The sequence below is a fragment of the Falco cherrug genome (assembly GCF_023634085.1).
Source record: "Falco cherrug isolate bFalChe1 chromosome W unlocalized genomic scaffold, bFalChe1.pri SUPER_W_unloc_1, whole genome shotgun sequence".
Classification (NCBI taxonomy): Eukaryota; Metazoa; Chordata; class Aves; order Falconiformes; family Falconidae; genus Falco; species Falco cherrug.
In genome coordinates, this window is record NW_026599288.1 from 12,371,917 (window position 1) to 12,497,482 (window position 125,566).

General features: G+C 40.7%; 2 protein-coding genes and 1 long non-coding RNA gene across 6 annotated transcripts; 1 reads left to right on the plus strand and 2 right to left on the minus strand.

Moving 5' to 3' along the window:
- Positions 1-34,570: 34,570 nt before the first annotated feature.
- Positions 34,571-109,099, minus strand: LOC129734135 (chromodomain-helicase-DNA-binding protein 1-like). Of its 4 annotated transcripts, XM_055700319.1 has the most exons (37): positions 108,374-109,098; positions 106,632-106,827; positions 88,912-89,113; positions 86,714-86,815; positions 85,303-85,370; positions 82,997-83,146; positions 82,464-82,717; positions 76,419-76,644; positions 75,378-75,478; positions 74,939-75,117; positions 74,349-74,476; positions 74,043-74,259; positions 73,347-73,436; positions 72,297-72,487; positions 71,024-71,212; positions 70,689-70,851; positions 68,829-68,981; positions 68,462-68,533; positions 62,512-62,661; positions 59,248-59,396; positions 58,880-58,976; positions 58,694-58,789; positions 57,490-57,666; positions 57,089-57,249; positions 55,228-55,269; positions 54,353-54,483; positions 53,784-53,922; positions 52,924-53,074; positions 51,953-52,075; positions 51,455-51,589; positions 50,012-50,266; positions 49,435-49,575; positions 47,169-47,347; positions 44,730-44,826; positions 44,068-44,125; positions 42,901-43,111; positions 41,723-42,703 (listed from the first exon to the last, which is right to left on the minus strand). In XM_055700319.1, the coding sequence occupies exons 2-37, from the start codon at positions 106,682-106,684 to the stop codon at positions 42,340-42,342; spliced, it is 5,394 nt and encodes a 1,797-aa protein (XP_055556294.1). In that variant the 5' UTR covers positions 106,685-106,827; positions 108,374-109,098; the 3' UTR covers positions 41,723-42,339. The 4 variants fall into 4 exon arrangements, 3 of the variants coding, with proteins under 3 accessions (XP_055556296.1, XP_055556294.1, XP_055556295.1); XM_055700321.1 differs by lacking the exons at positions 41,723-42,703; positions 42,901-43,111 and adding an exon at positions 34,571-39,168 and having other exon boundaries at positions 108,374-109,099; XM_055700320.1 differs by lacking the exon at positions 86,714-86,815.
- Positions 109,100-114,276: 5,177 nt separating this feature from the next.
- Positions 114,277-117,783, minus strand: LOC129734942 (uncharacterized). Its single transcript, XR_008730469.1, has 2 exons — positions 117,098-117,783; positions 114,277-115,122 (listed from the first exon to the last, which is right to left on the minus strand). It is a non-coding gene; the product is annotated as an uncharacterized LOC129734942 (long non-coding RNA).
- Positions 117,784-118,275: 492 nt separating this feature from the next.
- On the plus strand, positions 118,276-121,473 carry LOC114015860 (endogenous retrovirus group K member 5 Gag polyprotein-like). The gene is made up of 2 exons (XM_027805484.2): positions 118,276-120,077; positions 121,359-121,473. Exon 1 carries the CDS (start codon positions 118,449-118,451, stop codon positions 119,616-119,618), a length of 1,170 nt encoding a protein of 389 aa, XP_027661285.2. The 5' UTR covers positions 118,276-118,448; the 3' UTR covers positions 119,619-120,077; positions 121,359-121,473.
- The last annotated feature ends 4,093 nt before the right edge of the window (positions 121,474-125,566 follow it).

Here is a 125,566-nt window from a genome sequence, read left to right on the forward strand (position 1 = left end):
CGTCGTATGTATTCGTAAAAAGGTTGTGGAGATGACGACGACCGCACAAGAGGAGCGAGGAAACAAAGGGGAATTGTCGAAGGACGGACATGGGGCTTGTATGAAGAACGTCGTATGCTTTCGTAAAAAGCTTGTAGCGATGGCGGCGACCACCCAAAAGGGACGAGGAAACAAAGGGGAATTGTCGAAGGAAGGACAGAGGGCTTGTATGAAGAACGTCGTATGAATTCGTAGAAAGGTTGTAGCGACGACGACGTCCGCCAAAAAGGTACGAGAAAACAAAGTGGAATTGTCAAAGGAAGGACAGGAAGATTGTTTGAAGATCTATATATGCATTTGTTAAAAGGTTGTAGCGACGACGACAACCGCCCATAAGGCACGAAGATAACAAAAGGGAATCTTCGAAGGACAGGGGGCTTGTATGAAGAACGTCGTATGCATTCGTAAAAAGGTTGTAGCGATGACGACGACCGCCCAAACAGGACGAGGAAACTAAGGGGAATTGTCAAAGGAAGGACAGAGGGCTTGTATGAAGAACGTCGCATGCATTCGTAAAAAGCTTGTAGCGACGATGACGAACTCCCAATAGGGACGAGGAAACAAAATGGAATTGTCGATGGAAGGACAGAGGGCTTGTATGAAGAACGTCGTATGCATTCGTAAAAAGGTTGTAGCGATGACGACGACCGCCAAAAGGGACGAGTAAACAAAGGGGAATAGTGGAAGGCAGGACAGAGGACTTTTATGAGGAGCGTCGCATGCATTCGTAGTAAGGTTGTAGCGATGACGAAGACCACACAAAAGGGACGAGGAAACAAAGGGGAATTGTCGAAAGATGGACAGAAGGCTTGTATGAATTACGTTATATGCATTAGTTAAACGGTTGTAGCGACGACAATGACCGTCCTTTAGGGACAAGGAAACAAAGGGGAATTGTCAAAGGAAGGACAGAGGGCTTGTATGAATTACGTTATATGCATTAGTTAAACGATGTAGCGATGACAACGACCGCCCATTAGGGACAAGGAAACAAAGGGGAATTGTCAAAGGAAGGACAGAGGGCTTTTATGAAGTACGTCGTATGCATTCGTAAAAAGGTTATAGCGACGAAGACTACCGCCCAAAAGGGACGACTAAACAAAGGGGAATAGTCGACAGACGGACAGAGGGTTTTGCATGAAGAACGTCGTATGCATTCGTAAAAAGTTTGTAGCGAAGACGACGACCGCCCAAAAGGGACGAGGAAACAAAGGGGAATTGTCAAAGGAAGGTCAGAGGGCTTGTATGAATAACGTTATATGCATTTGTTAAACGATGTAGCTACGATAACGACTGCCCAAAAGGGACGAGGAAACAAAGGGGAATTGTCGAAGGAAGGACAGAGGGCTTGTATGAAGAACGTCGTATACATTCGTAAAAAGGTTGTAGCGACGACGATGACCGCCCAAAAGGGACGAGGAAACAAAGGGGAATTGTCGAAGGAAGGACAGAGGGCTTGAATGAGGAACTGCGGCGAATGAAGAGACGGGACGCAGCTTGATGCAAGCAAGGTGTCTATTTATTAATAATTTTCTTACAATTATATACGATTCTATCCTCTACACATCACACACTGATTGCTTAAATCCAAAGCGCAAATAACACTGATTGGCTGACATTTAAGGCACACTGTTAAAACAATAGGAACTGATTAGTTTACCTCATCCTAGGATCAATTTCTATTCTAAGATTAGGGGGTTTCTTCCTACGTGACTTTCGTGATTAACAGAGTTACTTATCAGCACTATCCGTTCCCCTGTCTGTATACTTTTTTTGTCTGGTTGCCATCCCAACCGCAACGGCTCAAGAGTCTTCGGTTAGCTTGTTCCTTTGTTCCTAGGGCTTGTGCCCTACAAGTTCTATCATGTCTCTATTCATCAGTCTAACCGTACTTGGACTCTTGTCCTTGAGGCCTTGTCCCGCATCTCCCCTTCCTGTTGCACAAATGAACCCTTGAAATCAAACAAGTTGTTAATTTTCGTAAGCATTGTAAAAGACTAGGTATAAGTAATAAAACAAACAAAAAAGCAACCAAAGCATATATAATCATCTTCACTAAACTTCTTAACCATCTAACTAAATCTAACTAAAATACCCCAACCACTAAACAGTTTATCTAACCAATCCCAATTATCACTTTGTTGAAGATGAGAAGCTCCATCCCTCAGTCTTTGGATGCTAGCATGAATTGATTCGGAATGATCTGAAAGGTTCATGCAACACATCCCTTCAAACTCTTCACAACCATGACCTTGTGCCAGAAGCAAAAAATCTATTGCAGCTCTATTTTTTAATGTCGCGTGGCGAACACTATCAACATCTAATAAAAGACCAGGCAGGGCACTGCTTGTGGCATTAGTTTGTTTGGCAAGCCAACAGCCAAGCTTATTTAATGTTGCCAGAGCATTTCCTGCAGCAGCTCCAGGCAACAAAAGAGATGCAGTAAAGCGTTGGCCAAAGGACCAAAATTGTTATTATCATCACAGTCAGGAGCAATTGCATGAGTGCCATGCTTTGTCCTTCGAGAGTAGCCATGTTGTAAAATCATAGATGTGTTAGGAGTCAGGACAGAAAGTCGCCCCAAACTACACGGACCTCCTTTTATATGAGAAGGAACGACAGGCCATGCTCGATCCCCACAAATAAAAAATACTCCAGCAGGTAGTGAGAGCGGAACATTGCTAGATTTAGACAGGTTGTTAGCTGTTGCGATGGAGGGAGGACACAGTCACTCAATATGAGTGATCAGCAGACTTCGTTTATTGTCTCTTACAGTCACCTTTTATGCCTTGTTATAATTAGCTCATACATATTACAAAAGTTAAGCTCATTATTGGTTAGTTGCCTAAATACCAAGCCCGCCCCTAGTTTCTCTTCTGTAGTTTTCTGTTCCCACCTGCAACATTCTTTTCCCACCGAAATCTTCCTGTTATTGTGTAACAAGGACAGCCAAGGACAGTGTATTTTGCTTTACTTCAGATAAGCTGAGAGCGATGTGCATTTTTGTCCAGCCAGCTAGACTATGTCTATGAGACCTTTTTCAGCTAGCCAGTTATCCACAGTTAGCAGTGTAATTACACCAGATACTTGCATTTCTAAAAACAGGATGAATAGGGGAAACGTCCCATGCCCTGGATTGATTCTTTCCCATGTAGTTGAATTTTATGCAAAAATCCATTTTTACAGAACCAAGAAGTTCAATTTCCTGTGGTTCCAAAGTAGCCAGTGGGAGATGGGGTGTCCATACATCCCAATTATCTGTCACATTTTTTGAGGTTTTTAGGTATAGGCCATTCATCTAATGGTAAGCCCACAAGACATGTGGAAAAAGGCTGATCTGGAGTGGCCATAGCAAGACACAGAGTATCCTGTCCAGTCAAGTTCGCCAACGTGACCCAAACATTTACCTTTGGTAGAAAAGGGGGATAAGAGCTACCTTCAGTAGGCCAAGGTCCAGATGTGAACATCATTATCCATATTAATGACAACGCTTGTTTCTCTTTTTCTTTTGCCATCGTCATTTTACAACCAGCCATTCTTCTGGTTGTACTGTCCATGACCGAGGCACTGAAATTGATTGTCCACACTCTAATCCTACAATGATGTTCTCGTTAAGAATATAAATTCTGCCTGCTAATATAATATATTGAAACAACAACCATGCAATAGCCCGTACTTCTAGGCTTTCAATCAATGATAAAAAATTTACAAAAACTAAGTGTGGCAAAATCTCAGAACCTACTCCTATAACTCCCTCTATCTCCAAAAGAGGTTTTCCCATAAAACATTCAGCCCACTGTATCTGATTAAACCTTAATAGTTGATTATAACACCCAGAACACATCCAATGACCCCATCTGTCCCTTAGTCTTACAACTCGCCAGCGATCGTGATCACAGAGTTCACAATGAATCTTGATCCACGGTCGACAGAATGGTCCATGTTCATAGCAACATAACTATAGAAATCGGGACGCTGTCCAATTTGGTTCGTGACAGTGTCGTTGAAAGTCGATATAAGGTAAGATAATATCTGCTAGCGGTGCTGTCAGTGCGTTGGGGATCTGGTCAGGTCCAAATGCATTACCTTTTTTAAGTGGTTTGATCCAGGGTGATAGTGTTGGTTTTAGGAGCTGTAAAAAGCGAAATCTATATTCTATATCCTGATTTTGGGTATTTGACATTACTGCAAAACAGAGATCCTCACGCAGTTTATATTTCATTCTGTAGGGTCAATGTCGGTATCAATTGTCTGCGGTAAAGGTTCACGGAAAAGTCTTACATTCTTCGCTGGGATCCATTTGGGTCCTTTTTCTGTGGAGACTTACATACAACAGTTTTCGTACAGCCCTCTGGCCGTCCCTTCCAAGTTCCCCTCCCATTTTTTGCCTCGCCCCTTTTGAGCATTTGTCATCATTACTGCAACCTTTTCACAAATCCGTACGACATTTTTCGTACAGCCCTCTGTACGTCCCTTCCAAGTTCCCCTTCCCTTTTTTGCCTCGCCCCTTTTGAGCCATCGTCGTCATTACTGAAACCTTTTCACAAATCCATACAATATTTTTTGTAAAACCCTCTGTCCGTGCGTTCCCAGTACCCCTTCCCTTTTTTTGCCTAGCGCCTTTTGAGCGGTCGTCGTCGTTACTGAAACCTTTTCACATATCCACACAACATTTTTCGTACCGCCTTCTGTCCGTGCGTTCCCAGTTCCCCTTCCCTTTTTTGCCTCGCCCCTTCTGAGTGGACATCGTCATTACTACAACCTTTTAAAAATACATACAACTTTTTCGTACCGCCCGCTGTCCAAATGTTCCCAGTTCCCCTTCCCTTTTTTGCCTCGCCCCTTTTGAGCGGTCGTCATCGTTAGTGTAACCATTTTATAAATCCATACAAGAGTTTTCGTACAGCCCTCTGTCCATCCGTTCCCAGTTTCCCTTCCCTTTCTTGCCTCGCCCCTTTTGAGCGGTCGTCGTCATTACTGCAACCTTTTTACAAATCCATACAACAGTTCTCCTACAGCGCTCTGTCCGTCCCTTCCCAGTTCCCCTTCCCTTTTTTGAATCGCCCCTTTTGAGCCATCGTCGTCATTACTGAAACCTTTTCACAAATCGATACAACAGTTTTCGTACAGCCCTCTGTCCGTCCCTTCCCAGTTCCCCTTCCCTATTATGCCTCACCCTTTTTGAGCCATCGTTGTCATTACTGAAACCTTTTCACAAATCCATAAAACAGTTTTCGTAGAGCCCTCTGTCCGTCCATTCCCAGTTCCCCTTCCCTTTTTTGCCTCGCCCCTTTTGAGAAGAAATCGTCATTATTACAATCTTTTCAAAATCCACGCACCATTTTTCGTACAGCCCTCTGTCCGTGCGTTCCCTGTTCCCCTTCCCTTTTTTCCCTCGCCCCTTTTGAGCCGTTGTCGTCGTTACTGCAACCTTTTCACAAATCCATACAAGAGTTTCCGTACAGCCCTCTCTCCGTCCGTTCCCAGTTCCCCTTCCCTTTTTTGCCTCGCCCCTTTTGAGCTGTCGTCGTCGTTACTGCAACCTTTTCACAAATCCATACAAGAGTTTCCGTACAGCCCTCTCTCCGTCCGTTCCCAGTTCCCCTTCCCTTTTTTGCCTCGCCACTTCTGAGCAGTCGTCGTCGTTAGTGCAAACTTTTTACAAATGCATACAACATTTTTCGTACAGCCCTCTGTCCGTCCGTTCCTTGTTCCCCTTCCGTTTTTTGCCTCGACCCTTTTGAGCAGTCGTCGTGGTTACTGCAAACTTTTCACAAATCCGTACAACATTTTTCGTACAGCCCTCTATCCGTATCTTCCCAGTTCACCTCCCCTTTTTTGTCTCGCCCCTTTTGAGTGGTTGTCATCATTACACCAACCTTTTCACAAATCCATACAACATTTTTCGTATTGCCCTCTGTCCATCCGTTCCCAGTTCTCCTTCCATTTTTTGCCTCGCCCCTTTTGAGCGGTCGTCGTCGTTTCTGCAACCTTTTAACAAATCCATACAAGAGTTTTCGTACAGCCCTCTGTCCGTCCGTTCCCAGTTCCCCTTCCCTTTTTTACCTCAGCCCTTTTGAGCGGTAGTCATCCTTACTGCAACCTTTTCACATATCCATACAACATTTTTCGTACAGCCCTCTGTCCGTCTTTTCCCAGTTCCTCTTCCTTTTTTTGCCTCGCTCCTTTTGAGCGGTCGTCGACGTTACTGCAACGTTTTCACAATTCCATTCAACAGTTTTCGTAGAGCCCTCTGTCAGTCCGTTCCCACGTTCTCTTCCCTTTCTTGCCTCGCCCCTTTTGTGCTGTCTTTGTCATTACTGAAATTTTTTCACAAATCCATACAATATTTTTTGTAAAGCCCTCTGTCCGTGCATTCCCAGTTCCCCTTCCCTTTTTTGCCTAGCGCCTTTTGAGCGGTCGTCGTCGTTAGTGCAAACTTTTTACAAATCCATACAATAGTTTTTGTACAGCCCTCTGTCCGTCCGTTCCCAGTTCCCCTTCCCTTTTTTGCCTCACCCCTTCTGAGCGGACAGCGTCATTGCTACAACCTTTTCACAAATCCATGCAATATTTTTCGTACAGCCCTCTGTCCGTCCGTTCCCAGTCCCCTTCCATTTTTTGCCTCGCCCCTTCTGAGCGCTCGTCGTCGTTACTGCAACCTTTTTACAAATCCATACAAGAGTTTTCGTACAGCCTTCTGTCCTTCCATTCCCTGTTCCCCTTCCGTTTTTTGCCTCGCCCCTTCTGAGCGCTCGTCTTCATTACTGCATCATTTCACAAATCCATACAACATTTTTCGTACAGCCCTCTGTCTGTCCGTTCCTAGTTCCCCTTCCGTTTTTTGCCTCGACCCTTTTGAGCGGTTGTCATCATTTCTGCACCCTTTTCACAAATCCATAAAACATTTTTCGTATTGCCCTCTGTCCATCCGTTCCCAGTTCCCCTTCCCTTTTTTGCCTCAATTCTTTTGAGCGGTCGTCATCCTTACTGCAGCGTTTTCACAAATCCATACAACAGTTTTCGTAGAGCCCTCTGTCAGTCCGTTCCCAGTTTCCCTTCCCTTTTTTGCCTCGCCCCTTTGAGCAGAAATCGTCATTACTACAACCTTGTCACAAATCCATACAACATTTTTCGTACAGCCCTCTGTCCGTGCGTTCCCAGTTCCCCTCCCTTTTTTGCCTCGCCCCTTTTGAGAGGTCGTCGTCATTACTGCAACCTTTTCACAAATCCATACAACAGTTTTTGTACACCCCTCTGTCCGTCCGTTCCCAGTTTCCCTTCCCCTTTTTGCCTCAACCCCTTTAAGCGGTTGTCGTCGTTAGTTCAACATTTTTAAAAATACATACAACAGATTTCATATAGCCCTCTGTCCATCCGTTCTCAGGTCCCCTTCCCTTTTTTGCCTCGCCCCTTTTGAGTGGTCGTCGTCTTTACTGCAACCTTTTCACAAATCCATACAACAGTTTTCGTACAGCCCTCTGTCCGTGCGTTCCCAGTTTCCCTTCCCTTTTTTGCCTCGCCCCTTTTGAGCGGTCATCGTCATTACTGCACCCTTTTTTCAAATATATACAACAGTTTTCGTACAGCCCTCTGTCCGTCTGTTCCCAGTTCCCATTCACTTTTTTGCCTCGCCCCTTTTAGGCGGTCGTTGTCGTTACTCCAACTTTTTTAAAATGCCATACAACATTTTTCGTACAGCCCTCTGTTCCTCCATTCCCAGTTCCCCTACCCGTTTTTGCCTCGACCCTTTTGAGCAGTCGTCGTCGTTACTGCAACCTTTTCACAAATCCATACAAGAGCTTTTGTACAGCCCTCTGTCCGTCCGTTCCCAGTTTCCCTTCCCTTTCTTGCCTTGCCCCTTTTGAGCGGTCGTCGTCGTTACTGCAACCTTTTCACAAATCCATACAAGAGCTTTTGTACAGCCCTCTGTCCATCCGTTCCCAGTTCCCCTTCCTTTTTTTGCCTCGCCCCTTTTGAGCGGTCGTCGAAGTTACTGCAACCTTTTCACAATTCCATTCAACAGTTTTCGTAGAGCCCTCTGTCAGTCCGTTCCCACTTTCTCTTCCCTTTCTTGCCTCGCCCCTTTTGAGCAGTCGTCGTCATTACTGCAACCTTTTTACAAATCCATACAACATATTTCATACAGCCCTATGTCCGTCCATTCCAAGTTCTCCTTCCCTTTTTTACCTCTCCCCTTCTGAGTGGTCGTCGTCATTACTGAATCCTTTTTACAAATCCATACAACATTTTTCGTACCGCCCTCTGTCCATCCGTTCCCACTTCCCCTTCCCTTTTTTGCCTCGCCCCTTTTGAGTGGTCGTTGTCCTTACTGCAACCATTCCACAAATCCATAAAACAGTTTTCGTACAGCCCTCTGTCCGTGCATTCCCAGTAACCCTTCCCCTTTTTTGCCTCGCCCCTTTTGAGCGGTCGTCATCGTTAGTGTAAGTGTTACAGATTTGTTAATAAGTTAAAATTGATTGATTTTATTTGATTAATTAATTCATTTTATAAAATCATTTAATAGAATTAAAATATAGAAGGATAAGGAAAAAAAATTTTATAGGAAACTTGCAGCTACGCAATAAGAGTTGTTATGGAATCTTTTGTACGTCTTTTACCAAGGCTAGAAGAAGGGCCTGGAACTATTGTAATAACTCTAGGGTTGAAAGGTTCCATTGTATTTAACCGGTCTTCAGTACGCAGAGGTGTATTGAAATGTCAGAATATGAGATTAATGGGGTAACGGGGAGAGTCGACTGGAACAGCTTGTAGGTGCCTGCCAAGAAACTGTGAACTTTAGTAAAAGGTAATTCCGGCAGGGGGAGATCGCGACCACCGACTCATATACCACCTACCCAAATCGTACCCTAGACCCATTTCTAGACCTTTCTAAGCTTTGCTGTGCATAATCGGATATAGGAGGAGAGTAGGTAAATGATTTACGGGAAATGTTATGATTATGTATGAATAATTAATGAATATGTATGAATAAGTTCTATATATGGAATCTGATTTTGGGACCTGGTGCGCGTTGATCGTGAGAGGACTCGCTCACGCACCCGGCCGTCAATAAAGAAGTGTCTGCTTATCTACATCACATTGGTGTCGATAAGTTCTTCATTCCGAGATTTCGGTAACAGTTTTGGCGACCCAGGTGGGACCTCGCTGAAGGAGACCGGAGGAGTCGGGGACCTGATCGGTTCCGGCCGGCACTGAGGATTTCTCGGGGACACCCATCGATCCCCGATCCGTAAGGCTCTTCGCGACATTCCCTGGATATTTGGTAAGACACTTCTTTTTTTAATTGTAGTAAGTGGGTGGGAGTCCCACTAAAGTAAGTAAGTAAGTGCACTAGAGAAAGTGGGGGGGAGTCCCACTATAATAAGTGTATGGTAAGGAGTGGGATGGAGTTCCACCAGTGGGTTGGAGTCCCACTGAGTAAGTCTACCTGTCAGACGCGGTGAAAGAGCTGCGCAGGGTAGGACTAGGAGTCTGCCCGTAAGACATAAGCGAAAGCTATTGCAGGGTTGGACTAAAAGGATCCTTGTGGAAGTGGAAGCCTAGGCGTCTGCCCGTAAGACATAAGTGAAAGCTATTGCAGGGTTGGACAAAAGTGTAGACAAGAGAAACTATATGCTATAGTGTTCTCTAAGGTAGTGCCTCTAACAAGATGTTAGAAGTTTTTGGTGTTCTTTGTTGTTTTGTGAGTTTGTGTATTAAGAAGAAAATTAAGAGGTATAATATTGTGTTATATGTTTGTTTAAAGTAACTGTGGGAAAGTGTGAGTGTGGCTGTAAGAGTGAGACGTATAATTGAAAACGAAAGTGAGTGTGGAGTGTAGATCCGCGGATCGGAGTGATAGAGTTGAATAATTGTGTATTGTACTGTGGGTAATTACACCATGGCAACTAAGTTAACTCGGTTGTTTAAAAGTAAAAGCTTGGGTAATCTTGTGTTAAATGATAAAATCCCGAAAAATTCTCCATTGGGATGTTTATTGGCACATTGGGGGGATTTATATGAGGATTTGACAAAGAGCCAGATGATTGAATATTGTAATAATTGGTGGCCACTATATATATTAGAAGATCAGGAAAAGTGGCCCATGAACAGGACACTGAATTATAACACTATTTTGCAGTTAATGCTGTATTGTAAAAGAGAAGGGAAATGGAATAAAATGCCAGATGTGGATTTGTTTTTTTACTTAAGACAAAGAAAGGATTGGCAGGATGAATGTAAGCTAACTATTAGAGATAATTTGGTAATAGCTATAACTTCTGATAATAAGAAAGTGGAAAAAAAAAAATGTTGCTTAAATTGTGAGGATGGGAGTGGATACAGGAGCAACATTTTTTTATTAAATACCTGTAAAGGAAAAACTGGACCAAAAACAGCCTATATAAAAGGAGCAACAGGGAAAGAAGAAAACAGGCCATTCGTACAACATATAGATTTGAAATTTGGAAATAAAATAATTACACATGAATTTTTGTATGTACCAGAATGTCCGGTACACTTGTTAGGAAGAGATTTATTATCTAAATTAAATGCACAAATTGTTTTTGATGAAGGAGAATTCTTTTTGAAGATACCCGAGTCAAAAACGGGAGAAGTTTTGATGATACAAGAAAACGTAAAGGAACAAGAAATTCCACCGGAGGTGGATTTGGCAGTGATCCCTACTGTATGGGAGACAGATATTCCTGGCAAATCGAAACTAGCAGAACCGGTTAAAATAGATTTGAAGGAAGGCACAGGAACAGTGAGAATTAAACAATATCCAATCAAACCGGAAGTGAGACAGGAATTGAAGAAATTGATTGATAAATTCTTGGAGTATAAAATTTTGGAAGAATGTGAATCTGAGTATAATACTCCTATTTTACCAGTCAGAAAACCTTCGGGTGAATATAGACTGGTACAAGACTTGAGAGCAGTAAATCAAATAGTTAAGGATATTTATCCTGTAGTAGCAAACCCTTATACACTGTTAACAGCATTGAGGGAGAATTATCAGTGGTTTACAGTGCTTGATCTAAAAGATGCTTTCTTTTGTATACCTTTGAAAAGGAAACCAGAAAACTGTTTGCTTTTGAATGGGAAAATCCTCAAACCAGGCAAAAGATGCAGCTGACATGGACTAGATTACCCCAAGGATTTAAAAACAGTCCAACTATTTTTGGAAATCATTTAGCAAAGGAATTTGAAATCTGGAAACAGGACAAACCAATATCTGGACATTTATTTTTGTAATATGTGGATGATATATTGATTGCTATAGAAGAAAGATTTATTTGTATACAGGTGACTATTGACCTCTTGAATTTCCTGGGACTAAATGGGTATAAGGTATCCAGGAAGAAAGCCCAAATAGCCTGCCAGACTGTGATATATCTCGGCTTTGAGATTTAAAAGGACAACGACAATTAGGAAAAAATCGCAAAGAAGCTATTTGTAGTATACCTGAGCCGAGAAATATTCATGAACTCAGAACATTTTTGGGAATGACTGGGTGGTGTCGCCTTTGGATCATGAACTATGGGCTAATAGCTAAACCGCTGTACGAGGCCCAAAAGAACTCTCCCTTTGTATGGGGCCCACAACAACAAAAGGCTTTTATAGAGTTGAAACGTGCCCTAATGTCTGCACCTGCCTTGGGACTGCCGGATCTAACCAAAGATTTCCAGTTGTTTGTTCATGAAAGACAACACCTTGCACTGGGCGTGTTAACCCAGAGGATAGGAAGCTGGAAACGACCAGTCGGATATTTCTCTAAACAACTGGACACAGTGAGTAAAGGGTGGCCAAACTGCCTTCGAGCAGTGGCAGCAACAGTGATGCTCATACAAGAAGCTCGGAAATTGACTTTGGGAAGAACAATAACAGTCTATGTTCCACACATGGTGATAACTGTCCTAGAACAGAAGGGGGGACATTGGCTGTCCCCCAGCCGAATGATGAAATACCAGATAGTATTGACTGAACAAGATGATGTGATTCTAAAGACAACTAACCTGGTAAATCCTGCAGTGTTTTTAAGTTCCATACAGGAAGAAGGACGACTGGAACATGACTGCTTGGCTGCCATCGAGTATGTTTATTCCAGTCGTGAAGATCTGAAGGATGTGCCATTGGAGCGACCAGATTGGGAACTGTATACTGATGGAAGCAGCTTTATGGAACAAGGAGTTCGATACGCTGGATATGCGGTAACAACAGAGACTACAGTTATAGAAGCGGGAGCATTGGCGAGTACCACATCAGCACAAAAGGCAGAACTCATCGCTTTAATTCGAGCCTTAGAATTAAGCAAAGACAAGAGAGTAAATATCTGGACTGATTCGAAATATGCCTTTGGGGTAGTGCATGTCCATGGAGCTTTGTGGAAAGAGAGGGGGTTATTGTCCTCTCAAGGATCAAATATTAAGCATCAAACAGAAATTTTACAATTATCGCTAGCAGTTCAAAAGCCAGATCAAGTAGCAATCATGCACTGTAAGGCACACCAGATTGGGAATACAAAAATAATAGCTGGGAATAATTTAGCTGATAGAATATCTAACAAAAAAAAAAAAAAAAAAAAAAAAAGAAAAAAAAAGTAGCAAAGAAACAAGCATTGCAAATGGCAATAATTCCTTCTAAAACAGTAACCCTTCCTAGGGAAAAACCGAGATATTCAGAGGAAGATGACAAATTGGGTCAGTTATTAAATGCTAAGAAAAACTTAGCTGGATGGTGGATAACTCCTAACGGGCAAGTAGTAATTCCACCTCTTTTGATGAGAGAGATAATTCAAATGAGACATCAAGAATGTCACTGGGGAGCAGAAGCCTTAGTAACATTTTTACGAAAGCAAGTAATATCAGTTAATATGTTAGGAATAGCTAAAATGGTAACTGCAAAGTGTGAAGTATGTTTGAAAAATAATCCAGTGATTAAGAAAAAGGTTCAAATGGGTAGGCTGAAGTCTGGTACAGAACGTGGAGATTATTGGCAAGTAGATTTTTCAGAGTTGCCTAGATACAATGGGTACCGGTACATCTTGGTAGGGGTTGATACTTTTACAGGATGGCCAGAAGCCCTTTCCTGTCGCACCACACAAGCAAAAAGAGGTTGTGAAGTGGTTATTACAAGAAATAATTCCGAGATTTGGAGTTCCTATTGGAAATCCTCTGACAGAGGTCCACACTTTGTTGCTGAAGTAGTCCAAAGTGTTAGCAAAGTATTGGGTATTAAATGGGATTTGCATGCGTCTTGGAGACCACAATTTAGTGGAAAAGTGGAGAGGATGAATCAAACTTTGAAACGACAAATAAGTAAAATTTGTCAAGAAACCAGTCTAAAGTGGCCTCAGGCACTTTCATTGGCATTATTATGAATCAGGGTACAGCCAAAGAGTGGAACCTCAGTCAGTCCTTATGAATTATTACATGGAAAACCATATGAGTCTCCAGAACCAAATCCGAACATACACGTGAAAGGAAAGCAGGATGTATATAACTATTTGCTTTCTCTAGGAAAAACTTTGACTGCAATTCGGAGTGCAGTAATTTGGAATAGACCTTTATCTCTGGAAAATTCAGTGCATGATTTCCAGCCGGAAGACTATGTTTATGTGAAGAATTGGACCTCCAAACCTTTGCAGGAGCGTTGGAGAGGACCCTTCCAGATACTGCTAACCACCTTTACAGCTATCAGAATTGCAGAATCGGATGCTTGGATACATTATACTCGAGTGAAGAAAGCACCGTGAAGAAAGCATCTATTCCGTGGAAGATTGTGAAACGTAACTCAGAGACTTAAAATTGACTTTGAAACATGTTTAATTTTGCATATCAGGTTATGATTGGTTTTTGGATTTTCTTTTGGTTGGTAGTGTTGGTGGGATCATGGGCTGACTTGGTGGACAGGAACAAAAGACAAATAGAAACAGAACAAGTAATTGACATTCCCAAACAGATGGCTGAGGAAAATTTGATGGTAGGATTGATTAAAGAATTTGCCAATTTACAAAACATCACACAGATTACTGCTTGTTTGCCAATACCGAAGGCAGTAGGTGAATCTATTCCATGGGGAATTTTAACTATGAATTTGACTAACCTGGAACATAAAAATGAAACCAATTATTGTGAACAGAGGCCAGTGACTCAATGGTATGAGCAAGTGAAAGTCACTAGAAAACAGTGGAAAACTCCAGGTAGTCTGGCGGATTGTGAAAAATTGTTAAATCATGTTTTTACCAAAATAGGGAGATTTAAGACTGTGGGATGGTGTTCTTATGATGAACAATTTAAAATCAACGTGAGCAAAAGTGTTATGGAATGGAAGTGTAACGAAACTGGCCAGAGCACCCAATTAGTAGACCAGTGGGACTCTATATGCTCTATGTCCATATTTTCCCATTTTCAGTATATGGCAAGAACTTCTTGGTGTTTTACCTGGGATGGAAAGGTTTTTTTTCAGTATTACCCTGGGTAGATGATAGGTCAACTACATTGGGAGAGAAGGAAAATAAAATAGTGCCATGGTGGAAATGTGAAAAAGTGTATGATTGTAGTAATGCAGACTTAGTAATTCAAAGAATTCCTCCGTTGGCCGCTGTTTTGAAATATGGTTGTTTTTGTCGAGGTCTTAAGAACACTCTCAATTTAACCAGCACTTTTACAGTTAGGAAAGGAACTTTGTTTAGTTGTAGTAAAACTACTATTTGAAGTCCAGGACATTTAGTTTGGGCATTAAGTGATGGAACCTGGACCACACATTTACCATTAGATGGTAAGGTGAAACAAATTACTTTAGGCATGCCAACATTGTGTCCAATTTGAAAGAAATCATCATTTAAAGGATCCTTAGAGAATTTAGAATTGAAACGAATAAAGAGATCTGAGATAAATGATGATATTTGGAATGAACCATTTACAGGAGTGAAAACTGGTTGGGCACTTGAATCACTTTTTAAATCCTATAGCTTCATATAGAAACATAGCATGGCTCTATCAGTTAACTGGTCAAGTGGAAAAATTAGCAAACGTTAACAAAAAGGGGTTTAAGGAATTGAATATATAATTACAGGCGACCTCCAGAATGACTTTATAAATAGAATGGCACTAGATATGCTCCTACTTAAAGAAAATGGAGTATGTGGACATCTCAAGGATAAACTGGACCACTGTTGCATCCACATTCCAAATGTCACTCAGGTTGTGGAACATGATCTAGATCTATTGGGAAAAATTGAAAAAGAAACTGAAACAATTCAAAAGGATCTGTCAGAAGATTGGCTTGGGAAAATTTTTAACAAACTGGGATGGAAATTGAGCTCTTTGATACAATCCATAATTAAGACTTTGTTTCTGTTACTAGTTGTCTTTTTGATGAGCATGCTAATATATGCATGTCTAAAGAAACAGTTTACCAATAGAATCGCAGTGAGTCGTATGATCATGAGAGAAGTACCAACTATTTTACCAAGACATGATCCATTACCCAAATATGTTGAAACAAAAGATATATGAATAATCTGAAAGTATTGAAATAATGATTTTCAACACTTTCAAAGGGGGGAAATGTTACCGATTTGTTAATAAGTTAAAATTGATTGATTTTATTTGATTAATTAATTGATTTTATAAAAACATTTAATAGAATTAAAATATAGAAGGATAAGGAAAAAAAAATGTATAGGAAACTTGCAGCTACGCAATAAGAGACATTATGGAATCTTTTGTACGTCTTGTACCAAGGCTAGAAGAAGGGCCTGGAACTATTGTAATAACTCTAGGGTTGAAAGGTTCCATTGTATTTAACCGGTCTTCAGTACGCAGAGGTGTATTGAAATGTCAGAATATGAGATTAATGGGGTAATGGGGAGAGTCAACTGGAACAGCTTGTAGGTGCCTGCCAAGAAACTGTGAACTTTAGTAAAAGGTAATCCCGGCAGGGGGAGATCGCAACCACCGACTCATATACCACCTACCCAAATCGTACCCTAGACCCATTTCTAGACCTTTCTAAGCTTTACTGCGCATAATCGGATATAGGAGGAGAGTATGTAAATGATTTACAGGAAATTATATGATTATGTATGAATAATTAATGAAAATGTATGAATAAGTTCTATATATGGAATCTGATTTTGGGACCTGGTGCGCGTTGATCGTGAGAGGACTCGCTCACGCACCCGGCCGTCAATAAAGAAGTGTCTGCTTATCTACATCACATTGGTGTCGATAAGTTCTTCATTCCGAGATTTCGGTAACATAAGCATTTTACAAATCCATACAAGAGTTTTCGTACAGCCCTCTGTCCGTCCGTTCCCAGTTCCCCTTCCCTTTTTTGCCTCACCCCTTTTAAGCGGTCGTCGTTGTTAGCTCAACATTTTTAAAAATACATACAACAGTTTTCGTACAGCCCTCTGTCCATCCGTTCCCAGTTCCCTTTCCCTTTTTAACCTTGCCCCTTTCGAGTGGTCGTCGTCATCACTGCAACCTTTTCACAAATCCGTACAACACTTTTAGTACAGCCCTCTGTCCGTCCGTTCCCAGTTCCCCTTCCCTTTTTGACTCGCCCCTTTTGAGTGGTCGTTGTCTTTACTGCAACCTTTTCACAAATCCATAAAACAGATTTCATACAGCCCTCTGTCCGTCCCTTCCCAGTTCTCCTTCCATTTTTTGCCTCACCCCTTTTGAGCGGTCGTCGTCGTTTCTGCAACCTTTTAACAAATCCATAAAACAGTTTTCGTACAGCCCTCTGTCCGTCCGTTCCCAGTTCCCCTTCCCTTTTTTGCCTCGCCCCTTTGGAGCAGAAATCGTCATTACTACAACCCTTTCACAAAGCCATACAACATTTTTCGTACAGCCCTCTGCCCGTCCCTTCCCAGTTCCCCTTCCCTTTTTTGCCTCGCCCCTTTTGAGCGGTCGTCATCCTTACTGCAACCTTTTTACACATCCATACAAGAGCTTTCGTACAGCCCTCTGTCAGTCCGTTCCCAGTTTCCCTTCCCTTTCTTGCCTCGCCCCTTTTGAGCGGTCGTCGTCATTACTGCAAACTTTTTACAAATCCATACAACAGTTTTCGTACAGCCCTCTGGCCGTCCATTCCCAGTTCCCCTCCCCTTTTTTACATCTCCCCTTCTGAGTGGTCATCGTCATTACTGAAACCTTTTTACAAATCCAAACAACATTTTTCGTACCGCACTCTGTCCATCAGTTCCCAGTTCCCCTTCCCTTTTTTGCCTCGCCCCTTCTGAGCGGACATCGTCGTTACTGCAACCTTTTCACAAATACATACAACATTTTCCTTAGAGCCGTCTGTCTGTCCGTTCCCAGTTCCCCTTCCCTTTTTTGCCTCATCCCTTTTAAGCGGTCGTCATCGTTAGTTCAACATTTTTAAAAATACATACAACAGTTTTCGTACAGCCCTCTGTCCATCCGTTCCCAGTTCCCCTTCCCCTTTTTGCCTTGCCCCTTTCGTGTGGTCGTCGTCATTCCTGCAACCTTTTCACAAATCCGTACAACACCTTTCGCACCGCCCTCTGGCCGTCCATTCCCAGTACCCCTGCCCTTTTTTGCCTCGCCCCTTTTGAGCGGTTGTCGTCATTACTGCAACCTTTTCACAAATCCAGAAAACAGTTTTCGTAGAGCCCTCTGTCCGTCCGTTCCCAATTCCCCTTCCCTTTTTTGCCTCGCCCCTTTTGAGCGGTCGTCGTCATTACTGCAACCTTTTCACAAAGCCATAAAACAGTTTTCGTACAGCCCTCTGTCCGTCCGTTCCCAGTACCCCTGCCCTTTTTTGCCTCGCCCCTTTTGAGCGGTCGTCGTCATTACTGCAACCTTTTCACAAAGCCATAAAACAGTTTTCGTACAGCCCTCTGTCCGTCCGTTCCCAGTACCCCTGCCCTTTTTTGCCTCGCCCCTTTTGAGCGGTCGTCCTCGTTACTGCAACATTTAACAAATATAAACAACAGTTTTCGTACAGCCCTCTGCCCTTCTGTTCCCAGTTACCCTACCCCTTTTTGCCTCGCGCCTTTTAGGCGGTCGTCGTCGTTACTCCAACTTTTTTACAAAATACCATACATCATTTTTCGTACAGCCCTCTGTCCATCCTTTCCCAGTTCCCCTTCCCTTTTTTGCCTCACCCCTTTTAAGCGGTCCTCGTCATTACTGAAACCTTTTCACAAATCCATACAACATTTTTCGTAAATCCCTCTGTCTGTGCGTTCTCAGTTCTCCTTCCCCTTTTTGCCTCGCCCCTTTTAAGCGGTCCTCGTTGTTAGCTCAACATTTTTAAAAATACATACAGCAGTTTTCGTACAGCCCTCTGTCCATCCGTTCCCAGTTCCCGTTCTCTTTTTTGCCTTGCCCCTTTCTAGTGGTCGTCGTCATTACTGCAACCGTTTCACAAATCCGTACAACACTTTTAGTACAGCCCTCTGTCCGTCTGTTCCCAGTTCCCCTTCCCTTTTTTGCCTCGCCCCTTCTGAGCGGACATCGTCGTTACTGCAACCTTTTCACAAATACATACAACATTTTCCTTAGAGCTGTCTGTCTCTCCGTTCCCAGTTCCCCTTCCCTTTTTTGCCTCGCCCCTTTTGAGCGGTCGTCGACGTTACTGCAACGTTTTCACAAATCCATACAACAGTTTCCGTACAGCCCTCTGTCCGTCCGTTCCCAGTTCCCCTTCCTTTTTTTGCCTCGCCCTTTTTGAGCGGTCGTCGACGTTACTGCAACGTTTTCACAAATCCATACAACAGTTTTTGTACAGCCCTCTGTCCGTCCCTTCCCAGTTCCCCTACCCTTTTTTGCCTCGCACACTTTTAGGCGGTCATCGTCCTTACTCCAACTTTTTTAAAATACCATACAACATTTTTCGTACAGCCCTCTGCCCATCCGTTCCCAGTTCCCCTACCCTTTTTTACCTCGACCCTTTTGAGCAGTCGTCGTAGTTACTGCAACGTTTTCACAAATCCATATAAGAGTTTTCGTACAGCCCTCTGTCCATCCGTTCCCAGTTCCCCTTCCCTTTTTTGCCTCGCCCCTTTTGAGCGGTCGTCGTCGTTACTGCACCCTTTTTACAATAATATACAACAGTTTTCGTACAGCCCTCTGTCCGTCTGTTCCCAGTACCCCTTCCCTTTTTTTGCCTAGCGCCTTTTGAGCGGTCGTCGTCGTTACTGCAACCTTTTCACATATCCACACAACATTTTTCGTACCGCCTTCTGTCCGTGCGTTCCCAGTTCCCCTTCCCTTTTTTGCCTCGCCCCTTCTGAGTGGACATCGTCATTACTACAACCTTTTTAAAAATACATACAACTTTTTCGTACCGCCCGCTGTCCATATGTTCCCAGTTCCCCTTCCCTTTTTTGCCTCGCCCCTTTTGAGCGGTCGTCATCGTTAGTGTAACCATTTTATAAATCCATACAAGAGTTTTCGTACAGCCCTCTGTCCGTCCGTTCCCAGTTCCCCTTCCCTTTTTTGCCTCCCCCTTTTTAGGCGGTCGTCGTCGTTACTCCAACTTTTTTAAAATACCAAAGAACATTTTTCGTGCAGCCCTCTGTCTATCCGTTCCCAGTTCCCCTACCCTTTTTTGCCTCGCCCCTTGTGAGAAGACATTGTCATTACTACAACCTTTTCACAATTCCATACAACAGTTTTTGTACAGCCCTCTCTCCGTCCGTTCCCAGTTCCCCTTCCCTTTTTTGCCTCGCCCCTTTTTAGTAGTTCTCGTCGTTACTGCAACCTTTTCACAAATCCATACAATAGTTTTCGTACAGCCCTCTGTTTGTCCTTTCCTAGTTCCCCTTTCTTTTTTTTGCCGCGCCTCTTTTGAGCGGTCGTCGTCCTTACTGCAACCTTTTTACAAATCCATACAACATTTTTCGTATAACCCTCTGTCTGTCTGTTCCCAGTTCCCCTTCCCTTTTTTACCTCACCCCTTTTGAGCGCTTGGCGTCATTACTGCAATGTTTTCACATATCCTTACAACAGTTTTCGTACAGCCCTCTGTCCGTGCGTTCCCAGTTCCCCTTCCCTTTTTTGCCTTGCCCATTCTGAGCAGACATCGTCATTACTACAACCTTTTAACAAATCCATACAAGAGTTTTCGTACAGCCCTCTGTCCGTCCGTTCCCAGTTCTCCTTCCCTTTTTTGCCTCAGCCCTTTTGAGCGGTAGTCATCCTTACTGCAACCTTTTCACATATCCATACAACATTTTTCGTACAGCCCTCTGTCCGTCCTTTCCCAGTTCCCCTTCCTTTTTTTGCCTCGCTCCTTTTGAGCGGTCGTCGACGTTACTGCAACGTTTTCACAAATCCATACAACAGTTTTCGTACAGCCCTCTGTCAGTCCGTTCCCAGTTTCCCTTCCCTTTCTTGCCTCGCCCCTTTCGAGTGGTCACCATCATTACTGCAACCTTTTCACAAATCCATACAACAGTTTTTGTACAGCCCTCTGTCCATACGTTTCCAGTTCCCCTTCCATTTTTTGCCTCGCCCCTTTTGAGTGGTCGTCGTCGTTAGTGCAACATTTTTACAAATCCATACAAGAGTTTTCATACAGTAATCTGTCCGTCTGTTTCCAGTTCTCCTTCCCTTTTTTGCCGCCATCCAGGTCTCCTGCCCTTGTGGAGCCTTGTGCAGGGCCTGTACAACTTTCCCCCACGACTTCAGGTTTTTCCCACAATCCGAGGACATCGCCTCCTCGGCTAACGCTTTAGTACACCTATCCCACACTTCAGGGTGGACAATATCCACCGGTTGGTCAATGACCCTAATTTCTAAAAGCCTCGCAACGGCGAGAGTAAAATCTCTGGGTTTATCCCCATTATCCCACAATCAATACCCCATTGCTTATGTAATTCTGATACGACCTTCACAAGGGCTTCCATCCTCCTTGTTGGTCCAGGAGCATTCTCCCTGCCGGGCTGGTCCAGCCACTCCGGCCGCCTATTCACCCGATTCCAGGCAAGTAATTCCCAGGTTTCAGCACCACTTGTTGCCTTCAGAGGCATGGCGACCTGGTTCAGGAACGGCATGGCAACCAACCCCAGGCCGCTCGGGCCATCAGCTCACAGACACCGATGTGGTCGATGGCAAATGACGTTTATTGTTAAGTGGCACGGCCTTATATAGCTTGGGTTTACAACGTCACTTCTGTCTGCTTACGTCATAAGCTAAAAGCTATTGGCTATCCGGAGAGGGGCCCTATATTTCTGTACAGTGCGACGTCTTCCAGCTGCCAAGCCCTAACTACCTACACTTGTGGCGTTTTTAGTTCATGTTTCTGAATAAATATTAAGACCCCTCTATCAGTTCCAGGTTCCAAATATGTTATTCCCCAGGTTCGTCCTAATAGCCATCCGTGGTCATATAGGCTGCAGGATTTCTAGTATAACATGCTTACAGTTGCCACGGCTTATTTTAAGTAGTTATCCGGCTGTCACGTTATACTGAACTTCTGTTGAATCTTCCCATCAACCTAAGGTCCACTTGAAGGGTTGATGTTCTTTTTTTTTTTTAAGTCATGGTAATCAATACCATTAAGAGGATACTAGCTTTCATTTCCTCACTATTCAGTACCTCTCTGCCTTCCTCGTCTACTTTTTTGCAGAGAGCAACGGGATATCAATATCTTCTTGGCAGTAGCGTGTAGTCTTCAGGGGAATTTTACTGTTATCCTGTCAATAATTTCCAAGGTCTAAAGAGTTAGTTATCTTTTAAATATATTTCCACCTGTTTGGTTGTTGTGCCCATTTCCAGGCGAATCTTATAGTACACTGTCTTAAAACTCTATACCAGTCTGTTTCATATACTTCCCAAAGTTCAGGTACTGACAGTTCCCATCCACAAAATAATTTACAAATTTCCACTTGATCCTCTGGTCCCCTGGTACGTATCAAATCATTGTGACATTTCATACAGTAAGGTTGTCTCTTAAATGAAAATCAGGACCAATCTCTATTACAATTTAGACATCGGCAAACAACCTAACATAAATGTCCGGAAGTAGGGGGTGTTAAGTTGGGTATTCCCCGGAGATCTCCTATTCTGGGTGATTCGGGTATCTCCGTCTCTGTGTTGTTTTGTGGTCAGCCAACAATGTTGAGACAGATAGCACAGTCCCAATAACGTCCTTCACACCACCCTGTGGCTCAACATTGCTGCTCCGTGGGTGTCATAGACAGAGATAGAGAAAAGATTCTGCCAACTATACAAAGGAGGTTAACAATCTTTATCTAAGCATTAAACCCAGTTACCATTATCAATAAACAATAACAGGCAATAACTAAAAATGACTAACAATAACTATAAATGACTAACAATAACTATAAATCCCTAACAAACGTTAGCTAACAATTCAAAACTCAAACATGTCATAAGTTAATTTCAAAACATTATCATAACAGGATTACATAACAAAACAAAATAAAACATTTCTTAGCATATATAAGGTTTGTTTGTGGGAGTTAAGAATCAAGAGCCAAGAGGTGGGCGTTTAAAAGGGTAAATTTTCATGCCCCTTTAAGGTTAGGCTGTGCATGCATTTTCATTGTGCAGTTTTGGTCAGGGCATTAGCCTGAATCTTAACCAGGAGGGTCACAGACCAATTTATTTGTCTCTCCACAAACAATCCTTATCATTTTGGAAAAGATGGGAGCAGGAGACGACACACTTTGTATGGTTTTGCTGTTCAGCCTTTATCTCATCGTGACTACAGTAACTATCAGTATGTGCTTTTGTGAGTGTTTTTGGTCACGCCGATACAGAAGAGTGCGATCTCTTCCTCGCAATCCGCCCCAAGTAGTGGAACCCATGGGATACCAAAGCACAGTGCAAGAGACTGCTATACAAACAAAAGAAAACTGTTGATCTCCAGCAAGGTTACCATGTGACTTGTTATCCGTTTCTGTTCATCTTCGTCACCTCGAGAAGAAGAATACCAAGGACCAGGCACAGACTATCATGGAGGGAACAGATGGAGTTACCACCCCGACTTTATTCAGGACTGTGCTGGACTCACGAGTGAGGAAGCCTGTTTTCACGTTACATGAGACTTTGCTGAACTGTTATTCTGTTATTCAGCTTCTAGTTCATGTTTGTTAATAAATTGTTATTTGTTGTTTACTGGTTGTCAAATGGTTCATTGAATTTACTTTGCGTCAAACACACGGTTTTCAAAATAAATCCACAGGGTTGGGTAATACATATAATAATAACCTACAAAAACAAAACCTAAAACCAACACTTATAGCTATACATTTCACTCAAGTAATAATAAAAGTCAATATTATTTAAATGAACTATAAACACTATAATTTCTTAACACATTCCCTCCCTTTTTTTACATGCGTCACTATCATGGCTAGACTATAGGGATTTCGCATGCACGGTCTTTCCAGATTTTTCCAACATATTCCATGGAGCTTTAAAATTGCACATGCGCATGTTCAAAGGCATACACAGATCATTCATATGATAAAAAAATGGCTACTGCGTGTCCAGATGAAGTCCCAGACCCATTTCCCGAGCTTACCACTCCGGTAAGTCTGTTAATAGTAGTTAATAGTAACATTTTTGGCACTATGGCCAAACGACAGGTCCTTGTTTTCAATGTATGATGTTTTCTCACCATCAGACCGCCACATCACCTGCCAGGGAGGAAGGGTCTGGAGTACACATTTCCCCGTCTGAACATCCCATAAGGTGAGTGTTCTCTAAATGTCTAACCTATATGGTTCATTATAAAGGGGAATCAAAACCTTTTTTTTTTTTCGTTGTTGTTTAGGCGGAGGGTGCGTTTTTCTACTGCCACACGTCAAGAACTTATGGCGGAGGTGGAAAAATATAAAAGACATTACCACATCCTCGTCTATGCGTTCCTGGCGGTTGTTTTTGCTGCTATTTTATTTTTTTGTTACTCAGCCTACATTGTTATCTAAATTGTTAATAGTCAATTGTTCCCAGATTCTTTTTTGTTATTAAACTGTTATTGTGTTAACTATATAATCTGTATTGTCAACTGTACATTTCAGCGTACCACTCGAATTTGTTTAATGCCATCGGGTGAAACCATAGTAGCAAATTGCATGTTAGTTATAACGTGTTGAATTAATCTTATAAAACATGGAACAACACATGGCAAAAACAATAAGGTGGGTAATCCATATAACAAATAAAATAGGATTCGTTTTACCCAGGGGCTCCTGGGAAGCCAGGAAAACAAGTCAATATTCCAGTCTTTCCAAGTTTGGATGGGAACATGGGCTAACTTTCATATTTCAGATGTGATTTGTTTAACTACCTCACCATTGTCATCAATTCTCAAACAACAATTGGAAACATTTAATTTACCACAAACACCTCCTTCTTCAGCTAGCAGGTAATCGAGAACCATCCTGTGTTGATAAATTGCATTTCGCATTTGAGTTGCCTGGTCTGCCAGTAAGTCAAGAGCTTTAGCTGTTTGGTTAGTAATAATTTCCAAAACAGCCTGTAGCCGAATAATACGATTCAGATTGTAGATAGGTTCTCGAGCACCACTAATGAGTTCATTGGGATTCCAAGTTGCAGGTCCATAATACTGTATAATACGTTGGGGCGTCCATTCATTTTTCCCCCAGGATTGGCTACTTCCACTTGTCATAGAAGTATCAATGGACCGTTGATGTCGATTTAGGTCATCATATACCTTAACTCCCAAATTGCTTCCCTTTTGGTCTGGTAGTAAGAAAAGGAAGGGGCATATAAAGCCTACATAACATGTCCTACTCCAATTAAGGAGCCATCAATGTCTGGGTTGCAATGGCAAAAACAACCCCTCTAAAATGATCGCCGTATTTTCCCCCTTTTTCTTTTGCCATTGCAAAATAAGGGCAAAAGGTGAAGTGGCAACATTACAAACCAAAAAAAGATAACTGATGATTTGCCATTCGGTGACCACACCAGCCTGTCTGAATCTTGGGGGACACAACTTTCTGGGCAGCCCGCTGTTCTGGTGAACAAGTTTGAGGACTGTTGGCTTCGGTGCCATGCAACCAGGATCAGAACAGTTGCAAATCATCGTTAGTGAGTCTCTTTGTGTGTCATCAGGGTGTAAGGGAATCGTGAAAAAGACAGAACAGTCTTTCAAGTCTATCACAACAATTTGCCAAATCTGAGGGATCATCATAAAAGGTGGAAGAGCAGGTTGCAACACTCCCATCACTAAAATCTGATCATTAACCTTCCATAAATCGTGTCCCAATTATGTGCATCAAGATTATTAATCAGTACTGGACAAGCTAACGAGCTGGTCACCTGCCATTCTCCCTCCAAAATAGCATCACGAATAACACCAGACCAACGCTGTAGAATTGGATCTTTTCTCGAGTTCAGCATTGGTGGGGTAGTTGGGCTAACTGGAGGAATTACAGGTATTGAAGTAGTAGGCAGGTTCATTTTAACTCGCTTTTCCAGGTTTCTTAATTTATCTATTACCTCCTGTAAGGATTTCTCTGTATTGTTATCACAAGGTTTCTCCCCGCCTTCTTCCTCAAATTCGTCCAATGATGTTTCAGGACCAGAAGGAACTTTTGGTTTGTCCGCTGTATTATCTAAAAGCTCCGGCACTGTCAAACACGCAGGGGCGGATATACCCTTCATAGGACGAGTATGCCCAACTCCGAAAAGTGTAACCAAGAGAGAAGGCTTAGGTGAATCACCCTTCTGCTCCACTGGCTTTTCTACACATCTCTCCCCAAGCTTCTATGGCTGCCGCCGCTTTTTTTTTTTTTTTTTTTCGCTTTCATAATTTCCAGAGTGTTGACTATCGACCGCCACCCCAGAGGCAATTTCCCACTTCTCTCCATTCCGCAATACTAAACAATAACGCGGGCTCGGGGATTTTATTCTTTTTTCCTGCCCTGCGAACTAAGGTCTCCACTTCTGTCTCTTTAACGCCCTCCCCTCTCTTAAGGAGGATGCCAGTTAACAGTTTAATTGCCGCGTCTAATTCCATCGCGGTCTTCTCAGAGCTCTCCCCTTTCACAGAAAGGATATCAGCGCGGAGAAGCCCTGCTGCGATTTACTCGTCGCGGCCTTCCGTAGTGCACCCCCCCTCCCCTCACAGAGAGGAATTTAGCGTAGTGTCTTGCCGTGATTTACTCTACGTGGTCTTACCACCAGCGGGGGTGCAATCTGCAGCTCCACACCGAACTCTGGACTCCCCTTTTCGCCAGCAGCTGGGGGGATCCGTGGCGGTGGGTGGGCGGGCGAGCGGGGGGAGCCGCGGGGCATGGCACGGCACGCTGGTGGGGCGCGGGGAACTGTGCTGGTGTAAGAAGCAATCTGGCTAGCGAAGTACAGTCACTGGGTGTCATAATTTCAGAGTCAAACAAATAATTCAACAAGTGTTTGACTGGTTCAGATTGTAATCCATATCGTGTAACGGCTTGTCGCAGCTGCTGCATAAATTTCCAATCAAAAGGTTTCTACACAGCGGCTGCTGAACCAGCAGGTAAAGCAGTAGTCCGCACTGGACAAGCAACAACAGAAGCAGCTTCCCACTCTCCCTCCAATATAGCGTCTCTTACAACCCCAGACCAACGACTTTGGGGAGCGGCAGGGTGGAGGATAACACCTTCCTGGGTCAGGATCTGAACATCATGACCGGCAGTAGGCAGATGGCATTCAGTCAATTGCTGCTGCAAGCGGTTTAGGGTCCGGTCGGAGGGTTTGGTTCGGGGATGGGGGATCGGGGCAGGTGCAGGTTGGGTGGGTTCAGTTTCCTTAGCAGACTCCGCATTCTCATTCAGAGGTGCACTCGGACCCGCCGTAGTACCCTCGTCCTCATCTAACAGGGGGGCGGCTCTCGGTAGCTTTCAGGGTGGCGCAGAGCACCCGTTGCGGCGGCACCCTCCAGAGATGGTGTCGGGTGTAATAGCTCTGTCGCAGATTTTGTAATGGGCACAATTATGCCTTTTGCAGATGGAGCGCCTAGACCAAATAATCGGGTAGATGCGACTCGGTTTCCATGGGAGCCATAGCCATTTTTTTCTCTGCAACCAGGGATCGTAAATGGGTTATGACCTCCCGGCAGGCAGTCCCCAAGTCCTTGGCCAACTTGCTGCTGCTAAGGATCGTATCGCAAAGGGAATCCCTGACCGCTCGCCACTCAGTCACACTAAACAGCAATTGCGGGTCTTTTAAGTATCCGTTTTCAGCTGCCCACCTACAGAGCTCATGGAGCTTCTTGGTGCTCATGCTAGCCTCTCGCTTAGCAAGAATATCAGATAATAGCGTGAGTGCTGCTTCCCTTTCCATTATTGAGGGAAAAACGGTCTTACCGGTGCAGGTCCATGCACAACATCAATGCCGGTTTCAGACGCCTTTACTCTTTACGGACGTCTTCCTGCTCGAACTCTTCACAGCGACTCTCAGTTTTGCAAAGCCCACCGTTGCGATGCAAAGGCAGAGTTTTTCCAGCAATTACCAACTTTCCCGTCGTTCGGAGCGCCAAATGTTGGAAGAAGGGTTCGCCGGAGTCAAGAAGACGCTCAATATGAGTTATGCATCTTGCTCAACTTTATTAGTTTCTAACACTACTTATATAGAACCGATACACATGCATATTCGTAAAGCAGAAATATAATTGGTTATTAGTCTCTAAGCGCGTGCGGTTCTCACACCCCTAATTATCATGACTAAAATAAGCATTCTATCCATGTAGCTAATTGTGTTGCTATGCTTCAGCCTTGTAGTTTGTTACTCCCTATATTCCCATACCACTCCCTATCTTTCTTGGCCCTGCACTTGCTTTCCCAGCAGCTGTATCTTGTTACAGCCACGGCCTGTTGGCACAACATAATTACTCAGTCTCAGGATTCAAGAATAGCTCAAGGCTAACTTTCGTGTTAACTTCAGCACAATTCTAATTGCAGGCCTATTCTAATACCAGGCCTGGATTGTGCAGATCTTCAGAGATTCTAAGGCCATGCTTCTGCAGCCATTCTTCTACAGGCCACCCTTTACTTACAGTGTCCAGCTGTTTGGAAAAATACCCAACCAGTCTTTTCCAACTTCCCATCTTCTGGGTTAGCACCCTGAGTGCAAAATGTAGTCTTTTGTGAGCAAACAACTGAAAGTCTTTGGTTAGGTCCGGCAGTCCCAATGCTGGTGCTGTCATCAAAGCCTTCACACAAGTGGATCTTGTTTCTGTAGCAATCAGGATGTCATCCACATATTGTAGAAGTAAATATCCAGGCATCAGTTCTTTCTGACTCATTTTGTTTCCACTGTTCAAGTTCCTTTGCTAACTGGTTACCAAAGATTGTCAGACTTTTTTGAATCCTTGGGGTAACCTTGTCCATGTCAGTTGCATCTTCCGTCCTATCTGTGGATTCTCCCATTTGAAAGCAAACAGTTTTCTACTTTCCTTCTCCAAGGGTACGCAAAAGAAAGCATCTTTTAAATCAAGCACTGTAAACCTTTGATATTTTTCTCTTAATGCAGTTAAGAGTGTATATGGGCTTGCAACAACAGGATGTATATCTTTAACCAATTGGTTCATAGCTCTTAAATTCTGAACTAGTCTGTATTCACCTGAAGGTTTCTTTACTGGCAAGATTGGAGTATTATATTCTGATTCACATTCTTCAAGAATCCCATATTTTAAAAACTTATCAATTAACTTCTTAATTCCTTGCCTCACTTCCGGCTTAATTGGGTATTGTTTAATTCTTATCAGTTTTTGCCTGTTCCTTTAATTCTATCGTTACAGGCTGTGCTGCCTTAGACTTACCAGGTATGTCTGTGTTCCAGACTATTGGTATGACAGCCTCATCCACTTCTTGTGATATCTGCATTTCTTTCACCTTCTCTTCTATCATTAGCATTTCTCCTGGTTTTGATTTTGGGATTTTTAAGAAAACTTCTCCTTCCTCAAAAACTATCTGTGCGTTTAACTTAGATAGTAAATCCCGCCCTAACAAAGGTATTGGACAATCTGGTATGTATAAAAATTCATGTGTAATTATTTTATATCCAAATTTTAAATCCAAGGGTTGTAGGAATGGCCTGTTTTCCTCTTTCCCTGTTGCTCCAGTTATTTTTGCAGTTTTATTTCCTAGTTTCCCTTTACAAACATTTAATACAGAATATGTTGCTCCAGTATCAACAAGAAATTTAACTCCTTCATCTCCCAACTTAATTGTAACCAGAGGTTCAGCTGGGTTCCCCTCTGGTCCTCTTCATTCATATAAAGTCATCATTTATACTGCTTCTTCTTGATGTATCTTCAGTTGTACTTTTGAGCATTTCTTTTTCCGATATCCCTCCTCCTTACAATATGCACACTGATTAATTCCAAAGGTATTAAATTCTCTATTTTCAAAATTCCTGAAACCCCCTCTTCCTCTAGCCCTTCCTCTTCCTATTCCTCTTGTTACATTCCCCGTTAAGGCAGCTATCAGTAGGGTTTCTTTAATCTTTTCTTTCTTTTCCTTTCTCTTCCTCCTCCTTTTCCCGGTTATTGTAAATTTTCCATGCTGTTTCAAGCATCTTATTTCAATTCCTTGAATCCTCTCCCTCTAGTTTTTGAAGTTTTCTCTTTATATCTGGTGTTGATTGTCCCATGAATATTAAAGCCAATTGTTGATCTGCTTCTGACTCTAATTTTAAATCAGTAAACTTTCTGGCTGTTTCTTTCAGTTTCTCTAAAAACACTGAGGGTGATTAATTTTTGTCTTGTTTTACCTCATATAATTTAGACCAATTTAAAGCTCTTGGCATTGCATGCTTTACCCCATACAGCATCCACTTTTGGTACTGACTTAAGCTCCTCTGGCTCTCTAGCATATTTGTATCCCATTGAGGGTCTCCTGTGAGAAAATTTTGTTCCAGTGTTCTGGTAAGTAAACCGTTGCTATGTGCAGTTTCTGCCTGTGCCCTTCCAGTTTTTAACATCTGTTTTTCTGTACTGTTTAATAAATTATCTAATATAATTGTATATCATTCCAATCAGCATCCTGTGTTTTAATAATTGTTTCCACAACCCTTCCTACCCTTTCTGGGTCCTCCCTATGTGTTCCTGCAGCTTGTTTCCATGCCATCAAATCGGTAACAGAAAACGGCATTTTCACATACACTGGTCCCTGCTGCCCTACTCCTTGTCTTAAAGGAGCTATTAATTTGGATTATTGTCTAGTTCTTCAAGATCCTTGTGAATAAATTCCTGAAGGCCCTGCCTCTGGTGAATCTTCTGTCTCTCTTTCACTTTGACCACGACTATCTGGTTCAGCTATCCTTAATTCTGGTTCTTCCCGATTTCTCCCTGGGGGGGCTACTTCAAGTTCCAATTCCATTTCATCCTCCGTCAGTACTATAAATCTAATACATCTCTTGCCAATGTCACAAGCAGAACAACAACTTTTACTTTTCCTGTTCTCTGAGGTTAATGTCATTATTAGATCATCCCGACTGATCAATTTACATTCCTTTTGCCAATCCGTTTGTTGCTTCGGATAAAAGAACAGATCCACATATGGTACTTTATTCCATTTCCCTTTTCTCCTACAAAACAGCATCAATTGCAATATAGCATTATAACTTAGTGTTCCATTCGTTGGTCACTTTTCCCGATCTTCTAAAACATACAATGGCCACCAATTATTACAATATTCTATCATTTGACTTTTTCGTAAATTTTCATGTAATTCATCCCAGTGTGTTAACAAACATCCTAACGACGAGGTTTTCGATATCTTTTCATCCAATGTTAAATTCCCCACACTTTTACTCTCAAATAATTTTATAAGTCTTGTTGCCATGTTACCAATTTGTTTTTTTGTTATTACCTTATATATTTAACGACCAAATCAAACATTTCATCCTTCTCCAACCAAGCCCCTCATGGGACGTTGGAACAGTGGATTGGGGCTCCACACTTGCTTCGTGCACATCTCAATCACCCACTCACACACTCAACAGAACAGATAACATGCAAATTTTCCAAGTTTCAGCAGTTACCCACTTATAACTTAGATGTAAACTTTAAAATCAAATATATGCGCATATTGCAACCAAACAAATGTTTAACCTAAAAAATAAGGCAGACGATATCAGTATATATATATTCATATATATATTGTACAACCAAATGTGCACACAACCAAACAAAATGTCCAACCCAGCAATAGCTTTCGCTTATGACCTACGGGCAGATCAAACAAATGTCTGACCCGACAACAGCTTTCGCTTATGCTGAGCAGACCAACCAAATCTGGTACCCTTGAGCCCCAACCCTACTCAGCTTTTGCTGCACCTTACGGGCAGGCTATACAACCAAACAAAAATTTTTTAAGGAAGTGCCTTACCTTGTTCCAGGGAACGTTGCGAGGAGCTTTATGGGTCAAGGGAGATGGTTCTTCCCAAGAAATCCTCGGTGCTGGCCGGAGCTCGATCAGCACTCGATCCCCTCCAGTCTCACTCGCAAGGTCCCATCTGGGTCGCCAAAACTGTCACTGAAATTTGGAATCAAACCTCTTAACACCAATGTAGTATTAAGAAGCAGGCACTCCTTTATTGCAGCGCTGGGTGCTCAGTGGCATCTCCACAAATCAAGCACACCTGTGTATATTTTACCGTTACATTTATACACAAAATTACAAGGTCATACACTCCCAATTACAATGATTGGTTAGAAATTTGCATAGAATTGTAATATTTGCAGTGTCATCCTTTTCTGTTACTATGCTTGCGCAGGGGAAGGGTCTTCACCTGGGCAAGGGTCTTCTTGACCTGTGGGCGTGATTTTTATTATTATAATGAAGGTAGTTCACTTCAGGACACCTTAAAAGTAAGTTTTGCTGCCAAATTGGACGGCTGGATCAACAGAACAGATAACATTCAAATTTTCCAAGTTTCAGCAGTTATCCACTTACCCACAGCCTTGCCAAACTGTCCAATAACTCATCCTATACACAATAGAACCTAGGTGCTCTGGTTATGGTCTAGAGAATAAGGACTAAGGGTATTATGGTCTATAGCATAGGGACTTCAAATAACAGTCTCGGATAACAAGCAGTACAGCAATTCATATGTCATTGGTTAATAAGTGCTAACATAATTCTAACATGGATGTTAACTCCTTAAAATCAAAATACTCTTATAACTAACTGTTACATAAACACAAAATATAGAAAGATTCAGTAAAAACTTAAGATAATCTGCAACAAAAGCTATCCAGCTGGCTTTAGACATTGCTGAATGAGAAAGATGGCCAATACTTTATCTCTATTCTGATTCATGGACGGTGGCAAATGCCCTGTGGGGTGGTTACAGCAGTGGAAGCAGAGTAATTGGTAACGCAGAGGTAAACCCATCTGGGCTGCAACACTGTGGCAAGATATCAAGATATCAGTTCCCCAGGTGGAGAACCTGGTTGTAAAGGTATATCATGTAGATGCTCATGTACCCAAGAGTTGGGCCACTGAAGAACATCGAAACAACCAGCACATATATAAGTCAGCCAAGATTGAAGTGGCTCAGGTAGATTTGGATTGGCAACATAAAGGTGAATTATTTAAAGCTCAGTGGGCCCATGTGGTGGTTTAACCCGGCTGGCAACCAAGTACCACACAGCTGCTTGCTCACTCCCCCTCACCCAGAGGGATAGAGAGGGGAATCAGAAAGGAATGTAAAAGTCAAGGGTTGAGATAAGAATAATTTAATAATTTAAACAGAATAAAGAGGTAAGAACAAAAATAATAACAATAATAATAACAAAATGGAAAGGTGGGGGAAAAAAAGGGTAAAGCAAAAGCCGTGCACACAAGCAAAGCAAAGCAAGGAATTAATTTACCAATTCCCACTGGCAGGCAGGTGTTCAGCCATCCCCAGGAAAGCAGGGCTCCATCATGCCTAATGGTTACTCAGGAAGACAAACACCATAATGCCAAATGTCCCCACCTTCCTTCTTCTTTCCCCAGTTTATATACTGAACATGACATCATATGGTGTGGAATACCTCTTTGGCTAGTTTGGGTCACCTGTCCTGGCTGTGCCCCCTCCCAGTTTCCTATGCCTCTCCAGCCCTCTGGCTGGCAGGGCCCAAGGAACTGAAAAGTCCTTGATTTAGTATAAGCCCTGCCCTGCCCTGCCCTGCCTGAAGAAGGGGGCCTGGATGAGGAGCAGCTGGCTGGAAGAGGAGCCTGGAGAAGGAAGACTGCACATACAGCAGAGGCAAGAAGCAGCGTGGACTGGCCTGAAGAGGATGAAAAAACAGCATGGATAGTAGATGAACTTTTGAAACCTTGTGGGGGATTGGTGGCTGTGCCAGGGCAAGGTGGGGGATCTACTTATTGAAGTTAACCTGGTACATGATGGTAAAAGCCTTGTTGCAGCTGGCTAGTTTTGATAGCACTGTGACAAAGTCCCTGTAGTGCACCTTAAAATTATGCTTGAGGAAAAGTCTGGGTCAGGGTCATTCATGCCTCAGGTAAAGGCAAACCTATTTGTGGGCTTGCTTTTGCTTGAGGGTCTGGGAGCACTTGGTAGCTAATGTGGAAGGATGGGGGAATTTGATCTGTGCTTCAAAGGGATTTGATTTTGGGTGAAAACAGCCAATAAACTGAGTGATGTTATTTGTTATATAATATTGTATATTGTTGCTGGGTGGCAGCAGTAGGATTTGAACCTGTGCTATCAGAGGGACTGGATACCTACTAGTACTGGATTCCTTGTGGCACTTGCTTCTACTATTTTGGATTTGAACCAGACTCCTTACCTGCCACACCAATGAAGAATTACTTTGGCAAAACCAGATAGGCACAGTTCTGATAGAATCAGAACTGACTTTAAGGTGCAACAATCCAACACCTCATACCATTTTCCCTGCCCAGGAAGACTGTTATAACAGATGGAGCCCAAGTCATGGACTAAATGAACTCAATGGACTTTAAGATAGCCAGCAGACTAAGGGAATGATAGCTGTGTATTTATATTGAAGGACAGGAGAGGTGATTGGAAAAAGTAGCTTGACATACATGACTAAATAGTAGTTTCAGCTGGTGTGGATTTAATTTTCATCTTAGAAGCTAGTATGGTGCTGTGTTTTGGCTTTGAGATTTTAAGTTCCTCAGGCCTTGCTAGCAAAAAGGCTGGAGGGGATGCAGCCAGGTCAGCTGACCTGAACTAGCCAGCTAGTCCATACCATGGGACATAATGCCTGGTTTATATACCTGGGGGTTGGCCAGGGTGGGCAGATTACTTTTAGGGGACTGGCTGGGTATCGGTCATGAGCAGTTGCATTGTGCACCACATGTTTTTCCTTTCCCTCTGGATTTTATTCTTTTCCCTTCCCCATTTCATTACAACTGTTATTGTCATTGTTGGTTTTTTTCATTTTCATTCTGTTTCAATTACTAAATTGTTCTAATCTCAACCCTCTAGTCTTACATTCCTTTCTGATCCTCCCCCCTCACCCAGAGGGATGGGGAGGAAGTGAGTGAGTGGCTGTGTGGTACTTAGTTACCAGCTGGGGTTAAACTGTGACAGGTTGTAGTCCCCATAAATTAATAAGTTCCTATTTTTGCTGATGGGATGAGATTTTACAACTTAATACTCAATATGTCATTGGCTGGTAAAATTAGTTACTGTACTTATGTCATTTTAGAGAAATTGAACACTGATGTCAGAAATTGTTTCATTTCAGTCCAACATTTTTAATCAATGTGAGTTCAATATGTGAGATGTTATCACTAAAAAATTACTATTTTGATACATACATCCTGAGACATATGATATTAGTAGAAATGTTTTTCTTTATTCACACACCTATATAACAAATTCTGAGTTGGCATAAGGCAAAATTTTTCTTGTCTGAAGATGAAAGCTTCCTGTTTGTATAATGTTTCCAACATTTACCTTGTTCATTTAAGTTTATATCACTTTATTTCCCCTACCTGCACATCTTTAACTCATCTACTAAAGCTATTTCTAAAAATGTAAACCAAGCAACATGCAGCAAAGAACAGATGTTCAAGACTGTGGTTCTGAGTCTAATTCTTGGTGGTATTGTGGTGGGTTGACCTTGGCTGGCTGCAAGGTGCCCACCAAGCTGCTATATCACTGCACCTCCATCCACAGGATAGGGGGGAAAAATAAGATGGAAAGCTCATGGGTTGAGATAAGACAGGGAGATCACTTAGCAATTGCTGTCACAGGCAAAACTCAGGGAAGTTATTTTATTGCCAATTAATAAGACATGCTGGACTGCTCCAGCATGGAGTCCTCCATAGGCTGCAGGTGGATATCTGCTCTACTGTTAACATCCAGGGGCTGCAGGGGGACACAGCCTGCCTCACCATTGCCTTTTCCATGGGCTGCAGGGGATTCTCTACTCCGGTGCCTGGAGCATCTCCTCCTTCACTGACCTTGATGTCTGCAAGGTTGTTTCTCTCACATTTTTCTTACCTTGCCATGTAAATCCAGTACAGGTACACTTAATAGCTCTTGTATTAAAGCCTGCATTCTGAGAAACTTGGAGTATATGAAACAGAGCAAATTAAAGACAGGTTGACAGCCTTCCATCTGAATTTCCTTGCTTTATGACAGTGTATTAGATCTGTATAGTGTGTGCTTGGCACTTTTAAATCAAAACCAACGTATGTATAGCTTTTTAAAGCTGCTTTTTCAAATGAGGCAAAATATTGTACGTGGAAATTGAGAAGCAAAATCATTCTTCCCATGAAACAGTTAATTCACTATAATTGTCAACACACCACTCTTAAATCACTATCAAAGCATGTTCCATTTTATTGCTCTTCACAGTATGTTTAATCATCCGCTTAACCATTTTCAGGATTGGGGCCCAATAATCTAATTAGTAAGCACTTTCAAAAAAACCAAACTTCTTGAAATCTATAAGAAGTATCATCTTTCTGGATCTCATGCAAGATTTTGGTACGTTTCCAAATCTCTTGTAAGTCAGTAGAAATTCTCCCACTTAGATCCACATATATGCAACAGCTAGTATTAACAATAGTACAGAATCCACCTTGAGATGCCAATATTATATCTAATGCCATTCTATTTTGCATAGCTATATGAGCTATTTCTGAAACTTCTTCCTGCAAAGCCTTTATGGCATCTGCAGTGTCACTGGCTATCTCTTCCATTACTGCAGATATATTTATCATTGCCTTTTCTAATTCAGCAACCCCCAACCAAGGAATAAACCACCTAGCAAAAGAATGAAATCCAGCAGGTTTTTCTATAAGGGTTTTTTTTACTCTGCCTATACCTCTGCAGGTAAGTTCTTAACCACACGTTATTACCCAGTTTCTCAACTATAGCTATATTTGGAAAAATCACTCCCAATGTACAAGTGCCTGACCATCCCGGTGGTAAAAGCTTTTTGTGCTATGCTGCCACATATCCAATATCACCCAGTCCCCAATGAAACATTCCAGTACTTACTCATAGTTAATTCTGACGGGTTCATCGGCTGCATTGACCAATCACAATGTGGGTAGTGCCCCACAAATACCCAAGCTCTATTTGTGTGTGTCTTGGTTTTATTTGTAGTAACACACTTCACGTTGGACAAGTGTGGATCCAATATTGTCCAAGTTTGGAGGTCAGTCTCATTCCAATTAGTGTATTTTGGTGTTACCCACAAGTTATTCCAATTAGTCCCAAATGGAATAGGGATACCAACTAGAGGAATGCCTTTATGAATGTATTCAGGGAAATGGGTACATACCCAACACTCGGTCTTATTAACAACCTTCATTGATCTTTCCACCATTTTCAAATGAGTATTCTGTGTCCATGAGTCCTCCTGATCTCACCGAATTTGAGAATTTATCATACCACATACCAGGCAAAATCTTATACATCTGTAAAACAAGTTTAAACAAGTATCTGCAAAGAAATCATATTAACAAACTCAAACCTCCCTGGATATACTTCAATTCTATATAGGGTCTTATTTCAGCCCAAGAACAGTTCATTAAAATATCTTGATTTTTAGTTTCAGAAGAGCCGCTTATTCTGATTTCCACTTTATTTCAGGACTCCTTTAAATCCTAGTGTAATAGATCCAAGAATCAGTTTCTTGAAGTTTTACTGCAGTATTATTTATCAGTAATACTAAATATGGTCCTTTCCACCACTCCTCCAAAGGCTCATCCTTCCAAGTTCAAAGATACACTCAATCTCCAGGTTGGAAAGGATGCACCGGCATGTCCAATGGTACAGGTGCTCTCTGTTGAATATACCTGTACAATGAGGAAAGAGTCTTTCCCAAAGACAATATATATTCAGTTAGCACCCAATCACCAGAAGTAAGCATTTGGTCTTCCTTTCCTGTTAAATTTACAGCATATGGTCTTCCGTATAATATTTCAAATGAGTTCACCTTTTCCTAACTTTTGGGGTGATTCTGATTCTCATTAAATCGGTAAGTAAAACATCTATCCATTTTAAATGAGTTTCTTGATACAATTTAGCCAATTATTTCTTTAAAAAACTATTTATCCTTTCTACTTTCCCACTAGACTGGGGTCTCCAAGGTATATGTAAATCCTGTTTTATTCCTAAAAGGGTAGAAATTGTCTGTATTACTTCTGCTATAAAGTGTGGGCCTCTGTCTGATGAGATCCCACTTGGAACTCCAAATCTTGTTATAATCTTATTTAATAATTCCTTTGTTACCTCTCTAGCTTGGTTGGTCCAGTATGAGAAAACATCAGGCCATCCTGAAAAGGTATCTATCAATACCAAGAGGTATTTATAATTATTGCATTTTGGTAATTCAGAAAAATCAATCTGCCAGTATTCTCCTGGAATGTTCCCTTTCTTTACCTCACCAGGTGGAGGTCTTAATTCCACTTTAGGATTATTTTTAGAACATATTGCATATTCTTTTACTATTTGATCAGCATAGCTTTGCATCTTTGGCCCTATTGCATATCTCCTAACACTTGCGATTATAGTACTTGCTCCCATGTGAGTTCCTTCGTGTGTCTGCTGTAGCAACTTCCACATAATGGGAGCTGTTACCAAACACTGTCCAGTAGATGTTACCTACCATCTGTCTGAAGTCCTTATATATTTTAGCATCTTAGCGAATTCATTCTCCTTTTCATTGTATTTGGGCGCTTCAGTTCTCATTACATTTTGAGGAATCAAGGCTCCCATTATTGCTTCATGGGCTGCTCGTTTTGCTGTTTCATCAGCCTTACAATTCCCTTGTGTGACTTCAGTATGTCCAGGTTGGTGAGCCTTACAATGAATTATGGCCACTTCCTTAGGTTAGGTTTCTAATCCATGCTTAATAGGTGACCCTTGTGAGGTTAAAACTCCTCTTTCCATAATTCCCCATGTGCATGTATCACTCCAAAGGCATATTTAGAGTCAAAACATATATATATATATATATATATGCTTATTTATCTTGTGACAATTTCAAAGCTCTAGCCAAGGCAATTAATTCAGCCTTTTGTGCTAAGCATTTGATGGCAAGGGTTGTGATTCAATCATATCCTTCAAAGTTACCACTGCATATCTGGATCATTGTTCTCCATTCAGCGTAGAGTCCACTCCTGATTTTCCAATGGAACATCCTTCAAATCTGACCTACTGGAAAAGACTTGTTCAACAGTTAATATACAATCATGCTCTAGGTTTGTATCATCAGATACCAACAACAAAGTAGCAGGATTCAAAGGGATTGTTACCTTTAAACTTACATCGTCCAGTTCCAATAATACTGCTTGACATTGGGTCAGTCTACTAGGCAATAACCAGTGATGTCCTTGTTTTTCCAGCACTGAGGTCACAGCATGTGGTACAAATCAAAGTATCTAATCCAATTTTTTCTTCCATTTTCATAGAATATTGTTTCTTTTTTTGTTTTTTTTTTTTTCTTCTTTTCTTCTTACCAGTTTGGAGTTCTGTTTTAATTCTGCCTTTATTGGTGTGCTGTTACCTTTCCTGGTACTTCAATAGCCCATATCAATGGAAAGACAGCATCCAGGATTTCTTAGGAGATTTCTGGTTCACTTCATTGTTCCCCTTGCAGCAGATATATTTGTGCCTTCCAGGCATTTTCTGTTGGGATATGCAACTGTGGGAAAATCACCTTGAAGGGGGGGAATTAGAGAAAATCGTGTCCTAATAGAAATATAGTATTACAGAAAGATTTTTTAGGGTAAAATACAGCTATCGCCTTCAGGATGGTTGGCATGCATGGAATCTACATCATCACAGTTCCCTAAGCAACACACCCTGCCAGCTCAGCACATGCTGATAGGAGTGACAGAAGATGGAGAGGAGTGGAGACCCTGCGGCCATGCTCTGTCATGCTCCCTGCAGGGATGGGAACTTGATGTCACCACACAGCTGATAAGCTGCATACCAGTTGTCACATGAAGAATCCATGAGATGTCTGTGGCTGAGCCAACCATTGAGGCAAAATGAAATAATCTCATTGTAATACTAACACACACCTCCATCTCAAAGTTACCTGCCTCCAAGGTACTACTACACCTCACTGGGCACATGATACCAGTTAGTAATAACAATATGTATGACTAGAGTCACTCAAGCGCCACCTAAATGTGATGGAAATGGACTAGTCCTAAACTGAAATAAGTCCAGGGCAGGGGGGGAACTGTTGTCTAAACTCCCGGATTACCCAACTCTGATTCAGTTTTCATAAAGCTAGGTCAAACTGACTCACTCTCTAAAGTTGTTACGAATGAAGGGACTTCTAATCAAGGTAGTCAGCCTTGGGGAGCATGAGAACAGATACTGAAAAGAACACTGTTATCTAAGTTATGCAGAAGGTATCTCTGGAGGTATTTAAAAGACGTGTAGATGTGGTGCTTAGGGACATGGTTTAGTGGTGGACTTGGCAGTGTTAGATTAACAGTCAGACTCAATGATCTCAAAGGTCCTTTCCAACCTAAATGAATCTATGATTCCATGCATGGCAGCTGAAACAACTGAATCTTTATCAGCAGCATGAGTTCTCTTGGAGCTGCCAGAATTCTTACTTCCTAAAACCTCTTGTAGAGAACAACACTAAGATCTGAAACAAGAGGCTTCTTGTCAAATGGATACTTCAGAACTGGACACACTCCTCAACAACTTACCATTATAAAATAACAAAATAAAGATCAAATCTGCATGCATAGAAAATAAATTATAAATGGCTTATTTGCAAGGATATGGTGCATATCTTATTATTTAGGAGAATCCCATAACAGTCTATCTCATAAGCCATGGAAAACATCTCTACCATCAAACTTCATCCCTCTCTGCATTCAGTTAAGTCTTAAACAGCAATAACATGATTAAAGTTAACAACCTAAACAGCAACTAATTAACAAAGATTCTAACCAAAGCCACCAAGTATGTTCTGTCTTGCTTATCTCTGAAAGACACAAGATGCCTTTGACAAAAGTGGACGCAGATTAACCATGTCACATAGACATGATCAGCCACAATGCCATGCTAATATAGCTACACTGATGGTAAAGCAGACTTAGTGGGAATGCTCTATTGATGTGTTATCATAGTGGATCCAAGAGTCCAGCTCACTACCCAAACTGTAAGAACTAGGCAGTAGTTGTGGATGCTCCAATTTCTAGTTTTTCACCACTGGAAGAGGAAGATGCATAGCACACATGCACAACCTTACTTGGCACCACTAAACACTGCTTCAGTAATTAAGCTCAAAAGCACGGTTCAAAACCCTCCCACCCCTGGGAAGATGAAGAGCTAAGAAATGAAGAAGCATTAATTATCTGAGTTTCAGCCTACATTAAGTTAGCTTAAACGTACTTGGGAAATGTTATTAACTTAGAACATGTAGCAGCTGTGCCTACAGTGAGATTATAACAGACAGGTACTCTGATGAGGTTTTGGTTCAATTTTAATGCTTTCATGTAAACCTGGTTAATTGGAAAAAAATGCTCAACATGTTGCAAGATGAGAAAAATTGGAGCAACACGTTTCCTCCAATCACATGATGCCAGGGTAGACATTTATCTTCCCTATTTATGTTGTGTATTAAAATTTAGTACTAGAGGTTAATATTTTTATGGTTAAATGAGAAAGATACACTGTAGAAAACACCAGCAGAAAACAAGAGCCCACATATCCTTTTAAATTTAATTTGTCAGACAGAAGTTATCTATGTACATAGAAGTTATCTATTTATTATAATAATCCTATTAATAGAAAGCCATTCAAATCTAAAATGTTAACTGGCTGCATAGCACATTTGACATTATTGCCCATTTTAAGAGGGAAAACAAGTATATTTCTAATAAATTTTGGCTGATTTGGATTCAGAAGTGTTCAGATATTGAACACTCCTTCTTTAAAACTAATAGACTGGAAAAAACTTTCCAGATCACAGTTTAGCTGAATATTTCCCAACATTTCATTACAACAAATCACAGTATTGACAGTTTAATATAAAAATGAAAACAAAACATGAATCTGAAGTATCCAATAAAAAGGGCGGACTAAATGGAATAAAAATGCTCTCTTTCCCCATTTTTGCATTCTGAACAGTGATTTCATTTTATTTAAAAGTGTTAGTATACTGACTTTGTTTCATACTTGTGTACTTGTGACAACACCTGAGTTGGTGGGGAAAGGAACAAGAAAAAAAAAAACCCAGCTAATTTTCAACCATTTATTTTATTTTGTAAAAAGGCATTATTACAACTGATCACAAACAGGAGAAATCCTGGCTATTTTACAGTTATAGGTACAGAACTTAAATATTCAAGCTTGTGATGAAAAGCGGCAAGGTGGTTGCAGTGTACAATGTAAACAATTAGCTTTAGGAAGTGAACAAAAATCCTTGAGAATTCTTTACTAAAAAAACAAAACAAACTCCTCATTCCTTCCTGAAACATAATCACAGGTCAGTGTTTAAAAATTCATTTGCAAACATAATTTAAACTGTGTTCAGCCTAAAAACAGTTTTATGAAATCCAGTCTGAATGGGGCAGTGTTGAGGTCCCTGTAAAAGTAAAGATTTTCCATTTCTTGGGGGGGGGGGGGGGGGGGGGGCACGGAAAGGTGCCACAACCTTTGCAGCACAGTGCAGCATAAACTTTAAATACAAAAATATTTTTATATTGTTGGGATAATAGACCTTGCATCCTGGAAAGAAGTAACAATACTGCTACTGACAGAATATTCAGTCCATATCTTTCAAGTCACATAAGGCAATTACTGTGTTAGCTTACTGTATATGGCTAAAAGAAGGTCCAGACAATGTCAGTCTTTGTTATGTTTTCCGGCTACTCCATGTATGTTCAGGTGTACTTCTGTGATCTGATGAGTGTTCAAATGGAGATCTGTGTTCTAAAGGAGATCTTGAGCCATAAGGAGACCTCTGATCTAATGGTGACCTTGGGCCACTACCAGAAGCTCTGTGGTCCATTTGCCAGTCTGAGTGGTACCTATAATCCCTGGAAGATTTATGATGACTGTACTCTGAAGTGGAATGGTGATCTAAATGTATCCTGTGGTCTGAATGGGAACGGTGATCTGAATGAGGCCGACTGTCTTTTAAACTTCCTTCCAGGTTTGACCTGTGATCTCTGCTCCTGTGGTCATCCAACTTTCTATGTTTACTATCACTATAGTATCTGAAAAGATTTACTTATATTAGTATTACTGAACACATAGTAAGAACTATAATTATGTCAATTCAACAGAACTGCATTAGAGAAATTTCTTTGTCATTCTGCATTCTCAGAAAAGATACTTTGGTGCTTACTAGAAGCATACTGCAAAACCAGGAAGGGAATTCTTAACAGATTTGACAATTGCCGAAGCAATTTACCTGCTGTCTTGTTTATAGTGAACCCAGTCTCTGTGGTCTTTTCCATTGCTGAAGGCTGAATAGGACCTTTTCCTAGAGTCACTTTTCTTATAAGCATCTCCCTGATGCCTGTCCTTAAGACGATCATGGTATTGTGACAAATGTCTATCAGAAGAATAACTGTCCCTGCTACTGTCATCATGGTTTGTATTCTCTTTCAGTCTTTCAACATCTGTTTAATAAAGCAGAGGTTATAAGGAAGTCTCATAAACTATAATTTTTTTTCTTCACCAATTCAAACAGCACTTCTACCTGTCAGATTTAAAGCAATGTGAAAGTGGCGTTATAATTTGCAAAACAAGATCTAAACAACTGAAAGACAAATGCACTAATGTGAGTGAACGAAGAGAAACCTCAGAAGTAAATAGAGGGTAAGCAAGCTAGAAACGTAGATATATAGAGCTGAGAAACTAAAATTTTCCACTTTACAGACTGAATGGAGAGGATCAGTATGGTCCAAATGAGTAGTGAGTAGAGACCAAATCCCTTTAGAAGAGCAATTTTAAACAGAATGGTAGGAAGTTCCTCTCTAAGGAGAGATAGCCCTAGCATGAACATCAGTTTTAGAGGTATACCTTGCTAATGAAAGTTTTTTAATGGTATTCCTAAAATACATTTTACTCATTTTAAACCCATGATAACATACTCAAAGTTTTACATAACATGATATAAAACCAGGTAATACAAGAAGGCAAGTGTGGGAGCATAGAAAAACAGCCCTATTGTCAACAATAAAAGACATCCCATAAAACTGATTGCTAACCATGACTTCAGGGAATATCTTTCTTATAATATGGTGACATTACAACTGCTACAAACAGAAGTTTACAAGTGTTGAGTTGGCCTCTCTCCCACCTCAAAATTAAATACAAAAGTGTTTTTGTTTTTTTTTTCTAATTAATTTACTTTCAAAGAATGGCCAAATAACTTGCTACTAAAATCAGTAAGTACCAAATTCAGTCTGTGCTCAGTTGAATTTCATCAGCAAACTAGTGAAGTTATGCTAAGTCAGCCTATCCCTATGATATCTAACAGTATGGGAGTTCTAGGAGACAGTTTTAAGCTTATTTCATTTTACATACCATCATTTAAGATATCCAGCACAATAATATGCTCAAGATTTCTTACCTGGATTTCTAATTACATGTGTATTCATATTGCTGCTAATACTCTGGTCACTGTGTTGCTAAAAGAGACAAGTACAAAAACTGTCATTGATAAATCCCAAAGTTGCATCTGAATTCTTCAGAAAATATCCTAAAAAACCAGACTAGTCTACTGTAGAGGAATGAAGCTGGGTTAATTAACATTGATAATATCCAGCTGTGGGCTGGCTTCCAAGGCAGCGGGTTGGCTGATGGGGATAAGGTGCAGCTGTGGCTGGTTCCTGCTAAATGGTTAAATAGCTCTAAGGGAGATAGAAGAGGGGCAGCTGATGAAGAGAGATTGGGAAAGGAGTCTGTGTGCGTGCGTCTGCCCGTGCGTGCGTCTGCCCTACATGAGGAGGGCCAAGGAGAAGGTAGCAGAGGGACTGGCTTAAAGAGTAAGAAAGATCTTAGAAACCTTGTGAGGGATTGGTGGCCACGCTAGGGCATAGGTGTGCTAACTACTTATTAAAGTTAACCTGGTATGTGATGGTTTGCAGCTAGGTAGTTTTGAGAGTGCTGTGACAGTTTATTGAACAGTAAAATACACTTAAAATGTATTGAGTGTACTAAATTGATACTTAATAAACAGTTATAAATCTTTGAATATAAATTTTTATATTTAGAGGAGTCTGAAAATATTACCTGAGATTCTTGGCGTTTTTTGATTGCATGCTTATACAGCTTGTGCAGCTTTCTAGCATCAAATTCTGTAAACTTGGAGACAAAAATCCACAAGTTTCTGAGGAAAAAGAGAGATTATAAGTCTTTCATATATTAGTTTTATTGTATCATACAACAGAACATGGACTTAAACCAAAATCATTGTAAAGTCTGTGTATTGGGTCTGGCTGAGCCCCATAGCAGCCCTCACAGTGCTGTGCTTGTATTGGTAGCTAAAAAGGTGGTGATAACACACCAGTGTTTTGGCTACAGCATCAAGGCTGTCTCTGCAGTCTTTCCCCCCACATCACCAGTAGGCTGGGGGTGGGCAAGATCTTGGGAGAGACATAGCCTGGACAGCTGACCCAAAGGGATATTCCATACCATATGACATCTGCTCAGCTAGAAAAGCTAAGAGGAAGGGGGGGTGGGGAGATGGATTAGTTATTTACAATGTTTGTCTTCTGGAGCAACTGCTACACATATTGAAAAGCCCTGCTTCCTGGGAAGTGGTTGAATATTGCCTGCTGATGGGAAGTAGAGAATAACATCTTTTGTTTTCCTTCACTTCTGTGTGTGCAACTTTTGCTATTGCTTTGTTAAACTGCTTTTATCTTGACCCGTAAGGGTTTTTTTTCTCCATCTTCTTTTCTTCCCCCCTGTTCTGCTGAGGAGGGGAATGATATAGCAGCTTGGTAGGCACCTGGAGTCCAGCCAAGGTCATCCCACCACAGTCTGTTACACAGAATATTAATTCCTTTAAGAATTTGTCATTTTATAATATTTATCACAATGACTGCCAAATGAAAAGTAGCATTACTGGTAATTCTGTTAATATAATTATTTGTGCAATTGCATAAAAAAGTAGTTTTCAATTTGTTGTGCAAGTCTTCTGAAAGATTGTTTGAAATGTGTCAGAAAACATGAGTATTTACTATTCTGTAAAGATTCTTCCAAACTTGAAATCTCTTGCAGTGTAAGAAATTTGACCTAAATGCCATATTTTCTACAGATATCAGGGACAGGATTTTTCCACAGAATGCCGAAGCCTGGTCAAAACTTTTGAAACCAAATGAGAAATCTGAAAGAGGATGGAAATAGCACGGCAAAAACTTTGATCTAATCTATGCTATGAAAGACGAAAGGAAAATAAATCAACACTTTTGGTGTCAAAAAGCCAAAACCCTAAAGATGTTTGCTTCTATGATTGCAGACACCAGATCTGAAGTCTAGAATTCTTTTGGCAAAATTTACAGGTGAAGTGCTTAAAAGTGTACAGAATACCACACTGTTCTTATTAGTGCTTAGTTCAGAAACATCTCAAGTGTGTAGGTTCAAGAAGCATCTATTTGCTCTTTCACAGTGATTTAAACATTATAGTTTTGGCATAAAGGTTTGCAAAAGTAGATGTAACCAGCCAATGGTGTGCCCAATGACATCTGTATAAGAAATACAGAATGAATACCTTTACTATATTCTATGACTTAAAGACAGATTAAATACATTTTAATAATCTATATATGGTCTTGTAGTAGCATTATTATGAATTAATATTATAGTAGCTCTACTATGGTAAACATATTTCTTTAAGTGGAAATTCAATGTGTCTTTTTTGTGTATTTCAGTTCACCCTAATATTTTGAAGTAAAGCAAGTGCAAACAGCAGGAATATTTTATGTTAACAACAGTCTGCAAGGAAATTAAACACTTGACTGAGTGTTGTATATGGAACTGCAAGGATAGATTTGCAACCATAAAGGATTAAAGTGCATATTATAAAACTAACTCAAATTGTATGAAGAACTTAACAACAAAATATAACAAGCTTATAAACCAACATTTTTCTTACTTTTTCCCCTGAAGTTGTCACCTCACAGATGCATAAGAACAATTAAAAATCTTCTTTCATTTTGAAATACATCTGGGTATGGTATAAATGTTTTTTATAAAGTCACAGTTAATATCTGATTTCATTTTAGAGTATATTTTAAAAAACAATAAAGGATTCTGCAACTCAAAATCATTCAAACTTCAACACACAATTATATAATGGCCTATTTTTAGCATGAATAAAAAATAAGAAAACAAAACTCCAAAGTTGAAAAAGCCAGATTCTTTAATGATAACTCTTTTTCCACTAAACATTAAATATACTCTAAATGCAGTTATTTTCTGTTTGCTTTTGGGTTTAAATAGTAAGATTATTTCATCTACTGGAAAAAATGCATTGCTATTCAAGTATGAAAAAGTGAATCCATTAAAAGCTGGAGCCATTTATAATCATAAATCCTTATTTAATACAGCAGAAAAATACAAGAAAGGGAAAACAAGAAACACCAGAAATAATTAAAAACTACTCTTCTTAATAGAAGCTATTATGGATTTTTCTTTTTCAAGAAAAAATCATGCAGAATAACTTACTTTCTCCACTGTTTAATTTGTTCAGGATTTGTGTATTCCTTTAGACATTCAGTAATGTGGTCCCCAATTTTGATTAGGCACTGTCTAGTATGCTCCAGCTGTTCCCTTTCAGAAAGGCCTTTCTCTGGTCTATCCAGTTGCTTCAATGCAGCTTTGACAGGCCTCATTCTTTCTTTGCACTATAAAATGTAAAAAAGGCATACATTAATTCAAAGGAAAATAAAAAGATAATAAATATTTTAAAATATGACCCACCCTTACTGTGCTATTTATATAGGCAAAGACAGTACTGTTGTAAGCCAAATGAAAAACAAGTCTTCACTCACAGCTTTTAGTTTTACTACAAGGTTTCATTTGGAAAAAGTAGTATTTTAAGTCCAGTTGAAAATTTACTCCTACATGAAAGCATTACATTGTATGTAACAAATATTAAAGATTTAAGAAATCACAAATTTAATATAGAAGAGGGAAAGGAATTATAACTACGTTTTACAATCATGGGTTTAACTTTCAGCACAAGTATATAGGATGACTTATTCTACTCTTTAGGACCTTGAAAGCTATACAAACTCAGTGTCAAGATTAAGTATAAGAATGTTAAAATATATTTTAAGTAGATACTTTCTGCAACCGTTAAACTTGGCATTCAACAGAGGATCAGTGTTCCTTCTCTGAGAAATTTTTAAGCCTGAGTTCTATGCAAATACTGACAGAAACTGAGCTATCTAGGATAAAGCTAGTTTAGGTGTGCCTGAATTAGTAACAGTGATGACAACGCAGATATACCCATAGATGTATTTCACATGTACATTCTTGAATTTTCACACCAATTCAAATGTGTTAATAGTAAACGCAGATAAACCAGTTAGCATGTTTTAAAGTCACTTGCTTGGAAATTCCATTCAATCACAATGGCAAGGTAGACAGATGAAATGCATATTTTTACCTGTCACAAGGTAGACAAGAAGTCAAATGAGTTAGCCTCAACGATCCACAGCAGTAATTTTCATTTGAAAAGGTAAATGTGCTAATTAGATTGCATCTGACCATAGCATAATGATGAACAGAGGGCCTGGCCAAAAGAAATGTTCTATATGCAAACCCAACCTAGAATTGCTCCCACTAAGGAAGAGAGGCAAGTCTGTATATCCAGAATAAAAAATATGAGGGGTTTTGGAGAACGTCACCATCACTCTGTCAACATCTAGGGACAACTCAAAAATCAGTGAAGCTGTTCCATTACCAGTTCATGCCATTAAGTAATTAAGCAGCTACATTACATATTGCGCTAATCACAGCTTAAAGCAACCTTTAAAAAGACAATTTTAAAAGTACACTGCTTAAGAGTAAAGGTGGACAGAGAAACATAATTGTACATGGGAATTGAGTGATTTTTAAGTCACCTAGCCATACACAAGATATCCTGGAAATCATGGATGAGTCGCAACATTTAGATAAAAACCAAAACACCCATATACATAAACTGGTCAGTACCATACTGATAAGAAAATAAGATAATTTGTCTCTCACAGCCAGCACCACAGTAGATCCAGTAAACCTGCCTGGCAGTAACAGACAACTTTTAAGACCTCAGTGATAGAACTTCCACAGCAGAAAAGTAGCTCAAAGTAACTCCTTAGCATCTTTCCAAAGGCCCCAATCAACCTATAAAACTTTACATAGATTGAGTTTACCTACCTTTTTTTCTTCCTATATCGATTCTGTTGAGGTCAAAAGTAGTGATATAACTGAAATTCTTTTGGTATCAGATACATTACTCTGTCAAGATATTTCCAAGAACTTTAGGATTTGTTCCTTCCTCTAACGCAGGAAGTCTGTAATACTTCAAGAGTAACTTTAAAACTTAATTTCTCTTGTTAGCTTACAAAGAACAAAGGAGTATTTGATAAGGCCAAGCCAGAGACTACAGCAGCTGCATTAAAATTCATTCATTTCTGTCCTTTAAGAAGCAGTATCCACAAATTATTCTTGAGTATGGATCTTCAGAGTCTGTATTTTAAAAGTATTCAGCGCACAGATGACTAGACAAATACTCCACTATACTGCATAAATGCAATAAAATAAAATTGCTGGCCTGAAAACAAAACTGACTTTAGTATAGTGTTGATAACCCTTCACTGATCTAAAATTTTACTGACAATAGATATCTGTGCTATAATGCCTAATAGCAGAATCAAGAACATCAGAAATTGTGTTCATTTAGAATATCAAGTGTAAACGCTAAGTTATCAAACAAGGGACTTGCCACACTGAATGTCTTCTGATCCAGTTCTTCAGATTCTTCAGATATAGGAACTGGTTCACTAGTTGCAGTAATATGAACTGGAATATCCAACAATGAAACTTTTTTACTTTTTTCTTTGTTTTCAGATTTGACTTCATTTACCTAAGAACAAAATATGAAAATGTATATGATAAGCAAACCTTATTTTTGGGCTGGAATTATACTGCAATTAGGCAATCACTGTAATTACTGCATTCTCTTCAATAATAACAAGAAAAAAATATAAATTTCTGACATTCAGTGACAGTACCTTTTATTTTTTCTCTCTGATGGACAGAGAAAGAGAACGGACAAGTTTCTTGCACCACTTGCACTCTCAGTCCCACTAAGCTATGCATCTTTAAAGAGGTAATTTCCCATTTCATTTGCCTGTCCTTGTAGTTACAAGTGGTAAAAATAAAACTTCAAATGATGCAAAAGATTTCATTGATAAGACAACTGTGAAGTAAATGACTCAAAATACCTTTTCAACTCAAAATCATTCACAAACACCTGGTGGCCTTTTCTAGTGCTATATAAGAAAAATATACTTATTTACCTTTTCTTCCTTTACTTCTTTTTCTTTCTGTGTGGATTCTTTTACTTTTTCTCTCTTGTCTTTAATATTTTTTAGTTCTTTCTTATCCTCTTTTTCTTTTTTTTCCCTTTTCAAATCCCTCTTATTTTCTTTTTCTTTTATCTCTCTTTTTTCTTCAGCTTCCTTCTTTATACCAATATCTGGTTCAGGCTTTTCTTCATTTTCTTCTTCTGCTTTTACTTTTTTATGTGGATGTTTCACAGAAAAAATCTCATCCTGCAATACCCAAGCATATATGTCAGATCAAATTGAATTTCTAACTATACAAGTTTTGTAATCATCAGATTAAACTGTATTTTTATCTGTGTGATGTCTTTAGACTTAGATTTAACACCTATCAAATGGAGCTGGATGCAGCTTCCAAACAAAATGAGGACTACTCACTCATTTCCTTGATGTGACACAAAACAAGTACTGATTGGGCAGGGGTACTGGTGTGTGTGTGAGAGAGATTAAGTCCATTTAACTTTCTTATCCCCAAAGAAATCTGTCCCTGTAAAGGTAGTTAAGCTGCAAAGAGCTAAAACCAGTAAGGAAGTAGGTATCACAAGACTGAGCTGATTTTTCAGGACATAGTGATGATAAAAGACCTCTGTTCTGATTAGCTTTGTAACTTTTCACTGACCACAAATTAAACATTCACAGTCACAATAGAAGGGAACAGAGTTCCAACTTTCTCTTTTTCCAGAGGTGTTCTGAAGAATCTGGTGTTCCTTCAGCTACCTTCAAAGTCACAAAATTAGGTGCAACATGGCCTCTAAACTTAATCTGTTTTATTTTTTCTTTCTCTAGTGGTTTCTGCTGTGTGATAAATTTAAATAAATGACCCAACAAAAACAGAGTCCTAAAGGAATACATCAGAAGTAATAAAAACATAACAAAGTTGAATAGTCTATTAGAATAATGAAAGTCCTGACATACACAGAAGCATTCACTTGCATGTCTTAAAAAATCATTTATTCATGTTCTTTCTAATCAAGCTTGATGTTTTTTTCCTGAGCCTGAACAGAAGTTGGTATCTGAAGAATCATTATCAGTACTAATAATGGATTAGTCAGAAACATTAGTTTTATGTTCAGATGTTACATTAAAATTGCATTTCTAGCAGATAAAATGCTCAAGTCTCTAAAGAACACTGAAATTACACAATGTCACTTGTACTTGGGTGACAACATTATTTTATGATATTATAATTTGGAAAATTAATCATAATGCCTGAGCTACAGGCTTATCATTAAATTAAAATAAATATAATCTTTCATGTGATTATATTGATGCAATATTAACTGCCACAGAAGGAGGATGCATTCAAGTTTATTTATTAAGTCAAACAGAAGATCAAATAGAAAGCATTACTAATAGAAACAACTGAATAGCCATCTTTACCATATGAATGATATTTACCTCATTTTCTTCATCATCTTCATCAGATTTTTCTGAGGGTGGTAATGAGGAGTCACTTTTTATTTCTTCTTTAATTTTTGCAGCCTTTGTTGCTCTATTCTTCTTAGTTCTTGTTTTCCTCCTCTTTGAGTTGCCCTGAATGCAAATTAGTACCTTTTTTATGTCAACTGACAAGTGTCTTTGCACCACAGTTGCAGAAAAAGATTTGGTTTTTATGTTAAAGAAAGCATTTTTTTTATTTATTGCCACTAATGACCACCACTTTTCTCAGGACTGGAGACAGAGCCTAATGCAACAGTAGAGAATATATACAAATAAGAGAGAATAAAACAAGATTAAACTTGCAATTCATTCATTGAGTTAGTCTCATATAATATGATTAGCAATACAGAGAAAAATTACACAAAGCAGAGTGGAACTAAGAATAAAACAAGTATCTGCTGACATACCCATAAGCGTATTATATTATCTCGCTACTGAATATCAAGCTTTACTTACTGCACCAGTAAGTCTTTGCACTTCTTTTCTTGCAAGATCTTTATTCAATAATTTAATGAGGTAATCTGCACGGGTCTGTAACTGCTTGGCCTGGGGTTTCTTATCTGGATCATCAGGTAAAATCTGAGGAGAGAAATAGTAGTATCAACTACAAGTACACATTATCAAATTGGGAAGCTGCTAGTCTGGAACACTGGGAACAGAAAAAGCTGAATTTAAAAAAGGTAAAAAAACAATTTCTGTTTCCACTCTCATAGTTTATCTAAAAAAATTTCAGAGCTCCTGTACCACTGTCATCTACAGATTTCCTAGTTCTGCCTTGTGCTTCTAAATGCATTAACTCATTACAACAGGATATTTCAGAAGCCAAAAATATGAGTTGTTTCATAAAATAAGCAAATTAATAGAAGGCAGGGGCAGGATATCATTAAACAGATTTGTATACAATCCTGACGACTCAAATCCCAAAGCTACAAGTTGTTGGCAATGTTTGCTTCACTCCAGTCTTTCCCTAAATGTTTCTCACCACTTCTAAGCAGCCATTGTGTCACTTCTAATCTGATGAGTACAGCTATTCTCCTGTTGCAAATGAAAGACAGTTTCAAGCAAAGAAACCAGGGCTAGGAAAACCAAACCAAAACCTCAAAACAACCTTCCCTCCAAAAGATCAAGAATAAAATTAACATAACTAGAGCATTTAAACTAGGGAAGATGGAAGAGAAAGAATTCAAGTGACAGAGATCCAAATACATAGAAATACAGAAACAAACCAGACTCTGAGAAGGTATACTTCAACTGAATATACAAAATCTTGAAATCTAATAATTTACCAGAAGGATACAAAGGAGTACAACTGACCTAACTTCTGTGCAATTTCAGTTATCATAAAATAAGCTCTTTCAGTAACCGTTCTTATTAGCATTATTACCTAAACAAAAAAAGCCCTTGATGAAATGTTGTAGATGACATACCTTCTGTGTCAAACTGAGATCAGGATCCATTTTTATCATTTCCCAGCTGCCGTAGCCATATTCATAGATACCTATTAACAGATTGGAATCATCTTCCTTACCCCAATCTATATCAAAATGAGCTGCCTTGGTGTGGCATGGGATAACATATCTAGTAGAAATAAATCAGAAACATAATTAAGCAACCTTCTCAAACTTAGCAAGGGAGAGGGGAACATATCACACATCACTAAGATTCTGGTATATTTAGATAAGTAATCTAGATATCAGGTTTTCTTACAATTTCTATAAAATATTTATTGAAATCAGTACCAAAACATGTTTTAAAGCAGATCAGGATTAAGATATAAAGAACAATGGACATCTGTGGCCATGGATTGAGTCAGAACTGGCTAACCATGAAGATAAGCTTATAATATTAATCCAGTGTAACTGCTAACTGAATAAGCAGATAGTCTAGGGACTATGATACACAAGGTAGCAACTTAAAAAGTTCAGAGGGCTAAACAACTACCAACAATTACCATCTCCTCCACTTTGACAAATATTGCTTTCTCTCAGACAGAGGTGACACAAAGAAGCTCCTCAACAAGACTATTTTCTAGTCTGAAATAATTAAGAGTAACTGAACCCAGTCCCCAATTAAAACAGTTCAAAAGCCAAAGCAAATACTAACTTCTAAGGAGAGGGAAGAAAGAATAAAAAAAGGATGTAGAACAGATTTCTGCTGCCAGTTCTTAGAGGGAATGGAGCAACACTGGTGTCCCAGTGTGCTTAGAGTCTGGATTGCTTAAATATATACATAAAAGCCTTGAATAACTTTCTACATTATGTCTTCCTTTAGGAAAAGAAAAAAATACCTTTTCCTTTCTTCTGGATCTGAAGGAATAGATTTGTGCAATGCTGCCAACTCTTCTTCATGAGAGATGACTAGTTTTGCATTCACCTGCACTCCTGATATTCGGAATGTTGGGCCTTTAACTTTCCCAAGTCTACCTCCTTAAAATAAAGGACAAAATTATTAAAATATTTAGCCTTTATGTGTATCTTATAGACAAACATAAAGAAAAAAGGAAGTTTAATGCTATAGTAGCAGACATTCAAATATAGCAAATGACTTTTTCTTAAACAAACGCTTTAATTAAAAACTCCAGAATGTCAAGGTCTTCCAGATAATAATAGCAGATTAATTTTAAAATTCATGGTAAAGTAAAAACATGCTGCATTCTACTGCAACAACTCAGGGGAAAAAAAAGCCAAACCCCAAAAGTCTTCTTACTATAATATTTTTTTCTAAATCACCTAGCATGCTAATATTTTGTTAATGTTTTCCCCTAACACAATTGTTATGTTATAATCAGAGTGCAAGAATTATTCTGATCTCTTGACACATTTTATTCCTCTCCCCCCCTCCCCCCCACCGCTTTACCTGCTCTTTCTTGTCCAAAGGAATTGTCCTTTAAAGCCTTAATGCATCCATTATGTACAAGTTCTCCCAGACATCTAAGGTCTGTCTCAGATTTATCAACTAGCTCAGCATCTCTAGCTATAGCATCTAACCTGTAAGAAAACAAATATGTTTTTACAGCTCTAAAACTTCAGTATTATGAATTAATCCTTCAGATTTTAAAACTAGAGAAGTGATCATGTAAGTTGTCATTCACCCACGCTTGCTATGCTGTGTACAATTTTGGTCCATGCAGTTAAAAGCATCTATACAAAAGAATACAGAAACTATAAAAAAGGGTGTTTCACATAGAGGACAATACAACAGGAACTATAAAGGATCTTAACTATACAGTTTTGAGTTACATTACTACACATTCTTTTAAATAGAAAAGGAACTATTATATATAAAATAAAATCATTAAGACTATAAATAGTATTGAAGAAAATTAAGGCGGGAAATGATTCTAAAAATAAAAAAGTAATACAGAAAGCTTAAAATAAGAACTGACAATGAGAAAAATGCAAAACTGGCAGTTAGTCTGTTGAAAGCCTATGGCCTTATCCACTTTATCAAACAAGAAAACTGAATGATTGTCACTAATGCAGATTAAACAAGATAGTAGGTAAAGTATAAAGAAATCAAGCAGTCTTGCAAAATTTAAAGATTTGTCAAATTAGCTGTCTACATACATACCATAAATGAAGAAAGGGAAAAAAATTAAATTCATGTTATAGTCAAGGCAAAAGATTAGGCACACTATTTTCTCTTCAACCTAAGGTTTCTTGGTGAATTGTTCTAATTTTAATGAAAACAAGGTTCCAAGTTGCTATACAAATATAATCAATTAAGTTTACCTTTCAAGTGGGCCACCAAATTTTTTGTAACTCTTGATAAACCTAGTAACAGAAATAATTTTTCAGTTAAAACCCCATATGCTTAACTACACTGTTTTTAAAAATGTATTTGTAAAGTCTTAGTACAAGGCTATGTGGACAATGCAAAGAAAATAAGAACTAGAGAGACTAAGACAGCTTAGTATATCAAGATAACCCACAATTAAAGCCAGAGTTTATTTGGTTTAATAACTGATGTAAATAAAACAATAGAAGATACAATTTATTTCAAAAATTACTAATTAGTTTAACAAGACAAAGGATTCAGCAATGTGATGTGTCTAATCATAAAAATCAAATGTGGACGCATAGTAAATAGAGAAGTCGGACATTATGTTAGGCCTGTCATAATAAAGAGGAGCTAGCTGCAATTTTAAGGTGATTTTAAGACTTAGGAAAACATAACATGGAAGATAAAGGAATTCAAACACAAGAATACCCCTGACAAAAGCAGCAAACCATTATATGTTAGATGTAATGAAAAGGAAACAAGGCTCTTTAAGGTTATTTATATAATCAAGAATATTTTTATAAACTTTACAATAAAAAATATTTTTACAAACTTTACAGTATTTTAGAGAAACATGAATACTTAAATTACAGAAGCAAAGTAGCATTTCACAAACCAAAGCAAAACAATTTCTCCTCCTTCTACCAAAGAAGTATTTTTAGCACCAGATATTGATGGGACCAGCTGTACAGAATCACTTATGTACTGTTTTTTGCTGAGATAAAGTTAATTTTCTTCAGAGCACCTTACCTGCTAGTAGGTTTTGGATTTGTAACCAAAACAATGTTGATAACACAGGGATGTTTTTGTTATCGCTGAGCAGTGCTTACACAGAGTCGAGGCCTTTTCTGCTTCTCAGCCCACCCCACCAGCAAGTAGGCTGGGGATGCACAAGAAGTCAGGAGGTGACACAGCCAGGACAGCTGATCCCAACTGACCGAAGGGATTTTCCAGACCATATGACATGATGCTCAGCAATAAAAGCTGGGGGAAGGAGATGATGTTCAGAGTGTTTGTCTTCCCAAGTAATGTTACACATGATGGAGCCCTGCTTTCCTGGAGATGGCTGAACACCTGCCTGCCGATGGGAAGTAGTGAATGAATTCCTTGTTTTGCTTTGCTTTGCTTGTGCATGCAGCTTTTGCTTTGCCTATTGTCGTTATCTCAACTCATGAGTTTTCTCACTTTTACCCTTCTAATTCTCTCCCCAATCCCTCTGGGGGAGATTAAGCAAGCAGCTATGTGATGCTACCTACCAAGGTTAAACCATAACGACTTATCAAAATGGATTTTGTTGTTGGGGTTTTTTTTTGTTTTAAAAAGCACCATATAACATTAATTCAAATACAAAGGCAAGAAAATTAAAATAGAACAAAAGTCACTGAATCTTTTGTAGGTATTTTCACAAAAATGTGCATATCATTTCTTCAACCACAGTTTTTAGGTTAAATGATGGGAAGTAAAATATTTTGTTTGTGGGGTTAAAAGAAGCTCACCCGTTTTAGAAACTGGCTTTTGAAATCACTGGCTTCAGGGGATGCAGAAAGAATAATACATATTAAATGACTGTAAAACAATTGAGAACATCTTTTGAACTCAATGTTATCCCTCATCAAAATATGGACAAATTCTGGACATAACTGTTCCTTATGTCATCACCCCAGACTACACAGAATTAAGCCTTAAATGCCTAGAATAAAAAATTTCAACTAAATTCAGGAAAAATGGACTGTTTTCCATATTTTCAAACTCTAAAATGACAAAAAAATATGTGCTGTCCCTTTAAAAAATGCATGTCCCCCCACATCTTACCGCCTAATCTCTGCATCGCTAAATCCTTTAATATTTTCTCGAGGAATAGTTCGTGGTCGTCCACGTTTTTTTGGTCGTTTTCTTTCTGAGATGGAATCACTATCAGATCCAGAATATCTTCTGCTCCTACCGCATTTCCCTTCACTTCCATTAAAGCTGATCTGGAATTTCAGATTAAGTAGTTCAAAGCTACATGACAAACATTTGTCAAAAATGGGGGGGGGGAGAGAAAGGGGTGTGTGTGTGGAGTGGTGCCACATTTGAAAACCACCCAACCCAAAAGTACAAGCCAAAATAGCAGCAACAACCCCCCCCCCCAAAAAAAACCCAAACAAACAAAAAAAACAACCAAAAACCCCAAACCTCAAAGTTTAAAGTTTTTGGTCAAAACCCAGAGATACCTGTTTTGCACAGTTTCTCATCCTTGGGAGCATATATATTTCTTCAAGCTCTTTTTGTTTTTCCTCCTCTTCTATTCGTCGCCGCTGGACTTCTGGAATGATTTCTTCCCAGTTTCTTAAATTTTGTTCTGGTTCCAACTCAATGTCATCTTCATCCATATTGGAAAAGTTAGCCACCTTATGTATTGGAACATAAGTATTTTCACCAAATCAATACATGATTTTATTTAAACAAAGAGTCACTAATTAATATTTTAGGAAAACTTAGTTCAGAATGGCATATTTTATCTATTTATATATACACAAAATGTACACATATAAAATGATTCATGAAGCGCTGTCTTTAATGAAAGTATTTTCATATATGAAACACACACACTCCATACAACATGGCTGAATATAAAGATAAGAATCTTTTTTTTCTTTTACAAGTTGAATAATATAGAAACACTATAAAATGCCTCCTCAGTAGCTGTGACTGTTGTTTAATTTCCTTCAAAGCAGAAAGCAAGTCTAACTGAATATCCAAGTTAATATGAAACTATAATAATGTATAAATAACCAAACACTAATAAACTTGTAGAAATTAGTATGTTGCAAATGAATGATTAGCAGGAAAGTGATTTAGTACTCTACTCATCTAAAAAAGTCCTGCCCTGCTTTAAACAAAAACCAAGCAAAACCACACCACACACATCAAACCTAAACAACAACAAAAAGATCCAGAAAAAAAACCAACAAAACCACCACACACAATTTGGACCCACTTAATATTTTAAGTGTTATCCCGGTAAGCATATCTGACATTCATGTTTACATGGGGGATGAAAGGAATTTCTAAAAGTCATCAGCTAAGAAATCCAAACTTCATTCTCTATTTTCAGAAGTACCACAGGTGCTTAATAGCATAAAGCATTAAATGAAAAACAGCCCTACTCAATATCCTAAAAACTAAATCAAAAGACTAATGTATTTGTAAATCCCTGATTTTGTTAGCAAAATACATGATGTATTTTAAAATATTTGCACTAGCAGTAATTACCCTGTATAGGTGAAAAGACATTCTATACCAAAGAGTTGACTTACTGTTGCACCTGTTTAATAAGACTGAAGAAAAGATGAATAGGTGCAAAAAAAGAGAAGAAAAAGTAGCATTTATAAAGGAAAGTATAATTAAGGGAAGAGGGAGGGAACAGAGCAATACCTTGAATTGTGAAAGTAACTCATCTCCTACAGTTAGTGGGCCTGGCTCATTTTCTCGAGTTTCAGCCCTCTTCAGGATTTCATCTATATCCATTTCCTGAAACAGAAGTTTCTCTTTACAACAAAACAATTCATATGTATTTTTAGCTTCACTGTCCATCAAGTAAAGATGCAATGTTCCATTTACCTGAGGCTCCTCTTCTTCCCCTTCAGGTTCTTTAAAAAGTTCCTCAGCACCAAACTTCAAAATTGCTGATAACTCTTCCTTATTAAACGGTGTTGAGCTGAAATACAGAGTTTCAGATAAACACTTTATCTTAGTGAAGTTTTTCAAATTACTATAACCATGAGTCAATCAAACCTCCTTTTGACTTAAAAGCATCTATATTTAATATGTAAAATATATATATACACAGAGACAATATAATTTGCAGTCTTCACTTACATAACTCTTTACCACATTTTTTTTGCCTTTTATTAGCTAAGTGAAATTACTTCCATTTTTACTCAGCTATATTTAAGCATAAGTTAATATGAAAGAATAAACAGATATACCTGGAAGGAGTAGAGCCTGTATGCAGCACAGTTTTCCCTGTAGTGTCCATTCTCTGAATTACTAAGTGATCTAACACCATCTTTTTCTTTGCTCTTTCAAGTATATCTTCTTCTACTGATCCTTTTGTGACTAGCCGATAAATATTAACCTATGCATATTATAAAAAAGGCTTTATTTACATGTTCACAAATTACACATGAAAACAATATTCAGATGAACTTAATAAAAAACCCTTGAGAAACAAAACAGGGAGAAATGTTAGTTGTGATTACAAATCTTCTAAATCTTAGAATCATAGAATGGTTTGAGTTGGAAGGGACCTTAAAGATCATCTAGTTCCACCCCCCCTGCACAGGCAGGGACACCTTCCACTAAACCAGGTTGCTCAAAGCCCCACCCAACCTGGTCTTGAACACTTCCAATGATGGGGCATCCACAACTCTCTGGGCAACCTGTGCCAGTGTTTCACCACCCTCATAGAGAAGAATTTCTTCTTAATATCTAATCTAAATCTCCCCTCTTTCAATTTAAAGCCATTCCCCCCTTGTTCTATCACTACATGCCCTTGTAAAAAGCCCCTCTCCAGCTTTCCAATAAACCCTCTTTAGGTACTGGAAGGCTGCTATAAGGTCTCCCTGGAGCCTTCTTTTCTCCAGGCTGAACCACCCCAACTGTCTCAGCCTGTCCTCATAGGAGAGGTGCTCCAGCCCTCTGATCATCTTTGTGGCCTCCTCTGGACCTGCTCCAACAGGTCCATGTCCTTCTTATGTAGGGGGCCCCAGAACTGGATGCAGTACTCCAGGTGGGAGTCTCACGAAAGCCAAGTAGAGGGACAGAATCACCTCCTTTGACCTGCTGGCCACGCTTCTTTTGATGTAGCCCAGGACATGGTTGGCTTTCTGGGCTGTAAGCACACATTACTGGGTCATGTTGAGCTTCTCATCAACCAACACCCCCAAGTCCTTCTCTTCAGGGCTGCCCTCAATCCATTCTCCAACCCAGCCTATATTTAGGATTGCCCTGACCCACATGCAAGACCTTGCACTTGGCCTTGTTGAACTTCATAAGGTTTGCACAGGTCCACCTCTCAAGCCTGTCAAGGTTCCTCTGGATGGCATCCCTTCCCTCCGGTGTGTCAACCACACCACACAGGTTGCTGTCATTGGCAAACTTGCTAAGGGTATACTCAAACCCACTGTCCATGTTGCCTAAAGATATTGAACAGCACCAGTCCCAGTACAAACCCCTGAGGAATGCCACTCATCACTGGTCTCCTCATGGACATTGAGCCGTTGACTGCAACTCTTAAAGTGACCATACAGCCAATTCCTTAACTGCCAAGTGGTCCATCTGTCAAATGCATGTCTCTCCAGTTTAGAGACAAGGATGTTGTGTGGGACAGTGTCAAATGCTATGCACAAGTCCAGGTAGATGACATCAGTTGCTCTTCTGCCATTCACCAAAGCTGTAACCTCGTCGTAGAAGGCCACCAATTTGTCAGGCACAACTTGCCCTTAGTGAAGCCATGTTGGCTGTCACCAATCACCTCCTTACTTTCCATATGCCTTAGCGTAGTTTCCAGGAGGATCTGCTCCATGACCTTGCTGGGCACAGAGATAAAGACTGCAGGTCTTCCTTTTTTCCCTTTTTAAGAAAGGGGGTTATGTTTCCCCTTTTCCAGTCCATGGGAACTTCATGGGACTGCCCTGACTTCTCAAATATGATGGATAGTGGCTTAGCCACTTCATCTGCCAGTTCCCTCATGAACCGTAGATGCATCTCATCAGGTCCCATGGACTTGTGCACCTTCAGGTTCCTTAGATGGTCTCGAACCTGACCTTCTCCTATAGTGGGTGGTTCTTCATTCTCCCAGTCCCTGCCTTTGCCTCCTGTGACTTGGGCTGTATGGATGGAGCACTTGCTGATAAAGACCAAGGCAAAATACCTCAACCTTCTCCATATCCTGGGTAACCAGGTCTCCTGTTTCCTTCCAGAGAGTGCCCACATTTTCCCTAGTCTTCCTTTTATCATCAACATACCTATAAGAAGCTTTTCTTGTTGCCCTTGATGTCCCTGGCCAAATTTAATTCTATCAGGGCTTTAGCTTTCCTAACCTGGTCCCTGGCTGCTCAGACAGTTTCTCTGTATTCCTCCCAGGCTACCTGTCATTGCTTCTACCCCCTGTAGGCTTCCTTTTTGTGTTTGAGTTTGTCCAGGAGCTCCTTGTTCATCCATGCAGGCCTCCTGGCGGTTTTGCCTGACTCCCTCATAGCTCCTGAGCTTGGAAGAGGTGATCCTTGAATATTAACTGGCTTTCTTGGGCCTGTCTTCCCTCCAGGGCTCTATCCCATGGTACTCTACCAAGCAGATCCCTGGAGAGGCCAAAATCTGCTCTCCTGCAGTCCAGGGCAGCGATCTTTCTGTGTGCCCTCATCAATGCCCTAAGGATCTTGAACCCCACCATTTCATGGTCACTGCAGTTAAGGCTGCCCTTGAGATTCACATTCCCCACCAGCCCCTCCTTGTTGGTGAGAACAAGGTCCAGCATAGCACCTCTCCTCATTAGCTCGTCTATCACTCTTGAAGATGGAAGTTATTGTCAATGCATTTCAGGAACCTCCTGGATTGCTTGTGCCCTGCTGTGTTGTCCCTCCAACAGATATTGGGGTGGTTGAAGTCCCCCATGAAGACCAGGACTTGTGAATGTGAGGCTGCTCCTATCTGACTATAGAGGGCCTCAACTGCTTGGTCTTCCTGGTCAGGTGGTAGTCTGGTCAAACTAGTATTTCATATACGAAACCAGTCAATCATGTTACCATAATCTCTTCTGTGATTAGTCACAAGCATGGCCACAAGGAAAAGTATTATATCTGATTACTACTTGAAGTCTTCTGCAAGAAAGAAACCCAAAGAGAACTACGAAGTATTTTAAGTATTTAACATAAAGTTAAGTAAAAAGGATGTGCCTGAAGTACAGCAGTTACTTTCTATAATGACATGATGTGAATGAACGTGGGACAAGTCCACAACTCTTCTCCCTACCCATCCATATACAACGGCTGCTGTGCAATCTCTCCGTATAGGAAGATTTAAAAAAAATTTTTTGAAGAGTCAAATTAGCAGTATTAACATTTTTAGACATTCTTGGCAATTATTAGTCATTCTCAAAACACATGAGGAAGGTGGTGGCCCAGACAGACAGCTTATGGCTACCATATGAAACCCTCCTTTAGCTTTGGAGCTTAAAAGACAAGTGTGTGTACCTGTTTCTTCTGTCCAATCCTATGAGCTCTAGCCTGCGCTTGCAGATCATTTTGTGGATTCCAGTCAGAATCAAATATAACTACAGTGTCAGCAGATGCCAAGTTTATACCTAATCCTCCAGCTCTAGTAGACAGCAAAAAGCAGAAGTCCTGAAATGATAAAATAAGAAATAGCTTTATATATATTAGCTATAATATTCTTCAGGGAATCAATATGACACTTCTTTATATACTTGGTGGAGCAGACTATGAACTCATACACTTTTTAAAGTATATCATAAACATGTTAGACTTGTAATACAATAAGGTGCTTGTCATGGCTAGAGCCAGTAGATTGCTATTAGAATAAACTAAACTATTTCAGTTGGAGGGGACCAACTGATTGATCAATGATCTTCTAGTCCAACTGCATGGCCACTTCAGGGCAGAACCAACAGTTAAGCATGTTATTAAGGACATTGTCCAAATGCCTCTTAAACACTGACAGGCTTGGGGCATCGACCCCCTCTCTAGGAAGCCTGTTCCAGTGTTTGACCACCCACTAGGTAAAGAAATGCTTCCTAATGCTCATTCTATACCTCCCCTGGTGCAGCTTTGAACCATTCCCACAGGTCCTGTCACTGGATACCAGGGAGATCAGCACCTCCCTCTCCAATCCCTCTCCTCAGGAAGCTGTAGAGAGCAGTGAGGTTGACCCTCAGACTCCTTCTCTCCAAAGTAGACAAACCCAGAGTCCTTAGCTGCTCCTCATAGGACATGCCTTGCAGCCCTTCCACTGGCTTTGTTGCCCTCCTCTGGACGCATTCAAGGATCTTCACATCCCTCTTAAATTGTGGGGCCCAGAACTGCACACAGTACTCAAGGTGAGGCTGCACCAACGCTGAATACAGCAGGGTCATCACCTCTTTTGACTGGCTGGTTATGCTGTGTTTGATGCACCCCAGGATGCAGTTTGCCCTCTTGGCTGCCAGGGCATGCTGCTGGCTCCTATTGAGCCTGCTGCCAACCAGCATCCCCAGATCCCTTTCTGCAGGGCTGCTCTCCAGCCACTCCTCTCACAGTTTATACTTGTGTCTGGTGTTACTCCATCCTATGTGCAGAACCCAGCATTTGGGCTCGTTAAATTTCATCCTATTAATCATAGCCCAATGCTCCAATCTATCTAGATCCCTCTGCAAGGCCTCTTGTCCCTCAAGAGAGTCAACAGCACCTCCCAGTTCGGTATTGTCAGCAAACTTGCTAATGGATCTAGATTGCTGATAAATATATTGAGCAAAAATGGCTTCTAGAATTGAACCCTGAGGAACACTGTTGGTGACTGGTCGCCAGCCAGATATAACTCCATTCACTACAACCCTTTGAGCCCTGCTCTTCAGCCAGTTCTTCACCCAACACACAATGAACCCACTCATCCCACAGTTGCACAACTTGTCCAGAGGATGCTGTGAGGGACAGTATCAAAAGCCTTACTAAAATCCAGAAAAACTACGTCTACTGCCTTCCCTTCATCCAGTAGGTGGGTGACCTTATCACAGAAGGAGATCAGATTGTTTAAACAGGACTTTCCCTTTGTGAACCCATGTTGACTGAGTCTGAGGATTGCATTGCTCTTTAGAAGCCTTTCAATAGTACCCAGTATGATCTTCTCCATAATTTTTCCAGGAACTGAGGTTAGACTAACAGGTCTGTAGTTCCCTGGGTCTTCCCTCACGCCCTTCTTGTAGACTGGAATAACACTAGCTTGTTTCCAGTCAGCAGGGACCTCCCCAGACTCCCAAGACCTTTGGTAGATGATCGAGATGGGTCCTCCTGTAACATCCGCTAGCTCCTTCAGTACTCTGGGATGACTCCCATCAGGCCCCATGGACTTGTGAACATTCAGCTGATCTAGCTGGTCCCTTACAATTTCAGTGTCCACAAGTGGAAAGCCACTCTTCCCACACTCATGGTCCTCTGACTCAGGGGACCAGCCAGCCCAAGGTCTACCAGTATTATTAAAGTGTGAGGCAAAAATAAGCAGTGAATGCCTCCGCTTTTTATTCAGCCCTAATAGTCAGATGACCATTGTCCTGGTTTCAGCTGGGATAGAGTTAATTTTCCTCTTAGTAGCTGGTGCAGTGCTGTGTTTTGGATTTGGTGCGAGAACAATGTTGATAGGACACTGATGGTTTTAGTTGTTGCTGGGTAATGTTTACACTAAATCTAGGAATTTTCAGTTTAGGAGGGGACACAGCCAGGACAGGTGACCCAAACTAGCCAAAGGGATATTCCATACCATATGACATCATGCTGAGTATATGAACTGGGGGAAGAAGAAGGGTGGGGGGACATCCGGCATTATGGCGTTTGTCTTCCCGAGTAACCGTTACGCGTGATGGTGCCCTGCTTTCCTGGGGATGGCTGAACACCTGCCTCCCCATGGGAAGAAGTGAATGAATTCCTTGCTTTGCTTTGCTTGCGTGCGCGGCTTTTGCTTTACCTATTAAATTGTTCTTATCTCAACCCCTGAGTTTCACATTCCTTTCCAATTCTCTTCCCCATCCCTCTGGGTGAGGGGGAGTGAGCAAGTGGCTGCACGGTGCTTGGTTGCTGGCCAGGGTTAAACCACAACAACCATCTTGAAGAAGTAACGGTCCAATGTTGTCTTTACACCTCCTCTTACTATTAATATACGTCAAAAAACCTTTCTTGTTATCTAACAGAACACTGGCCAGTTTCAGCTCTAATTGAGCTTTGGTCTGTTGTGTTTTCTCCCGGCATATACGAACCATGGCTCTGTAATCTTCCTGAGAAGCCTGACCTTGATTCCAGAGATCATACAATTTCTTTTTCCTCTTGAGCTCCACGAGGAGTTCCCTGTTCAGCCAAGCTGGTCTTCTGCCCTGCTTGCTTGACTTTCAACACAGTGGGATTACATCTGCTCCTGTGCTTCTAAAAGGTGGTTCTTAAAAACTGACCAGCACTCGTGGACTACTAAGCCCTCAAAAGTAGATTCCCAGGGGACTCTGCTAAGTGGCTCCCAGAATAGCTTAAAGTTTGCTCTCCTGAAGTCCAAGGTAGCAACTCTGCTGTCCTTTTTTCTCATTACACTGAAAATTCTAAACTCAACTATTTCATGATCACTGTGGCCAAGACAGCCACCTACCATCGCACCCCCCACGAGTCCTTCTCTATTCACAATTAGCAAGTCTAGGAGGGCATCTTTCTTAGTTGGCTCACTGAGTACCTTTGACAAGAAGTTATCTCCTACAAACTTCAAGAACTTCCAAGACCTGCTCATCACAGCAGTATGGTACTCCCAGCTGATGTCTGGGAAGTTGAAATCTCCCATAAGGACGAGGGCTACCAATCCTATAGAGTAACTCATCAGCGCTGACATCCTGGCTGGGCAATCGTTAGTAGACACCCACTACAACATCTCCTTTGTTTTCCACCACCCTCATCCTCACCCAGAGGCTCTCAACCACATCATCACTAACTGCGAGGGCTGTACATTCAAGCCTCTCCCTTACATACAGTGCAACATCTCCGCCTTGCCTGCCCTGCCTATCCCTCTGGAACAGCCTGTAGACCTCCATCCCAGCACCCCAATCGTGGGACTTATTCCGTCAAGCCTCACTTATACCAAAGGCATCATAGCTCTGGGAGCTGACCAATGCTTCCAGTTCATTCTGTTTTGTTTCTCATACTGCGAGTATTGGTGTACAAGCATTTCAGATATGCTCCTGAGCCCTCCATGCTCCCAGAAGCTTGTAAATGTTCCCACTAGCATTGCCACCCTCAGGCGGTGCCATGCCAACCCTTGGCTTATCTACTGCAGTCTTGTTGGTATCTCCTTCCCCCATCAATTCTAGTTTAAAACTCTCTTGATCATGTTATAGGTTAACCCTGGTAGGCAGCTAAGCACCATGCAGCTACTTGATCATTTCTCCCCCACACCCTCAGTGGGACAGGGGAAAAAGAAAGCAAGATTAAAAGAAAGGAAACTTGGGGGTCAAGATAAAAATTAATTAATAAGAAGAGAAGAAGTGGGAAAGAAAAAACAAAACAAGTGATGCAAAGGCAATCACTTACCACCCCCCATGGGTAAGACCAATGCCCGGCCAGTTCCCAAGCAAAAGATGGCTAACCTCCCTAAATCCCTCCTCTCCCTTTTTATTGCTGAGCATGACATTATATGGCATGGAATACTTCTTTGGTTAGTTCAGGCCACCTGTATGGTTATGTACCCTCCTAACCTTTTACACCTCCCCCAGTCTATTTACTGGAGGGGGCAGAGAGAGAAACAGAGAAGGCCTTGACACTATGCAAACACTGTTCAGCAACAGCTAACACACCGGTATGTTATTAGCATTCTTTTTGTCACAAATCTAAACCACAGCACCATACAAGCTGCTATGAAGACAAGTAACTCCAGCCCAGCCAGACACAGTATAAGTATAAAGCAAATGGATATCAATTTCTTTTGTGAAGTTATTGACTTTGTGGTTTAAAGGAAGCAGCATCCTAGAAGATGAGCAAAAGCCACTTGGGGAGAAAAAAAAACAAGCAAAACACTGACCAAAAATACAACCCCCCTTGTTGTTAGTGTCTCATGTGTGCCTAAGTCCCTCTGTTTTTTTGTTAAGAATACTAAAGCATTCTGCTGGGGTCAATGCTCTTCAACATATTCATAAATAATAAGAAAATGAAATGAGCAATGAGGTGACAAAGTTTGCAGATGATACAGAGTTATTCAGGGACAACTACAAGGGACTAGAGAACGATTTATGAGACAGGCGATAAAAAAGCATATGAAATTAAAGTGAAATAGGAAATAAATTTGAGCTTTAAATATAGCAAAAGGTAATAGCAAGCCATTACTGCTCAGGAATGAGTCCTTGGAGCTACAGATATTTCCATGAATACCTTAGCTCAGTAACAGAATTAAAAAAAAAGTTTTATTGATTATTAGGAAAGAAATAGAGAATAAAACAGGAAACAATTTTATTGCTATAGAACTCCAGTTTGCCTCCATTCTTGAATACTGTGAGAAGTTTGGATCCCCCTTCATTTTAAAAACTGTACAATACAACTACAAGGATTCCAGAAACAGAAACAGGCAATGATATCTATACTAGAAATTTAAAACAGAACTAACTTCTGTATTTAACAAATATCTGAAGTTTATGTTATGAAATTAAGTCCTTCCTCCTCAACCATAGCAGAAACATAAACTCAGCAGCAATTGACAAATGCTACGCATCTATTACTGAAAAACCCTGTCAGCGTAGGACAAAAGACCTAAGATTATCAAAGGTATGGAATGGCTTCCATAGTAGGAAACCTAAATAAACTAAGAATCTTAAGTGGTACACAAACAATGGCTAGAAATCAGTTCTTCAATTTCTTCCAGGGCAAGGAAATCAGAGGCAAAAAATAAAGATAACAGAAGCCAGATTTAAAGCTATTAAAGATAGTTTTTCTTCATGCAAGGATATACACAACTCAGTTATGTCCATTGTCTAAGTAGGTTTTCAATGTCAAAAGCTTGTGTAAAAGTTCAGTGCTCTTGTAAAAACTGAAGGATTAAGTCCTACATAAAATAAATTCCTCAGTTTGTATAAAATACTTAGTTACCTTATTAAAGAGCACTGAAAAAAAATCTAAAAATATAACTACATAGTTATATTAGTTAAACACCATTTTAATAAATTCTGTGTTTCCTATTTAACCTCCTCTTAGATTTTTTTTTGTGTTTGTTTTTTAGGAATTTTTTTGGTTGTGGGTTGGGGGTTTTTTTGTTTGTTTGTTAAGAGTTGTAAACCTTATAGTCTAGGCAATAGCAACAGAATTTCAACTTAATACATCCCTCACTTTATCTTCAGTTTTTGTGTAGTATTTGTTATATTTCTTGGGGAAAAAAATAATAAAGCTGAGCAGATTAAAAAACCAACCACTAATACCATACCTCTGATCCTTCTGCATTAAAATGATCCAGTGCTTGTTTCCTCAGTTCCCCTTTTATTGATCCATCAAGTCTCTAAAGAGATTCAATAACACAGTTAAAAGGGAATTCCTACTATATTCTAATTGGAGCAACTGGAATTCTCAGTTGCCAAAACAACTCAGGGAGGGGGGAATATAAAAGTAATGTAACACTTCATCTTAGTAATTCTTCAGTTTCATTTCAAAATACTATTAACGTATAGTAATTGCCAGTCTTTTCCTGTACATAAAATTAAACTTTCATAAATCTTTCTACAAAAAGGACACTTTTATTAAGATAAAGTGGTAAAGAACAAGGCTTCTTGACTACTACCAGAAAAAATTCTTACCTGAAAGGGAAACTGACGATACTTCAAATACTCTGCTAGGATGTCTAGCATCCTTACCATCTGAGAGAAAATCAGTACTCTGTTGCCACGTTCTCGTAAACGAATCAGTAGCTTGTCAAGAAGGATCAGTTTCCCACTGCTACGTATTAAATGCTACGAGACAAGAAAATGTGTATTGCAAAATAAGTTCACCTCAACACTAATATACACTGCAGATGGTTAGACATTCATTAACTGAACGTGAAAGTTTAATAAGTATTTAATCAGTCTTTATCTTGTAAAAGCTCATTATAAAAGCATTAAGCGCACTAACTAAAATCAACAGGAGTACTGACTAACATGTTTTTCAAATAAATGCGTTTCTCAGCTCTGGCTCATAAAACAGCATCTTAACATTTCATTAAAATATTGAGTAAATATACTGTGCCACGAGTTAGAGCAGTTACAGTGTAGACTTAAGTTCTTTTCTACCAAATAAACAATAATAACAACAACAAAGAGACTACTTGACTACCTTAGTACTACTTGCTCCTCACTTTCTGTCTTTTGAACAGAAATAAGCATTGCTACTTAATCCTCCAATTATTTTTAAACAATGCCTAATCAGTCAAGTTTCTCAGGCAAGATAAAAGTGAGAGGAATCTTTATTGTAAAGGTCAACAGGCTTTAGCTAGGTTACAATGTTAAGCCTTCTCAGCTCCAGTGGGAACAACTAGAATAGAAACTCAGGTGCATGCCGAATTTAATGTTGAAAACATTAGGCCTCTCTAGCTGAAGAGGCTCAGGATAGAGTTTTGGGAATTAACAAATTTGGACTTAGGTGTTTTTATTTTTTATGCCAGAAGTGAGAAAGACGTATCATTCATAATTAGAGGTAACAAAGCTTATTCAGATAACCCAAGGAAATAATTGTTACAAATCATTAGCAATAATGGCTGAACAGTTCTGATGAGTTTTTTTATAAATTTAAGTAGTTAGCGTGCCAAGTTGTAAATGAAACATCCATTAGCTTTGACAAGCACTTTATAATATAAAATAGCTTGTGCAGTGACAGCTTGTGATTTCAATCTAGTAAATTTGGGAAAGAATTTAAATTATGAACTTCAAAGCTTACAGAAAAAAAAATCTGATCTTTAGAAACATTTATGTTGTTATAAACTGCATCAATTATAACAGTCCTTTTATTTGTTGCTGCAGTTCTCAACAGTTTTAGTACAAAGATTAGTTAACCTTTAAAAAAAAAGACCAAACAAACTAAACCCACAACACAATTACAGACCATCTTTGGTAGTGATACTATAATTACTTTCATTTATAACAACAAAACAACCAGACTAAGCTTTGGATGTTTATTACTTTTTTTTCATTTTCACTTTGGTTGTTTGAAAGCATGCAGAGAACAGTACTTGATTATAAAAAAAGCTTAAAGAGATTCTGCAGATTACTTTCTGCTGTCACATGGGATTGTTGGTGTACCACTACCACATGCATTTGTATTTATATTCAATTTACCTGTTTAACTGATTTATTTTAATCTGGGTTTAAAATAGGTCTTAAATTTATTTAATCTGAAAATACACAGACTATTTCAAACTATTTCCTTTTTAATTTGATCATAATTCAAGCCAGGGATATTTTATTTAATATTGATCTCTCTATTATTCAGTTCTAGTTAAGAAACAAACAAAAAATAATCAATTCACTTACCTGTAAAACCTAGGATGCACATTTAATAGAAAAATTATTCTTTCTTAATATATTTTAATAAGAACTAATAAATTGTCAAAACACTATAAAATTACTGTGTGCATATTAGAGATGTAAAAACACTTTTAAAAAAAAAAAAAATAAATAAATTACCTGTAAGGCCTCCTGTTTATTATAGAATTCATTATCATCCGGTGGTTTAATGAGGTAGCAATGGTTACAACACTTCTTGAGTTCCATCATGATGTTCAAAAAGCCTGAGGTACTGCCTTTTGAACCTTTACTCAGGGCTTTGTAATTCCTGGTTAAAATCCACCTATGACATAGAATGTGGAACGTAATATATTTTCTAACCATTTGTGGAAATATGAAGGATGTAAGCTCTCAAAATATCAGTTCAAATTGCATTATGAGAACTATTACACTTCAGTAATTTTCATATAGATATATCATTAAAATAGCAGGAATTATAAAGTGTCATTACTTACTTGTAATATTGTTTCTGCAATGCACTCATTTCCATCCTCAAAATTTGTTCAACCTTAGCAGGTAAAGACTTTTCTACATCTTTTTTAACTCTTCTGAGTAGAAATGGTTCAAGTTCTTTGTGAAGACTTGCATAACCAAACTCTCTCCCTTTGCCATGCTCCTCTTCAAAATCTTCCCAGGAAGAAAACCTTCAACAGAAGAAAGAATAAAGGTAAAACAGTGACATACCATGAACACACAAAGACCATAAATATACCACATGTGCACAAACACATATGGACTTCTTCCCCACTCCTCTCTGTTTTATGAAATAAGTTTCTAAATTTGCACCTCACAAGAAATTCCAAATATTTTGTCTGCAAATAGGAGAATGGAAATTTCCAAACTTTTGCAGAATGAAAGTTCAAAAACTACTGAATTTTAATTTCTCCAGTGAAAACTCAACATTTTATTTTTCTGCTTGGAAACCCTGGTAGAAGGTTGCAGAAATTCCATTATATTTCTCAAGAGCAGTATGAAAAAATAGTTGTATAGCTGGAAGATAGCTGGAAGAAGTGCAAGAGAACAGACCGCATATCTTTTGCGGCTTGTATGGACTAGCTGAAATGTGATTACCTTCTGGTATGTGCTAACAGACTAAGAGAATGAACTTTGCGATCAAATGAAGAATAGGTGCTAGACATCAACCCTAGTGGCTTTGCTTGTAAGGTTCTGAAGAAATCAATGCAATGCATAGCTCCAAAACTAATTGGAGCTAAAGCGCTTTGTATTTACAAGATATTTGAAAGGAACATGTGCTCTTATTTATCCCAGATATAAATAGAGGTCAGTATAGAATAACGTCAATACACTAAACCTGTTCTATGCAAACCATAAGGGCAAATTGGTTGCCTGACTGAACTACTGGATATCCAACATTGTGGTACAATCTTGTTTTCATTCATGGCACTAACACAGAAAAGAAGACATCCTCAGCCCCATTCTGTTTCCCTAGATTAAATGCATGTGATTTTCCTTTTAGATTAAGATGAAGCATCTTTTCAGGGTTCCAAGCTATATATCAATCCATCTTTTTTGTGGACTGCTAAAACAGAAAAGGCTGCTACCAAAACAATTTATCAAGAGCAGCATGAAAAATATGTGCATCTATTTTATATAAAGTATTTAAACTATTTCACAATGCAATTCTTTATCTCTATTGATTCTCCAACCATTACAATATTCTACCGTAAGAAACTTGTCCACAAAATAAATAAATATCACATTCCTTACTTTTCTGGCATGATGAAGTGCAGCAAAGACCAAAGCTCTTTGAGGGAATTTTGCAGAGGGGTTCCAGTAATAAGAAGACGATGATTAGACTTAAAGTCTATTAAAGTCTTGTACAGAAGGGAATCATCATTTTTTAAACGATGAGCTTCGTCAACTCCTATAAATACCCAATTCAGACCACCAAGGAATGACTTAAAGAAATTGGGGGGGGGGGGGGGACACAGGACACACACACAACATGACAGGACATTATACAAGTTAATATATTATGCAATTTCTGATGTTTTACATAAGGTTATATATACACCATTACTACTTTTATTTTAATAAAAAATGGACACTTATATGTTTTTAGTATTATGGGTTTTATGTTTGCTAAATTCAACAAAAGGCTATGCAGGCATCCCAAGTTTTAAAAGGAAAGTATAAACCAAGTTTATATTTGGGGGGAAGGGGAAGGCAAAAAGCTGATCTATAAATTTTCAATTGGCAAAAAAAAAATTTAAAAAAATCCATTATTGATTCTTTTCTTTCCAGGATGTACAAACAAATGAAATAGAAAGCCAACAAGCAGAACTTTTTTTATTAAAATTTTCATATGTTAGGATTAACAATAACTCTATGTGCTACCATCATGAAGAGAGTAGTAATATACATATACATAATACTGCACACACAAATACAAAGATAAAACACAGGATTTCAGAGTTGTGAATCACAGGTGTTTGGGGCTAGGGGGTGGTTTGTTTTTTCAGTTCCTGGATGATAGTCTAACAGGAAAGTAGAGATTATGAGATGCAAAGAAATTAAGACAGTAACGTGAAGCTCAAGCAAACTGAAGAAAAAGAAGTTTTACCCACTCGGAGGGGGGGAAGCTTCACCACACATACATAAAATCTAAAAGTGCTTAAAGTGCTGTTATACTTCCAAGAGTAAAGCTGTTATACTCCCCATCCATTTAATGCCCCAGAACCCAAATATGTGCCAACTCTAAAGGAGTTTTACATTCTACAAATGATTTTATCTCCCTGAAGAAGTAAGTGTGATTACCTTATCCTTCAGCAAAATTTCATAAGTAGTTAGAAGTATATTAAATTTTAATCGCTTCGTCTGTGGATGTATCCATTCATGAGTTCTTATCTACAGGAAGAATCAAGTGAATTATAAGCTAGAGAAAAATGGTCTTATTGATCAGGATGACTTCAGGTACTACAGCAACATAGATGTTAAGTGACATAAAAGAATCTGATCATGAAAAAGGAATAACAAACATGAAGCTTTTTTTTTAAATTATTAAACAGTGATGGTGGTAGGGTGTTTGTTGTTTTTTGTTTGGTTGTTTTTTTGTGGATTGGTTTTTGTGCGTGGTTTTTAGTTGTTTTTTTAAAAAAAAAAACTTTAATGGATAAAGTTACTTACATTCCTCCTTTCAGAAAACAAGTTAAGATTATGTCTGTCAGGCTTAAATATTTCTTTTTTGCACCTAAATAATCACATGACAAAAAACTATTTTCAAATGCAAGATTGCATTTTTAATATTTTTTATAATTAAGTAGGAATTAAATCTTTCACATACATTTATATCAGATCAAAATTTATGCTTTTAATTTGCATTTAAACACATACAATGTTTCAAATAAGTATTTTTTCATTCCTAATAAAAATATTAGAGATTAGCATAAGACAGGAACATGAAGTGAGTTTTGTTTACCACTAATCTTTTCAATGATACAAAGAAATACTCACCATATTCCTGCTAGTTATATCTCCTAAGTAAACCACAGCATTCATCTGAGGAGCCCAGGTTTGAATCTCTCTTTGCCAAGATGTCAAGGTAGAAAGTGGCACGACTAGCAAGAAAGGCCCATACAGTTGATGTTCGTGAAACAGGTAGTTCAGAAAAGAAATTGTTTGTATTGTTTTACCCAGACCCATTTCATCTGCAAGAATACAACTATTCCCTCTAAAAAAAAAATAAATAAAAATCAAATAAATAAATTTATAAATGCTTTCAAATTAAAACCAGCAAGACTAATTTAAGTCTATACTTACTTGCACCATGAGTGAGCAAGCCAATTCAGTCCATTTAACTGATAATCTCTTAACTCTAAATTCTCATGTCCTCCAATATAAGATGGTTGCTTTTTTAGTGCAACAAACCTTGGCCTCTGTTTTAGAATCTGTCAAAAGCAAATTGAGCATCAGTCCTACTACTCAGTGAAGTTACCAAAATGTCTTCTTATAGAAACAAAGTAGCAGTAGGAATCTGTTTGGTCACCAAGTCTAGTCTTTATTCATCACAGACAACTAGGCCATTTGGCAAGCTAAAATTAGTTTGCTGACCTAAATTCTACAACAGAAGTGACATGAACTCATTCACAAAGATTACTTTTAAAACAAATTAAAGCACTAAACAATTTTATCTTTGAATGGCAATAAAATAAGTAGGGAACAAATATCTACAAAAGGCTATTCTTAATAGTGATACTTGCTACATATATAAATATAACTATCATTATTACTGTTCTCAACAACATTCCAAAAAAATGTTATAATATGCATCTTATTTTTGGATGCATAAAATACATCAAGTTCCTTTTTATTATCATAACTGTATAAATCCATTGAAATTACACACTCACCTTGCAGTCCTTAAATGGAGTGGTCTTAGATTGATTTCTGCTAAAATACTCATCAATGCACACCTGAAATTTTTTGGCAATGAGAGCACCGTCTTCCCAGCTACATTCTGAGTAAGGTAGACCCTGCCATTTGCAATAGTAATCTGGATAACCAGCTGCTGATTTCTGATTTGAATGAGCTGCAGAAATGCATCAGAGATACCAGATCAATATTTTCCTTCTGTACTTCAAGAAAGCACTCATTTTAGGTGATAAGACAACATAAACTAGTTTCACAGCAAAGACAATATGACAACTTTTCTCTTCATCAGAGATTTTGTTTTTCCTTAAGCTGTTAGGAATACTAATAACCTAAATTTCTTAACTATAAATTCAACATGCAAGCAATAAACTTGTAATATTCTCAACACTGTTTTCCATGTGGAAGTTTGTTACATACCAATTATCCTTTCCACTATTTGATACTGTTTATGTAGATCATCTGTAAGTTCCTGCTGGCAGTTATAATATTCCACGTCTTCTGGAGAAGCATTTTTCAGCCTGAAATGGGAGTTTATTTGCAGCACTTATTACATTGTGTAGTTTTAAAACTAAGAAAATCTGGCAATTTTAAAGCTCTGAATGTAAGCACCATAGGAAAGCTGATTAGAGAGCTTCTTTGAAGAAGCTATAACTGAAATTCTTGCTATAAAAGTGTTGCATCTGGCCTAGATACCTCATCACTGATGACTGAGAAGCTTATCAAGAGATATTACTATCAGCTACAGCTTGTACTAGTCATGCAGATAATTTACAATATCTGTTCTCAACAATGAGTAGTGTACTTCACATGGTATTTTCACAGAACAGCACTGATGGCTCACTATAAGAATCAACCTTATGAGTAGGAGTCACTAGAAATCCCACCACTATTCACAGATTATATTAACCATACAAACAAAATGAAATACAAAAACATAGCATTAAAACATAAGGCTTTTTTTCCACTTCTTGGTTCTGAGGCTTTAACAGAAGTTTGAGCCAAGAAAACTAAATGTTGTAATGTTTTGAGTGCTTTAGCAATTTCTGATTTTTTTAATCTCTGCAGCAATTCCTGAAGAACTCTGATCAAAATACAATCAATGACAAAATTAGTAAAAGGTAAGATTTAAAACAAAATCAGAAAATCCACCACCCATCTTGTTAAAACTTCATTTATAACAGACACATTAAAATCTAGGTGCAGAAGCTGCTTCCTTAAAGGCCTGATTTACAAGATGTGTGAGTATTCTCACTTGCTCAAGTAAAGTTGGTATGCTCAGAATCTTACAGGATCATAATTGTTAGGGAAGTTTCAACTGTAAAGCTTTTGTCTTTCTGTTGTATAGGCACTTGAAACTATGCCTTCGCAAAGAGGCAATAGAACTCACAGAAAAACAATAAAACTTCTATATTGTTACAAAAAAATATGCAATGTGGAAGTAATTATAAAAATACTCACCATCGTTTTGTTTCCTGATCCTTTTTCTTATAGTTGTCCAGTTTCTTCATTCCTTTAACATTTTGTTGCTTCAGTGTTTCCTCAGTTTCCCAAGTATTATGGATGTGTGACCAGCCTTTCCATTTAATAAGATACTGTACTTCTCCTAGCTCCTTTGACTTTTCAAACCCAGTATTTGGGTCACCATCTGCCTCAACTGCATAGATTGTGGTTGCAGCACCAGTGGCTGATAAAGAAACCACACCATAAGGCTCGATTAAGCATACACTGCCATTAATTAACCAGTAAAAAACATACTGCAGAAAAAAAATTGTGATACTCTTATATGAGCATGTAACTTGACTAATTATATCTACAAGTCTTAGGTTACTCGTCTTATTTGAAGAATTATGATGTAACTATATTAACACATGTACAAGTATACCAATGAGATTCAAAAAAGCAACCAAAAAACTCTGCATCTAACCTATAGTATCTCATCTCATGAGAATTTTCTTAGCATTACTAGTTTCTCTAGTGACCCCCAAGAATGCTCCACTAACACTGCTTGCTGTCATCTTTGTTATATCCTTCTCATCTCTGAGAATATAACAGATATTTGACATTGTGTTTAATCAACCTTGAGACTTGAATAGCCTACAATTCAATCATCACTATAGATGCTATAAATCCAATTCACAGACTCGAAGAATGATTGAGGTTGGATGGGACCTCTAGAGGTCATCTGGTCCAGCCCCCATGCTCAAAGAACCTCACCTAGAGCCAGTTGCCCAAGACCACATCCAGATGGCTTTTGAATAACTCCAAGGAGGGAAACTCCACTACCTTCCTGGGCAACTTGCTCCAGTTCTCAGTCACCCTCATGGTCAAAAAAAGCGTTTCCTGATGTTCAGATGGAACCTCCTGTGTTTCAGTTTGTGCCCACTGCCTCTTGTCCTGGCACTGACACCAATGGAAAGAGCCTGGCTCTGTTCTTTGTACCCTCCCTTCAAGTATTTACATACATTAATGAAATCCCCCCCTGAGTCTTCTCCATCCCAGCTCTCAGCTTTTCCTCGTAGGAGAGATGCTCCAGTCTTTTCATCTTTGTGGACCTTCATTGGACTCTGTCCAGTAATGCCATCAGTCTCTTATACTGGGAAGCCCAGAACTGGACACAATACTCCAGATGTAGCCTCAGCAGTGCTGAGCAGAAGGGAAGGATCACCTCCCTCAACCTTGCTGGCAATACTTTGCCTAATGTGGCTCAGGATACCGTTAGCCTTGGCTGCAAGGGCACATTGCTGCCTCATATTCAACCTGGTGTCCACCAGGACCCCAGGGCCTCTTCTGCCAAGCTGCTTTCCAACTGGGTGGCCCTCAGCATATACCCATGCATGGGGTTATTCCTCCCCAGGGGCAAGACTTTGCACTTTCCCTTCTTGAACTGCATGAGGTTCCTGTCAGCCCATTTCTCCAGCCTGTTGAGGTCCCTCTGGACGGTAGCACCACCCTCTGGTGTACCAGCCACTCCTCCCAATTTGGTGTCATTGCAAACATGCTGAGGGTACACTCTGCCCTATGGTCCAGATAATTAATGAAGACATTGAACAGGAGTGGACCCAGTATTGTCCTCCAAAGTACACCACTAGTCACTGGCCTCCAACTAGACTTTGTGCTACTGATCACCACCCTCTGGGCCCAGCCATTCAGCCAGTTTTCAATCTACCTCATTGTCTGCTCATCCAGCCCATATATCAACAGTTTCTCTATGAAGATCTTATAGGAGACATGGTCAAAGGCCTTTCTGAAGTCCAGTTAGACTACATCCACTGCTCTCCCCTTGACTACCAAGCCAATCACTTCATCGCATAAAGTTATCAATCCCCTTGGTGAAGCCATGCTGACTATTCCTGATCACCTTCTTGACTTTCATGTGCCTGGAAATGGTTTCCAGGATTAGCTGCTCCATCACCTTCCCAGGGATTGAGGTGAGGCTGACCAGCCTGTAGTTCCCTAGATCCTCCTTCTTGCAGAGTGACATGCAAACTGGTAACAACAAACAAGGAGAAGGCCAAAGTACTCAACAACTTTTTTTTACTTCAGATTCACTGGCAACCCTTCTTCCCACACCTCTTGAGAGGATGGACCTCAAGGCTGGGGGGAGCAAAGTCCCTCCCACTGTAAGAGATCATTTGAGACCACCTGAGGAACATGAGCATAAGTCTATGGGGCCTGAAGAGATGCATCCCAGAGTCCTGAAGGAACTGGCTGATGTAGTTGCCAAGCCATTCTCCATATCTGAAAAGTAATTTGAAGACCCCAGTGACTGGAAAAAGGGAAATATTGCACCCATTTTTAAAAAGAGTAGAAAGAAGGACCCTGGGAACTACTGACCTGTCAGTCTCACCTCTGTGCCTGGGAAGATCATGGAACAGATCCCCCTAGAACCTACGTTAAGGCACATGGAGGACAGGGAGGAGATTCGAGACAGCCAGCATGGTTCCACCAAGGGCAAGTCTTGCCTGACCAACCTAGTGGCCTTCTATGATGGAGTGACTACATCAGTGGACAAGGGAAGAGCAACTGATGCCCTCTACCTGGACTTCTGTAAGGCCTTTGATACAGTCCCCCACAACATCCTTTTCTCTAAGTTGGAAGAGATGGATTTGATGGATGGACTGTTTGGTGGATAAGGAATTGGCTGGATGGTCACATCCAGAGGGTAGTGGTCAACAGCTCAGTGTCTGCATGGAAATCAGTGACGAGTGGTGTCCCTCAGGGGTCTGTATTGAGACCAATCCTGTCCAATATCTTCATCAGCGACACAGAGACTGTGGGATCAAGTGCACCCTCAACAAAATTGCAGATGACACCAAGCTGAGTGGCACAGTTGACACTTCTGAGGGACAGGATGCCACCCAGAGGGACCTGGACAAGCTCAAGAAGCAGGCCCATGTGAACCTCATGAAGTTCAACAAGACTAAAGTACAAGGTCCTGCACCTGGGTCAGGGCAACCCTCAGTATCAATACAGGCTGGGGGATGAAGGGATTGAGAGCAGCCCTGAGGAGAAGGACTTTGGGGTACTGGTGAATGAAAAATTGGATGAGCCAGCAATGTGCACCCACAGCCCAGAAGGCCAGCCATATCCTGGGCTACATAAAAAGAAGCGTGGCCAGCAGGTTGAGGGAGGTAATTCTCCTCCATTCCAGTAAGACACTACCTGGAATACTGCATCCAGCTCTGGGGTCCCCAATACAAGACAGACATGGACCTGTTGGAGCAGGTCCAGAGGAAGGCCACAAAAATGATTAGAGGGCTGGAACACCTCTCCTGTGAGGAAAGGCTGAGAGAGTTGAGGTTGTTTCAGCCTGGATAAGAGAAGGCTCCAGGGAGACCTTATTGCAGCCTTTCAATACTTAAAGGGGCTTATAAGAAAGACAGGGACAGACTTTTTAGTAGGGTGTGCTGGTCTTGGCTGGGATAGAGTTAATTTTCTTCATAGTAGCTAGTATGGGGATACATTTTGGATTAGTGCTGAAAACAGTGTTGATAACACAGGGATGTTATTGTTATTGCTGAGCAGTGCTTACACAGAGTCAAGGCCTTTTCTGCTTCTCAGCCCACCCCACCAGTGAGTAGGCTGGGGGTGCACAAGTTGGAAGGGGACAGAGCTGGGACAGCTGACCCCAACCAACCAAAGGGATATCCCATACCATATGACATCATGTTCAGCATATAAAGCTGGGGGAAGAAGGAGGAAGGGGGGACGTTTAGAGTTATAATGCTTGTCTTCCCAAGTAACCCTTATGCGTGATGGAGCCCTGCTTTCCTGGAGATGGCTGAACACCTGCCTGCCAATGGGTAGTAGTGAATGAATTCCTTGTTTTGCTTTGCTTGCACGCGTGGCTTTTGCTTTACCTATTAAACTGTCCTTATCTCAACCCATGAATTTTCTCACTTTTACTCTTCTGATTGTCTCCCCCATCCCACTGGGGTGGAGTGAGTGAGCAGCTGTGTGGTGTTTAGTTGCCAGCTGGGGTTAAACAAAGACATAGGGCCTGCTGCGATAGGACAAGGAGTAATGGTTTTAAACTAAAAGAAGGTAGACTCAGACTAGATATAAGGAAGAAAGTTTTTCACAATGAGGGTGGTGAAATACTAGAACAGGTTGCCCAGAGATGTTATATATGCCCCATCCCTGGAAACATTCAAGGTCAGGTTGGATGGGGCTCTGAGCAACCTGATCGGGTTGAAGATATCCCTGCTCATTGCAGGGGGGTTGGCCTAGATGACCTTTAAAGGTCCCTTCCAACCCAAACTATTCTATGATTCTATGACATTTGCTTTCCTCTAGTCCTCAGGTACTTCTCCCAGTTGCCATGATCAATCAAAAATTATTGAGAGTAGCCTCGCAATGATTTCTACCAACAACCTTAGCACTTGTAGGTGCATCTCATCAGGGCCCATGGACTTACATATGTCCAGTTTGCCTAAGTATTTCTTGACCTGATCCTGTTCCACCAAGGGTACATCTTCCTTGTTCCAAAGTTTTCCCTGGTCTCTGGGGCCAGGGATTCCTGAAGGGTGGTCTTGCTAGTAAAGACTGAGGTGAAGAAGGCATTCAGTACCTCAGCCTTTTCCACGTCCTGTGTTACCAGGACCCTGCTCCATTAAGCAGCATACCCACATTTTCCCTAGTCTTCCTTTTGTCACCTATATACTTATAGAGGCCATTCTTGTTGCCTTTGACAGCCCTCGCCAAATTCAGTCCTAAGTGGGCTTTGGCTTTCCTAACTGTGTCTCTGCATGCTTGGAAAGTGTGTCTCTATTCCTCTTCGGTTACCTGTCCCCTGCTTCTGCCTTCCATATACCTTCTTTTTGGTTTTGAGTTTTGCCAGTAGCTCCTTGTTTATCCATGCAGGCCTACTGGCATTTTTGCCTGACTTCCTGCTCATTGGGATGGGCTGCTCTTCAACTATTTCTTCCTAAACTTGTTTTACTACTTCCCTCCCCCCCTTTGGAATCTTATGTGGGGTAATTTTTAATTAAATACAGTCAGTATCACAGCTGAAGCACACTAGCAGCAGTAAACAGTCTCATTTCTGTGAGGAGAGCCAAATAAGGAAGTGGACCCAACCAGATGCAGGGCACAGATATAGCAACAGAGCATGGCAATAGCAAAGGACAGCACAAGCAGTAACAAGCAGTCTGGGCATACAGAATATAAGAAGTCTAGTCCAAAAGGCTTTTAACACTGCAGTGGCACTGTGTATTGGAGTAAGGGGCTAGAGTAAGAGTACACTGGAATTTGGAACAGTATGGGAAAAGAAAGTTGAAAGAGAGTACAAACTCTGAGATAGGTCAGAAACTTTAGAGATCAGGTATAACTAATGGAGAAAGGCAGTTCTGAAGTGTGAGTAGGCCCAAGTTTTCTATAATCAGAACCCTAATTTGCAGGCTAAAAGAAAAAGAACCACATAAGTAGGACACTGTATCCCATTAGCTGTGGGAAATATGACACCCCTAACATCATTCATAAAATTACTTTTAGACATGCACATGCAAGCACGCCACTGAAATTTTAGATTCCACCATCCATTGCATTGTATTGGGACTATTTGTACAGGAATAACTGAAATCACAGTCTCAGTGGTTCAAGCCTTCCCAACATCATCCTTCAGCATTCAGGCTACTGGTTAGCTGTCCTATCCAGTCCACTTTTTCTCCATCCTCCTGTATAGAGTTTATATCTATCAGGTATCAATAAAATCTACAAATAGTGATGTAACAGTATGGCATGCATTTATGCAATATGGAACTATATTCCATTTCATTTTTTCTTTTTGCATTAATTAGTTACTTAAATTCTTCTATGTTTTACTTTATAAGGCTTACAAAAGAAACATCCTTATGGGTATGAAAAACAAAATAAGATTACTCTCTGGTATTTTTAAACTTATTCTTTACAAACATCATGGGTTACCTACAGCTGAGAACAATTGCTGTTTACATTGCACCACAATGCACTGCAGAATCTTAAGAACACTGATAAAAAAAATACCTCCTTTTCGGCCAATTCGACTATCCATAAACTTCTCTATAGTTTCAAATTCATCTTCTTCAGGCTGTGGGACATCTTCTCCACAAACTTCCAACAAATCATCAGAATCTGTCTTGGTTTCTTCAGCTTCTTTATAACTAACATTGACTGTTGCCTGGCGGCGAGATCCTCTCTTGTCATAGTCGTCATCATCCGATGAATCAAGCTGCCTCTTTTTCTGTCCTGCAATCTTTTTGCTGCTTTTTGGCTCAATTCTTGAAGACAGTAAGATAAACACAACAGTAGGGTTTCAATATGGACATCTACAAGCCTTCTGTATATTTCTGAATACATATATTTCATGACCACTCAATTATACCACTTTCCGTTGGAGCAGACAGGAAAGAGGCATGATAACATTTTTTGTAGCTTAAAAAAAAAAGTCTTCAAGTTCTGTAATAAATATTAATGTTTTCATTTGCTTGTATAGTAGTACAATACTTGATTATGAATTAGAAATAGTACCAGAGTATCTAAAATGCAAGACTTCTTACCTGCTTGGAGGTTTCCGGCTTTTGACCTTGTTTTTTGGCTCATAGTCAGATTCACTATCTTCACAACTGCTTTTCTCTCTAGCTTCCTCTGATTCAGAATCAGAACCAGTTCCTGATACTGACCCTGACCCAGACATTTGCCAGTCTTCACTGTACATATTGAGAGACAAAACAGTAACTCACATTAGATTTTTTGGGGTTTTTGTTGTCTTGTTTTTAAATCAGATATTCACCACAGGTTTGCTGCTTTAATTTCAATATTCTTTACAGAAATAGAAATGTTCTAATAGTCATTTCAGCTAGAAGGACAGAAACTTATCATGAACGGATAACAGGTAAAAATACCCAATGGCTTCAAAGGGAGCTGAATTAAGTTTTCTGTTATCAAGAGGTAGATGTAAAAAACCAATCAAACCAAAAATCTGGATTTCTGTATAAATTACAGCTTTAATAACTGAGTTAATTTGACATCAAAGTCCTTAACAAGACTTTAGCTGGAAAGATACATATTTACTGGAACTTAGCTATGCTCAAGTCATAAAACCCCTTAACACTGTATTTTGCAGAATCAAAAATTCTCTAATAGAGAATTAACTTCAGCACAGGAACCAAAAATAATGCAGAATCAGATTTGAGAAACACACAATGACTTGAACCATGGCAATCTGAGAGGCATCGACTCTCAAAAGCCCCCACTGAGCTTCCAAATCAGTGCTTCACACCCATACAAGACACTATATGAGTAAACCACTTGTGACTCCCAGTGACAGTATCTCTGTGCTCCTGCTTAGCTGAGATCTACTTTGCAACAGGAAATATGTACCTACTGATCAACTGTATCTTACCTCAGACTCTGTACAGAGAAATGTAATAATAGCTTGGGTGAGGGAGGGTGATGGTGTGAGAAAAGTCTGGTATGCATTCTTGAAAGGTTGCTAAATATACTACCATCTATTATCAGGTTTAGGAGTCTCTGATCAAGATGCTCAAACAGTACTAATGGCCTTCAAAGGTGGAAGACCTTTTCATTAAATTTCAGATCAGGAAGCCTAAGAATCAGTACTTTGATACTTCTTTCACTTAAATATGCATTGGTCCTAGAAGTTGTTTTCATTGTGGTCAATACATCTGTATGTCTTGGAAATACTATAGTATTACCTGTATCCTTCAAAGATTTTTTTTCTGCAAGCAGTAAATTAAAGAACACACAAACAACAACCCCCCTCCAAAATAAAAACAAAAAACCACCCACCCCAAACCAACCAACTTCCCCACCTTATGCAAATCCACAACCTATATTTAATTGGAGATATAGACAACATATAAAACACCATACTCTAGGGCTTGGATCCTGTACTAAGTTATATATAGAGAAATCTGATCTGCATGTCAGATAACAACTGCAAACATACTTGTTCAAAATAGGTATAAATCAAAATTGAAGCACTGGATATATGAGGTTATTTGGTTACTAGTTTCTAAACTTAACTTTATCTTTCCTGTAACAGAGTATGTTATTAGATGTAATCACATTCTTAAGTAAGAGAAGACTGTGAATAACTATTCATTTGCATAGCAAGCTTGTTTTGATCCCTCTCCCTTCTTTTAGATATTATATTGGCAGCCCTGAATATTGAGATGATTCAAATAACTGGAGAAAAGGAATGAGAGTGATTCAATTTCTATACACTGTTCATAACACACACACCCCAACAAAACAAAACATCCACAAAACCTCAAACAAAAACACAAATGACACCCCCCCTCCAAGTCTCTAACCAAAGAGAAGGTACAACATTTTTCACACTTTTTGATCTACAGCTTAAAACTACCTCAGTTTCAACTTAGCTTTATTGAATAGCCAAGACAGTTTATTGCTGTCAAACCTGTAATAATTTTTGGGGGGTTGCCTCTAAAGTGTTTAAAAATTTGGCATGAACTATGGGATTCCAACTTAAATTTTATCTGAGACCACTTACTTAAGTAGTTTCCTATTTCTTCAATAATTTTCATGGAGGACTTGGAGCTCAAAAATATTATTGCCGCAAATAAGACTACTTTAAAAATAAAAAGTGCTGATGAATGTTTTTCAATAACACTGTAGGTAATACAGTCTCTTTTGCTTAGAAATGAATAGTGATATATATGTTCCTTTGAGAGCATTTATTTTAAAATATTCCAAAACGTTAATCAAAACTGAGAATCACAAGATTATGTATTTCAAGTGCAGAGAAGTGAAGCCAATGTAATTATAAGCATTATGCTGCCATAACAAAAAATTATATTATTTACGAAAAACATCTTACTCTCTATGTTTTTTCTTCTTGGTATCACTGGAAGAGTCATCTGCAGAATCTTCACTGCTTGATGAATCCTGCAGATGAAAAAAATATATATGATTCATTACCACAAAGAGAACGAAGTATTTTTAGTATTAAAAAGATAATTCAGCTCCCACTTTCAAACTGAAATCATATTCTTCATGTCTTATCCTCTTCATCCTCCTCAGTGTACCCGCTGATATTGAATAAGATCAGGATTGCTATTGATTTTGTATTTCTCCATCTATGAATATACCATGTCAGCAGAACTCTAGAAAACACTACAAAAACCCCTGTCTTACAATATAATCATTGTGCCTACATATAGTCAGTTTAGACTGCTGCAAGTTAATAAATCAAGATGAAGGTCCTGTCAAAAGCCTGATAAAATCTCCTGCCCTTTGAGAGCTCTCTCTCACCTTTTATATCCTCTCTCATTTAAACACCACTAAGAAAATTTTGAGAATAGCATGTATGTTTCTTCTCTCTCCACTCCTAAACAACAACAACAAAATATCTATAAACTCTACTATTTCCCTAAAATCAATCTCATAGAGATTAAATTTAGATCATTTTTATCCTGGAAAAAAAGTCTTCAGGAAAAGAGTACTTAGCAACAGCTATAAATCAATATTTTAACTATATATGATTAACTCCTTTGCTTAGTTTTAATGATGAACAGCTAAATCTGACAAAAAAGACACACAGAGTAATGATTAAAGACTTATGATCACAATGCCTTTTTTTTGGGGGGGGGGGGGGGGGGGGAGGTTGGTTTTTTTTATAATGAAAGAACTATGAAAGGCTGCTTTTAAATAAATTCTAATTCACAGCCAGTGTCCTTAAAAGATATTCCTACTGCACAAAGCCAAATTTTGTTTAGCCTATGGTTTAGGTTTTAAAATTCTCTAAAACTGAAGTATGGCTCTTAAAATACAAGAATTCTTTTATAACTCTTACAAAAGCTGCAAAAATCTAGCTTTCTATTCCATATAATGTTTTTGAAAACTGCAGCAGCTACCTTTATATAGAAACAATAGTGGAAAAGTCTAGTATTTTTAACTGTCTTTATAGAACTCAAAAGGCAGAAAAACAGTGAAAGTTAATGCTACGTGACTTGAAAATTTTGTTCATACAGAACAGAACATCCAGCTAAAAATATCAATCTAAACTATCATTTTGGCACAACTCACCTGAAAACATGCAACTAAATATTCCCCCCCCATGTTTCCTTACAAACATATCAGCTGTTTGAAAATTGCTTTTATAAGACTAAAAATCAGACTTTATAAATATATACACACTTAGAACTTGGCTCTACGTAATTTTATTTTAACATATGGGGTAATGAGACATGCTTGTTTACATTTTATTTACTAACTTATATGTTATTCACCTCTTCTGAACCACTGTCTGATGAGGCTGCCTTCTGCTGTTGTTGCTTCTTGAGCAATGCTGATCTCTGCACAGCAAGTATACTTGGACTGGACTTCCAAAACTGAATTGGAATTCAGATACAAGAGTCATTTAAACCTACTGAAACTTTAAAGTTTACCACATACTTACTTTTCTTAAGATGAGCACCATCACTATTAAGATGGATCTCAATTTTATTAATAATGAAAAACTCACTATAAAATACTGCATGCATTAATAATACCAAATATCATTTTAAAGTAGTGAGACTTCTGCAGAAAGGAATGTTATATAAGAATTGCCAGCACAATTTTTACAGTAAGTATAACAATAGTTGTGTAGGCCTCTGTATTAAGATAACTTTTTTTAAAAAAAAAAAAAAGTAAATTTTTAAACTGATCTAAATAAGTCCTTTCAGGCCACTTAGTTGATATATATTTTTGCTTCATATAGGAATACTTAAGTACATAGAATATCTCAAGTTGGAAGGGACCCATAAGGATCAAGCCCAACTCCCTGCTCCTTGCAGGACTACCTAAAACTAAACCATATGACTAAGAGCATCATCCAGACGCTCCTTGAACTCTGACAGGCTTGGTGCCATGACCACTTCCCTGGGGAGCCTGTGCCAATGACTGACCACCCTCTCAGTGAAGGACCTTTTCCCAAGGTCCAACATGAACTCCCCCTGATGCAGCTTCATTCCATTTCCTTGTGTCCTGTTGCTGGTCACTAGAGATCAGCACCTCCCCTTCTGCTGCCCCCTTGAAGTTGTAGACTGCGATGAGGTTACCTCTCAGCATTCTCTTCAAGCTGAACAAGCCAAGTGACCTCAGCCACTCCTCACATAAGTCTTGCCCTCAAGACCTTTCAGCATCTTGGTCGCCCTCCTCTGGACACACTCTAATAGTTTTATGTCTTATATTGAGGCTCCCAAAACTACATACAGTACTCGAGGTGGGGCTGCACCAGTGTGGTGCAGAGTGGGACAATCGCCTCCCTTGCCCAGCTAGCTATGCTGTGCTTGATGCACCCCAGGACATGGCTGGCCCTTTTGGCTGCCAGGGCACACTGTTGACTCATACTCAACTTGCCATTAACCCAACTCCCCCAGATCACTTTCCACAGGGCTGCTCCTCAGCCTCTCATCCCCCCAGTTTATATGTATAACCAGGATTACTCCATCCCAGGTGGAGAATCCAGCGCTTGCTCTTGTTAAATTTCATACAGTTGGTGATTGCCCAGCTCTCTAGTCTATCCAAATCTCTCTGTAAGGCCTCTCTACCCTTGAGGGAGTCCACAGCTCCTCCTAGTTTAGTATCATCGGCAAACTTCCTTAATGTACATTCGATTCCTACATCCAGATCATTTATAAAAACACTGAAGAGAACTAGCCCTAATAATGAGCCCTGGGGAACCCCACTGGTGACTGGCCACCAGCTGGATGTAACCTCATTTACTAGAACTCTTTGAGCCTGACTTGTCAGCCATTTGCTCACACAACATATTATGGACTTGTCTAGCCGTGTGCTGGACGTTTTGTCCTGAAGGATACTGTGAGAGACAGTATCAAAAACATCAACAACAACAACACCCCCCCCCCCAAAAAAAAAAAAAAACAAAAAAAGAATTCTTAAATTCTTAACAGCCTTTGAATCTTACAGTAGGAAATATTTTATTACCTTTCATATATATCATATATCATCCAAATTAAGGCCATATTACACAGAGAAACAGAGAGTTCAGGTAAATTTCATCCATTCCATTTAAGAGATTTCTAAACATCACTTTTTTCCTATACAGAAGAGAAGCTGTATCTAAGCCTGAAATTGTTGTACAATCATTTATAGATATGAAGAAACTAAGCATTAGAGAAACAACTTTAAAAAAAATTAGAAATAACATTATGTGTGGCTTTGTCTTCAAAAATATGCAATAAGTTAATAGACACTTCTGTGTGATAAAATTTAGGTAATTACCTAACTATAGGTATTTACAGAGCTGAGAAAAGAGCCCAATGTTTGTTATGAGATAGAAGCATATGCATTCACTAATGCAATCAAGTTAAAATTCTAAGTAAAAATTATGGAGGGTTTGTTTGTTTAAATTAAAACTGCTCTTGTAAATACTCTGCAGGTGTTTTTTCCCCATAAAGGGTTAATTTATGTTTTGTTTTACCTTGGATCCATCAACTTTTGGTGGTGGTTTAGCTTGAACTTGTTTCTTCTCTCTAGATGTGTCAGACTCTGATTGACTGCCTGACTCTGAACCAGACTCAGAGTCACTGCTACCTGATTGACTGCTACTTCCATCACTACTGCTTCCAGAACTTGAACCAGATCCAGAAGCTGATGCTGACCCAGAATCATCATCTGATTGGCTGCAATTAGAAGTTAACAGAATATTACACAATGGCTAAGTAAATAGGATTTTTTAAAAAGTCACATTAAAAAGACTTTAGTTTCACCTATAAATCAATTGTTAGGCTAGCCCAGACACATGGATAGCATACAAATGAATGCATTGAATTAAATAAATCAGGAATGAAAATTCAGAGTTTAATCAGATACTTTTCACTAAACCTCAAAATGGGGGGCGGGGGGGGAGGGGGCAAGAGAGGGGCAAAGGAGAGAGGGAGGTGAGAATATTAATCATTAATGTAGAGGAGTCAAACAAGGGTATTTCTCACCCACCCAAACCCTTACTTAGCTCTATCAAACCCCACACATTTTTGTGCATATACACACACACACACAATTGTTTTAAGTCTTTTTAGATCAGCAGCATGTGTCCCCTCCAATCTTTTTTTTGAGCATGCATTTCTTCAAAGCATGTATAAACTCCATTTTGTTGTCCTAGGTTTACTTAAGAATACGGGGGAAAAAGTATCTTTAAGGAAGTACTTGATTTGGACCAGCTATATACAAAATACCACCACTTGATTAAATAAAGCATTTATAAAAGTAACTGGAAAACCAGAAGCGTGCTGTCACACAATATAAATCCATGAAGACCATCTTATACTGTTAAAATAACAGCAGTAAAATTCCCCACATAGACAAACTCTGAATTTGTCACTGATTATATGACTTGGCACAAGTCATATAATCAGTAACCTTAGCATATTCTTGAGCCATTGGATTATTCCACCTGTACATTCATTTCACACTAGATTTAACGTATTCAAATAGAATAATATTTAAAGTTAAACATTTATTCCATGACTATTCTAAAACATAGAAACATTTGGTTTTCTAAAACAATTTTACAAAGGAACAGAGTTAAAACTTTAATCAAATTTATCATTAGATTAAATACTACCATACTTTAGAGATATCATGAGGGAAAATAGTGGAATTACAACACCACACAAGCAAAATAATTTTAAATTAAGTACACTTGAGTTGCAAGCATTTAAAAAGAAACAAACCCCCAGTAAAGATAATACCAAAATCCAAAACAATAAAACCCCAAAAACTAATCAGTCTAAACCAGGGGTCCTCAAACTACAGCCCGCGGGCCGGATACAGCCCCCCAGGGTCCTCAATCCGGCCCCCGGTATTTACAGAACCCCCCCGCCGGGGGTTGGGGGGGGAGGGACGGACGGACGGACGGGGGTGGGGGGACCAAGCAGCCACAGGTGACCTTCTGCCACTTCATCCGAGCACCGGCCCCCTGTTTAAAAAGTTTAAGGACCCCTGGTCTAAACCTATCACTGCCAGCAAAAGTCATCTGGCTGTGAAACAGCAAGGGTGGGGACAGAAGCAGCGGTGGCAGCTGTGGTAGGTTGATCATCATCTGCACTAGAGCACACTTAATTGACAACATTTAAAGCCACAAAACAGAAACACTACTCTCCCTGTTGCTAACACCAATTAAATTGTACTAGTGAGAAAATTAAAAAAAAAAAAAAAGCTATTCACAAACTGATTCTTGTAGACAGCACCTCAACCAACTGTCTGCATCTGTTGACTTTGAAAGAAAGAAACAAACCATGTAAAAGCTTCCTTATTTTGAAGTTGGGGATATGAAGAAATATGACTGCTGGGTTTACTTACACTTACTGAGGAGCAACAAGGCTGCTTCCAAACTTTCCATTCCTTTCATCAAGGGCCTACTTCAGGCATGATGCTATAACACTAGCATATTAACCTGACTTGAAAAATAAAAGCAAGGCACCCACTGTAGAATATGACTGGAGTTTAAACTAGTTACCAGAAATTAAGGGCAACATCCACTACAATTCACCAAAGATGTTTTAAATACAATAGTATTATTGTACACAACTGTTACCTTACCTTTAGTGTTGGGTAAAATTAGAGCGTTATAAAACAATAGTATTTCTCAGTATAGCACAGTGCCCTAGGTAAATGTCACAGGGACTGTGGAAGATGGTACATGAAGAGAAGAAAACTCAGCAAGGAGAAACCTTGAGACAAAAGTAAATACCTGCCAGACAAGTCCCTGTGACAAAATACCACAAAAAAATACCTAAATCCTACATTTAGATAAATAAGCAAAAATCATGTCAGTAATATTCACAGTTGATGAGAAATTTTAACAGTTTAATGTTTTTCAACGTAGGAAGTAAGTGGCAAGTTCAAAAACAAAAGGATTGTGAGATAGAAAGAAAAAAAGTCTAATAAATATTGCAAGTATTTGCTCAGGAGCTAGATGCAAAGAACTCAACTAATTCAAAATAATTTTCTTTATGAAGTGATCAACTAGCTATCATCTATACTCTTCATTAAGTAATACCAATCCATCAACAGATGTGGATCATACAATATTCAGTGTTCAGACAAAATACATAGAGGTAAGGACCTTTGCAATGCTACCTCTTAACAATGGCTGCCTGGGAATGGATTTTACAGTGGTCTTAACAAGATCAGCAAAATAAGACCTATCTCATCATCCCTGCTTCTCACAATAAATTGACCCAATTTGGACATGAGGAGGGTAATATGACCAGACTGCATATCAACTAATAGTAACACCTGAAAAAAGAATAAAAGTTTCAAAATCAGTATTCAACTGATTTATTAGTAAATGCAAGATTATAATACAAATCTGTAGCTAGAAGCAAGAGGGATGGGGAGATGAAGAAAGGAAAATACAAGAAACAAGAAAAAAAATAATCAAGTAATAAGGCTCACCACAATTGTTTCAGGGCTACCCTAATGAAACACTCTACGAGAAAGAATGCAGGATTACTACTGTAGACTAACAGCTAATTTATACTTCAGCATGCAAACAGGGATTGAGAGGATGCTGCAGTTTGCACAGCAGTTCATGTGAGAAGGTCCATGCACTCTGTTTGTAGGCCCACAGCCCAGGGAAGTATTCTAGGTCTCTGCCAGGATAGTGGGCACTTGCCTCAGAGTTAAAACCAGTGTTTCTACAGAGAAAGCCCCTGAGATGTCTGACGCTTCCACCCAGATGGAACTCATAAGGAAGGAGATTTCAGTACAGACGACAGGTTGCAACAAGTGCCCAGACCCATCCCCTGGAGAAAAGGTAAGTACCTGCAAAAGATGTGCACAGGTTGATGATCTGTTGCATCAGGTAGCTGAGTTGCAGGAAACAGTTAAAAGTCTGTGCAGTATTAAGAGGGGCCAAGATAGATAGGTGGTTTCAGAACCATGCTCCTGTAGCAGACACCACAGAGAATGAGGCACCTTGGACCCTGGTGACCCATAAAAACAGGACTCCACTTCAGTCTCTACCCTCCAGCATCACAACCAAAAACAGATATGAAACTTTAACAGCTATAGACATCCACAAGCAAGGTCTGCAAGGAGAAACTGTACCAGCAGCACACAGCTGATACCACAAAAAGAAACGATGAGTGCTTGTAGTGGGTGTAAAGATAAAGGATATCAGTTGTTTAGTGTAACTTAGCATTAGTAGCTAGATGTGCTGAAGCCTTAGGCCGCATGCTGTGAACTTTCACCTAGATATGCTGAACTTTTACCTAGTTAACTAAAAGAAGACCCCAGCACCAGTTCGAGCTGGAAGATAAGGAAGCAAGGAAAGCCAATACACTTGTCAGCAGAAGCTGCAACCTTAGAGATAAGAAATGGCCCGTCTAGAGACAATGATGGGACCCAATGAGGAATGGGAAGACCCCAGACCCTAATATTACTACTGGTCAGAACTGTCATGAGAGGGGTGGGGAATTTAGATTGTAAAGGTATAATTGCCCAGGGATTTCTTTGTTCAGGGTCCCTCTGCAGAGGCACCCAGCTTGAACTGTTTCTACTGGTGCACCACTCAAATTATCTTATTGGACTGAAACTCTGCTATTGGATACCTAGGGTGGAGAAACTTCCTTAACAGTGGGTGACCCTCTGCTAAGGGACACTGAGGTGCCCATCTGCCAGCCTGACAGGTAGTCACAAGAGGTATGATGCCTTTCAGGAGCTAAGGCCAAAGATGTTGCCGAGAGGATACCACAACCTGTCAAGAGCACAGACTACTATACATTGCTACTCTTTCACATGGCCATGAATAACACCACAAGCCAGAATCTGGGCAGATTCAAGGAAGACTACAAAGCCCTGGGGGTGCAAGTGAAAAGTATTGGTGCCCAAGTTACCTTTTCTTCCATTTTATCAGTTAGAAGAAACGGTGCAGCCAGAAATAGATGTATAATGTAAATCAACTTCTGGCTTTGTGGCTGATGCAGTCATGAGGGTTTTGGCTGTTTTGGCTTTTATGACAATGGGATATTTGATGACTATAGCCTGTTAGGGAGGGATGGGATCCACCTGTCTAGAAGAGGGAAGGGAATCTTTGGCAGCAAGCTGGCCAGCTTGGTGAGACAGGCTTTAAACTGAAGGATTCAGGGGGCAGGATCTTAAGTGGCAATGCTCCCACCATTGCAACCCAACTGGGGAATAAGCCAGGCCAACTAGAGAAGCAACAAATATTCTTTAGCTGCCTCCCAAGATGAGTACTACCAGAAGGCCACCCACCCCAAGTTCATGTATACCAGCCTGGGGAACAAACAGGAGGAACTGGAGCTGTTCCACGTCCAGTCAGAAAGTTATGATATCATAGGAATAACTGAAACATGGTGGGAAAACTTGCATGACTGAAGGATCACGATGGATAGCTATAGGCTGTTTTATAAAGACAGGCAGGGAAGAAAAGGAGTTGTGCTCTACATTAAGAACCTTGAATGTATAGAAGTCAACTACAGTGACTGTGGAAGCCCTATCAAATGCCTCTGGGTCAGGATCAGAGGGGTCATCTCCAAGGGGGATCTTACAGTAGGCGTCTGCTACCGACCTCCAAACCAAGACAATAAAGCCAACAAAGCAATATTTGGGTCACTTAAGCAAGCTTCGGGTCAACAGAACGTGGTTCTTATGGATGACTTGAACTACAGAGACATTTGTTGGAAGAACAATACAGCAGCTCACACATCATCCATCAAGTTCCTGAAATGCGTAGAGGACTGCATCCTCATACAAAGGATGACCAAGAATGAGGCACTGCTGGACTTGCTACTCAAACCAAGAAAAACTGCTTTTGTAATATCTCAGTTAGTGATAGCCTTGGCTACAGTGATCACAATATTGTGGAGTCTGGGATCCTGATGAGCACGCTGTAGGTTAGTACTAAGGCAAAGGTTTTAGATTTTAGAAGAGCAAAACTTCAGCTCACTCAGAGCTCAGTTGGGAGGGATTCTGTGGGAAGCTTCCATGGAGGATAAAGGAGCTAGCAAGTGCAGGGAGTTTTTCAAGAATGCTCTCCTGGAAGCACAAAAACAGTTAATTCCCTTTAAAGGTAAGGGAAGTAGGCAGAGCAAGAGACCACCTCGGCTTAACTGCAAGCTTCTGAGTCTGCTCAAAACCATGAGAAGTGTGCCAGAGATGGAAAAGCAGACGAATACCCATTGAGAACTACAAGGCCACTGTCAGGGTGTGCAGAGATGCAGTTTGAAAAGCAAAAGCTCAGCTCAAATTGAAATTGGCCAGAGATGTCAAAAACTACAAGAAGAATTCTTCAGGTATGTAAACAACAGGCAGAAACATAAGGAAAATATTGGCCCACTGTTAAACAGCAGAGGTGAATTAGTCACCAACAACGCTGAAAAGGCAGAGGTTCTCAACACTTTCTTCACCTCTGTCTTTACCAGTACTGTTGGACCACAGGCCTTGGGAACAAAAATCCAGGTTGATGCAAACACAAAACATAGACCCACCGTCAGTGAAGGAAGAGTTGGTATGTGAACTATTACAGGAGCTTGACCCCTACAAATCGATGGACCCTGACAATAACCACCCAAGGGCGTTAAGAAAGCTGGCTGACATCATTGCGAGGCTGCTCTCCATAATCTTTGAGAAGTCGTGAGATTGGGGGACATCCCAGAAGACCGGAAGAAGGCTAATGTCACCCCCATCTACAAGAAGGGCTTAAAGGAGGATCCAGGAAACTATAGGCCCATCAATCTTACTTCTGTCCTTGGGAAAGTTATGGAACAAATCCTCCTGGGGGCTATAAACAAGTCAAATGAAGCATGTGATTGGGAAAAGCCAGCACACATTCACCAAGGGCAAATCGTGCTTGACAAACCTGATCATCTTCCATGACAAAGTAACCTGCTCAGCTGATGTGGGGTGAGTGGTGGACATTGTCTACCTGGATTTCTCCAAGGCTTTTGATATGGTTTCCCACAGCCTTCTCCCAGAGAAACTGATGCATTATGGTCTAGACAAGTGGTCCTTGCAGTGGGTGGGGAACAAGCTGACAGGCCACACCCAGACAGAGTAGTGTTAAATAGCTCCTTTTCAAACTGGCAACCTGTCACAAGTGGGGTCCCCCAAGGATCAATATTGGGCCAAATGCTGTTTAATATCTTCATAAATGATCTGGATGATGGGATCAAGTGTACCCTGATGAAGTTTGCCAATGATACCAAACTGAGTGGGGAAGTGGACATTTCAGAAGGGAGGGCCACCCTGCAGGAAGACCTGGATAGGCTGGAAGAGTGGGCTAACAAGAACCTTATGAAGTTCAACAAGGTCTTGCACCTGGGAAAACATAATCCAGGAGCGCAGCACAGGCTGGGTTCTACCCAGCTGGGGAGCAGCTCTGTGGAAAGGGACCTGGGGGTTGTGGTGGACAACAAACTCAATATGGGTGAACAGTGTACTGCTGCAGCAAAGAAAGCCAACAGGATGCTGGGCTGCATCAACAAGAGCCATCACCAGCAGAGATAAAGAAGTCATTATCCCACTCTACTCAGTGCTTGTCAGGCCACACCTGGAATACTGTGTTCAGTTTTGGCCCCGCTATACAGAAAAAGATGTGGACAGGCTGGAGAGGGTCCAGAGAAGGGCCGCAAAGATGATTAAGGGACTAGGAAGCCTGTCATATGAGGGAAGGCTGAGAGAATTGGGTTTGTTCAGCCTTGGGAAAAAAAGGCTTAGGGAAGACCTTAACACTATCTTCCAGTATTTAAAGGGTGGCTACAAAGAAGATTGAGACTCCCTTTTTACAAGGAGTCACAAGGAAAAGATGAAGGGTAATAGGTACAAGTTACTCTTGGGGAGATTCTGATTGGACACAAGAAGAAAATTTTTTCACAGTGAGAACAATCAGCCACTGGAATAATCTCTTCAGGGAAGTGGTGGATGTGCCCCAACTTTGGACACCTTTAAAATTCAGCTGGACAGAGTGCTGGGCCATCTTGTCTAGACTGTGCTTTTGCTAAGAAAGGTTGGACCAGATGATATTTGAGGTCCCTTCCAACCTGGTATTCTGTGATTCTATGAACTCATTCCCTAATCAAGCTATTTGGAGATTGCAGCAATTGAAAGAAAACATCTTTGTATCAATACCACACACACAAAAAAAAAAAAGAAGTCTCTTGCCTAACAGGACTACTTACCTATTCAAACAGAAGTTGAATGGAAATTTTCAGCCTGACATTTATTTCTCGGTTATCTTTAAAGGGTAACTACCTACATATTAGAATACATAGGCAGTATAAGAAACAAATCAGTATCAGCCAGACTACCAACTTGTATGATCAATTTCCAAGGTAAAGCAATGCCTTACTTGTTTTTGAAGTAATACTTGTAAGAATGTAGCAACAATAAAGACAACAGACATATTTAACTTTCTAAAAAAATTTCTAGAAAATCTCCAAAATATGCCAACTTGCTTGGAACAAAGGAAAAAGTGTTATCTGAAGGGGAGACTAAAAGCCTACTTTTCCCCTCACACCAAAATGTCTGCAGCATTCTACCCACATCTCTTAAGGAGTACCCATAATAGAAACTGGGATATTGAAAATTAAGTCTTTTGAAAATTATGTCTTACTGAAAAACTACTGTAGTAAGCTACTGTAGTAATAGTTTTCAATTTCAACTTCTTTTCAACACAGCTACTAGCAGTTTGCTACACCATGTCAATTCACCACCAGAGATCATCCCTTTCCAGCACTTTGCTTTTGCAGATGTAACTTCACTGGGATATATATGTACTAGGCTTTTTATTTTTGTTTCACTTGTCTAGCGCTGACCTAGTCAAAATTTAACATTCATTACTTCTCAGTATCACCTACGCAGGGCCCAGATTCACCCTACCTCAGGACTTAATTATAGCAAATTTTTTTGCTACAGTATTTTATCTAATGTATTCATGAAAGAAAAATAGAACTCACCTCCCCCAGCCTTCTCACATTTTACTGCAAACACAAAACTACTGGCATGCTAAGGGGTAAAAAACAGTAATGGAGAGCAGCCTTCCTTTCTCCCTAACATGGGCACATTAAGCAACCCTTAGTTATTAAAAATTAACATAAATTTCTAATCCCTGCCATGGGATATCTATGACCCTCTACCACATGAGCAGTAATTCAGATTAAACCCTAGAAGGAAGGATGGAATTATTTAAGAAAAGGTACAGTTACACATATGCATGTGTTAAAAAAAAGTTACATCTATCATCTCCTTGTAAACAGAGGGAGAACTAAGGAAGAAGCAACTTCAAAATTTCACTTTAAATGTTCCTACATTTACTCTGAATTTCAGCAATTCTCACAATTTGAAAACGGTACAAAGCAGCAGTATGAGCTATCACAGCTGAAGCCAAACACCTTGAAAACAGTCTTGGTCCTCAAACAATATATTTGCCTGCTGGTGAGTGATGCTCCACAAGAATAACTTATTTTGACATTACTATTAACGCCCTCCCCAACCTTCCAACACAGCACCCCCTTAGTGGTGTCAGTGGAGTCTGTAGAAGGAACAGACTCAGCTTTTAAAAAAACATCCTACCAACTTACAGACCCCACAAAGCAGTGTAAGAGTGAGCACAATTGAACAGGGCAATATTTCTTAAGACTGCTGTCCCGAAACCAAAGTATAAAATGGTGCAAATCAATACAGAATTTAGGAAAACTAAATAAATTCCAAATGAAAAGGGTTTTTGCTGTTGTTGTTTTCAATTTTAGTACATGCACACACATTCCACGTTGCATCATAACAGACAGTTGTTTTTCCAAGTGCTTAAAATGCTATGCAGTCTAATACTTTTCCCCCTTTCTTCAAGGAACATTACTGATATAACTAAAAAGAAAGCCCCCAAAACAACCAAAAACTAAACACACACACACCCAAAAAACCACTGCAGAACTCATTACACTGCAACATCTACCAGGATCACTGTAAGTTCAGATAGATTTTTAAAACTATGGCAAACAACTTAATTGTTTGAGGTTTTGAAGCTTGTAGGAAAAGACATACAAGATATAGAAGTTTCACATACATTTCTAGCAGCTCAGATGACATTTTCTTGACCCACTAAAATGAATACTGTAACAGCTATTATAGGGCAAATCCAATCATAATCAGCTTGAGAAAAGTTCACATTCTTTTGAGAACTTGAAAGACAAGCAATCTCTCACTCCAATAACTTCTATCAGCAGCATGTCAGATGTGGTTTAATCATTCTTGAAGTTGAAAAGGAAAGGAGTTACAGTTTAAGACAACATGTACATTTTCTATAAATAATCATTGCAAGCTATCATTACTAACCAAGCTACAAGTGAGAGCATTTCAGACTATACCAAAATTTGATTTTAAAAATAGTTGTTCCATTGGGGGAAAGAGAAAACACCCCTCCACACCAAAACACAACACACTTTCATGATAGCAAGACTGTTTTCTTTCATCCTTTTATTAAAAGAAGCAGAACCTAAGTTCTATAATAAAGGCATTTAAAATGTAAATTCATGGAAATAATAGCTGTGAGGTAGTCATATTTTAATATCCTTGTTGTTTTCTTTTCCTCTTCCTCCTTTGCCTATGGGCTGGTTTGATTTTCCCTGCATTATCTGTGGCATAGTATACAAGCAATTCCTCCTCTAGCTAAAGAGCTTTAAATATTATCTGATGCTGTTCAACTAGGGTCCATAATTTGTCTAACTTTTCTCACAATGAGTAACACCTATTAACACAAAATAGCACCACTGACCTCTACAAGATTAATCACTTGAACTGACACTACTAATTACTGAGATTCTGGTATTGTATCTCTAGTGTTAGGATGCAAGAAACATTAAAACTCAAATATTTCTTCAACCAAAGACTCAGAATGCGGTCATAATTACCTGTTACCTAATGCTGCATCCACAGTGAGCAGCTGTGTGGTGCTTAGTTGTCGACTGGGGTTAAACCATGACATGCTGTTACATAAATATCTCGGGAACAGCAATTCTGATCCTCTGCTCTCCGGAGTTCCTCTTACACAAAATGCTTTATTTCTTGCCCCCTTTTCTTCCTGTACAGTCCAGGGTCAGTGCCTTTTCTTTAGATGCTTTCATTTGAAACAGTTCAGCAAAAGGTGAAAGAGGACACCATACTCATCCTGTTGTGAACACCTGAAGTAGCCTAAAAGAGAGGGTTTGGGTACAACACAACCAGCCTTTTTTCTCCTCTTTCAAAAAAGCCTGCTTGAAACTGGAGGTAAGAGGCAATCTTCAGGCACCTAAGCCTAAATTAGAATGTCTTTCTCTCACCCTTTCTGAATATACTCAAGAGACTGGTAGCAAAAACATACATACCTTATATATAATGAGAGAAAGAGACAGTGCACAAAAGTTAATTTTCAGTTAGCTATTCACCTGCATTTGTCAATTTACCCTATTCCACCTTGTCACATTATGTCCTCCCTTTACTCTACTCTTGCGTTGCTGTCCTCTTCCAATCAGCTCTATTCTTCCCCCTCCCCTTCTTCACTGATGAATGTGCTTCCAAGAGACTAAACATCAACAGAAATTATAAACACTATCAAGACTTGAATTGGAAGAACTCTAGATCTAAAATTGGGCAAGGCAAATTAAGCTACAGAATAAAGATGCTGTTAATATGATGCATACAGAAAGGGAATATTGTATTTGCTGTTGAAGAGCATTTGTGCTCTTTTAGATACTTAATTCTGTTACTCAAAACAGAATTTCTGTTTTTCTAAGTCCCTCTTTCAAAAATGTGTCACATAAGCCTTCCTCCCCCTGCTTCAAGCAATGTTCTATATTGTTTATACATTATAGATATAAAACCCAGTAAAATTAAAACAGCGTTATTTGATAAAAGGTATTCTTGAATACTTACATACACTGTATTTTGTTCAATTGAAAAAAAACAAAACACACACAAAACCCCAAACAAAACAACCAAACTCAGAACCAACAACACTAAACAAAGACAGGAATGCATGAGACTGCACAAACAGCTATAGGAGCATCACAGGACCATGGAAAAAAAGCAGTGAAAGTGATGGATAAAGCAATAACGATGACCTCTTGAGTCCTGTTGAAGGACTTTTCTACTATGCAAACAAATCACTGCAATGATGACAAAGTTAACTGACAGTGCTAACCTGCAGTAGTAGGCATGCAGGAATATATACTAAGAATTAATAGCATGCCCTCAGGATGGGATTTCTACATAAAAAAGTATAGTTTCGTGTGTGTTAGCAAACCAATGTAAAGTCTACAGGGAGCATCTTCCAGGATATATAGTAAAGAAGCTTCCCACACTCCTAGCCCTCAAGTCAAATAGTTGCATTTGTACAGCAGCATGTCAAATCTGATTTGGTATGAAAGTTTGACACAACTAAGAAGTTAGTCTATTACATTTTATAGACACTGTCTCTGGATATTCTCAGCATTTTCAAGAGTAATTTAAGAGAGATCCACAAAAGCAGTATTTATTTTCAAACTATTTTGCAAGATAGCTCACTAAGAGTACCAAGAGGTAATTGTTGCATGTTTGCACCTGTTAATTTTTCAAACCCCAATAAATATCTATGAAATAAAATCAGAGTATGCTTTGGGAAGATGACAGAAGACAAAGAAAAACATCACTGACAAACATTAAAAGCAAGCGTTCTGTCACAGAGTCACTAGTTCTTTTCAGTAGTCTTTGGTTTAGCTTCACTAGCTCACCTCTTAAAACAAGGTCCCCCTGATCAGAACACACAACTAGGAATAGTCAGCTAATTTATACAGGGCACTAACTAGGAAGAGAAACTTCAAAACAGAAAGCTACACAAGCCATGCTGCAAAGGCACTGTTAGAGCATTTAGATTCCTGTATAAGGTCTGGGTTGATAAAGGACCCAAGAGAGGATAATTTATCACTGCTGATTTAGAGGGCATTCATTACATTAAACTGCCTTAACAATCCTCCAATTTAAAACCAACAGGAAACAGAATATCAATTTGAGCAAAATAGAAGTTTAACCCATCAAAACCAGAAAAGATTAATTTCTGCAAGGTCTTTGAAAAGCATCTGAGATGACAGTTCACCGTTATTTTAATAAACCAGAAGTCCAAGGAAGGTCATGCATCTGAATATGAAGAGCCCCTTCCAAAACGAAGACAATTAACAGGCAATAAATGCCAAACTCTTAAAACTGAAAGTTCATAGGTAAGTTTATTTAGGCAAACACAATGCAAGTGGGCTTTTCTTCTTTTTTTCCCCTCTTTTATTAAAAAAAAAAATGAACTACTCAATCTGATTTATATGTGTAAAAGATTAATCTTATTCATCATCACTAATGTAAAGCAAAGGGAACAAAAAGTATTAAGTTCAGGCTACCAAGAAGCATTATTTCCCATCTTCATCTATTCTGAAGCACAAACCCAATTCCCTCTTCCTGACTTAGGCTGACAACTGAAATACATTTCTTGCAATTAAAAATAAAGTAGGATGGTGATACACAAAGACAAAACTAAAACACCTTCCTTCTCCCCTCTTCCCTTCTTCCACTCCTTCATTCCCAACTTTCTACCTCCTCCCTCCACACTAGGGGTGTGTGTATGGAATGGGGGGGGGAGGCAGTCAGTTCATAATAGCTCATCTGCCACTCCTTCCTCCTCATACTTCTTTTCCCCTGCTCTAAGGTGGGGTCCCTTCCACAGGATAATCCTTCATAAACTGCTCCAGCATGGCTCCTCTCCATGGGGTACAGTCCGTCAGGAACAGACTGCTCCAGTGTGAGTACCCTGCAGGACTGCAGTTCCTGACAGAAAACCTACTCCTGAGTTGGCTCCTTTCCAAAGGCCACAGTTCCTGCCAGGAGCCTGCTCCAGCATGCACTCTCTACAGGCTGCAGCTTCCTTCAGGGCCCACCCACCTGCTCTGGGGTGAGGTCCTCCATGGGCTGCAGGGGCACAGACTGCCTTACCACGGCCTTCACCACAGGCTGCAGGGGAATCTCTGCTCCAGCGCCTCTTCCCCCTCCTTCTTCACTAGCCTGGGTGTCTCCAGAGCTGTTTCTCTCACATTTTTCCCCCCTTGTTCCTCCCTCTCTCACACACACACACTCCGCTGCACAGCATTTTACCCTTTCTTAAATGTTATTGCAGAGGTGCCACCAGCTTCATTGATTGGCTCATGTTTGGCCAGTGGCAGGTCCATTTCGGAGTCAGCTGGAACTGGCTTTGTTCAGCACAGGGGCAGCCCCTGGTCTCTTCTGACAGAGGCTGCCCCTGCAGTCTCCTCATTACCAAACCCTTGCCACATAAACCCAATACAACTCTCCCTATACATACAAATTAGGAGGGAAGAAAAAAGAAAGGAAAAAGTGTGTATTACCTACTTCTACCAAAAAGAAACCAATAGATGAGAATACTTCTGCAATTATGCTTTAAGTCCCACTTAGTTTCTTAAAACAGTAACTTAGAATAGTGCCTTTCAATTTCTCTTTTTAATCTTCTGTGGAAGGTATAAGTTTGTCAGCAGGCTTGAATTCGCTGTTAGAGTTGGCTTTACTTAACTATCTTTTGTGGTCCACAGACTATTAAATCAACAAAGCAAATTAAATCCACAGAAATTAATCTTGCATTAACTCAGCTTTCAAGAACATAAACAATGGTAAGGGACCTTCATGCAAGAAACCACTTTCTTATTAATTCAACTTATTCATCACTGACCTGGGTGAAGGGACAGAGTGCACCCTCAGCAAGTTTGCTGATGATACAAAACTGGGAGGAGTGGCTGATACACCATAAGGCTGTGCTGCCATTCAGCCAGACCTGGACAGGCTGGAGAGTTGGGCAGAGACAAACCTAATGAAGGTCAACAAAGGCAAGTATAAGGTCTTGCACCTAGGGAGGAATAACCCCCATGCATCAGTACAGGCTGGGGGGTTGACCTGCCTGCTGGAAGGCAGCTCTGCGGAAAAGGACCTGGGAGTCCTGGTGGACAGCAAGTTGTCCATGGGCCAGCAGTGTGCCCTTGTGGCCAAGAAGGCCAATGGGATACTGGGACACATCAGGAGGAGCATGGCCAGCAGGTCGAGGGAGGTGATCCCCCCCCTCTGCTCTGCCCTGGTGAGGCCGCATCTGGAGTACTGTGTCCAGTTCTGGGCTCCCCACTTCAAGAGGGACAGGGGACTACTGAAGAGTGTCCAGTGGAGGGCTACAAAGAGGATTAGGGGACTGAAACATCTCCCTTATGAGGAAAGGCTGAGAGAGCTGGGCCTGTTTAGCCTGGAGAAGAGAAGACTGAGAGGGGATCTTATCAATGCATATAAATATCTTAAGGGCGAGTAACAAGAGGATGGGGCCAGACTCTTTTCAGTGGTGACCAGCGACAAGACAAGGGGCAACAGGCACAAACTGAAACACAGGAAGTTCCTTCTGAATACAAGGAAGAACTTTGCTTTGAGGGTGACAGAGCACACCCTTTTTTACCTACAGAGAAGTAAGGTCTGCTCAAGTGCTCCATGTCTTGTTCTACAAGAAACATAGGAAGAGCAAAGAGACAGGAAATCAGATTGCTGTTCAATTGGCACCAATGCTTCATTTCTGCATTCCCTGTTCTACCTAGAGCTTGTATTGCAGTTCAGCTATAACTGCCCTTCCTTGCTCATTACGCTTTCTTAATGCTAGCTAACATGTATTTAGTCCTATTCAAGTTTGCAACAGAATGCTTTCAAGAACACTACACAAAAATGTTTTTCTTAAGAGTCAGTTTCTCAGAGCACTGCTGTAAAGTTTTTGTACTTATAATTACTTACTATCCAGACAAGCTACCAGACTGCTATCCAGTAACAAGCTACCCTGTTACTGATTTTATTTCCATTCTGTAGAATTCATATTCCCAGACTATTTGAAGACTAAATGCAGCTTCACTTCCCTGGTTACAGTTAGATATCTGTCTGCAGTCACAGCTAGCTTAAGGAATTTTCCTTCTAGTGAAAGTCATTTAGAGTTCTGGAAAACTTGAAGAAAGGGGGAGGCAGGGGGGATGACAACACAACACCCACAAACCAACCAAACCACAACAACAGGGGCAAGACATACTAAGGTACCCCATAAGCAAACACCTTTCACAATAATTATTTTAATAATGAAAATAGCCTGGACAGAAAAAGGGCTCAATTATTTAATATTGGAAGCCTTCACCCTTCATTTAGAAAAACAGAATTTCTTGATAGCAAATGGCAAGCATACAAATAGGTTTTCTGAGATCTGTCTGAATTAGGCTACAGGGTCAATGACTGATACAAGCCTAGAGGAAACAAAGTTTAACATTTAAAAACTTTTTTTAAAGCTTTAAAATGTGCTCAGCAGCACATTTAAGATGAACAAACTCTCACTTCACAGGCAACTATCATGTTTTAAGTAATTTGCATCTTTCTGATATTTAGTTTAATAAAGTTGTCTGGATGCTTTTTTGATATTTAGTTGGTTTAGTCTTATGAGAATTGCTACAGCTTTTGAATAACTTTGATATACTGGTATTTACAAGTGGTCATAGTTTGATACGCAGTATTATTCCTACATTATTTTTAGCTATGTGGCTTGTTTCAAGTAGTAAAAAACTTCATAAATATAAAGTCATCGGAGTTGTTCCTGATAAGTTAACATTTGTTGGAGATCTTATTTATAACTCTCTAAAAGTTCAGAAGACTAGCTTTGTTCACACTGTTTTATTTTGTTCATGTTCCTCTACTCAGCTGACAAGGCTTGTTTTGGGATTGGCTGTTTGTTTTCTTTTTTTTTTTTTCTTAATATAAGTAATCAGGAATATTTTGCCACTTACTAGAAGAAACCTAAAATTTGTTTGCTAACTAGACAAATATCATCTTTACTGGAAGCAGAAATCCAACAACAACAACAAAGCTTACAAATTATTCACAAGATTCAAAGTTTACTGACTTTCTAGAATATTTCTAGGTATAACATGGAAGCTTGACATTAAAAAAAATAAACCTTAACAACTTTTGTGTCTTTAATTCTACTGCTCATAGGTTTCTTAGAGATTTGCACCTAATATCACCTAAACACTTCTCTCTTCCCCCTTCTTCCCACCCCATTACTCACTATGCTACATGCAAGCTTAATGGCCAGCACATGCTGAATGATCAGCTGGCCATTATGTTGTTCTTGGATTTCTTCACTTGGGGCAATAATTTAGATCTATCCCCTCTACCCCAACTGGCTGTTTTCATAAAGCCCACAGAACTCAGTTTACTTTATGACCTCTGACTGATGGAATTAACTAACAGGTTAAACAGGCTGTGATCAGAAAGTGAAGACAGACAGAGATGGGTAGACTGACAGCATGATCACAACCGCTTCTATTTGTAAGTTTGCCTTGCCTTCTTAAATCTGCAGCATTCATCATATTCCCAGTTTTAGAAATATTAACTTCCTAGTGCAGCAGACACTTGTTGAACTTAGCGGTGTTCTAGAATACAAATTTAATTCCACCCCTAGAAGTCCACGGTTATCCTCATCTTGCAGCAGGGAAGTTCTAACCAAGCTTTTCCAACCAAGTGAACTCTCTACATATCCTAGAACACCAGCAAGTGACGTTAGAGGAGTGGATGATGATGATGATGATTATTATATTAAGAAAACAGCTGGGAAAACTGTACTTTCACTTTGGAAAACAAACATGAAGTTAATGCTTTCCATTATACTGCTTTGACAACTCAACAAATATGGAAGCCTCACTAGAATTAGTAGTCCACTGTTCCAACTTTAGAGATAGCCTAATTAGGGGTTTATATAGCACATATTATGTATGCATGCATGCCCTACACTTCATAGACATGAGTTTAACATTTCAATCTAATCTGTTTCAGATTGATACTTCAGACAACTTTTGAGGAAAAAAAGAGTAATGGATGCCAATAGAGCTTAAATAGCATTAAAACTGTATTACGTAAGGTATATACACATGATTGTTACAGTTATTAAATGAAGCTAACTGATTCAAACGAGCAGATTAAGCATCTTTAAAAAAGCATGACCGGTCCTCCTAAATAATGGTCTACTTGCTCACCAGGAAGGTTTGGCACAAAGTTAAAATGTAAACCAGTTCTAATAAACAAAATACATAGCCAAGGACTGAAAGTGCTTACCTTGACTCTCCACTACTGTTTCTTACAACGTCTTCATCACTGTGCCCATTCATTGTAAATATTAAGTTTAAAAGATAAATAGAAGTCCACTCAGGTTAGAAGGCAGATGTCAAGAATCTACTTCTTGGTACTCTTTTCCAGGTGACTTGTTTACTCAACTGTTCTCTGCAGGTATTGAAGATTTTTCCCAAATTATCTAAAGTAGTAAAGGAAAATGGTGATATAACTTGAAATATTTGATGGTTGCAACTGAAAGATACTGAAAATAACTTGTCCTGTTACAACACTGAAAGGGAGTATCTACCACATTTGACATCATCTTTTTAACTGAAAAATAGCTTTTGGTATGCCATAGTACTTAAGAACAACCAGATCTAACTTTATTTTAAAGGAAAACAGCCTCCCCAAACACATGAATATAAACTACGGATATTAAAGCCCTAAGATCTAATTAGCAAAATTATTTCATGCACAAAAACATATCAGAAGCATTTCCAGACACAGACATAATGCTTACATCCAGTTGGGGGTAGAAGCAGGAAAATAAAGACTGCCCCATTTTAAAAAATTGACTCAACTACATCAGGCTAGTAAGATCGGAGTAATCATTATTTCGTATACATCAACATTTTCAATCAGATCTCTACCGTGTGAGATGCACCTAGGAAGTTTAGGCTCACTTTAAATGGAGTGCAAGTATGAACTCACTGATAATCAGCTAAAGAGCAGCGCCTCTCACAGATTTAGTGGTGTAAAAGAGATTAGGGGCTCGCCTGCAGGTTGCCTGCCTCAAGGTGCTCTCCTCTAATACAGCCCGACCTACAGCTCATGATGGAGGCAGAGGTCGCCTCGTTCCGGGATGGAAAAAGCCCTGCCCTCAGGCACTATCTCAGACACCAGGGCCACTCCAGCCAGCAAACAAAGGCGATGACGGAAGAAAAGTGATAGGAAAGAACCCTGTAACCCCAAAGAGGCCGCAAAGCGAGGCTGGGGCCCCCGCGGCGGCGAGCTAGGCAGCTTGGTGGTTCCTCGCGGATCGGCCTCTGTTGCCCAACGAGGCCAAGCTCCGCGCAGTCTGCCCTCCCGCGTCCAGGGTGCGAACACCCTGCCACCTCTAGGACCGGCACTCCCCGGGCCCCAGGAAACATCTTTAGCGGCCACGAAACTATCTCCTTGTCGTCCACTCCCTGCTCCGGCGACGATCCTCCCCGACCACCCGCACCGCGCTCTCGCGGCCTCCCGTGATCGACCGCTCCTAAGGTGCTCCTGGGGAGAGCCCACGCGAGGGCTGCCTCCTTACCTCCCACGGGTTCACCTCCCGCCCCCGGAGATGGCCCTCTGCTGGTGGCGCAACCCGCACAGGCGCCGCTCCTGGTCAAGGCTCCCCTGGCAGTATTGCTAATGCAGCCGCTGTCCTCCGTGCTCGCTTCTCCCAGCGCCCCGCCATGGCCAGAGAAGAGCGAAGGCCGCACTCCTGCCTCCCAGCCCGTTCGTCACAAGCTCCCCCCGCAGGAGACAGCTAAAGAGGCTCAACCCCGGCTGCCCGCCTCAGCTCTCACAGTTCCCTCCTTGCCTCCCTCTTTGGAAAACAGCGAGCAGGCCCAGGAGCCCCAGCCTCGCACCGGGCATCCAACCTCTTCTTCTCAACGCCAGTCGCCTCCCCATCCATCTTCAAAAGCGACAGCCACCACACAACTCCAGACCAGGGAAAAGGAAAGGAGCCATGGCGGGCCTCTGCCTACCTGCGCGTGTGCGCCCGGCCCGGCCTCCCTAGAGCTGCCCTGGTCCGAGACGGCGCCTCACCCCACGAAGAGGTCTGTGCTGCAACCTAGGATCGGAGGCTCTCCTGCAGCCCCCACAGGGCCTGGGCCGCCGGTTCCTTACAGCCCCACGCGGCAGGCTCGCCTGCAGCCCCTACCGGCTGTAACAATAGGACCCCAAACCGGGAAGGGGAAAAGCCTAAGAAGTAGGTGCCGTGTTGCTCCGCCGCTGTTTCTTAAGTCCTCCCGATCACCGCCATCACGCTGCTACTCCGCTCAACCTCCTCCTCTCTTAGTCGGATGGAAACCCTGGGCGTGATGTCACTCCTGCGCCCTGGGACAGAGCGGGGAGGAGGAGGAGCAACAGCCGGGAGGGGACAGCGCCGCCGGGCCATGGCGGCTGGAAGGGCCGCTTGGAGGGGGTGGCGGAACCAAAGCAGCTTCCTTGCCGCACCGGATACTGCTGGGGCTGGGAGCAGCAGGCGCTCGCTGGCCCGTCCACCCGTCGCAGCAGCGAACGGGCGCTGGGGCCGGTGTCGCTCCTGGTGCCCGCTGCAGCTCCTGCGTGAGGGGGCAGGGGTGGGGCGCGGCAGCCTGAGGGGCGCCTATGACCGGCGCAGTGTGGCGGAGAGCCTGGCCTTGGCCACATGTTACTGTTTAGTGTGGTGTGGGGTTTTTTTTGTTTCTGTCTAAAATCAGAGCCCCCTAATAAACACGTATGCATTTCTTGGTCTTCCTATGCGGTTACGAGTGGCATTAGGGCATATTTAGGAAGGCTTGGCATGCAGCTGCACAGAGGACACTTGCCTCCATGAGGAAGGCATTCCCCAGCTGGAGGCAGAACACTCTTTTCTTCCTCTTGATATCTAACTCAAGTTGTTTTGAAGTGATTAACGAGAAAGCTGTTTGTTTAAGGTAGGTCATGCTCAGAAAAAAAAAAAAATCATGTAACTTTTCCTACTGCTGGAGTCTACATGTTCCCAGAGTGGCAAAAGAAAGTAGTGGCTGCTGAGCGAAAGACTGCTCTGAGCAACACAATTACACAGCCAAATGTGTTGGAAAGAGGAAGTGATTTACCTGCTTTCTCCTTTTTGGATTCCCACATATGCAATTACACTCCATCATGCTAGGGAGGATTATGGGGTCATTACTGACCAGGATGTGGTACCAGACTTGGAATTTTCTTCAGCACCCTGCAAGAACAAGAGATTGAGATTAACATGAAAATGTGGTTTGCTCATGAAGGAAGTAAAGGCTTGAAAGAAGAGAGTTATCATGTGGGTATAACAGAGCAAGGTGGCTACAGTAGCTGTCAAATCACCTCATACTTGAAGAGTTGTGTTAGCCAGGAGCCAACATCTGAGCCACAGTCAATCAGCTAGAGATGTTGGCCTAGGGTTTATGTCATGGCTGCCCCCCTCAGGGTGAGCAAGGCTGAGCAGCCAAGGCATCTGCCACCCCCTCAGCAGGACTGCAGGGGTTTCCTGTGGCTGCTACTTCAGCCCACCAAGTATTGAGATCAGCTGTTACACACAAAAAATCCATCTCCATTTTGGAATGAGACTGAAGCAGCAGAGGTTAGGTGAGGCACTTCCACTAGTCCATTTCTCAGGCACCATAGGAAAATACCTCAAATTCTCAGGAGTTAAAGACAGAATAAATGTTTTTCCCCCCCTTAGAATTAAAAAAAAAAAATGCATAAGAAGGTGTTCAGACAAGAAAACAGCTTCAAAGCTTACAAAAAAGCTGTATTAGACTATGCTCCTTCCTGAAGTACTTAAGTTTGCCTAAGTCAGCTTAATGGAGAATACTTCATTGTGATAAATAAAGATACCACAAGATCAATGGACTTTAAACTCAAGAATGTCAGAATGAAAATAACTGCTTTAAATTAAATTTAAATCGAAATTTTTAATTTAAGTTAAGGTAATTAACACTGAAACACTTTTCCAAGGTGTACTGGGTGTGGCTGGGATGGAGTTAATTTTCATTGTAGCAGCCCACATGTCACTGTGTTTTGGATCTGTGGCTAAACCAGTGTTGATAACACACCAGCATTTTGGCTATTGCTGAACAATGCTTGCACAGCATCAAGACTTCCTCTTTTTCCCACTTTGCCCCCACAGTAAGTAGGCTGGGGGTGGGCATGAAGGCTGGGAGGGGACACAACCTGGACAGCTAACCTGAATTGGCAAAAGGAATATTCCATGCCATATGATGTCATGCTCAGCAATAAAAAATAAGAGAAGGTTTTGGGGGAGGTAGCCATTGCTCAGAAACTGGCTAGGCATCAATCTATTTGTGGTAAGTTGTGAAGTGATTGTCTTTGCATCACTTGTTTTTTCTTTCATTTTCTTCTTTCCTTTACTTATTAAACTGTCTTTATCTGGACCCAGAGTTTTCTTGCTTTTGCTCTTCCTATTCCCTTACCTGTCCTCCTTGGGTCAGGGATGGGTTGAGTGAGTGGATGTGTGTTCCTTAGATGTTGGATAAGGCCCCAAATCTGCAAACTTTTTCAATATTTTCAGTTTCCTGGCATTCCTCTGGTGAGTACTTAGGGCAAAGGAGTCCAGGAAGGCTGGACGTTCTTCTAGAAGGAAATCTTAAAGGAGCAGTATCAGGCCGTCCCCATGTGCTGAAAGACGAGCCAGTGGGGAAAAAGACTGGCCTGGCTGAACAGAGATTTGGCTGGAACTCAGGAAAAAAAGGAGAGTTTACCACCTTTGGAAGAAGGGGCAGGCAACTCAGGACTGCAAGGATGTCGTGAGGTTATGCAAGGAGAAAATTAGAAGGGCTAAAGCCCAACTAGAACTTAATCTGGCGACTGCCGTAAAAGACAATACAAAATACATTAGCAACAAAAGGAAGGCCAAGGAGAATCTGCATTTTCCTACCCAAAAATATAGAGAAAATGTGGTGGCAAACTTTTCCCCCTTTTTCTGGGCTGTTCTATGACCCCAGGAGCTGCTGAGTAGGCCTTGGAACCTTGAGTAATGAGTTGGGCGGTTAAGCACCCCTTGACCATACCAGTAACTCTTGCTCAGCTAAGGCAGAGAACAGCACTGTCCATACTGGAACTCCAGTTGACTGGTCAAAGCAGGGAATGAGAATGGAGACAATCAGTTGTTCCCTGTGTGGAAAAATCGCTTGGAGGGGGGAATTAGAGAAAACTGGGACCTAACAGAAGTTGTAGTATTATATAAACCTTTTCAGGGTGAAATACAGTTGCCACTTTCAAGATGGTTGGCATGCACAGAATCTACTCCATCATGGTTCCCTAGGCAACACAACCTGCTATTCTAGAGGAGCAGTGGAGGGTGGAGCAGAGTGGAGACACCACGACAAGGCTCTGCTGTACTTCTTGCAGGACTGGGAACTTGATGGTACCATACAGCTGACAAACCGCATAGCAGCTGTCAATAGGAGATATAAGAGAAGATGACTGTTGCTGAGCCAACAACTGTGGCAAAATCATTTTCCTTAGATGAACCTTGGTCATTATAATCTCATTGTAATACTAATCCACACCTCCATCCCAAAGTTACCCACCTCCAAGGCACGACCACCCCTCACCAAGCATGTGCGTTATATTTCTTATTGGCTATGTTTTAAACAAGAAGCGAGAGAATTTTACACCAATCAATAATGAAAGTGTGTATGACTAGAGTCACTCAAGCTCCACCTGAGAGTAAAGAAAAGTATAAAAAGTGAATGGATGAGGGGAGAAGTTAAGGAAGACTCCATCGTAACTTCTGGGATCAGTCGACAGGCTGAACCTGTCTTCTCCCCCATAGGGACACCTATTGGGTAAGAACTTTATCTTATGCGCGCTAATAACTAACTCACACTAGCTGTTATTAGTAATTATAGTTTTGGCTGTATATAGTTTGGTTGTATATCACTTCAAGCTTGTTTTTTCAGACAGTCCCTATCACCAGCAATCACGAACCTTAATTTGTCACGATTTTATATGGTTTTATATACGATTTTATATATTTTATATATGGGTGTTATTCCATAAACTGTTAGTGTTAGTCCTTAGGGGGCGCTAGTAGTCACTGTCTGCAGGTAACATATTCAAATAAAGTGGGAAGACCCGCTTAGGGGTCCCCCTGATGCTGTTGGCACGTTTCCCTGAACAAGTCAGTCAAATCACCCTCCAATCCAGCAGGACTGTTCAGTGAAGGGTCCCTGGAACGGGACACTGACAGACTGGTTGGGCACAAGGGTCTTGGCTTTCCTGGGGCGCTGATAAACAGATCAAATACTAGGGGTTGAGAAAATCTCTCCCCCCCCCCCCCCCCCCCCTTCACATGACACCCTGACAATCCCAGAATTCTCCTGCCGGAACATAGCCTGAGTGGTAACCTGAGTGGAATGATACCATTGTTCTTGGAATTTTGAAAAGTTACCAACTCAGGTTGCAGCCAGGATGGAAATTTACTGATGACTAAAGCCAATCATCTCACAGCCTTATAAACAGCAGTCCTAAAGTGAGACCCTTTTGAACTCTCCTGGACCACAGCAGGCTGTGACCAGCATCTCCCTCTGAGCAGGATGCTGCTCAGAGTTTGAAAACCTCCAAGTTTGCAATACTAGGGGGACTGTTGCAGAAAGCCAACAATGGGGCCTGGGCTGATACCCTTGCTCCTTGAGGCTCAACACTTCATCCACTGAGGAATGCAAAGGCATTAGATGTGAGTATTTCACTGAACTCGAGGCAAACTTTTAGCAGTATACCTTTGTTATAATATATATTGCACGCTTGAAGTAGTTAGGTAATTTTTGTGATTTAAAACAAATTTTATTGATTTTCTTTGCTGCTAAAATCCTATAGAATATCTTGAATTGTGAACAATTTTTTTTCTCTCTCTCTCCCCCGTTTAGATACAAACCAGTGACCAAGTCTGAGACTAAGATTGGATCTAGCCACACCTAAAATCTGTGAGAGTTTAGAAAGCAAGGGGGTCCGCTCTAAACCTTGTGACTCAATGGGAGGATCTCCTTTACCCTCTTATGCCTTTGATCTTTATAAACTATTTCCAACTCTATTCTGATTTGATTCCAACTTGATTTATCTCTCTTCATTTACTCCATGTAATACATAATAGAGTGAACCTTGCCATTGAATCTTGTGCAGTCACATTTCCACAAATTCATATTAAACCTCTTTCACTCAAACTCTTTGGTGGTAATTCTTTAAGCGATCTGACCTAAACCACTTCTTTCACAACTGAAAATGAAATTAATTCTCAGCCAAAATGTGAATGAAAAGGTTTGATTGTTTTTTTCTTCTTTCTGCCTGAAAGCTGAGTGCCCATAAGGTGATAATCATAGAATCATAGAATCATTTAGGTTGGAAAAGACCTTTAAGATGACTGAGTCCAACTGTTAACCTAACACTGCCAAGTCCACCTCTAAACCATGTCCCTAAGTGCCATGTCTACAGTCTTTTAAACACCTCCAGGGATGGTGACTCAACCACTTCCCTGGGCAGCCTGTTCCAATGTTTGACAACCCTTTCGGTAAAGAAATTTTTCCTAATATCCAGTCTAACCCTCCCCTGGTGTAACTTGAGGCCATTTCCTCTCAAACAAATAATGTTTTTGGTTTTCGTTAGGTACTTATCATGAATGTATCAGACTTCAGCATCTTGTCTGTTTTTTACATTGTTTCTTTCTCATATCACCAATATATTGTTCAAAACACTATCAGTAATGTCTCTTAATTTGTTGTTTCAAATTCCAATATGGATGGTTGTCGTGATTTAACCCCGGCCAGCAACCAAACACTACTGGCAACCAAACCTCACACAGCCACTTGCTCACTCCCCCCCACCCGGAGGGGTGGGGAGGAGAATCAGAAAGGAATTTAAAACTCGAGGGTTGAGATAAGAACTATTTAATAATTTAAACAGAATAAAGATATAAACCCAACAGTAATAACAATAACAATAACAATTAGGATGGAAAGGTGGGGAAAAAGGGTAAAATCCAAAGGAAGGGAAAAGGAAAAAAACAAGTGATGTACAGTACAACTGCTCACCACCCACTGACCGATGCCCAGCCAGTCCCCAAGAAACGAGAAATGATCCCCCCCCAGCTAACCCTCCAAGTTTATATACCAAGCATGACGTCCCATGGTATGGAATACCTCTTTGGCTGGTTCAGGTCAGCTGTCCTGGCTGTGTCCCTTCCCAGTCTCTTGTGCCCCTCCAGCACTCTGGCTGGCAAGGCCCAAGAAACCAAAAAGTCCTTGACTTAGTATAAACATTACCCAGCGACAACTAAAACCATCAGCGCGGTTATCAACATTGTTCTTATATCATATCCAAAACACATCACTGTACTAACTACTAAGAAGAAAATTAACTCCATCCCAACTGAAACCAGGACAGTATCCATCCCTTATTCCATACCATTTACGTCATGCTATGTTCTCCAATACATCATCCTCACTTCTCCTGTCCTATATATAAAATATAAATACACAGATATCATTCCCTTAGTCTATGGACCATCCCTCTAAAATCCATTAAGTTAATTTAGTCCATGATGTTGGGCTCCATCTGTTATAACTGTCTCTCTGGGCAAGGAGGATGGTACGAGGTGTTGGACTGTTCCATGTTGAAGCCAGTTCAAGTCCTATTACAGCTGCACTGATCTGGTTTCACCAGTCAGTCTTTGTTGGTGTGGCAGTTGAAGAAAAAAATAAGGTTCAAATCTTCCAATCTAGAGATGGTAGAAATGGATGCCACAAGATTATCCAGTGTCTCCAGGGCGTGGGTTCAAATTCTACCATCATCCCCAAAGACAATATACAGCATTATGTAACAATTAACATCACTTAATTTATTGACTGTTTTCACCCAAAATCAAATCCCCTTGAGGCACACATGAACTTCCCCATCTTCCCGCATTACCCACCAAGTGCTCCCAGGCCCTTAAGCAAAAACAATCCCACGAATGGGCTTGCCTTTGCCTGAGGCAGGAATGACCCAAACTGTTTTCCCAAGCATATTTTTCAGGTGCACTACAGGAACTTTATCCCCCTCTACGGTACGCAAAAGATTTGACTGAGCAGGACCAGCTCGAGTAGCAGATCCTCTGGTATTAACCAACCAGGTAGCCTTTGCTAGATGTTTATCCCAATGTTTGAAAGTTCTACCACCCGTTGCTTTCAGTGTAGTCTTTAACAGTCCATTACATCGTTCAGTTTTCCCAGAGGCTGGTGCATGATAGGGAATGTGATATACCCACTCAATACCATGCTCTTTGGCCCAAGTGTCTATAAGACTGTTTCAGAAATGAGTTCCATTGTCTGATTCAATTCTTTCTGGGGTGCCATGTCACCACAAGACTTGTCTTTCAAGGCCTAGGATAGTGTTCTGGGCAGTGGCATGCAGCACAGGGTATGTTTCCAGCCATCCGGTGGTTGCTTCCACCATTGGAAGCACATGGCGCTTGTCTTGGTGGGTCTGTGGGAGTGTGATATAGTCAATTTGCCAAGCCTCACCATATTTATATTTCAGCCATCGTCCTCTATGCCACAGAGGCTTTAACCGCTTGGCTTGATTAATTGCAGCGCATGTTTCACATTCATGAATTACCTGTTGTAAGAGTCGGTCTAAAAAGAATGATATTGTCTCAACATTGCTAACAGAGACCTGGAGATGGAACGTGGTCCTCATGGACACCGAGACCCAGTGACCCTGAAGGAGAACTGCATGGTACGAGGAGTACTATGCCGCTTCCTGATACCCGGCACTGGAAGGAACAACTACAATAAGGCCACATAACAGCTGTCCAGAAGATGAATCACAACCGTTGTCATAACAACGAACCAGAACATGAGTGCTTGAGAAGGCAGAGACTGACAACATTCCATGGGCCAGAGGAGGAGCAATGTGTGTTGCTCAGCATAAAAGAGGACTCCTTAGCAACCGAATTTTGGGAGATCTTCCCCACCAAGGATAACAACAATCGGAAGGACAGGCAGGATGCTGCTTGGACCTGGGACCATAGGGACCCGTGGTGGTAGCTATAAACCTCTTTCCTTTTCTTTTTACTTTATCTTTTCTTCACTTTCTGTCTTTCTACCTATCGCACACTGCTTTACGGGCAAACAATAAAATTGTGCTGTTTGATTGAAGCATAACCCCTTGTCATGGTCGCCTTGATTTTTTGCGCTTTGAGATCATAGTAAACGAACCATCACAAGTCCACTGAGTGCTGAGTGGACTGTGACACCTGTGCAATAGTGTCCATGGTTAAGTCCACCCCTCGATCTCAGGCCCATCTATATGTTGCATCTTATCCTTGATGGCTTGAGGTGTTATGGGCCCACCGAGCTATAAATAATTCACCTTTATGTTGCCAATCCAAATCTACTTAAGCCACTTCAATCTTGGCTGCTTGATCTACCTGCTGGTTGTTTAAATGTTCTTCAGTGGCCCGACTCTTGGGTACATGAGCATCTACATGACGTACCTTTACAACCAGGTTCTCCACCTGAGCAGCAATATCTTGCCATAATGCAGCAGCCCATATGGGTTCACCTCTGTGTTGCCAATTACTTTCCTTCCATTTCTATAACCACCCCCATAGGGCATTTTCCACCATCCATGAGTCAGTATAGAGGTAAAGTGTTGGGGTCTGCAGCGGGTCTGCAGACAAGTTAGTTGACTTCAAAGACTTAGCCGTGTACCTTTAAGACAGCCACAAATTGTCAGGTATGTAAACAGGATGTGAAGAATCAGAACTTAGAGCCACAGCATACGGGCACCTACAGCAACAGCAAATAGCAAGCAAGAAGAAGGACACAAAAACCTATCAGGGTCTGACACCTGCACTGTCTTAGATATATACATAGTTTGTATAAACAATAAAAGCCATTTTGTTCGAACCCAGCCACGCAGACATAGTGTTTCTTTTCAGTCCGCCTCGACTTGCGTCACCACATTTGGTGACCCCGACGTGCCTATATGATCCCAGTAAAGGGTATCAAAAAGAGATTCTGAGACTGTGCCAACGTGACCCCGGTAAGGGGTGTCAGGAGTGATCCTGAAACTGTGACCAGCGGGTTGCTGGGGAGGTGGAGCCTGGTGAAGGGGAGTAGCACAGCGAGCAGCTGCAAGATCCCGGGAGAAGGTGAGGACACCGGTAAAGTGAGCCACCAGGGACAACATGGGGAGTAAGTTATCTAAAGAAGATACCATGGTGCTATCAATGTGGCAATTAGTATTAGAGAAGCGTGGAATTACTTTAGATGGGCTTCGGTTAAAAGATATGTTATTGTGGGCCAAAACACATGGAGTGGAAATGTCTCCCGCGACTGCTCTTAGTGTGTGGACCTGGGACAATTTAGGATCAACACTGTGAGAAGCTCTGGAAAAAGGGTTTTTGCTTACCTGGGGACTGCTTAGACATGTTGTAGGGGGCTTCAAGAATCTGCAAGACGCAAATGGGTGCTTGCAAAATCAGCAAAATGCGAATGGGGGCTTGCCAAATCAGCAAAATGCGACTGGGGGCTTGCAAAAACAGCAAAATGCGAGTGGAGATTTGCAGAGTCCACAAGACACAAGTGGGGGCTTAAAAACTCAGCAAAATGCGAATGAGGGTACGTCGTTCAAACCTCCCCTGTATCCCCCTCCAGAATACAGACAAGAGGATGAGGGGGTGGGGGAGGGGGAGAGTCTGTGTCCCTTACCAGACGCCACTCTCCAATGCCCCGAATCCCCTAAATCTCTCCAACTGCATCGACTTATACTTGATACCGATTCCGAGGACGAGGATGACAAGCAGAAACCTCAGTGGACCGATCCCAGCCCCCCTGACTCCCCCCAGCCCGCACGCCTTCCCCCCTCGGCTCCGCCCCCCCCCCCCCCCCACCCGTCCCCTCGGCACCGCCCATCCCGCCCGCCCCCTCGGCTCCGGCCCTGCCTGCGCAGGATGGAAATGCCGAAAACCCGGATTCGGGTCCAGCTACGACAACGTTATCAGTCACAGGCAGTGAAAAAGTTGGAGGTGGTAAAAATCAAGTTTCCAGTGGTACATTAATGACGCGCGACCCTCGGCGATTTTGGCAGGCTATAAGAGATGAGGCATTAAAAGATGGAAACTGGGATTTAGTAGAACAGATAGGCAGACCACTCCTTGATTCTCCTACTCCTTCCACCGATGCACCGCACGCATATCCTATTGTATTGGGAGATGTGGCTGCTGGTAATCCTCACGTTCATACACCATTTGCTTGGAAAGTAGTACAGGACTTGCAAAAAAATGTTTCTCAGTACAGGGTGAATTCACCGCCTACAGTGCAGTTGCTGTGTTTGCTAACCATGGATGCTTTGACTCCTTTTGATATTTCTCAGCTGGCACAGATTATGTTCCAACCTGCGCAACTAGCCATTTTCCACGCCACGTGGCGAACAACTGCAGAACAGCAGGGACTGCATAATTTGAATCTTCCACGAGGTGATCCCCGGTTTGCTCATGGGCCTGATCTGTTGATGGGTCTTGGGCAGTATGCCAATCCTCAAGTTCAAGCTCAGTGGCCCACCATAGTATTAGATCAGGTAAAAAATGTAGGCATGCTAGCCATATTGAAAACTGCACAATTAGCAGAGCCAAAACAGCGTTATACGGCAATTAAGCAAGGTCCAAAAGAACCATTTTTGCCATTTGTGGAAAACTTGCAACATGCTGTTGCTTCTCAAGTGTTTGACCCTCACCTGCGTGACATGCTAGTAAGGCAACTAGCCAAAGATAATGCTAATATTGATTGTCAAAAAGTAATAGAAGGATTACCAGGTGAACCCAGTTTAGAAGCAATGATATCAGCCTGTGACAAGGTGGGCACCGTGGAACACAAACTAACAGTACTAGCTGCTATGCAAATGAAATGTTATTCTTGTGGTAAATTAGGACATCGTAAACAGGACTGCCCCTCCAAAAAACAACAAGCGCCACGACCTAAACTGTCCTCAGCGATGATTCCTTGTCTTCGCTGTGGAAAGAAAGGGCATTTTGCAAAACAATGTAATTCTCGTTACAATAAAGAAGGTTTTCTCCTACCACGCCAGGGAAACGCTCACAAGAGCGCGAGGAGGCGTGCAATGACACAAGTACCTCAGGTTGTTATACCAACCGGCCAGCCTTATGTGACCAATTATCAGGGAGGACCCAGGGATCAGCAGGGATGGATGTATACACCAGTGAATCAGTAACCCTAACCAACCATGGAGTGTTTAAGGTCCCTTTGAATGCTCAGGGGCCAATAGGGAAAGGCCTTAGTGCCTTACTAATAGGTCGATCTAGTACTACTTTACAAAAATATCCAAGTACATGTCGGTGTTATTGATGCAGACTTTACAGGTCAAATATGTGCCTTAGTTTCTACACCTGTGCCTCCTGTTACAATTCCAAAAAATACACGCCTTGCTCAACTTGTGCCTTTTGTGAGTTGTGTTCCCAGAACAGAGCCTAGGTGGTAGGGTGATGAAGGATTAGGCTCCACAGGAAAACCTCACGTATGTTGGACACAAGAACTATCTTCACAACGACCCAACCTGACCTGCACCTTGGCGTTATCGGGAGGCACTCCTGCAGAAGTGAGATTGAGCAGTCTTCTGGATACCGGAGCAGACGTAACTGCCTCCAAAGACTGGCCACCTCAATGGCCTCTGGTAAATAATGCAGCAGGAGTTGTAGGTCTGGGGGGCGTGACTAATAGCTACTTGTCTGTAAAACCTATACAGATCAAAACGCAAGAAGGACAGACAGACTGCTGCCATCTGCCCATACGTTGCCACCGCACCATTTACTTTGTGGGGTCAAGATTGTTTAGGACAGTGGGGAGTTCGTATCACCACGGATTTTTAACTGGGGCCACTGTACTGCAGGGACTGAAACAGCCTACCCTTGGTCTCACTTGGTTAACTGACATGCCAGTATGGGTAGATCAGTGGCCCCTGCCCCAAGAAAAGCTGTATGCCCTGCATGAATTAGTTACAGAACAGTTACACGCAGGCCACATTGAAGAATCACATAGCCCATGGAACACTCCTGTAGTTGTGATAAAAAAGAAGTCTGGTAAATGGCGATTATTGCATGACCTGCGTAAAGTCAATGTAGTGATGGCCCCTATGGGGGCCTTACAGCCAGGATTGCCATCTGCCACCATACCACTGGACTGGGACATTTTAGTTATTGATCTGAAAGATTGTTTTTTTACCATTCCTTTAGATCCAAAAGACAAAGAAAAGTTTGCTTTTACAGTACCATCTAGAAATAATTCTGAGCCCACAAAACGGTACCACTGGACCGTGCTGCCGCAGGGCATGAGAAACTCGCCAACCATTTGTCAATGGTTTGTGGCCCAAGCCCTGAGCTCTGTGAGAGACAAATACAAGGATGTTTACTGTTATCATTACATGGATGACATTCTGCTGGCAGCACTGTCAACAGAACTGCTGGACGTAGTTGGAAAAGCTGCCAGACATAGCTTAGCAGAGTTTGGATTGGTTGTAGCTCCTGAAAAAGTTCAGAGACAAGAGCCTTGGAAATATCTGGGCATGGATGTGATGAAAAGAACTGTGTCTCCACAACCTATCAAATTAAAATTGGACATAAAGACTTTGAATGATGTCCAAAAACTTGCAGGAATGCTAAATTGGTTACGGCCTTATTTAGGCCTTACTAATGAACAAATGCAACCTCTTTTGCAACTTTTAAAAGGAGACACAGATCTTTTAGCCCCAAGGTATTTAACGCCTGCAGCCTTAGCACTTGTGAATGAAGTTGAACAATTGATCTCTTTGTGACATGTGTGGCGTGTAGATATCACGCTTCCTTTAAGTGGTTTTATTTTAGTGGACCAATCTTCCCCTTATGCTATGTTGGCCCAATGGAACCAGGCTTGGGAAGATCCGCTGCATGTACTTGAATGGTTGTTTTTGCCTTTGCAGCCTAAGAAAACTGCTGTTGAATGGTATGAACTTGTTGCCGATTTGATCATAAAAATCCAAAAAAGATGTTTAGAGTTGACTGGAGCTGATCCCTGTACAACAATACTATGTTGAATGGGCGCTGTTAAATTCTGCTGCCCTTCAAGTGGCTCTTGCCAATTTTCAAGGGCAAATTCAGTACCATCACCCACCTCATCCACTTCTGAAAATGACTGTACATCTAACTTTGCAGCCACGGCAACTAAGTCAAAGACAACCAGTTGAAGGTGACACAGTATTTACAGATGGATCTGGAAAAATGGGAAAAGCCGCAGTTGCTTGGAAAAAAAATGGGCAATGGCATTCCCAAATTGTATATCAGGAAGGATCCCTGCAAGTTGTAGAATTACGGGCTGCGGCTTTGGCATTTCAGTATTTTCCAGGCCCTCTTAATCTTGTTACTGATTCGGCATATGTAGCAGCCCTCCTTCCCAAGCTAGATATGGCTGTCTTTGGCCATGTCAACAACCCCAAGCTTTTTGCAGTTTTGACTCTAGTTTGGGAAGAGATTCGGAAACGCCATTCTCCGTATTATGTTATGCATGTTAATAGCCATACTTCCCTACCTGGTTTTATAATTGAAGGCAATGCTAGAGTTGATGCTCTAATTTCTGTGGCTCTGTCAGTGCCTGTTCCTGATGTCCATCAGCAAGCCGTGTTAGCCCACCAATTCTATCAGAATTGGCGATCCTTGTATCACCAGTTTGGCCAAAAGGGTCTCTCTCAGGCTGCTGCACGCAGTATTGTTGCAGACTGTCCAGACTGTCAAAATGTTACTCCTGTGCCAAATTATGGAGTTAATCCTAGAGGCCTTCAAGCTTTACAACTTTGGCAAACAGATGTAACTCATTGCAATGAGTTTGGCAGACAAAAATACGTCCATGTTACAATAGATACCTATTCTACTGCAATGATTGCTACTGCCCACACAGGTGAGACCAGTCGTGACGTCATTCGGCACTGGCAACGCGCTTTTTCTGTGCTCGGTGTCCCTCTGGTGTTGGGGCTCTTGCTGTATTGAATGATTATACTGAACTCTGAAGCAAGTGGAAAAATACTGAAGAAATAAGACGAGGTTACGGCCAGAACAGTGGGATGAAGAAAAAGGAGCAAATTGCAGATGTTTGCTCAAAACCAAGGCCAACGGGACGTGATAAGAGGAGCTGGGAAACCGCAGAAAGGAGCCTACATGCCAGAACAAGCAGAAACAGAAATCTTCCCAGTAAACAATTGTTAACCAATCATATTATTATACGCTTGTAAAATAGCCAACCACATTATTGCACGCTTATAGAATGCCTTATAAAAGTCTACCTGGTTTGTACAATAAACGGATCAGATCTTGAACTCTGTGAGTATTTGAATCTGACTCCCGCTCGCCCGAAATGCCCGCAGCACTCTTGAAATCAAAACAGACCGTGGACCTGCCTATAGTTCCAGGCCTGTCAGTCAGTTCCTTTCCCAATGGGGTATCTCCCACAAATTTGGAATTCTCCATTCCCCTACGGGCCAAGCCACTGTTGAACGCATGAATGGTACTCTTAAATGCCAGCTTGAAAAACAAAAAGGGGGAATGAAGGGAATGACTCCAGAAGCACGATTGGAGAAAGCATGTTATGTTTTGAACTTTCTGAAAATCTCTGCCGACTATGCGGTGCCTCCCATTGTGCGACATTTTATGTCAATTGGTGACAAGCAGCAAAAGCATGAAGGTGTCTTAGTACGCATGAAAGACCCTCGTACCGGGCATTGGTCGGGACCACATGAATTGTTAACTTGGGGGAGAGGTTATGCTTGTGTTTCTACAGATGAAGGTCTACGATGGATACCTGCTCGCTGTCTACGGCCTGAGCTTAGCGTGCCGGATTGTGGGAGCGCTGCTGCCGCCAGTCAACCCAGCAACTAATGTGTGGCCTCCTTACTGAACCAGTCCTTGTTTGGTGTGCCCTTCCTTGAAATTGACTTGCAGACATTGTTGGAAAAAAGTGAATGTATGCGGAAATGAAGAATCTTACTGAAAGTCTTGATATTTTCGATAATTGATTACCTCTGTATAATGTTAACCCAAAAGAAGTCAATATTGTTTGCACTTTAAATGTCGATACCTTGTTTATTAGACAGTTAAGAATGTGAGTCAAATTTGCCACCATTATATACAAAACAGAGCAACTACTGGTTTTTGTTGTTGGCTCAAGAACATGGCTGTGAGGATTTTGATGGTATGTGCTGCATGGATTTTAGGTGCCCCATTGCAGCAACATGTTACCAAAATCTGAGAAAATGTCAGCCATTTTGGCATCCATTCACTCAATTGGCAGTATTGTTTGGTTGCTATTACTTTGGTTGCCGTCATGTTTGCAAGGGCCCTGCAGAACATGACAAACCTGGTACTAGCTGTTCAAAAAACAAAAAGGGGGAATTGTTGGGGTCTGCAGTGGGTCTGCAGACAAGTTAGTTGACTTCAAAGACTTAGCCGTGTACCTTTAAGACAGCCACAAATTGTCAGGTATGTAAACAGGATGTGAAGAATCAGAACTTAGAGCCACAGCATACTGGCACCTACAGCAACAGCAAATAGCAAGCAAGAAGAAGGACACAAAAACCTATCAGGGTCTGACACCTGCACTGTCTTAGATATATACATAGTTTGTATAAACAATAAAAGCCATTTTGTTCGAACCCAGCCACGCAGACATAGTGTTTCTTTTCAGTCCGCCTCGACTTGCGTCACCACAGTAAAGTATAGGCCATCTTTCTCGTTCAGCAATATCTAAAGCCAACTGGATAGCTTTCACTTCTGCAAACTGGCTCGATTCACATTCTCCTTCAGCAGTTTCTGCAACTTGTCGTAGGGGACTCCATATAGCTGCCTTCCACCTCCAATGCTTTCCTACAATACGACAGGACCCATCAGTAAACAAGGCATATTGCTTCTCATGTTCTGGCAGCTCATTATACAAAGGGGCTTCTTCAGCACGTCTCACCTCTTCCTCTGATGACATCCCAAAATCTTCATGTTCTGGCCAATCCATAATAATTTCCAAAATTCCTGAACGATTGGGATTTCCTACCCAAGCTCGTTGTGTAATCAGCACAATCCGCTTACTCCATGTAGCATCAGTTGCATAATGTGTAGAAGAAATCCTCCCTTTAAACATCCATCCCAGCACTGGTAACCAGGGTGCCAAGAGGAGCTGTGCTTCAGTACCAATCACTTCTGAAGCAGCTCAAACTCCTTCATAAGCTGCCAATATCTCTTTTTCAGTTGGAGTATAGCGGGCCTCAGATCCTTTATATGCCCAACTCTAAAAACCCAAAGGTCATCCTCGAGTTTCCCCTGGTGCTTTCTGCCAGAGGCTCCAGGTAGGGACATTCTCCCTGGATGTGGTGTAGAGCACATTCTTTACATCTTGCCCAGTCCAAATGGGCCCAAGGGCTACTGCTTGAACTATCTCCTGTTCAATTTGTTCAAAGGCTTTTTGTTGCTCAGGACCCCATTCGAAATCATTCTCCTTCTGGGTCACATGATAAAGAGGGCTACAATCATACTGTATTTTAGAATGTGCATTCTCCAAAAAACGATGACACCTAAGAAAGCCTGAGATTCTTTCTTATGAGTTGGTGGAGACATCACGGCTATTTTGTTGACCACATCCATTGCGATTTCACAAAGTCCATCTTGCCATTTTATTCCCAATACCTGGATCTCCTGTGTGGGTCCCTTGACTTTACTTTGTTTTATAGCAAAACCAGCTTTCAGAAGGATTTGGACTATTTTCTCCCCTTTATCAACAACTTCTGCTTTATTGCCCCATATGATGATGTCATCAATATATTGCAGATGTTCTGGAGCTCCACCCTGTTCTAGTGCGGCCTGGATCAGTCCATGGCAATTGGTAGGGCTGTGTTTCCACCCCTGAGGCAGATGATTCCAGGTGTATTGGATGCCCCTCCAAGTGAAGGCAAACTGTGGCCTGCACTCCACAGCCAATGGGAACGAGAAAACCGCATTTCCAATATCAATGGTGGCATACCACTTGGCCGCCTTTGATTCCAGGTCATACTGAAGTTCTAGCATGTCTGGTATAGAAGCACTCAATGGCAGCGCAACTTAATTCAGGCCACGATAGTCCACTGCTAGTCTCCATTCTCCATTAGATTTTTGCACA

Coding starts and splice junctions, on each gene's coding strand:
- LOC129734135 (XM_055700319.1), bottom strand. CDS start 106,684: ATGAATGGGCACAGTGATGAAGACGTTGTAAGAAACAGTAGTGGAGAG. Junction 57,250..57,489: donor TGAGAAACTGTGCAAAACAG/GTATCTCTGGGT, acceptor CTGAAATTCCAG/ATCAGCTTTAATGGAAGTGA. Junction 43,112..44,067: donor ACATGTAATTAGAAATCCAG/GTAAGAAATCTT, acceptor TTTATTAAACAG/ATGTTGAAAGACTGAAAGAG.
- LOC114015860 (XM_027805484.2), top strand. CDS start 118,449: ATGACGCGCGACCCTCGGCGATTTTGGCAGGCTATAAGAGATGAGGCA.